At 42.9% G+C, this 144179-nt stretch overlaps 1 protein-coding gene and 1 non-coding gene across 4 annotated transcripts; one reads left to right on the top strand and one right to left on the bottom strand.

Moving 5' to 3' along the window:
- The first annotated feature begins 29157 nt into the window (after positions 1-29157).
- On the top strand, positions 29158-142973 carry MAOB (monoamine oxidase B). 3 transcript variants are annotated; one of them, XM_032426722.1, is made up of 15 exons: positions 29158-29269; positions 75412-75506; positions 76476-76613; positions 113301-113405; positions 114329-114420; positions 120476-120617; positions 121839-121988; positions 123109-123268; positions 127558-127654; positions 128666-128719; positions 130964-131021; positions 133885-133982; positions 140018-140129; positions 140708-140770; positions 141977-142973. In XM_032426722.1, the coding sequence occupies exons 1-15, from the start codon at positions 29224-29226 to the stop codon at positions 142127-142129; spliced, it is 1563 nt and encodes a 520-aa protein (XP_032282613.1). In that variant the 5' UTR covers positions 29158-29223; the 3' UTR covers positions 142130-142973. The 3 variants fall into 3 exon arrangements, with proteins under 3 accessions (XP_032282613.1, XP_032282615.1, XP_032282614.1); XM_032426724.1 differs by lacking the exon at positions 29158-29269 and adding an exon at positions 69723-69747 and having other exon boundaries at positions 141977-142129; XM_032426723.1 differs by lacking the exon at positions 29158-29269 and adding an exon at positions 74646-74985 and having other exon boundaries at positions 141977-142129.
- LOC116646192 lies at positions 67242-67347 on the bottom strand. The gene has a single exon (XR_004302089.1). It is a non-coding gene; the product is annotated as a U6 spliceosomal RNA (small nuclear RNA).
- Positions 142974-144179: the final 1206 nt, after the last annotated feature.

Raw genomic sequence — 144179 nt, 5'->3', positions numbered from 1 at the left:
GCTCCACACTCAGCTGGGAGTCTACTTGAGATTCTCTCTCCCTCTCCCTCTGCCCCTCCCGCTCGTGCTCTCTCTCTCAAATCATTAAATAAATCTTAAAAAAAATTTTTTTCATTGCTTTGGATGGCTTGGGTCTGAGCAATTACCTTGAAAAATCAAATAAGCAAGGTCTGTTCTCCCCCTAGAATTTAAATGACACCTGCTTTTTCTCAGAACAGTCAGATCAAGCCCTGTCATATGCTATTTACTGTAAAAAGGGCCTAGATAGGAAGCACCTTGGGCCCCGATGTAATTCAGAATGACTTAAAGTGCACTTGCTAAATGAAAGATGGTGTCTTGAATCAACAGACTGGCTCAGTAGCGTAGGAAAAATACAGGAAGTATTTAAGTTTGAAGCACACAGGACAAGGTCCTGGTGGCTGCTCCTTACCCCCAAAATCAAGTGAACAAACAAACAAAACCAGAAGGCTTCTTTAGGAGAAGTGAGATTCTCTGGGGGTGTTTAAAGAAATGGAGGGACTATTTGCCATTTTTTTATATGGAAATGAGAGGAGAATGTGACCAAGAAAGATAAAAATATAATACAGGCACAACTGTTTTTAATCTAATAACCCTGAAAACCTGTTGCTATTTTTTTAGATTTATTTATTTATTTGTGAAGGGGGAGGGACAGAGAGAGAGGGAGAGAATCTCAAGCAAACTCCTGCTGAGCAGGCAGCTGGATGCAGGGCTCGATCTGACGACCCATGAGATCATGACCTGAGCCAAAACCAAGAGTCGGAGGCTCAACCAACTGAGCCACCCAGGCGCCCCAACCTGTTGCTACTTGAAACTAACATAGAATTTTTGAATCTCAGCAACCAATTATTTTATAGAAAGTTAACCTCAAGCTTAATCATTTAAGTCTTGGGGTGCCTGGGTGGCTCAGTCAGTGAAGCCTCTGCCTTCGGTTCAGGTCATGATCCTGGGATCCTGGGATCAAATCCCACATCAGGCTCCATGCTCAGTGGGGAGTCTACTTCTCTCTCTCTCTTCCTCAGCCCCTCCCCACTGCTTGTTCTCTCTCTCTCTCAAATAAATAAATAAAATATTTTTAAAAAATCATTTCTGTCTCTTTATCCTGGATTCTGATCATACTGCAGAGGTGAACTTGCCTGCAGAATCTAAATACGTGGGACCTTATAGATTTTGTGAATATGTTTGTCTCTAAGGTAAAACTTCAATATTTCTGGACTGTATGCATAAATGAATTGTGGAACTAGATGTACTTGCTTCCCTGTGGGACACTTATATTTGTCTTTATGCCCACCCAGTGCACTTAGGGTCAGAAAGAAGATGCATGCAATTGACCCCAAATAGTACTTTTCACTGGAAACATAACAGTTAAAAGCTAACTCTTGAGTGATTTGCACCAACACTCAAAATACACCCAAAATCTGGGCATTCCAAGTAACTTTTATTCCTTTTGTTTGTAATTCTGTAGATTTTTTTCTGTTTTTTCTAGATCATCCTAAATAGTAGGTATTAGGTATATTTTAGTTGGGGGGTGCCTGGCTGGCTCAGTTGGTAGAGTGTGCAACTCTTGATCTCAGGGTCCTAAGTTCAAGCCCCATGTTGGGCGTGGAGCCTACTTAAAGTAAAAAAAATCTGTACATTTTAGCTGGATGAAAAATTGGTATTTAAGACTCCCCTTTGGGGCACCTGGGTGGCTCATTTGGTTAAGTGTCTGCCTTCAGCTCAGGTCATGATCCCGGGGTCCTGGGATCGAGCCCCACATCGGACTCCCTGCTCAGCGGGGAGCCTGCTTCTCCCTCTCCCTCTGCCTACCGCTCTGCCTGTTTGTGCTCTCTCTCTCTCTGTCAAATAAATGAATAAAATCTTTTTAAAAAAATAAAATAAAAATAAAACTCCCCTTTGAGGCAGCTAACAGTTTGACTGTGTTTTCTTTGGTTCAGACCCCTCCATTCCTCTCCTGGATGAAGGAAATCCAGTTTCTTTAAAGTTTTTATTAAAATTCCAGTTAGTTAACATACAGTGTAATATTAGTTTCAGGTGTACAATAGAGTGAATCAACACTTCCATACAACACCCGGTGCTCATCACAAGTGCCCTCCTTAATCCCCATCATTTCTTTCATCCATCCCCCCACTACCTCCCCTGTGGTAACCATCAGTTTGTTCTCTATAGTTAAGAATCTGTTTCATGGTTTGCCTCTCTTTTCCTTCCCTTTGCTCATTTGCTTTGTTTCTTAAATTCCACATAGGAGGGGCGCCTGGGTGGCTCAGTCGTTAAGTGTCTGCCTTCGGCTCAGGTCATGATCCCAGGGTCCTGGGATCGGGCCCCGCATCGGGCTCCTTGCTCTGTGGGAAGTCTGCTTCTCCCTCTCCCACTCCCCCTGCTTGTGTTCCCTCTCTCGCTGTATCTATCTCTGTCAAATGAATAAATAAAATCTTAAAAAAAAAATTCCACATAGGAGTGTAATCATATGGTATTTGTCTTTCTCTGACTACCTTATTTCACTTGGCATAATACTCTCTAGCTCCATCCATGTCATTGCAAATGGCAAAATTTCATTCCTTTTTATGGCTGAGTGATGTTCCATTGTATATATATGTACCACATCTTCTTTATCCATTCATCTATTGATGGACACTTGGGCTGCTTGCATAATTTGGCTACTATAAACAATGCTGCAGTAAACACTGGGGTGCATGTATCCCTTTGAATTACCGTTCTTGTATTTGGGGGGTAAATACCCAGTAGTGCAATTACTGGACCATAGGGTAGTTCTATTTTTAACTTTTTGAGGAACCCCCATACTCTTTTCCACAGTGGCTGCACCAGTTTACATTCCCACCAACAGTGCAAGAGGGCTCCCCTTTCTCCACATCCTTGCCAACACCTGTGGTTTTTTTGTGTTGTTGATTTTAGCCATTCTGACAAGTGTGAGCTGACATCCCATTATAGTTTTAAAGATTTGCATTTCCCTGATGATGAGTGATGTTGAGCATCTTCTCATGTATCTATCTATTGGCCATCTGGATGTCTTCTTTGGAAAAATATCTGCTCATGTTTTCTGCCCATTTTTTAAATGGATTATTCATTTTGGGGGTATTCAGTTTTATAAGTTCTTTATAGATTTTGGATACTAACCCTTAATCAGATATGTCTTTGCAAATATCTTCTCCCATTCTGTAGGTTGCCTTTTAGTTTTGTTGATTGTTTCCTTCGCTGTTCAGAAGCTTTTTATCGTGATGTAGTCCCAATAGTTTATTTTGCTTTTATTTCCCTTGCCTTAGGGGACATATCTAGAAAGAAGTTGTTACTGCTGATGTCAAAGAAATTACTGCCTGTGTTCTCTTCTAGGATTTTTATGGCTTCAGGTCTCACATTTAGTTCTTTAATCCATTTTGAATTTATTTTCGTGTAAGGTGTAAGAAAGTGGTCCAGTTTCCTTCTTGGGCATGCTGCTGTCCAGTTTTCCCAACACCATTTGTTGAAGAGACTGTCTTTTCTCCATTGGATGTTCTTTCCTGCTTTGCTGAAGATTAATTGACCATATAATTGTGGTTCATTTCTGTTCTATTGATCTGATGTGTCTATTTTTGTGCCAGTACCATACTGTCTTGATGATGACAGCTTTGTAATACAGCTTAAAGTCCGGAACTGTGATGCCTCCAGCTTTGTTTTTCTTTTTCAAGGTTGCTTTGGCTATTCGGGATCTTTTGTGATTCCATACAAATTTTAGGATTGTTTCTTCTAACTCTGAAAAATGCTGTTGGTATTTTGATAGGGATTGCATTAAATGTGTAGATTGTTTTGGGTAGTATAGACATTTTAACAATATTTGTTCTACAAATCCATGAGCATGGAATGTCCTTCCATTTCTTTGTGTCATCTTCAATTTCTTTCATCAGTGATTTATACTTCTCCAAGTACAGGTCTTTCAACTCTTTGGTTAAGTTTATTCCTAGGTATCTTATTGTATTTGGTGCAATTGTAAGTAGGATTGATTCCTTACTTTCTCTTTCTGCTCCTTCATTATTGGTGTATAGAAATGCAACAGATTTCTGTACATTGATTTTGTATCCTGCAACTTTACTGAATTCGTGTTATCAGCTCTAGCAGGTTTTGGGTGGAATCTTTTGGGTTTTCTATATAGAGTATCATGTCATTTGCAAATAGTGAAAGTTTTACTTCTTTCTTGCTGATTTGGATGCCTTTTATTTCATTCTGTTGTCTGATTGCTGTGACTAGGACTTCCAGTACTATGTTAAATAATAATGGTGAGAGTGGCCATCCCTGTCTTGTTCTGACTGCAGGGGAAAAGCTCTCAGTTTTTCCCCATTGAGGATGATATTAGCTGTGGGTTTTTCATAGATGGCCTCTATTATGTTGAGGTATGTTCCCTCTAAACCTGCTTTGTTGGGGGTTTTTATCATGAATGGATGTTGTACTTTGTCAAATGTTTTTTCTGCATCTATTGAAAGGATTATATGGTTCTTAGCCTTTCCTTTATTAATGTGATGTATCACGTTGCTTGATTTGCAAATATTGAATCACCCTCGCAACCTAGGGAATAAATCCCATTTGATCGTGGTGAATGATTTTTTTAAATATACTGTTGGATTTTGTTTGCTAGTATTTTATTGAGACTTTGTGCATCTGTGTTCATCAGGGATATTGGCCTGTAGTTCTCTTTTTTAGTGGTGTCTTTATCTGGTTTTGGTATCAGGGTAATGCTGGCCTCATAGAATGAATTTGGAACTTTTCCTTACTTTTCTGTTTTTTGGAATAGTTTGAGAAGAAGAGGTATTAACTCTTCTTTAAATGTTTGATAGAATTCACCTGTGAAGCCATCTGGATCTGGACTTTGTTGAGAGTCTTTGATTATTGATTTAATTTCTTTGCTGGTTATCAGTCTGTTCGGGTTTTCTATTTCTTCCTGTTTTGGTTTTGGTAATTTATATGTTTCTAGGAATTTATCCATTTCTTCTAGGTTGCCCAATTTGTTGCCATATTGTTTTTCTTAATATTATCTTCTAGTTGTTTGTATTTCTGTGGTGTTGCTTGTGATCTCTCCTCTCTCATTTGTAATTTTATTTATTTGGGTCCTTCCTCTTTTCTTTTTGATAAGTCTGGCTAGAGGTTTATCAATTTTATCAATTTTTTCAAAGAACCAGCTCCTGGTTTCATTGATCTATTCTATTGTTTTGTTAGTTTCTATATCATTTATATCTGCTCTAATCTTTATTATTTCCTTCCTTCTTCTGGCTTTAGGCTTCATTTGTTGTTCTTTCTCTAGCTCCTTGAGGTGTAAGGTAAGGTTGTTTATTGGAGATCTTTCTTGCTTCTTGAGGTAGGCCAGTATTGCTATAGACTTCCCTCTTAGAACACCTTTTGCTGCATCCCAAAGGTCTTAGACTGTCATGTTTTAATTTTCATTTGTTTCCATGCATTTTTTAATCTCTTCTTTGGTTTCCTGCTTGACCCATTCATGGTTTAGTAGCATGTTGTTTAATCTCCATGTGTTTGTGGTCTTTCCAGACCTTTTCTTGTGGTTGACTTCTAGTTTCATGGCATTGGGTCAGAGAAGGTACATGGGATGACTTCAATCTTTTTGTATCTGTTGAGGCCTGATTTGTGACCTAATATGTGGTGTATTCTGGAGAATGTCCATGTGCACTTGAAAAGAATGTATATTCTGCTGTTTTAAGATGGAATGTTCTGAATATATCTGTTAAGTCCATCTGGTCCAGTGTGTCTTTCAAAGCCATTGTTTTCTTGTTGATTTTCTGTTTAGATGATCTGTCCATTGCTGTAAGTGTGGTGTTAAAGTCCCCTACTACTGTTGTATTATTATTGATTAGTTCCTTTGTGTTTGTTATTGTTTTATATATTTGGGTGCTCCCATGTTGGGTGCATGAATATTTACAATCATTATACCTTCTTGTTGGATTGTCCCCTTTATTATGATACAGTGCCCTTCTTTGTCTCTTGTTAAGAGTCTTTGTTTTAAAGTTCAGTTTGTCTAAGTTTTGCTACTATAGCTTTCTTTTAACATCCATTTGCATGATAGATGTTTCTCCATCTCCTCACTTTCAATCTGCGGCTGTCTTTAGGTCTAAAATGAGTCTCTTTTAAGCAACATATAGATGGGTCTTGTTTTTTTTAATGCATTCTGACACCCTAAGACTTGTGATTGGAGCATTTAGTCCATTTATATTCAAAGCAATTATTGATAGATATATCATATCTAACATAACAGTCTAAGACCTTTGGGATGCAGCAAAAGGTGTTCTAAGAGGAAAGTATATAACAGTACATATTGTCATTTTATTACTTGTTTCATGGTTGTTTCTGGAGATTTTCTCTGATCCTTTCTTTTTCTCTCTTTCATGCTTTGCTGTTTTTCTTTAGTGATATATTTGGATTTCTTTCTCTTTATTCTTTGCATGTTCATTAGTGGTTTTTGGTATATGGCTATTATTAGGTCTGTATATAACCCCTTCTGCAAATAGTAGTCTATTTTAGGTTGATGGTCATTCAGCTTTGAACCCATTCTTTTCTCCTCTCCTTCCCCGCAGTTTAGGTATATGTTATTATATTTTGTATCTTTTTTGTGTGCGTGAGTTCCTTGACTGTACCAGAAATATTCATTTTTACTGCTTTTGTGTTTCCTGCCTTTATACTGTCACTTTTAGTCTCTCCTTTCCACTCAAAGTGTCCCCTTTTATATTTTCTTGCAGGGCTGGTTTAGTGGTCATGAACTCCTTTAGTTTTTATTTATCTAGGAAACTCTTTATCTCTCCCGTTCTGAATGATTGCCATGGTGGACAGAGTATTCTTGGTTGCAGATTTTCCCATTCAGCACATTGAATATATCATGCCACTCCCTTCTGGCTTGCCAAGTCTGTTGAGAAATCTCTGGCTAGCCTTATGGGTCTTTCCCTGTACATTAAGGACTACTTTTGTCTTGCTGCTTTTAAGATTTTTTCTTTATTACTATATTTTTCTAATTTAATTACAATATATCTCAGTGTTGGCCTGCTTTTATTGATTTTCATGGGAGTTCTCTGTGTCTCCTGGATCTGGATGTCTCTTTCCTTCCCCAGATTAGGGAAGTTTTCAGCTATTATTTCTTCAAATAAATTTTCTGCCCCCTTTCTCTCTCTTCTTCTTCTGAGACTCCTGTAATATGAATGTTATTATGTTTGATGGGGCACTGAGTTCCCTAAATCTATTCTCATGTTGCATAATCCTTCTTTCTCTCTTTGTTCAGCTTCGTTATTTTCCATTATTTTGTCTTCTAGGTCACTGATTTGTTCCTTTGCTCCTTCCATCCTGCTATTCATTGCATCAAGCCCATTTCCAGTCTCACTTATTGCACTATTAATCTCTGACTGATTCTTTTTAAACTCCTTTATCTCTGTGATAAGGGTCTCACTGATGTCTTCTGTTCTTTTCTAAAGCCCAGTGAATATTCTTATGATCGTTGCTTTAAATTCTCCATCAGGCATGTTACTTATATTTGTTTAACTTAGATCTCTACCCATGGCCTTATCTTGTTCTTTCATTTGGGATAAATTCCTCTGTCTTCAGATTTAACTAAGTCTCTGCTTTCTTCCCTATGTTAGAAAAACCAGTTATGTCTCCTGCTCCTGAAAATAATGGCCTTATGAAGAAGAGGTCATGTAGTGCCCAGAGTCTGGCACTTCAGGGAATGTCTCCAGTGTGTGCTGTGTGTGTTCTACTGTTGTGTTTTGGCTGCTCCATCCTTCAGGCCAGTCATCTGTAAAGGCTATCCTTGCCTGCTGTGGGCAGTGTTTGGTCCGTGGCCTGAATGTGGTGTGTTTTAACTAGATGTGCTCTGATCTGCTTGTGAAATGAGACCTTTCACCACCTCCACTGGAACCAAGGCCCTGCAAAAAACTCTCTGGTCGGAAGATGTGGCGTGCACAGGGGTTTGTGCTGGTCTTCTGGGAGAGGGGCCCGTCACACTGGGACTGAAACAAGCTTGACTGAGAAGGGCAGTTCCACCAGAGTGCAGGAGAGTGGAACTTGGTGTAAGCAACTTAGGCATCCAGTGTCAGCCTTGCACTGCTTCCGGAAGATGGCTCTGTGTTTTGTTGAGGTGTGGGAGAGGGACATGGTGCTGGTCAGCTCCTTTGTGCCCAGAGAGGTGTGTCCGTGAATGCTGCGTCTCAGAGATAAGCTCTGAGAAGAGTGAATAATCCTCCTACTGTGTGCCCCAGGCGCTCTTCTGATCACTGTTTCCACACCATCTGCCCCCGAGTTGTTTGCCTGCCTTCTCTCCAGGAGCTGGGCAGTGCCCTCTGGGCTCTATCCCAGCCAAGCCTACTAGCTTTTAAAACTCGAGGCTTTATGCTCTGCTGGTTGCAAAAACTCATGAAATTCAGCTGCTCTCATTTTCCAAGCCAATGGCTCTGGGTGAACATTCTCCTTGTGCATTCCCCTGTGTGCTCCTCTTTCTCTCTCTCCCTTCCCTATGACCATGGCTCCATCCCCTCCACAGCAGCTGGGATCTGTTTCCCCCCTAAACCACATCTCCACATTTCTTACCTTCTTCATTGTGCCCTCTTCTCTCCCTTTAGCTGTGGAGTTTGTTCTGTCAGTCTTCAGGTAAATTTCTGGGGTATTTAGGATGATTTGATAGTTATCTAGTTATTTTCTTGGGATAAGGCAAACCTAAGATCCTCCTATTTTCCTCAGTTCCTCTCAGAAGTCCAGTCTCTTGACAATCTAAAGTACCCCAGATCCCCTTAGGTTGTTGAAGTCACCATGATCAGTCTGAAATACAAATTCTTTTTCCAGCTTAAAATTATTCAGTGGCTTCCCTTAATTTTTAGGATACATTTCAAATTCCTTATCCTTAATATGCAAAGTACAACATGATTATGCTCCCATCTGCCTCTCCACCTTATCCTCTATCACACCCTCAGGTTCTTTTCCTTTTGAGAACACTGAGACACCCTGGATGTTGTGCTGCATTCATCAAGCTGCTATACCCTTCCAACACAATACTGAGTTTTCCAAAAACACTCCTTATTCATCTCGTAAACATCTACTTCTATAAAATGAATTTTTGTCTGTAACATCCTCCAAAAAACCTTCCTAGCTGGGACTTAGTTTTCAAGATACCACTTAGAACTTGGTTAAGGGGCTGGGGGGCAGGTTACAAGGGTCCAGAAAGGGATTGGAAACAGGAACTAAGAAGCCTTTAAAACCTCTAGGAGTCCTGGCATCTTCTCACTTTTCATTGTGTATCTATCCTACTTCTTCTTTGCCAATTACCCTTTCTGTTTTTTTAGTCACCAGGAAGCATGAAATATAATGTCTAAGACTCAGTTTCTCAGCTGTAAAATGGGTAATAATAGTAGTTACCTCAAAGCAATGCTGCAAAACATAAAAGAAATGATGCTTGTAAGGGGCTTAGTTCATTCATTGGCATTGGCATGCAATAAATATTAGTTATTATCTTATTAGACAAATGGATCATTAGAATACTAAGGTTCTGGATACATTCCAGTCAATTCCAAAGACATTATAAGAATTCAGTACTGAATTAAGTAATCCACAAAAGTAAAATGAGCAATGTTTTTTTATCACATACTTTGGGAACAAAATATAAAGGTAAATGAGGGACGCCTGGGTGGCTCAGTCGTTAAGCGTCTGCCTTCGGCTCAGGTCATGATCCCAGGGTCCTGGGATCGAGTCCCACATCGGGCTCCCTGCTCAGCGGGAAGTCTGCTACTCCCTCTCCCTCTGCTGCTCCCCCTGCTTGTGCCCGCTCTCTCTCTCTCTGACAAATAAATAAATAAAAATCTTTAAAAAAAAAATTAAAAAAAAATAAAGGTAAATGAATCTATTTTGGAGCCAGAGTGATATTTCCATTTTCCAAAAGGGAAGACAAGTGGGTTCTGAAACCAGGGGAAGAACGTGCTTGATGGAACTGCTCAGCAAAATTGTCAAACAGAGAGCAGAGAAATGGCTTGGGGCACACACATGGAAGTCGTGGCCATTAGGTTGGAACAAGTTCACCAACAAACAAGTCAAATTTTGTTTCTTTGTTAATAGCATTAATGAAACTGGTAGGTAAGGCATTTTTCAGGCCTTGTGAATCTTAAATTCAAAAGGGTATTTGACAAGGCATTTCATTATGTATTTATGGATGAAATTATTGGATTAGTAGCTATTTGAACAGTTTTACCCAAAGGATGATGAATTGCTATCAACCAGGTGTGTCCAGGAGAGAGCGCAAGAGCTCTGTACTTAGCCTAGCTTTATTCATTTAACCCCCACAACAACCCTGTAAAGTAGATAGTATGTTTTTTTTTTTTAAGATTTTATTTATTTGACAGAGAGAGACATAGTGAGAGCAGGAACACAAGCAGGGGGAGTAGAAGAGGGAGAAGCAGGCTTCCCGCGGAGCAGGGAGCCTGATGCAGGGCTGGATCCCAGGACCGTGGGATCATGACCTGAGCCGAAGGCAGACACTTAACAACTGAGCCACCCAGGCGCCCAAGTAGATAGTATTTTTACAATGAGGAATAGAAGCATAGCAAGGCAAGAAACTTGTGCAAAGCCTCGCAGCTAGTAAATCAGAAGACCTTCCTGGAGAAATCCAGCTCTATCAGACAACACTCTGCAACCTTAGGTAAATTACTCGACTGCTATGAAAATCAATTTCTTCATTGGTGAAATGGGGATAATAATGCTTGCTATAGGTTTGTTAGGATGATAAGGTTGCTTTTATCCATTCATTTAACAAATACCAAGCATTGTGCAAGATGTTGGGGATACACTATGGGGGGTAGGGGAGTGGAGACAGATATCCAAGGAAGAGGAAGGGAGACATATAATAGCATGTAAACAAACAAATAAATATCAATTGCAAACTGTATTAGTTACAGTGAGGCAGAAGTACAGGTACTGTGAGAAAGAAAAACAGGTGGAAGATGATTTAAATTATACAAGTTTGGGAACCATGCTTTAGTCAGCAAGTTGTCATAGCAGAGAGATTTTAAGCTAAGCCTTTAAGAACGGGGAGGATTTGTATACTTAGGGGAGGAGAGGCAAGCATTCTTAGGCAAGAGGGGAAGGTTCAGGCAAAAGTATCAGAAGAGAAAGTTCTTATGCCAGACTATAAACAAGATGAGTTTAATATTTATTCTGTTCCCCAATATGACAGCTCATGAGTAGGTATATTCGTGCTTACCCTTTTAAGTTAAAATATAGGTATCATGTACCTTTAAAGATTATTAAGTAAACTTATAAGGAAATATCTCTAAGAAGATAAGCTTGTGTTATTAAAGGGTAATTAGAGATTTTATAGATTAAAAATAAGGACAATACATAGTACAGAGCTGAGAAGGAGATTAAGTAAAATGGATATTGAAAATTTAGTGAGAATTGGCCAAGAAGGAACTCTAGACCTAACTTCCTTGAAATGTAATACATTTTGCCCTAGGTAAGATTTATGACCTGCTTGCTTGTGGTTTTGCATTCTTAATAAAATACATCCAAGGCAGAACATAAGGATAGCAAAGAGAATGAGTGAAAGCAAAGTTTTTGGACAAGGAAGGTCTTTAAGGTGTAGGACACATGAGGTATTAATGCCTAGTTACAGGGCAGAGGTCTTGGGCTCTCAGTGAGCTTTCTAGTTATAACAGTAAAACCATGTCATGATTTGAAGTGGATGAGTCTGTAATTAAAAGCCATTTTCTGCACCTTTTTTTTTTTCTTTGAAAGCAATATAACCATAACATGTATAGGCTTGCATGAAAATGCACAGAGAGAAGTTGTTTTTCGTTTATTCTCAAACCGGGCAGGTCCATACTAAAATGGCATATCCATTCTCCACTCTCCAGTGTAGGATCTAAAGACCCTAGGGTAACAGGTCAAACAAGGGTCACTTTGCCCAGGAGAACAAACTCCATTAAAAAACTGTTTTTATTTTTATCTGAGAATGAGGTGAGTGAAAGTTCACTTAATAGTACTTTAAATATACAAAGCAAAAAAGTTAAAAAAATAAATATACAAAGCACAGGTTGATGAGAGTAAGGCTTAGTTTTCCTTCTCATTGAAAGAAGAACCAAAGGGAAGACTTCGACACAATGAAGAACTTAGATAAGATGGAAAGAATTTTTGATAATAAAGATCTTCTAATAAGCACTTGAATGGATTCCTTGATGATCTTGGAAATCTTCTATTACAAGAGCACTGGGCTGGGGGTCAGAAGACCTTTAAGCTTAGTTACTGATTAGTTCCACGACCTTGGGCAAGTTGCTTAGCCTCTCTGGGTCTTAATTTATCTGTAAAATGACAGCTTTGGACTGATAGAAGACACTTTGGATTCTTAGCTAGATTTTCATCTTGCTGGGATGATTCTCATCTCAAGCCAAGGAAATGGGCTAGATTTGCCTGCAAGGCTATTTCGTGGTTTACAGTAATGCTTTCCTCTTTTTTTTTTTTTTTTTTTAAAGATTTTATTTATTTGACAGAGAGAGACACAGCGAGAGAGGGAACACAAGCAGGGGGAGTGCGAGAGGGAGAAGCAGGCTTCCCGCCAAGCAGGGAGCCTGATGCAGGGCTCAATCCCAGGACCCTGGGATCATGACCTGAGCCGAAGGCAGACGCTTAACGACTGAGCCACCTAGGCACCCCACAGTAATGCTTTCCTCTTAAAGCACCAATTCCTTCACATTTTCTCAGCATTCCAGCAGTACTCTGAGACAGAAAAATGCAAAGTATCTTCTTTCTAACCTTTCTTATCAAACATATATTTGCACTGAAAGGTCAAACTTCTACGTTGTTTGGACTTTGGTGCTTTGCAAAGAGTACTCTATGCTTTCTTGGAGCCCTTTACAACTGCCCTTTCCATTCACCCAGCAGCAAGGATGACATGTGGGCTCAGCAGTCAGAGTCTTGCATTTCTTTTATTACCTGAGAAACAGAGTAATGACAATCTTTTCTTTTCAGCCTCTTTGGGCAGGTATGTTTGGGGTATTTATTTCCAAGGCTAAGGATCTACTTCTACAGATCTTTTTTTTTTTTTTTTTAAGATTTTATTTATTTATTTGAGAGAGAGAGCATGAGCGGGGAGAGGGGTGGAGGGAGAGGGAGAAGCAGACTCCCCGCTGAGCAGGGAGCCCCACACAGGGCTCGATCCCAGGACCCCGGGATCATGACCTGAGCCAAAGGCAGACGCTTAACCGACTGAGCCACCCAGGCACCCCATACAGATCTTAATTAATGTCAACCAACATCTCTTGCACAGGCTTCATGCTGGGAATACAAAGTTCCATCGGGCCCTTGGAAAACTTAGAAACTAATGGAAGACAGCAGCGCCTCTAAAGATAACTTCACAAAACTGCCATATTTGATGATGGAGGCCCAACATGGGCCCCTGAGGGCCCAGAAGAAGGTTTTCAGGCCAACCCAGCATTTCAGGGAAGGCTTCCTGGAGGACAGGACACTTGAAATGTGTCCCAAAGAATAAGTAGGAAAGCATCCCACTTAGGGTAGCCAGATAGAATATGGGACACACAGTTAAATTTGAATTTCACATAATAAACTATTTGTAGCATAATTTTTAGTATAAATATGTCCCCAATAATGTGTGGGACACAATTATACTAAAAAAAGTATTCATTGGGGCACCTGGGTGGCTCAGTCGGTTAAGCAGCTGCCTTCGACTCAGGTCATGGTCCCAGGATCCTGAGATCGAGTCCCACATCGGGCTCCTTGCTCTGTGAGGAGCCTGCTTCTCCCTCTGCCTGCCGCTCCCCCTGCTTGTGCTCTCTTTCTCTCTGACAAGTAAATAAATAAAATCTAAAAAAAAGAAGAAGAAGGAGAACATAAGCATCTGGAAGATCATGCCTTATTCATCCTTGGTTTGTTCAGAGTACCTGGAAGCAGATAAATCTCTGTGAACATGTGTTGCCTAGGTGAATATATGGATACAGAGATGAGTGAATGGTCCAGGTATCTCTGATTTCCACACTAATCAGAGGACAAATAGGAATGACACTTTGAACAGGACTGTTTATATATTTTTCCTATTTTCCTTTGCAAGTGGAGTGTATTGGATGTTTATCACGTAGTGGACATTTTTCTCCCTTTTGACCACCCAGGATCTAAACTCCGTTCTTGCATTTGGGGAATCTGCCATCGAATTCACACAATTACATGGTGAGAGATAAGGTGGTGGCGGTTGCAGCACGGTCATGTGACCCAAACACAGTTAATGAACATGGACTTTGAATCAGAATGCATTCAGGGCTTTGAAACCAGAATGGATGATCAGGGCAGTTTCCACTTCATTCTGACAGTGCCCAAGGGTGACACTCTCACCAGAGAATTTTCCGTCCGCATGACTGTGATAGTCCTGAGTGCTGTTTGTCACAGTATTTCCAGTTCTTTCCTTCTTTGGGGTACACGGTACAATTTAATTTGCTGGCTGCCTTGTGGTTGAGTACAGCCCTATGACCTGTGATGGCTGATGAATTGGGCTGGAAGTGGTGAGTGTTAGCTCGGGACTGAGAATTTCATTGGTTGAGTGAGACCCCCGAGGGTTCCTTTTCCCTTCTGGCATGGCCGCTGGCAAGGTTTGGGATGGTGGCTGCCATCTTGGGGCCCCAAGTGACTATGTGGAGCAGAGACACTCTGTCAACCCAAGATGGATCTGTGGATTGAGCAAGAGATAAGCCTTTATTTGTTCAAGTGGCTTATACCACCCAGCCTGTCTTGTAACGTTGGTTTCTACTTATTCATTAGCCTCATTCTCTAGTAATCCCACTGATTCTGTGAGCCAACCTGTATCTCTCCAACAAGTTCTTTCTTAAGATAGATGGAACTGATTGCTGTTGTTTATTACCCAAAATATCAAGTGGCCCATTAGGGATACACTAACAACTACACCAGAAGCTGCTCCTTGCAAGGTCCCAGCTTTGTCAGAAGAGAGTCGTTTGGGCCTAAGAGCTGTTTTCAAGTTATTGTGGACAAGAAGTAGGCCATCTGGGAGGAAAGAACATTGCTAGAAATCCTAACGTTCTTTGCTACCTCTGCAATGTAGCTGCCACTCTGCCATTTGAAACCTCTTCTTCCAAGATTGGTGTGAAGGCCAAATAAGAAATGTCATGTGCAAATGTCCGGTAACTTTAAGCAGGCTGTGCAAGTATGACAGTTCGTCTCTGACCCAGGCTGGGACTGAGCCTGTCTAAGTCATGGAGAATTTAAGGAGTCCCATCACAACAACACTTGAGACAGAATTACTAATTATGTAAAGAGCAGATTACTGTAGCCACTGTGTAAATATGAGAGGGGATTAGGGACCTTGAGAAGAGAGGGACGCTAAGACATCAGCTGTGACTTCAGCTGGGCTTAGGCGCATGGCGTGTTAGAACACCTGCCTTCCCACCCAAGCCGTCACTGGAATGAGCCCAGAACGGCTACAGGCTGATGGGAAGGGCATCCCATCTGACTAGAGCTTCACCTGAAAACTTGTTTCTTATGATGACACAACTGCTCCTGGATTCTTCTTCTACTTGACAAAAAGCTATTGCATCAGACCCTTCAGGTGCATCACCTCACGGCCTCCCAGCACATCTTTTTGCCCCAGTCATTGAAGTGGCAACCCGTTTTGTACAAGTAAAGGCACACGGCACCTCATCTCAACTGTAACTTGAACTTCTCCCTTTCTGTCCCGGGGTTCCTGTGATGACACTGTAGGGGACACCTGCAGGAACCCTGCTGGTGCTCGTAGATGCATTAAATGCAAGTGTGGGAGAGTTAGCCCATGAGCAGCCCTTGACCAGTGGAGGATGTGAGTCCGGGATAAATGCCCCCCTTTTCTGTACACCAGCAGACAATGGTGAGACCCCTTCTATCCAGTTCCCCGGAAGGTCCCAGTGAGATTGACCCCCAGGTGCCCACACTGTGTCCCTCCTTATTTATTTCCCTTTTCCTAACCCACAGTACCATTCTTTGGAGTCACTCCCCTTAATAAGCTAGCTGCATGAACTCTCTTATTCCAGGCTCTGCTTTCCATGGCAACCCAGGCAAAGGAAAACACCATATTTATGCAGAGCCGAGACAGGCTCACGGGTCCTAGTCTCTCCCTTCCTCGTTCCCAGAATTCCTCTCTAAAACTTGCATATTCCACACTGGCCTTCCCTGTTTCTCTCTTTTTCTTTGCGTGTATCTTTCTCTCTTTTTTTTTTTTTCATGCACACTCACACATACACACTGCAGCTGCTGGTGCTCTTTGATTAAGATTTGCCATTTTTGTCTCGAAAATGCAGGATACTCAGACTTGGCCATTCCACGGACCGATATAAGTCCCCTAATTATAATAACAATAATAAATCGGTTGGCTGGTGTAAGGTTGTTACATTTTAATTATGCCAGGTAAAGGTATTTTAGAAACTATCTACTTCCGTCATCATTTTATAAAAGAAAAGACACGATAACACCAAAGAAAGCAGGCAGGATATACTCTCCCATTAGGTGATGGTCTCCAAATTAGCATCATCTTAGCTTTCCGAATATTTCACCGCAGTGTTCTTGGTTTTCCCATTTGGGGGAGGGTAGATGATACACGGTGAGCACGGACATCATCTGTTCCCTCTGGGCTCCCACATGCACTCTGCTGCTCTCCTCTCAAACTCTTTGGCCCCTGCACCCCCTTTTGCTTTGGTCTCTGTGTCCCCCTCTTCACACTGTCACCCAGCTCTGTTCCCCGCACTATGTGCAGAAGGATTTGTATCTGTCTTATTCAATTCTTTCTTCTACCTAGACAACATTTCTGAGATTCCAAAGCCAAGAAAAAGAAGTCAAGAACAAAAACAGAACAACAAAGCCATTTTGTGCTTACTTGTGTCACTGCTTTTTGTTTTCCCTCAGTTTTTGTTTTTGCTTTTGTTTTTTTTTAAGATGAGAATTCATCTTAAATCCATGTTCTTGGTTAGAAGACCCAACGTCAAGTAACAGCTCTGTTATTCATCAGTTCTGTGATGTGAGGAAACCCCCATCCCTGGTAGTCACAGTGTCCTTACATGGTCACGTGTCCTGACGTGTGTTTTTACTGAAGGGGTAACTGGGATTTCAAGTCATCTTGTAAACAGCCAAAGGGTAGGGCTAGAACCTTTGGAATTTGGACTCTGCCATTCTTGCCTTTCTGACTTTGACAGCCTCGGCCCAGGTCCCACCCTGGCGCATGGCCACTCCTGGTAGAAATTGTTACCAACTCTGCTACCAGTCGTGGGGCTGTTCTTTTTTCCCCGCATTTATGTTACTTGAAAATTATTTGTAGCTTGGCATTTCTGTGTTGGTTTTGTACACTCTTCCTCTGTTTAGCCTGTTTTCAGTGACTCTTCTGTGAATCAGTACTCTTTCTTCTTTTCTATTCTCTGGCTTTTTAAGATTTATGCTTTTATAAACTCTTCCCTTCGATTATCTCTAAATTGTATATGAACGGTTATTTTTTTAATCACCTTTATATGTTTTCCTTCTTTTCCATTTTATTTCCAATGCACTAACAAACTCTTTTGATTTCAACTCCTTACATTTTCACCATTTGATTTAATTTAACTTAAGAGCCTAATAGGATAAACATCCTTTCTTTTTAAAAATTTTAAGTCTTTAGCTGTTACCTTTCCCTGTCATTTCTGCTGTTTATTGTGACCTGCTGTTACAGTTTTTCAGGAAGAAACTGCTATTATATCTTATTTTTTCTTCACAGCCAGATCCCAAGCCGAGCTAAGTTCTTTTTTCTTCTTTCTTTCAGGAAGGTGGCTTGTGTCCAGTGAGCCTTTTTACAGACTCACTCCTTTTACTGTTTGGGCTTCATTCAGGGGTCTCAGTTCTGACATCTCGTGCAGCATGAGTTGAAAGCACTGCCTCCCATCCTGTGCTGCCCTTAAAGACCAATTCCTTGGGGTAGAAAAACCATCAAAGGCCCAAGGATAGCTGTAGTTTTGGATGACCACTTGTAGTTCCATCTGCCTCCTAAGTTTTGGTCCCTCATGATTTCTGTCACTTTCTTATTAACTTGGCTGTACAGTGAAAACAATGTTTGTTATGCCTCGCAACATTTTTTATTGAGGTGACATTCACATAACATGAAATTAACCATTTGAAGAGTATAGTTTAGGGGCGCCTGGGTGGCTCATTCGGTTAAGTGTCCGACTCTTGATTTCGGCTCAGGTCACGATCTCACGGTCGTGAGTCAGGCTCCACGCTGGGGAGTCCTCCCCCTGCACACGTGTGTGCACACGCTCTCTCAAAAAAAAAATGAAGTGTACAAATCAGTGCCATTTAGCACATACACAATATCGTGCAACCACCACCTCCATCTACTTCCAAAACATTGTCATCATCCCAAAGGGAAACCCTGTACCCATTGAGCAGTTAACTCCCTTATTTCCCCCTCCCTCCAGCCCCTGGCAACCACCATTCTGTTGTATGTCTTTATGGATTTACCTATCCTGGATATTTCATATAAATAGTATCATATAATATGCAAGGTTTTGTGCCTGGCTTCTTTTATTTAACATAATGTGATGTTTATTATATTTTATCTAGAGATTTAGCTGTTTCGTATTGGGAGAATTTTCAGGATGTCTAGTATATATGTCATTTTGCTGGAAATAGAAGTCCCATATCTGATTATTACTTAATGTTACCATGAGTAGGAAATTAAGAGCCCTTATTGAAAATCCCTTTTGACTGATATTTATCTTTCAATGCCTTACATTAAAAGAAAAAAAAAAAGCAAGAAGGGGCGCCTGTTTGGCTCAGTCAGGTAAGAGTCTGCCTTCGGCTCAGGTCATGGTCCCAGGGTCCTGGGATCGAGCCCCACATCGGGCTCCCTGCTCAGCAGGGAGCCTGCTTCTCCCTCTGCCTGGCATTGCCCCTGCTTGTACGCTCTCTCTCTGTGTCAAATAAATAAATAAAATCTTTATATATATATAAATATATTCATTTTATCTTTATTTTGAATCCCATACTAAATTTTACTTAATAAATTGCCAGAAAGATGATTTTTTTTCCTAACTTCACCATAGGAAAAAATAATTTTGGGGGGGGGAAATAATTTTTTTAGTCAGGAAAAATACATTGTACATGTATCTTTTTTTTTTAAATTTTTATTGTTATGTTAATCCCCATACATTACATCATTAGTTTTAGATATAGTGTTCCATGATTCATTGTTTGTGCATAACACCCAGTGCTCCGTGCAGAACGTGCCCTCCTCAATACCCATCACCAGGCTAACCCATCCTCCCACCTCCCTCCCCTCTAGAACCCTCAGTTTGTTTTTCAGAGTCCATTGTCTCTCATGGTTCTTCTCCCCCTCCGATTTCCCCCCCTTCATTCTTCCCCTCCTGCTACATTCTTCTTCTTCTTTTTTTCTTTCTTAACATATATTGCATTATTTGTTTCAGAGCATTGTACATGTATCTTGTTGCTTTTCTTTCCCATAGGGATCAACTCTTTTCCATAAGGACTAATTTTTTTTTTTTTAAGATTTTACTTATTTATTTGACAGAGAGAGAGACAGTGAGAGAGGAAACACAAGCAGGGGGAGGGGGAGAGGGAGAAGCAGGCTTCCCGCCAAGCAAGGAGCCTGATGCGGGGCTCAATCCCAGGACCCTGGGATCATGACTTGAGCCGAAGGCAGACGCTTAACGACTGAGCCACCCAGGCGCTCCCCCATAAGGACCAATTCTTAATGAGCTTCTGAGTGGTAGTTGGAAGGAGCAATTGCTTCTCAAAGTGAGAAAATAATGTCTCCAGGATAGGACAGCCAAAGGCAAACAACATGGGACCTACCCGTTTTGGTAGGATGATTTTGAATGCACAAATTTCCCAAGGGTTTTCAAACTGATAGAACACAGCCTTTATCAACTGAGGACAGTTACTTCTTAGGAGGGACTCCAGATTTTTCAAGGGTCTTTTTCCTTTTCTTTTATCACGGGCAATTTTTCTTCTGCCCCAAATTGTAGATGTAGAAACATTTATTAAAGGTAATCATCCCTGTGATTAGCCGGTAATGAGTTGCCTTTCATTGTCAGGTGCACTTATTTCAATGAGTGAGCCTGACTGAGGTTGACCCAGGACCACTGAAGTCAGGGTCTTTGAAGTGAACATGTGTGATCTCAATGGGTATAGTTCATCATTTGCCTTTTCATCATCTAATACTCCTGTCTGGCAACACTTTTATTCATCTTAGAGACAAGCTTCTCAAATGCATAGGCTTTATTTGCTCAAATTATCCCTTATTTGTCTCAGTTGGATAGGGAAAAAAATTACATTAGTGACTTCTTAGACATCCAGTTCAACTGGTACAGTGTGCTTTCATCTAGACTAATGGTTCTCAACAGGGGGGTAATCTCCCACGGGACATTCGGCAATGTCTGGAGACACTTTTTGTTTGTCACAAACAAATGGGCAGGCAGAGATGGTCTTACTTATATCCAGTGTGTAGAAGGCTGGTGTATTAGTTAGGGTTCTCCAAAGAAACAGAACCAGTAGGCTGGAGAGATAAAGATAGAGATAGAGACAGAGATAGAGAGATATATAATGAAGGATTGGCTCACACACCTGTGGAGGCTAAGAAATTCCATGATCTGCCATCTGCAAGCTGGAGACCCAGGAAAGCCAATGGTGCAATTCAGTCCAAATCCAAAAGCCCGAGAGCTAGGGGAGCCAATGGTTTAAATTCTAGTCTGAGGGCCAGAGAAGATGTGATGAGATGTCCCAAGTAAAGCAGGCAGGCAGGAAGCAAGAAGGGCAAATTCTTCCTTTCTCTATCTTTTGTTCTATTTAAGCCCTCAGTGGATTGGATGATGCTCACCCACGTTGGAGAGGGTAATCTGCTTCAGTAAATCCACCAACTCAAATGCTAATCTCATTGGGCAACCCTCTCACAGGTACACTCAGAAATGTTTAACCTGGGCATTCTGTGGCCAACCAAGTTGACACACAAAATTGACCATCACATCAGGAGTGCTGCTAGGCATCCTACAATGCACAGGACAGCCCCCATAGCAAAGAATTGTTCCGTCCAATAAGTCAACTGTGCAGAACTTGAGAAACTCTGATCTAGCCTGAAACATTTCCAGAGTTTAAATCTTGTTCCTTCTTGGTCTCGAATGATTTTAAATGACTTTTTTAAAAAAAGATTTTATTTATTGGGGCGCCTGGGTGGCTCAGTCGTTGAGCGTCTACCTTCGGCTCGGGTCATGATCCCAGGGTCCTGGGATCGAGCTACACATCGGGCTCCCTGCTCAGCTGGAAGCCTGCTTTTCCTTCTCCCTCTACCGCTCTCCCAGCTTGTGTTCCCTCTCTCGCTGTGTCTCTCTCTGTCAAATAAATAAATAAAATCTTTAAAAAAAATAAAAATAAAAAAAGATTTTATTTATTTATTTTTACAAGAGAGAGACAGAAAGAGAGAGAGAGAATGAGCACAAGGAGAGGGAAAGAGCAGAGGGAGAAGCAGACTCCCCGCTGAGCAGGGAGCCCGATGTGGGACTCGATCCCAGGACGCTGGGATCATGACCTGAGCCGAAGGCAGATGCTTAACCGACTGAGCCACCCAGGTGCCCTTAAATGACTTTTAAAAGTGCATTTGAAGTCTGCCAGGCCAGAGAATGAATATGCTCTTGATATTAACACTTTCATATCAAAGTGTTAAAAATCTAAGATTTAGTTTCTTACTTTTCATTTTCCCAGTTCTCAAGAAACTTCACACCTATATTCTAGTTGAACATTTCTCAAAATACAGTCCTTGGGTTACTAATGGCTGACAAGGTTTCCCCTGGAGAATTGTAAATAGACCTCCAAGTGTGTTTCTAGAAGCATCGCATGCAATTCTGTAGACTTTCATTTTGTTTCCCCAACTCTTTTTCTGCTGGAAAAGTGCAACCACCAGAGTCAGCAGCTGTGGAATCTTTTGCTTTGCCTTAGTCATTCCCAGTCACAAAAAGTTTGAGATCCCCTGCTCTTGGAACTCTTCTTTGTAACAGCTCTACCCCGTCCAGCCTCCTTTCAAGATGGAAATGTTGCATTCCTTCCCATAGCTACTCCTTACCTCCAGATCTCGGTCTTCCTTCAAGACCCACCTCAAATTTCCCTCCCACTCGTTGATGCATTCATTTATTTGTTCGTTTATTACACACACTGAGAATCTACTAAACATCACCACCACTGTGCTAAAGGCTGAGGACATAAGAGAACCCCTGCAAAGATGGGGTCCCTTAAGTAGCTCATTGTCAGAGGAATTCTGACCTCTTAACTTTTCCCTTTCCTTGTACCCCACAGTTGAATGCTTGCTCATGTCCTACTAGGTATTACTCTGAAATTGACTTCTTTGTGTTGATTTCTCCACCTGAACCAGAACATAGTATCCTTTCTGGAGAGGGTTGTCAGATAAATTTGAATTTCAGATAAACTAGTATTTTTTTTAATATGAGTATTTTGCAAATGTTGCATGCAACACGTTGATATGAAAAAAGATTACTCATTGAAATTCACACGTTAATTGGGCATCCTGTACTTTTATTTGCCAAATCTGGAGACCCTGTTTAGGGCAAAGGTTTGCTAAAATTTTCCTTACATCTCCAAGGACATTTGAGCGAGGCCTGCATGCAGTCGATCCTCAAATAAGCACTCATCTGAACAGCTGTCTCGTTACTTTGAGGTAGACAGAAAGGTAAAATATTCATCCTCCAAAGGTAGGAACGGTGAGTGATTTTTTCTAGCTCGTACTCACAGCATAGTTAAATCAGTTGTGATCTGAAGCAGGAGCAGGCTTCCAGGAAATGGTGGAGTTTAGGATTTAACTTTTAAAATACCAAATCAGGACAGGAAAGAATCCAGGCCCTAGGGAAATTTTTTTTTTCCTCCAGGAGGATCGGGTGGGTGAGTTTGTCTTTTAGTCCTGAACATTCCAAGCCTGAATTTCATATAGGGCATTGGTCTATTGATAATGCCAGGAAATGACTTGTTTCCATCTCAATTACTTGAATAATTAACCATGGAAATTTAGCCCTCGATAGTATTGCTTTTTCATCTAGCATTTTGTTATCCACATGCAAACGTACACTATTGTTGCAAGGTTGCAGGGTTCTTGTCTCACAGAGCGGAAGAATGAATCTCGCGGACTATAGGGTGAAGTGAAGTGCAAGTTTATTAAGGGAAGGTGAGGACAGAAAGGAAAGCTCTCTAGAGTGAGAGGGGTCCTGAATGGGTTGCCATTGAGGGCTTTTATGGTCCGTCTTTTATAGAAAACTGACCAGGGAATTTGGTAACTGTGTATCACAGTTAAGACAAACAAGGTGGATTTGTAAATATTATGAAAATGGCTCGCCCGAATTTAGAACAAACAAGGTGGACTTGTTATGTTCCTTTCTCTCTGGTTATTATTTTGTCTATAACATTTCTCCGCATCTGGGATTTCTGTGAGCCTGGTTGCGTAGCCCCCTCCCTGTCTCTCCTTACCTAGCCTCGCCTGTCCCTTACTCACTATTTCTACAGTAAACAGCGTGAGTGAATATACCTGGAGCTGCTCCCAACCAGCACTGATGAAGTGACCCGACTTAAATAGCCAGACAGCATTATACAGGCGTTGACAGATGGCATTCGTCCTGATCCCACTGGGTCAGAGTTTCTGTTTGCAGCATCAACTCCAGGTACTGCTTTTTGGAGCCTGAAAGTGCCCAGCTATGTGGAATTTGTCAGTAAACGTAACACGCATAGTAGAATTTTCTACGGACAGGAATTACAGTCACACAGAATGCCATGGCAACTTCAAAACGTTTGAGCTTTTTCATACTTGCGTTTCATCACCAGGAGTCCTGTGTTCTAACCTTGGTCGTAAAAAAGGGGGTGCTGTTGGTTGCAGAAGGAAGGGGTTTCCTATGCAGGTGTATATACATTTGAATTATTATATTCGATATTATTTTTTTTTCAGAGATCTGCTCAGGTTTTCTACCTTCTATAATACACATCAGGTTTGTGTAGTCCATTGCTCACTTTTTTACTTCACTTATTTTTTTTTTACATTTTTTATTTATTTAAGTAATCTCTACACCCAACATGGGGCTCGAACTCATGACCCTGAGATCAAGTGTCACACAATTCACTGACTGAGCCAGTCAGATGTCCCTACTTCACTTATTTTTAGAGTTGTCCATAGATGAAACCCTTAAAAAGTCGCAGCATAGTGAACCCTTAAAAAGTCGCAGCATTCTTCATAGTGAAGAATAAATTTTGTTCTTAAACACCTTCATTTCAATCATGTCTATAAACTGGATTTCTTACTCGGAAGACTTCAAGTCAACTCAAGCCCCAGTTATTAGCATCGTTTTGTAGTGCGTAACCATCCTCACTGGGAATGTGCCTCGTGTGGCGGTCATTAGTGACGGGATCCCTCATCTGATTCTCAGAGTCCCCAGACTCTTGATTGCAATCATCATCTCTAATGTATGCGACACATATATATTTATAAGAAAACATGGAGAGATGAATTCACTCAGGACTACATAAAGATAACCAAAGGACCGATTCTGCATCAGTGACCTCACCCTATGAAATTAGAATCATATACATAAGAGTAATTAATTGAAAATAATGCTGTTCAACAACCTGTAAATAGTATCCAGTGGGGCTCTAATAATAATTTCTAATTTCCTCTTCCCAAAAGAATTCGTGAAAACCTTCACCCCGGTGTTCTTGGGAAATGTCTCTTCTAATTGTCTCTTCTTCCTGAGCTGAATATTTTGCTGTTCGCTCTTCCTCTGTGTGTCCTATACGGTCCTTGCCACATCATCTGTCCTGACATGTCAACCCTTATATAACAAAGGGTTTAGGAGCCCTTATTATGATTTGTAGAGATATTCTTAGTCTCAGCATCAGTCATTATAAAAAATCACTTTGGGTACAGTTAGCTTAGCACTTATGTTGCAAATAGGGTTTGGTTTTTTTTTCAACATGCTTTGCAACGCGTCTAGAGGTATGACCTCTATCTTCCTGAAGTCTTGGAGTTTGGTGTCTCTGCCAAGATGTCTGTCCCCCTTTGTCCCTGCCTTGCCTGTGCTATGGAAATTAAGTCACAGGGGTTAAGAGCCCTACTCTGGTTCTTTGGGCAGGAAGATTCATTTCTCTTCCATCTCAGCCTTGACTCTAAAAGCCAGCTCAGCACATCTTCACAGCTGTCAGCCTGTTAAGGCAAGTCATGAGCACCCACCTGTCACCTGGTTTGTTCCCTGCCAACTCTACTCGAGCCAGTTCCTGACCGATCCCCTGGCCCTGGGACAGGTCTTTCCTTTGGCATCTTAAACCGGCCTCTGTACCTTGACTTGGATCTCTAGCTTCTAGCACAATGTCTAGTAAAGGGCTCTGACTTCAGTCGAGCTGAAGTCTTGGGCTGCTTGAGGATGTGGTTCCCCACCAAACGAGTCCTTGAGGCCAAAAGCAAGGTCTTGGCCTGCTGAAAGGCTGCCCCTTGCCTTCTCGTTGTCCCCAAGGAGGGCATTTGGACGCTCTCAGATTAGGATCCAAGCTGAGGATGGCTACCTCACTGGGCAGACCCAGAGGCCCTATAACATTTAACAATTGTTAAATTGTTAAAATTGCGATCAAAGAGCTGTCCTGGCTGCCATCATTTGATCCCTGGGTGTATGTTTTTCAAAAGAGTAACAAAGAAGTTGGGAAAAAGAAACCTAGATCTCATTTTGAAACAAATTTTCTAACCCCTGTCAAACTTCCAGTGTTCAAAACCAGTGAAATGTACAACTCAGATAATATCTGGTGAACTCTGTTCTGCACAGCCTGCTTCTTTATTGAAACGTCCTGTGGCATCATAAAAGGCTCACCGAAATATCCGCTAATGAAAAGCTGGACAGCAAGAAAGAAGTAATAAGGACATTTTATCTCTTTGGCAGTCTTCTAATAAAAAAAAATGAAAGGAAAGTAAGTTCCTTTTAATTGACGAAACATGGATATCATCAAGTTGGAAAGGCAAATAAACAGTGCGTGGGTCCAGGAGCATTCTTATGTACTTCTTGGGTTGAGGTGTTGAACTCGACTCCATTGCAACACGACTTGGGCTCATTAAAAATTGTCCGTTTTCATGTTTGTCTTTTCGAGGATAGCATCATTTCTTATTTCTAAGGGTGTACTTCTGGTGATGAGCCCAGCACCTGACACAGAGTTGGTGCTCAATAAATCATTCTTGGATGGATGAATAAAGAAGAACGTAAAATCTCCCTTTCTGCAGGAATTTATTATCTGCTTGGGAAGAGAAGACCTAAATACATGCAAAATTAGATGGCACTTCCCATCATTTTATTCGTTGTTAAATTTTTCACCCTTCCTTTTTTTATTATTCACCATTAGTTTTGTGGTATGTGTAATAAGTCCTAAAGGTGGTCAAAGATGGGCTTCGGACACTGGGCTGTGTCTAGTCCTCCCGATGCTCTGGCCTCGACTCTGCTTGGTGTGTCCGCCTCAATAGTTGATTTACCCCTGTTCATCCTTCAAGTCCCAGCAGAAAAGCCACTTCCTCCCGGAAGTCCTCCTTGATTACCTGGGCTAGTTATCTAGCCCTGCTCTGTGTTCCAGAGCAACATTCAGAATCACACTTGTGATTACCCTTCCTGGATGTCTTCTCGGATGGAATGTGAGCCCCAAGAGGGCAGAAGGCAGGGGCAGCTCTGCTCTTGTTCATCTCTGCCCCAGGTCTCAGCAGAGCAGGTAGGTATTCCATAAATGCTTGTCTAACAACCAAACCCCTTCTCCTTAGGACCACCTTGAGGGAGGTCAGGGGCTCTGGAGTGTGGAGCTGATTCTGGAACCGTTGGAGAGTAGAGGCCCGGAGTAGAGGAGAACCCACCCCAGACCGGGGTGATTTGTACCCACATTCAAGTTTGAGAAGCACTGCTTTTAAAGGCTTCATCGGGCCACACAATGAAGAGAGAGAAGATGAACCCTGGGAGTTACCACACTGAGGAGACTGAGGACCCTGAGCAGGCCTGCCGACTGCCTGGATGTAGGGTATGAGGTAACCTCAGAGGCCCTCTGAAGGCTCCTGAGTGCTCATCAACTCATTTTTGACCTCATAGGGCACAAGGTTAACTGATTACCTTTGCCTGGGGAAAATGCTGTTTGCTGGTCAGTTTTGTCCACAGACACCATGGAACTGCAGTTCTTGTCCTGGTCTCCTTACCAGTTGGACATCAAGAAACGATAGGGCACCTGGGTGGCTCAGTCAGTTAAGTGTCTGCTTTTGGCTCAGGTCATAATCCCAGGGTCCTGGGATCTAGCCCGGAGTCTGGCTCCCTCCTCAGTGGGGAGTCTGCTTGTCCCTCTCCCCCTGCTGCTCCCCCTGTTTGTGCTCCTGCTCTCTCTGTCAAATAAATAAATAAAATCTTTAAAAAAAGAAAGAAAGAAAAGTCAGCCGGCATCGAACTCAAAGCTGCAGATGACTTGGAGCCAGGCTGACTTTCTATTTTTGGAGCCATGCCAAAGAGATCCCAAGCTGACCCTACAAGTACCCTCTCCACCCATCTCACCCTACCCCACTGGACATGAGATTCTCTTGCAGTCTAGGTGAGGGAACAGAGTGTCCACAGCTAAGAAGCCTGAAGCTTCCGGGCCCTGTGGATGGAGGTGGACAGGCAGGGTTTGGCAATGAGAAGGCCAGCATGGGCTGTCCTCAGGGTGGGGCAGTGGGGACCCACATTCAGGCTGTGGGGCTGTTTTATACCAAAGCAGGAGAGAGGAAAGTTCTAGAAATCAGGTCAGAGCAGAACCACGACTTCTGCCGTAGGTGACTTCTCAGTCACAGACATGCCCAAACCCTCTTCTAGTCTGAGGGTGGCAGAAGCTCAGGATGCTTTGGTAGCAGGTGGATACCGGGACTGGGGTGTGATGAGGTGGAAGTTTGCTTCAAAGAGTTCACCAGACCTGGAGCCAGGCCTTGCCCTGCCCTGCCAGTCCCACAGTTCCCCTACCCTGAACTGAAGCACTTCACACAATTATTTCCTGAAAAGCCACCCTACATTGCTTCTTTCCACTTTTGGAAAGGTGGCTTTCCAAGTCCCCTGAAGCAATACACCTCTGTTTTACCTGGGCCGTCTCATCTTAACCTCCTGTAATACTGACCAATCACCCCTATGTGTGGCAAAGCCGAGGTCCCCAGACCCACACCCCAGGGCTACAGATAATTCTGCTCTCTGCTTCACTCTTCCTGAGTTCATTGCGGGCATGAGGGCAGGGGTGCAGAGTGGGGGAAAGGTGGGTTTCTGGAAGGACGATGAGAGGGGCTGGGAATCCCTCCCAAGTATATCCTGAGGTAGTGACAATACTGCTCTGTGGATCAGTGGGTCTCAGAACCACCTTGCTTTTTACTTTTTCTCTTTCTGGCTTTTTTTTTTTTTTTTTTTAAAGATTTTATTTGACAAAGAGAGACACAGCGAGAGAGGGAACACAAGCAGGGGGAGTGGGAGAGGGAGAAGCAGGCTTCCCCCCCGAGCAGGGGGCCTGATGTGGGGCTCGATCCCAGGACCCTGGGATCATGACCTGAGCCGAAGGCAGATGCTTAACTACTGAGCAACCCAGGCGCCCCTCTTGCTGGCTTTTTTATCTTGCCTTCGCCCCTCACTACTTTTATCTCGCTCTCCTCATCTGTAAAATGGGTTGTTGGAAGCCTTAACCGGAATCATGCATGCAAAGCGCTTAATGCGGTGCCTGGGATCTGGAAAGCACTCGGTGAATGCTTGCTATTATTTGTATTGCTCCATTTGGGGGAGTAAGTGGGGGGCTGAAAGAAGCCATCCCCACGCGCCACCCTCCCAGCCCCCTCCCCCCCCCGCCCACCAGCTGGATAGCGCACGAGGGAGGCGCGTGGGAAATAAAGACTGTGCAGGAGGCCGGGGGCTGAGGGCTCCCAGGAGGCCCCCTCCCCCCTCCCCCCTCCGCCCCCCCCTTGCAGGCCCCAGGTGATCTCTCCGCCCCCGGCGCCCGCCCTCCCCAGGTCCGGGCGGTGGAGCTGCGGGCGGGGGCGGGGCCCGGGGCGGGCGATATAGCGGCTGGGCGGCGGCGCTAGTGCGCGGGGGCAGCAGCGCGGCGGGCGGGGGCCGAGACCCAGACTGCCGAGCAGCGGGCACCGGGGAGGCCCGGAGCGGGGCGAGCGCCATGAGCCGCAAATGCGATGTGGTCGTGGTGGGGGGCGGCATCTCAGGTCAGTCGCGGCGGCGGCCCTCCTTCCTCCTCCTGCGCCCGGACAGGTGGCCGCCCGGGGGTGGGGGGGGTAGGCGCGCGGGCGGCGGAGGGCCGAGGGTCCTGGGGCGGGGGCGGAGGCTGGCCCCGGGCCCCCCCCCCCCCCGAGACTCTCTGCGCACTGGCGGGGATCTCGCGGGTCCCGAGCGCCGAGCACGGAGCCTCCCTCGCGGGCAGGATTTGGTGCGGTCCTGGACAGAAGTGGGGGGCTGAAAGTCTGGAAAGCTTGGGGCCCGGCTTTGCACTTCTCCCTCCGAAGGCTGCCAGGCCTACGCTTGGGGGAATTTTCGAGGCAAGGAGAAAGGGGGCCGGCAGGCGAGAGATTTCTACTAGGGGGTGACGCCAAGGTCCGTCACTTTTTCCAAGCAAAGATCAGTCCTTTGCTCCAACGTGACTTGGACGCTCTGCGCCCTCGTTGGAAGCAGGCGTGCACCACAACGTGTTGTAATTCTGGTAGCAGGCAAACGACCTGGAACAGCTCCTGGGTCCGAAAGCAGGGATTGGGCCCCCGGGGCGATCGATTGTCAAAGACCGGTCCTGAGCCTGCCTCTTTGTATTTCTGTGATTGTCATGGGTCTCTCTGGGGCAGCCGGTCCTTTGGGGCAAATAGCTCTTCTCCTCTCACCCCCCCCCCCCCCCCCCCCCCGACTTAGAGCAGGATGAACAAGTTGGGTGAACAAGTCCAACAGGGCTGGAATGGAGAAACTTGACTCTCTGGCCTAGCCTGTGTGGGCAGGGTTGGGGACAGAGACCACCCTCTGAGACACAGAGACACCACAGGGCACAAAGACAGAAGCCAGAGGGAGGGATGGAGGTCAGTGGGGAAACTTACCCTCTGAGGAGGGCGGACCATGTGGGGTGGGGTTAGTAGGATTAAGCAATGCTCCCAGAACAGCCTAACAGAACCGTGGGGATGCTTAGGCCCAAATCCCAGGGTCTCCTGGTGCCTGCGGAGTAATTAGGACACCTCCCCAAACCATGGATGTGTTGGCCAACACTTGCCCTGGCCAGGTCTCAGGAGCAAGGTCAGTCCTTGCTCCCCAGGAGTGGGCAGGATAGAGGGGCCCTGACTCTGCTGGACCTGGTGAGTAAACCAAGGCCTTGGATGTTGGGTGCTGATCCTGGTTCTGTGCTGCTCCCTCCGCTCTAGGCCTCACCTCTGGGTCAGATCTCAGGCTACCACTTCTGTTTGTGGGGCCCTCCTGAGCTCGCTCGTGCCAGACTCTGTGTCCGGTGCTGCAGGTACTTAGATTCCTAGGCACGATGGCATGCTAAGGTGGGTCAAGGCTATATCGATTCTGTTTCCTGTCAGTATTTTTGGCATTTTTCTCCTCTAGGAACTTGGACTTAAAAACATAGCTACCTAGGTGCTTTAGAAAATATTACTCAGTGCTTCTTGGTGCTGCCTTGCATAACATCCCATCTTACAGAAACTGAAGGTTCTCTTGCCAGGCCCCCAAAGTCCTGTTTTTGCCCCAAGTCTAATGGATTCAGGTTTTTCTATTCCGCCCCCCCCCTTATTTTGCCCTTTCTGATTCATACTCCAGACCTTCAAGATCACTCAAATTAGTCATGTTGGACTCATTCAGGAAGGGTAGACAAGGGTTTGGCTATTTTTGCAAGCAGTGGTGAACCTCTGCATTCACCCTCAAACTCTCAAAAGAGGGGACAGGTGAATAGATCTGCCTTTTCTCAAGAACAGTGCATGGGATAGGCATTGTTCTCAAAACCAAGAAAGCAGGGTTCCAAGGCCTTAACTCAATTGCTTTATCTGCTGCATGAGGCAACACCAATTAGTCATAGCTAGATTACAGGGTCATCACAAGAATGGATCATATTGCTTTTGCCCTGGAAGGTTTGTCCATCCAGGAAAGGAGATGAGATACCCAAACAAAGACAATACAGGGTCGAAAGTGGTACATGCCACAAGAGGAATTTGTTCATTAATTCATTATTCATTCATGCAATGACCATTTACTTCCTGTTCCACATCCTATCCCGAAGGGAATAGAAGATGAGTTATAAGGATGTTGCCCTGGGGGCATTCACAAGCTAATGTGGGAGACAGAGTCCTGAACAATAAATACTCATGACCTCTGATAAGATGCTTTAGTGGTGCATGCACAAAGTCCCAGGGAAGGTGATTGGAGAGAATGTCGAACTCTGCCTGAGAAAAATCTGGGCAGACTTCACAGAGGAGGTGACATTTGAAGCAGGTCTTAAAGGATGAATAGGAGTTCAGCAGGAAACTAGATGTAGAAAGCCTTTGGAGCTGAGGAACAGCTGATATAAAATCACAAACTTGAAAGAACACAGTAGCACGTTTAGGAAACCTCGAGAACTTCAGTGTGGAGAGTTGAGGGGGGGCGGGGTCTGGTGGGATGAATTGTAGGGAGGCTTGTACATCATCCCCAACAGGTTTAGTTCTTTGTGTGGTCAATGAATGAGTACTGAGGATTTTTCATTCACAGAGTGACAGGTGTCAAGTGACTGGAATATGGTGATGGTATTAGCAAGAAGAGGGACGTGACGGGGAAGAGCAGGTTTGGGAGAAGGATGAAGCACAGAGAGTCGGAGGTGCCGGGAGGACGCCAGGGAGAGATGTCTAGCAGGTGGAAATGCAGGGAGGAAGTTGGGCTCACAGATGCGGGCGGCGGCGAAGTTTTAGCTGAAGCCACTGAAGCAAATGAAATGAAGGAAACCAAGAGAGAGAAGCGAGGACGCCCAGGACAGGCTGGGGGCGGGGGGGCAGCGGTGGAAGGGAGGAAGGTGTTTCAGTCATTCTCTGTAGTTTGAGGAGGAAACAGATGCTGAAAGACACTTAGTTAACCTCACACCCTGGCTGAGATATTGTCTCCCAGGACTGCCCTCCTGAATCCCCCCTGGATTAGATGCCTCTGTTTTACTTTCCCCTGCCCCCTGGTTCTTCTCCAGGAGTTTGTAATGGTTCACTTTCCCCTCCAATAGGGCTGTGAGCCCCTGGAGCCCAGGGAGGTGACCTTTAACTTTACACCGACAAAGTAGCAATTGATTGGATCCAAAACTGACATCCGCCGACTTCCAAACCCTTTTGCATTTCCCGCCAAATCACACGGAGGGCGGGAGAGGGGCTCAAATTGGAATTTTAGGATTAGTAGGTGACCGCCACAGTGATGTACGTTTAGAAGTGCCTGAATTTGACTCTGGTTTTTAAAATGTGTTAATTATTAAACTTGGGACCTTCTGCTAGCTCTCTGATAGTTTTTCAAGCCGTCAGCAAATTTTAATTGCTCTGTTTAGATGAGCAATTAAGGGAGGTGCAGCTGGTTAATGTACAACTTTCTTTTTTGATGTTTGAAAAATTCCGGGGAAGTTGTGGAATAGCTCCTTGAGAAATGTGCGCGGCCTATAAATGCATACCTCCTGAAATCTCTTCTGCCCAAGGAGCAGGTGATCTCTGGGGTTTTGACAGAGTAACAGCATTTCCCACATGGAGCTGGAGGGCAGCATATTGTTTCTTGTCCTGTGTTTGGGTTGGTGAAACCATGGAAACTATCTTTTGCAATTCTGGAATGGCTCTTGCTCAATCCTCAAAATAAAAGCTAATAAAAAAAAAAGGGAAATTCGAAGCAGAAAGGAGGATGTTTTTGCCAGGCTTGAGAAAAGAGATTCAACCATCTGAGGTCGGTTGGCACTTGGCCGAGATCCTGCGACAGTCAGAACCAGCCTGGCAGGTGATCTGTGTGGGCCAGGGGAGGGAGCCTGCTAGGGGCTGGTGGGCCCGGCCTGGGCAAGAACTGTCGCAGATGGCCTATGAGGGATCATGAATTGAGGGATGCAGTAGGCGGATGTGGCCTGTTGTGTTAAAGGCAAAACTTCATCTTCGCCTTTGATGAGGAGAGGCAGAGGACATCACTGGGGTCCTAGAACCCACCTGAATGTTCTGAAAAATAATGGTGTTACAGAAGTGCCTGGAAATCTGTAGATCCCCGTCCAAGAGAGGCTACAGAGAGAGAGCCAGCATGGCAGCGTGAAAACAATAGATACTTTAGTGTCACACGGGCTCATGAGGGATCCCATTTCCTACCCTTCCCTACTGTGTCACCATAAAAGTTCCATCACCCGCCCCCCACCCCCCCGGGGCCTCATCTTCTACATGAGACTCGTAATGCCTTTATCAGCACGAGGGGGCTGTTGCTAGGATGAGAAAGAATGTACGTGCCGGTCATTACAGCTTCAGCTTATGCCTTTTGGAAAATACATCCTTGTTGAGTCGCTAGGATTTTTCAGTCTGCGGGAGAAGAAGCAGGCATTTCTGTGCGATCACTTCCTTCTCTTCACCCACTAAGGATTTTTCTTGCTGTGCGGCATTTATAAGATAGCAACAGGATGCAAGGTACGGGGGCTGGCATCAGTAGGGACCTGCCCGATTCCAGCCTCCTCCTGCCCCACCCCATCCCTTTACTCCCTCCAGTGAGGGGCCTCCCAAGCTCAGGCTCACCTGGGGCTCTGGGACTCACCATATTCGTCATCAGGAGAAACTTCGGCAGCCCCGGATCTGGCTATCAGCAGCACCCCAGCCTGGGTGTTCAGATTCTGACCCGGGCCTCATTCCAGCCACCTAACTCCTGTCTTCATTATAATCACAAATGTATGAATAGTACATGCAAATACTATTGATTCATAGAACAGGATTAATTGCTTATTAATAATAAATAATAACAAAGAGTTAGCATTTCGAGTGCTGTCCACACGCCGTGCAAGGCGTGAGGAGCTTGACTTTTCCCAGCAGCTCTGTGAGGGTTAAGAAAGCCAAAGCCTTGTACTTTCTGCCTGATTCTAATACCTGGGGCACATCGGTGGGAGGGGCCTGCCTGCTGGGCCACATGGGCGGAGCCAGGCGCCACTAGGGGCATGATTTCTGAATCCTTCTATATCCTCCAGGTTTCGGGCTTGGCTTGGCCGGTATCCGTGGCAGCAATTTCCTCTGCTTCAGGCGGGGCGTTGAGGTCGAGGCCCCCCTGTCCTACAGGGCAGGGCTAGAGCCGAGGGTTAAGAGCGCGGCGTCTACCCTGGTTCCACCACGAATTAGCTGTGCCACCTTGAGAGACATCGGTAACCTTCCCATGTCTTCATTTTCTCATTCAGAAGATAGGGATAAGCATGGTATCCACTTCGCAAAGCGGTGGAGAGGATTAAGTGAGAAAATGCCTGCAAAGGGCTTGGCATCCGGCAAGCACACGGTAGACACTGGTTATCATTGTTCATCAGGCTGACAAATGGCCACTGACCACAGATGGGTCTGCCCTGGCACCATGCCAGCCGACTCCACTGTCGAACTTCGGGTTGAGAAAATGGTTAGTGTCTGGGCATGCAGTAACACACACGTACACACACACGCACACACACTCATGGACTATTATCCCATACAGGGATGCTGCCTCCCAGCCCTACTTTCTTGGCTTGTATATGATTTACTCGCACAGATAGATACAAGAAAGCCAGCAGCAAAATTTGAAGAACAATCTTAAACTCTAATTACTTTGAAGATATATGTGAGAGAGAGAAAGACGTAAGAAATTCTGACTGCAGAACGCATTTTTATTACGAACACTTCTCATGCATTCGGTGCCCGGCAGATGTTGATGTTAAGATCACCCCACTGTTACTCAGTTTGGCATTTGTTTCCTTGTTTGATTTCTTCTGCTTCCAGTGAAAATGTCATCTCAGGAGCAGCTAGTTCCGGTCTGTTAACCTTTGCCCATTATCAGAGCGGGCCACTTCCTGTGTGACACGAACTTGGAATGTGTTTCGACATCGTTTGTTCACACTCCCGTGGCTGCAAAGATGTACACATTGAGAGGATTTTAGTAATGCGGCCGATAATGGATGTCATCAAAATTGGTTTTAAAACACTACAGCTCGTAACTGAAAATCAGCTTGCTTTCGCGATTCCTGCATTTTTTTTAAAGATTTTATTTATTTATTTGACAGAGAGAGACACAGCAAGAGAGGGAACACAAGCAAGGGGGAGTGGGAGAGGGAGAAGCAGGCTTCTCGCCGAGCAGGGAGCTGGATGTGGGGCTTGATCCGGGGACCCTGGGATCATGACCTGAGCTGAAGGCAGATGCTTATCTGAGCCACCCAGGTGCCCTTCCTGCATTTTTAAAAAATATTTTATTTATTTATTTATTAGAGAGAGCATAAGCAGGGAAGAGAGGAAGAAGCGGGTTCCCTGTGAGCAGGGAGCCCGATGCGGGGCTTGATCCCAGGACCCCGGGATCATGACCTGAGCCAAAGGCAGATGCTTAACCAACTGAGCCACCGAGACACCCCCTGTATTTTTGACAGTAAATACACAGGTGGCCCCTCCGGTCAAATTTATCCTATGAATGTGATGAGCTCATCTAATTTTAACTTACTTCTTTAACATTTTGGACCCGAGTTGCACTTCCATGTTCCTTTGACAGATAAAGTCCACAAAATGTTTCAGGCCAACTATTATTTCTCCAGATATCCATAATGACAACTAGTATGTTATCACCAAATTCGAATATGCTAGTACATTTCTTTATTCCTATCAAGATTCACACTATATATGCATACGTGCTTGACTGATGAATATGGAATTCGAACTTCTACAGTTTGAATAACATTTAAAATTAGTGACTATTGGGGCACCTGGGTAGTTCAGTCGGTTAAGTGTCTGACTCTTGATTTTGGCTCAGGTCATGATCTCAGGGTGGTGAGATCGTGTCCCATGTTGGACTCTGTGCTCTGTGTGGAGGCTACTTAAGATTCTCTCTCTCCCTCTGCCCAACTCCCCACCCCCCCGCTCGTGCTCTCTCTCTTTCTAAAAAATAAAAAAAAAGATTAGTGACTATTAAATTATTACAGGTGACAAGATCATAGTGTAGTGGCAGATGTCAGTCAGCACCTGGGACAAATGAAATGTGTACAGTTGCAGGTGACCCTGTATCGGAACTACCACTAACCAGTTTCATCTTTGGATTTTTATGACTATTTTACCTACAGTCTTACCAGTTTTAATTTCACTAACCTGTTTACTGACGTGTTTTAAGCATCTGTGAACCCTCGTCTGAGCATAGGCTGGTCAAAATCCAGGACTTCGTGTGGTCTATGTCCCCATCTCTGGTGTTTAGCAAGGAACCCTGCCCACTCTAGCTCCCAGAAATGGAATCACATTGGTAGAATCCCTCCATCAGGCTCATGGGTCCTCCCAGGGTTTGGACCCAGAGAAAGTACGCTCCACAGCTAGAAACCTATAGAAAAAATGGAGCGAACCTTTCACCTTCTCAAGGAAGCAGGATAACCCAGAAGTTAAAGGCAAGGACTCTAGGGGTCTAGGGCTTAGGTTCAAATCCTCCCTCTATCCCTAAATGTGTAGCTTGGGTTATTTACCTACTTCCCCAGACTCCAGATCCTTGTTTATAAAGTGGAGTGAGGGCCCTGGGACTAACTCCTGGAACGGTCGGTCAGTCAGTGTTAACTCTGCCTTTTTTACAAGTCAACGGGCAGTATTTTTTTTTAAGAGATTTTATTTATTTATTTTAGAGAGGGGAGGAGCAGAGGGAAAAGGAAACAATCTCCAGCAGACTCCGTGCTGAGCGCAGAGCTGGACACGGGGCTCGATCCCAGGACCCTGAGATCACAACCTGAGTTGAAACCAAGAGTCAGATGCTTAACCAAGTGAGCCACCCAAGCGCCCCGTCAATGAGCAGTTATTAACTGAGGGGATCCTGGAAATATACAAGATCAAATACTCTTCTAAGTCCCAAAATGAGCCAAATTGAGAGGCTGTGTTCAGAATGAGTGTTTTTATCCCCATAGCAGAATGCTTTGGAGATTTTTTTAAAAGATTTTATTTTATTTGAGAGAGAATGCACACACATGTGTGCGCATGAGAGAGAGAGAGAGAACACAAGCAGGGGGAGGAGCAGAGGGAGAAGCAGACTCCCCGCTGAGCAGGGAGCCCTATGCGGGGCTCGATCCCAGGACCCTGAGATCATGACCTGAGCCCAAGGCAGACACTTAACCGACTGAGCCACCCAGGCGCCCCAGAATGCTTTGGAGATTTGCTCAGGTTAAATGTGCAGGATTGCCAATTTGGAAGGGCCTCAAGTTTGTTAAGGTTATCTTTTTAAGTAGTGTCCCTGCATAAAAGTAATTATTTCCCTTAAGAGAGGGGGCATTAATGGTATAAAATTCCTTTCTGATTAGGAACATCCAGGTCCCATAAATTTCTTTTTTTTTTTTTTCTTTAATTTTTTTTTTTTTAAGATTTTATTTATTTATTTGAGAGAGAGAATGAGATAGAGAGAGAGAGCATGAGAGCGGGGAGGGGCAGAGAGAGAAGCAGACTCCCTGCTGAGCAGGGAGCCCGATTCTTTTTTTTTTTTTAAAGATTTTATTTATTTATTTGACAGAGAGCACAAGCAGAGGGAGAGGGAGAAGGAGAAGCAGGCTCCCCACAGAGTAGGGGAGCCTGATGCGGGGCTCGATCCCAGGACCCCAGGATCATGACCTGAGCCGCCCAGGCGGCCCCCATAAATTTTTTACAAGCTAAAAAAAAAAAAAGTTTGCTTTAATAGAATCATTGGTGACTGAAGATGGAAGCATTTTAATAAAGTTTCACCTCTTAGGGAGAACACCTGGTTTTCTGTCCCAGGAAAAGCACGCCAAGAGAGGCCAAAGGGCTGAGCCCAGGCCTCACAGCCACTTCTTTTGAATAAATTACTGTCCTGGGGGATGAACTCCCCACTTTATGAGCAAGTCCAATCGGAACAAGAACCTGACCGAATGGTGCTGGGTAGAAGGTAAAAAACACTAATATTTCCCGAGCACTGTTTCTACTTTCTATTTTCATGTTCACAGAATGGATCCATTTTCAGCTTCCTCAGTTAACTCAGTAAACAAAGGTACTATAGAAAACCAAGTCCCAGGGGGCAATGTTTTTAAACGCCAGCATATGTTTATTTCCTGAAGAGAGGTACAGAAAGAGGGTTAAGACCAAGTTCTTACCCTCAGAACACTTAAAATACAGCCGGAGACAAAGCAATAAGGAACGATTAAAAATAATATGTAAAGGGGCGCCTGGGTGGCTCAGTTGTTAAGCGTCTGCCTTCGGCTCAGGTCATGATCCCAAGGTCCTGGGATCGAGCCCCGCATCAGGCTCCCTGCTCAGCAGGAAGCCTCCTTCTCCCTCTCCCACGCCCCCTGCTTGTATTCCCTCTCTCGCTGTGTCTCTCTCTGTCAAATAAATAAAATCTTAAAAAAAAAAAATAATATGTAAGTTTCGTATAACACCTAGTGTTCCACAACTAATGAATTGTTGAACACTACATCAATTAATGATGTTGTATTATATGTTGGCTAATTGAACATAATAATAAAAAGAATAAGATTAATATGTAAGTGAACTCCTTACTGTGGAACCCAAGGCCTAAGTTGGATAGAAGAAATCATTGAAGACCCAAGGAGTTGGAGAAGGCGTCATTAAGGGAATGAAATGTGAACAGGTGCTTGATGAACAGCCAAGGTTTGGGTGGGTAGACAAGAAGAGAAAGGTTTTAAAGGTCGGAGGAATAAAACAAATCATAGAGCTATAGGCTCCAGTTAACAGCTAGTATTTCTATTCATAGGAAGCTAGAAAGCCCAGCAAAGCAAGAATAATAGGATGGGGAGATGTGGATAATAAAGTTAGTAGAAGGAGGGCAGGATCAAACAGTGAGATATTGAAAAGCCAAGTGATGGGGCGCCTGCCTGGTTCAGTGGGTAGAGCATGCGACTCTCGATCTCAGGGCTGTGAGCTCGAGCCTCGCTTTGGGTGTAAAGATGACTTAAAAATAAAATCTTAAAAAAAAAAAAAGCCAGGGGGAGCCTTGCTTCTCCCTCTCCCTCTGCCTCTGCTGCTGCCCCTGCTGTGCTCTCTCTCTGTCAAATAAATAAATAAAAAAATCTTAAAAAAAAGAAAAGCCAAGTGAATAGATAGGTTTTCTGTGGTTGGAAAGAGGGAGCTGTTGAAAATTTTTGCTGTAAAGATAAGGTGGCCAGGTATGAGCCTGACAGGTGGAGGAGGGTAACCGAGGAGCCATAGAAACCAGGAAATGGGTAGAAATTCTGGAACAGGTTGAGAGGTGACTGGCTGCTGATAATGAATTGGGTAATCCTGACTCTTAAGGGTAGTTGCAAGAGAAAGTGGGAGAGGGGAGGCAAGGATGGAAGAAGGCCTTCAAAGGCACTTTGCTTTCTTCTGTTTTGCTGAGAGCCTACCCAAGAAAGGAAGTATCACAAAAATAGTAATTCATGTTTTCCCTCTGAGGTTTTATAACTGGAATTGAAGGACGTGACTGTATTTAAAATTTTCCTCTTTTTTTGAGATTAAATCAAAGAGTTTTCTGCCCAAGGGCTGTGACCCAGCTTACTCAGTAACAAACACGCATCTTGGGCAGTCTCAAACACAAAGTGAATAGTTCATCCTATTTGTTATGTCAAAGTTGTCACTGAAACCTACTGTTTTGTGAAAGAGGGCAAAATCAGAAAGCACCTTCAGGTAGGAATAACCTTTCAAATGTTAGCCAAGTTAACATAGTCCCTGTTTAATGATACCTCAAGTGGTACCTCTAGTTAATTTCCACTTTATGTCAGAAGGTTAAGATCTTGACCTGATGTTCATCATCTCTTCCGTAGGACATTTTTTACTTTAGCCACATCTTCCTCCTCAACATTAATCAGAATTGCACAATGAGGAAAGTGTCCTGCTAGATCCTTAATTTTATTTGCTGTCCTTCCAGCCTGAATAACCACTCCCCTTTTGGATTACCTCTCAAACATTTCCAATGATTCTTTTATGTTGAATTTGTAATCCTGACCCCATGTTTTGGAGTTGGAGCTACTTTTTCATTCCTGTGATTCCAGCTGTGTTTCTGTCTTTAATTGTCTTTGTAATTATGTCTTTTTTTAAAAAAAGATTTTATTTATTTATTTGACAGAGAGAGACGCAGCGAGAGAGGGAACACAAGCAGGGGGAGTGGGAGAGGGAGAAGCAGGCTTCCTGTGGAGCAGGGAGCCCGATGCGGGGCTCGATCCCAGGACCCTGGGATCATGACCTGAGCCAAAGACAGATGCTTAACGACTGAGCCACCCAGGCGCCTCTATAATTATGTCTTTAATTCCATCTCGCTTCTTTGGGTTATTTTTCAGTTTTCTACATTAAAGCAATGAGCTCTTTAGAAAAGCTTTTGTTATTCAACAGGGCCCCTTTTTCGTATGATTTAGGATAAAGTAAAAAATTAATAAGCAAATAATTTAATAACCAAAATTCCCTCAAAAAATTTTTTTAATTTTTTTTAAAGATTTCATTTATTTATTTGAGAGAGAGAGCACGAGAGTGAGGTGAGGGGGCAGAGGGAGAAGCAGACTCCCCGCTGAGCAGGGAGCACGGTGCGGGGCTCGATCCCGGGACCCTGGGATCATGACCTGAGCCGTAGGCAGGCGCTTAATGGACTGAGCCACCCAGGCACCCCTCCGTCAACAATTTTTAAGAAGAAAGGCTACTGATGTAGGGGCGCCTGGGTGGCTCAGTTGGTTAAGCGACTGCCTTCGGCTCAGGTCATGATCCTGGAGTCCCGGGATCGAGTCCCGCATCGGGCTCCCTGCTCGGCAGGGAGTCTGCTTCTCCCTCTGACCCTCCCCCATCTCATGCTCTCTCTCTGTCTCATTCTCTCTCTCAAATAAATAAATAAAATCTTTAAAAAAAAAAAAAAAAAAAGAAGAAAGGCTACTGATGTAAGTGAAAGATGAAATCACAGGGGTGCCTGGGTGGCTCAGTTAGTTGAGCATCTGAATCTTGATTCCGGCTCAGGTCGTGATCCCAGGGTCCTGAGATCGAGCCCCACTCAGCTTGGGGAGTCTGCTTGTCTCCCTCTCCCTCTGCCCCTCCCCCTGCCTGCACACGCACACGTACTCGCTCTCTCTCAATGTCTCTTAAATAAATAAATAAATCTTTAAAAAAAAAGAAGATTCTATCTCTCCCCCTTCCACTGCTCTTCCCCCCCCAAGCATGCATGCACACTCCCTGTCTATCCCTAAAAAACAAAACAAAACAAACAAAAAAGGAAATCACAGAAAAAAAAGAAAGATGAAATCACATTTTTTTCTTGGTGATTTATAGTTTAAGGAAGTTTTTTGGAGACATGGGAACGTTTTTTAGTAACACAAATTGTAGAAATAATACGTATTTATTATGAACATCTGTAAATTGCAGAAAAGGACAAAAAGAAAGTGAAAATCACCCATAATTGATCCCCACCAAAAACACCTCTGTTACTAATGTCACCTATTTTTTTTTTGCACATCGCCTATTGAATCTGTTTATTTGTTTTAAATAAATAATAACATGACTGCTTAATCATCTCTTAAGTGCTCTCTTCCCATAAGATATTGGTACCTTTATATTTCCTCATAGGATTGTATTTATTTAAGCAACGTCCTATTGCTAAAGATTTGTATTTCCAAACTTCTGCTGTTTTAAACAATGCTATTATGAACATCCTTATACCTAAACCATTGTGCATAATTCTGATTATTTCTTTGGGAAATTTCTAGAAATAAATGTTGGGCATCCTTTGAAGGCCTTTAATTATTATTGCGAAATTGTCATTCCCAAAAGAATTTTTACCAGTTTACTTTACGGTGGAATTGTAATAATGGGCTTCTTAGTTACTTCAACAGGCAACCAACCATCCGCCCGCCCCCGGCACAATACAGAGAAAGCCATGGTTCTTTACCAGTTCGTAGTTGTCATTTAATGAAGTTATAGGGACTAGAAAGTACAAATGTCTTCAGCTTTGTAAAATTTCCGTAGTGGCAAGTAAATTTTGCCCTCTGCAACTGGTTTTTGCGATGAGTGCTTTATGCCTGCCATTATTATATTTTTTTATAGTACTTCTAATTTTTTGGATGCCATTTATCCCGTGCGTCCAGAAGTTTGACATCACTAATTAGATAATTCTGTTGTGCTTCAGTGCAGAAAAGAAAATAGCCCTGTAACAAATCGTTTTCTATGATTAATTATTTTTACCCATCTAAATAAGACATGGGTATAGCCTTTGTCCACAGAGGATCACACAGCTGTTTCATGTTTTACATTTTAATTTCCTCTCTGGTTTGCATTCCAATCTAGATTTTAGTTTATTTGGGAGTCCTATAAGGTACATTTGACTGTTTCAGAATAGCCCTTTCAGGCTACGCCAGTTAGTCGAAATCAAACAGCCCTTGTTAAGCACTGATGATAAGCACAGACAAAGGTGTACGTGCATATGAGCTCTTCAGTTCGTCAAATGTGTTTTCCCATCCTGTTGTTTCTGCAGGGCAGAAAAAGAAGTCAAGTTTGCTCATTCCTTGATGAATTCGTTCATTCAATAAAGGCTTATCGAATGCCCTATTTACCAAGCATTGAGCTGGCGTGGGAATAGACAGATGGGTAATACATGTTTCCATCTTTGAGGGGTACACCAAGCAGACAGAGACGCATACAGGTGAATGCTCGGAGGGGTGGTGGGTGCTGAGAAAGATACGTGCATCTGATTCATTTGCCAGAGAGGAGAGGAGGATGAGAGCGTCACTTCAGGGCCTCAAAGAACCTGAAGGAACATTTAGTGAGAGGATTTATTGGAGAGTTAATTGGCCAATTCAAATATTTGTCCTTAAAATAGAGCTCTAAGTGGTTGAAATTTAAATCTGCGCTCTAATATGCACAGGCCATTGAGACTGCAGTTTCGCTCTTCTTACTGTTGGCCCTAAAATGGCAGCGTGGTGGATGCCATTTGGCTGCCCGAACCCCCTTCGGGGCAGTTATTCCCCCACCTGCTGAGAGTGTTGACCGCCTGCTGGTTCCCTGCGGAGTCCCTCTCTGGAAATTGCCCTTGACTGAGGGGAGCCGAGTCACCCAAGAGCATGTCCCTTCCTTTGGGGGCACCCTGCAACAGATGTGGGGGTATAGAGGCCTGGCCCCCTTGCCTCACTTCAGGACAGCTCTGACGGGCCCTCTCAGCTCTGGAGCTTCCTGTGGAATTGACTGAGGCCTCTGTCGTTGACTACATCTCAGTTCAACTCCTCTCTCTGACCAGTCCTCCTTCCCTTACTTCTTGACACCCGTTGAACCCTGATGAAGCTCCTAGTGCGGATTTGCCTCAGAGGCTGCTGGCCCTGGACCCTAATCTAGATAGACAAGAGTTGAACAGTATTTTTGTTCTGCAGATCACAAGATGTTCTAACCATGAAGTTTGCGTCAGTTGGAGGCAGAGGCCCAGAGAGAGTGCTGAGCCTCATCAGTTCTGGATCTTTTAGGTGCTCTGAATCCCCAGAACAGGGTGGAGGGTGGGGGCTGACTTTTACAAGCCCAAACAAGCTCCAGGGAATCTAACACTCTTACCACTCTGTGAGCTGATTTAGAGCTGAGATTCACAGCCTCTTAGCTGGAATTGCTACAAATATAGATCTCTTCCTTTATCGGAAACATTTGTGGCAGGGTAACCAAGGGATAAATTATGGAATAAACAACCATAATCTGTGAAGACTAGACACAGAAGGTCGCGGACTGCCTATCTATCCCAGGCTACCATTTTGGGCCCAGCTCAGATTCTGGGTTCTTGGCAAAATAGTACTGTTGGTGCACACCTCTCTTCTTCCCATAATCCTGCTACTATTTTATGCAGCTTCCTGTAGGATTTCTCACAGGGAATTGAAGATACTAAAAGTGATTGTAAACATGGGCAACAGAATCCAAGATGGGCCAGGGAGAAAGTGAGGGAGCTGGTTGGTAGCGTTTGAGTGGAGAGGTTAACAGGTTGTCGGTCTTTGGTCAAAGGACATTCATCATAGAGGGGTCTGACAAATGAACTAGAAAGATCGTGATCGTGAAGGAGTGTGTTGTAGAGTTTTCACGGTAACTTTTTGACTGTACTTCTTGGAAATGACCACTGATAGCATTTAAATGAGTTACAACGTTTTGGATTGGCATGTCCAAAGATACGCTTCTCTGTGCAATTGAATAGATGATTTAAGAGGAGAAAGAGAGAAAGATCCTGTTCTTCCCATGCCCCAGCAAGCCAAACCTTACAGAGCTAGACTATTAGTATTACGATGACATTAACACTTTGAGGATTCTGTTCTCTGATTGAAAAAAAAAAAAAACAAAGCACATTACTTACGGAAATATCTATAAAAGGAAATGGTAGGCTAGTTTCTAATCCTGTGATGCAGCCCCTTATGTTTGCTATCTACCCCAAATCTTGGCTGGTAGCATGCTGATCTCTTTCTATCTGCTGTTAGTCTTTCATTTAGAAAACATGAAGTGAGTGCCTTCTACGTGCTAGATGCCAGGAATGAACATCAGGAAAAGGTTCCAGCTTAACACACGCACACACACGAGAGAAATGAGATGGAATTACATTTCCTGTGCCTATTCATTGTTGGTTGTGCATACCAAAAAAAAAAAATGTGCTTTTTAAATAAAGGAAGCATCTGTGTATCTTTACAGAGCTCACCTTTGGGCCAAGTCAGAATGGATGCTGAGATGACTCTGGTTTTGGTTTCCGGGTGCTGTGTCATCTGCTAGTTTTTTTCAGGCCTACTCGTAGGTGGTATGATCATTTTGGCCTTCTGAGGGGTGAAATATACATGCTTTTTTTTTTTTTTCATCGGAAATCGGGCTGCATGCAGGAGCGGCCAGAGTCTGAAAGGAAATCACATGGTCCCAGTTGATAAAAGGCAGAACATCCAAAATACACTGCCTGTGATCTGCTTTTCTCCTCTTGTTCCTTTCTCTCTGATATCGTGGAGAATGTGTCCAAGGGGAAAATGAGTTTTCTGTAGATAAATCAGTCTGCTGGTCCACAATATTGAGCTTCCAGCAGACAGGTCTGAGAAATGGAAAAAAGTACAGAGGTTAAGATGACTCTAAGGTGGGGTGGGGAAAGCAAAAACATTTTGTTGCAGAAGAAAAATCATTTGGGACTTGGGCTTGCTTTTTTCCTGGGTTTTAGTTGTCAAACAAAAACTATGAAAAGCTGGTAAAAATGACAAAACATTTTTTTCTCCTCCTCTGTTCTTATAAACGTACGTTTCAGGAAACCTGTCTTTTTAAGTCTGGGTCCCTTCCCTCTGGATGAACTCCTTTGAAAGGAATTTGTGGGTTTCAAGATTGCCGGAGAATAAGTTTAAAACCAATCTTTAAAATTAAAAGCATTAGTGAATTTTACGTTTCCAGTGAAGATATATATAGATATAGATACATATATGTCAGTAACATGTTTGAATCCCTTTTCTTTGAAAACAGGGATTGGAAAAAAATGTGAGCACTTAGAATTTAAACCCGTCTTCAGACCACGCACTCTATCTGCAAACTCTTGGCATCAGTTTTTAATATTTTTCAAATACAATGAAGACTTCAGTGTTGATGAAAAGGGACATCTGCAAATAATTTGCAAAGTGAGAGCTTATTCAATCTCGCTGCTAGAATAATTGCAGCTATGGGTGAAGAACAAATCAAAAATACATATGCAAAATGTAGAAATAATATCTGCCCGATATTTCTCAAGGACCTCGGTTGCATGTAATTCTAGTATGCATGAGAAAGGCAATATTAGGTTTTTCGTTCTCAACAAATCCATCCTTCCTATAAGGTGATATGTGCAATATATTGATCTGCGTACTTTTACATTAAGTGGAAGGTCAGAAAGAGATGAGGAACAGAAACACAGGTTGAGAGCTTATATTTCTCTCACACTGTTACTTGTCTGGTTGGATATTTTTTGCTACATCTTTGGCATCTGAGCTTTGTGGTACAGAGCAGTATGGGGTATTTGGCCCCTGTAAACTCTTACTCAACTATTAGTATTTCCTGAAGTAGTTCCTACAATCTAAGGAAAGATTTTCCAGCTTCTCGTGCTATGTATTAACTGGACATTTGAAGACATCACTTCTTTTCTTTTTTCTTTTTTTTTTTAATTTGAGAGAGAGTGAGAGAACAAGCACAAGCAGGGGAAGCAGCAGAGGGAGAGGGAGAAGCAGGCTCCCCACCGAGCAGGGAGCCCGATGTGGGGCTCGATCCCAGGACCCTGGGATCATGACCTGAGCTAAAGGCAGATGCTTCACCAACTGAGCCACCCAGGCGCCCCGACATCACCTCTTTTCATCCCCTCCATTCCAAGGTCCTGCTTCCCTCCCACCTGTCTGGCTTCTCCTTCAGTATCCTTGGCCCGCTCCTACTTGCTTCACCTCCAGTGTTCCCTGTTTTGGGAAACAGAACCACTTTCAGACTAGTTTTTAAGCCAAGCCCCTTGCCATTTGTACCAGACACTGTGGGATCCCCACATCGCCCCTCAGCACCCATTTCTGTATACAGGGACCTAGAGCTTCTGACCACCTTAAGTCTTTGCTTGGGGCCTTTCTCTGGCCACTGGAGCCCCCCCCACCCCCCGACCTTGGCTCCAACCCAGGATGGGCCAGCAATGCACTGGGGTTAATGTCCCCAGGAGCAACCATCTGCTCCTAGGACTGACATGCTAAATGACCTGGATTCTTCACCTGTCAGTTGGAATCACTGAGGCATGTTCTACATGGTCACCCAGAGCTCCCCCTCCAGTGGAATGGAGCCCCAGTTGCCCACAGTGGCAACCTGCTCCATACTACGCCCCTTATTGCCTACCTTCCCTTCCTTGTCTCACCTCCCCGGAGCCTGTGAGGGCTTCTTGAGATCGCTTCCCAAATAAACTAGTGGCATCCAACTCCCCTGTTTCAGGGTCTACCTTTGGATACTAGATACTAGCTATTTTCTTCTCTTCTCCGCTTATTACTCCTAAAGCCCTGTTAGTTCCAGTTTTAAAATGTAGGTCAGACCAGTGCACCTGACCCGTCTCCATGCCCCCTCCTGATCTGGGGCTCCTCACGTGGACCACTGTTGTTCCCAGAGTCTGCTCATTTGCATCCTGCCATTCGGTCCAGTCCTCTCTGCTCCGTGTTTTTTTTTTTTTTTCTTTTTTATCATGATAAAATCTAGACAACATAAAATGCACCAGTTGAACCATTCTTAAGGGTACAGTTCAGCCGCATGAAGGACATCCACACTGTCATGCAACCATCACCACCATCTATCCCCAGAATTTTGTCATCATCCTAAGCTGACGTCCTATCCCCATTAAACATGGATTCCCCATTCCTTGCTCTCCTCAGCCCCTGGCAACCCCCATTCTGCTTTCTGACCCCCACGAATTTGACTACTTGGGGAACTTCATATGAACGGAATCATACAGTATTTGTCCTTTTATGTCTGGCTTCTTTCACTTACCATAATATCTTCAAGGTGTATCTGCCCAATTCGTTCTTACACTAAAGGAAGAATAACTTGGTTTTAATGAGGAAAAAATTCAACTTTTGATATTTTTAAGCCACAAAAAATGTTTATGGCCAGAAGCGAAGCAAATGAAGTCGTTCCAATACAAAGCTAATTATCCGTTGGCCTTCCCCCCATCCTAACCCTCCTGAGGTGACCCCTATTAATAGCCTGGCATGTATTCTTCCAGACTGTTCTCCTGGCAGGGCAATCTTTCTAAAATACAAGTCTTAAGAGATTACTCCTCTGCTTCACACCCTTCAGTGGCTTCCATTAACCCCAGGATTAAGTCCAGAATGATGACTGTGGCCCAGACACACTGGAGGCCCGACCCCTGCTTACCTCAGTAACGTCATCGGCCACAGGTGTCTTGGCTCTGCAGCCACACCGGCCCACGGTCACGTCCTCGAATAATCTGCCTCAGGCTCTAGCCTTTGTACTTGCTCTTCTCCACATGGAATCTCTTTCCAGCTCTTCTCCCCCCACCTGCCACTTTGGTGACTCTTGACCATCTTTCAGAGCTGACTTTCAAACTCATTTTTGGGGGCGCCTGGGTGGCTCAGTCATTGAACTTCTGCCTTCGGCTCAGGTCATGATCCCAGGGTCCTGGGATCGAGCCTTGCATCGGGCTCCCTGCTCAGTGGGGAGTCTGCTTTTCTCTCTGCCCCTCCCCCACCCCGCTCTTACTCTCTCTCAAATAAATAAAATCTTTTAAAAAAGCTCATTTTTTTTTTAGATCTCCATATCTGACAGCCTTGTGCAAACTACACTGTGCTCCCCAATTCTACTCTCCCCTGGCATCTGTTTTTACACCTTTTCTGTCCTCCCAACTGTAAGCCGCAGGAGGGCAGGCACTCTGTCCCACACCACCTCGGATGGTGCCTCTACCTCACGGATTCACAGTCAATATTAATTTGTTTATTGACTCTTTCCTTACGAACTACACAAACAACTTTGGTTTTAAATTGCATTTGTACCTTTCTGTGTTGCCCCCCTCTTGGGAATTACTTTAATATAGTTTTTCTGATGGGTGCCTAGTCAACCCATCATAAAAGTATTAAACCACCTAGTTGTAGGAAATTATCTCTTTCATGAACGGAATGTCCTCACTTGCCCTGAGTTTTCTTGTCCAGTTTTCGACATCCGTGTTCTCAGCACTTATCTGATGGCCAATCTTCCATGTTTCAGACCACAGTTCCTTATCTGCGCTGCCCAAATGCCCAGAACTCTGAACATTGAAACTGTTTTCTAGAGCTTTCAGCAAAAACCTGACCAGAACCGATGTTTCGTGTTTGCTATTAGTCATATGTTTGACTGCAGGCGTAATCAGATGATTTCAAGGCGGTTGTCCCAGCTCTCACTAGGGCTGTCCCATAATACATGCCTCAGTACTGGGTTGTCCCTCTAAAATCTGAAAATAATTGAAGTTCTGAAACGCATTTGGTTCCAAGGGTTTCGGATCAGGGAAGCCTTTTATTTTTATTTTTATTTTTTTAAAGATTTTATTTATTTATTTCACAGAGAAAGAGAGAGCGAGAGCAGGAACACAAGCAGAGGGAGAGGGAGAAGCAGGCTCCCCGCTGAGCGGGGAGCCCGATGTGGGGCTCAATCCCAGGACCCTGGGATCATGACCTGAGCCGAAGGTAGACGCTTAACAACTGAGCCACCCAGGCGCCCCAAGGGAAGCCTTTTAAAATAGAAAGTAGAAGGGTGTCATACGTTGAAAAATAAAATACCGAAAATGAGACGGTCATATGCTGTTATGTTCATCGAGAAGTTTTTCTTTGCTGGTTGGCGGTTTGTTGGTAATGCATGTGGCTCATTGTTCTCAGAAAAGACCTGACTATTCTCACCGAATTTTCAGCAAAAAGTTAATACGTGGGAGTGCCAATAAAGGTTGTCAATTTTAAGCTTTTGATACTTTTATGGCACGTTTCCATGGCGTCTGCTTTTCTGTCCCTCTCAGTAGGGCCATCTTGTAAACAACCCCAGGGGTGCCTGGGTGGCTCAGTCGGTGAAGCGTCTGCCGTCAGCTCGGGTCAGGATCTCAGGGTCCTGGGGTCGAGCCCTGCATCGGGCTCCCTGCTCAGCAGGGAGTCTGCTTCTCCCTTTGCCTCTGCCTCCTCCCTTCCTCATGTGCGTGCTCTCTCTTTCTCTCAAATAAATAAATAAAATCTTAAAAAAAATAAACTGAACCAACTGAACCTCAGGGGAAAAACTCTCCCTATTTAAGATGGGCCACAGCTATTACGGCAGTTTAGGGAAAAATCAGCATTATTTGTGAACACAAGTCAACAAGATCTAAATTCTAAAGCCATCTCTCTGTGTTGGCTAAACATAACCACAGAAATTTTCTTTTAATGACTTGACCAATTACCATTTCAGACCTTTCTGCTGGGGCAAGATACGAATATTAGTTGAGAAGGGAAGAAAGAGTAATGTGTACGGTGGCTTGGGTTTCCCTAGAAGCTGACCCTGAGACGGAATGTGAGTGCAAGTCATTTATTTGGGAAGTGATCCTTGCAAACCCCAGTAGAAGTTGGGAAAGGGTGATTTTTAAGCCTGTTTCCGCTGTCGGTGACCAGAGCTCGATCCTGCCGGGAACCTTGGAGAGACCATTGGAGGGTTCTCTTCAGGTATCTCCACTGAGGTGTGAGGCAGCTGGGGCACTTAACGGGCTAGGAGTCAGTCACTGGCTCAAGTAGGAGCTGATGAGGAGGGTATGCGCGTGGGGCATGCATAACACCTTCTGCAACATCTTTCGTTAAAACCGACTCTGGGAATCAAACTGAGGGTTTCAGAGGGGAGGGGGGTGGGGGGATGGGTGAGCCCACTGATGGGTATTAAGGAGGGCACGTATTGCATGGAGCACTGGGTGTTATACGCAAACAATGAATCATGGAACACTACATCAAAAAATAAAATAAAATCTCTTTTATTTCATTTTAAAAAAATAAAACCTCGGGGCGCCTGGGTGGCTCAGTCGTTAAGCGTCTGCCTTCGGCTCAGGCCATGATCCCAGGGTCCTGGGATCGAGCCCCGCATCGGGCTCCCTGCTCTGCGGGAAGCCTGCTTCTCCCTCTCCCACTCCCCCTGCTTGTGTTCCTTCTCTCGCTGTCTCTCTGTCAAATAAATAAATAAAATCTTTCAAAAAAAAAAAATAAATAAAACCTCAACATATCTTTAAAAAGTAACAATAATAATCATGATAAACCTTATTGAGTTCCGAAGTTTCATCTTAAATTTTTTTGTTAACCTTTTAATTTGAATCCCAGAAGAGGTAACATATGGTGTTATGTCAGTTTCAGGTGGATGATAGAAGGATTCCCATACATCACCCAGTGCTCGTCAGGACAAGTGCCCTCCTTAATCCCCATCCCTTATGTCACCCATCCCCCCACTCCCCTCCCCTCTGGTAACCATCAGTGTGTTCTCTATAATTAGGAGTCTGTTTCTTGGTTTTTCTCTCTCTCTTTCTCTTTCCCTTTGTTTGTTTTTTTTCTTAAATTTCACATATGAGTGAAATCATATGGTCTTTGTCTTTCTCTGACTTATTTCAGTTCGTATTATACTCTCTAGCTCCATCCATGTCATTGCAAATGACAAGATTTCATTCTTTTTTATGGCTGAATACTATTCCATTGTATATATATACACACCACATCTTCTTTATCCATTCATCTATTGATAGACACTTGAGCTGCTTCCATAATTTGGCCTCTGTAAATGCTGCTGCAGTAAACATGGGGGTGCATGTATCCCTTTGAATTAGTGTTTTTGTATTTTGGGGGTAGATACCCAGTGGTGCAATTACCGGATCATAGGGTAGTTCTATTTTTAACTTTCTGAGGAACCTCTATACTGTTTTCCAGAGTGGTGGCACCAGTTTGCATTCTGACCAACAGTGCAAGAGGGTTCCCCTTTCTCCACATCCTTACCAACACTTGTTGTTTCTTGTGTTTTTTATTTTAGTCATTCTGACAGGTGTGAGGTGATATCTCATTGTGGTTTTGATTTGTATTTCCCTGATGGGAAGTTGTGATGAGCATCTTTTCATGTGTCTGTTGGCCATCCGGATGTCTTCTTTGGAAAAATGTCTGCTCATGTCTTCTGCCCATGTTTTAGTTGGATTATTTGGTTTTTTGGGTGTTGAATTGTATCAGTTCTTTATCAATTTGGGATACCAGCCCTTTATCGGGTATGTCCTTTGCAAATATCTTCTCCCACTCAGTAGGTTGTCTTTTAATGTTGTTGATTATTGCCTTCACTGTGCAGAAGCTTATGTTGATGTAGTCCCGATAGTTTATTTTTGCTTTTGTTTCCCTTGCCTCAGGAGACATAATTAGAAAAATGTTGCTACAGCCCATGTCAGAGAAGTTACTGCCTGTATTCTTTTCTAGGATTTTTATGGTTTTGGGTCTCACATTTAGATCTTTAATCAAGTTTATTTTGTGTAGTAAAGTGGCCCAGTTTCATTCTTTTACATGTTGTTGTCCAGTTTTCCCAACACCATTTGTTCATTTGTTGAAGAGACTGTCTTCTCCCCATTGTATATTCTTTCTTCTTTTATCGAAGATTAATTGACCATATAATTGTGGGTTTGCTTCTGGGCTGTCTATCCTGTTCCATTGATCAATCTATGTATCTAGTTTTGTGCCAGTACCATACTATTTTGATTACTACAACTTTGTAATATACCTTATTGTCTGGCATTGTGATTATCTCTCTCTTCTTTCTGCTCTTCTTTCTGAAAATTGCTTTGGCTATCTGGGGTCTTTTGTGGTTCCATACACATTTCAGGATTATTTGTTCTAGTTCTGTGAAAAATGCTTTTGGTATTTTGATAGGGATTGCATTAAATGTGTAGATTGCTTTGGGTAGTATGGACATTTTAACAATATTTGTTCTTCCAATCCATGAGCATGGGATATCTTTCCATTTGTTTGCATCATCTTCAGTTGCTTTCATCAGTGTTTTATAGCTTTCAAAGTACAGGTCCTTCACCTCTTTGGTTAAGTTTATTTTTACATATTTATTTTATTATTTTTGGTGCAGTTGTAAATGGGATTCCTTTCTTAATTTCTTAATTTCTGTTGCTTCATTATTAGTGTATCGTCTTAAATTTTTTAGTAACAGCTTTATTGAGATATACTATACATATATATACACACACAAATATAAAATTCACATACCATACAATTCATTCATTTAAATTATGCAATTTAATGGTTTTTAACATATACACAGGGTTATATAATCATGAATCCAATGCAACTTTTGAACATTTTTGTCTCCCTGAAAAAAAACTCTACACCCATTACAGTCATTCACTATTTCCCAACACCATACCACCACCACTGAAACCCTCCTGCCCCATCCCCTGACAGCTACTAATATACTTTCTGTCTCTAGGTATTTGCCTGTTCTGGACATTTCATATAAATGGAATCATACCATACATGACCTTTTGTGTCTGGCTTTTTTTCTTTCTTTTTTTTTAAGATTTTTTTTATCTATTTATTTGACAGAGAGAGACACAGCAAGAGAGGGAACACAAGCAGGGGGAGTGGGAGAGGGAGAAGCAGGCTTCTCACTGAGCAGGGAGCCCGATGTGGGGCTTGATCCGGGGACCCTGGGATCATGACCTGAGCTGAAGGCAGATGCTTATCTGAACCACCCAGGTGCCCCTCCTGCATTTTAAAAAAATATTTTATTTATTTATTTATTTGAGAGCATAAGCAGGGAAGAGAGGAAGAAGCAGGTTCCCTGCGAGCAGGGAGCCCAATGTGGGGCTCGATCCCAGGATCCTGGGATCATGACCTGAGCCGAAAGCAGATGCTTAACGACTGAGCCACTCAGGCACCCTGGCTTTTTTTTCAATCAGCATAATGTTTTCTTTCCTTTTTTTAATATCTTACTTTATCTAAATTCAATTAATTAACATACGGTGTATCATTAATTTCAGATGTAGAGTTCAGTTATTCATCAGTTGCATATCACACCCAGTGCTCATTCCATCAAGTGCCCTCCTTAATGCCCATCATCTAGTTACCCCATCCCCCCACCCCCCTCCCCTCCAGCAACCCTCAGTTTGTTTCCTAAGTTAAGAGTCTCTTATGGTTTGTCTCCCTCTCTGATGACTTCCCATTCAGTTTTCCCTCCCTTCTCCTATTGTCCTCTGCACTATCCCTTATCTTCCACATATGAGTGAAGCCAAATGATAATTAATATTGTCTTTCTCTGATTGACTTATTTCACTTAGCATAATACCCTCTAGTTCCATCCATGTCATTGCAAATGGTAAGATTTCATCCTTTGTTGATGGCTGAGTAATATTCCATTGTGTGTGTGTGTGTGTGTGTGTGTGTGTGTGTGTGTGTGTGTGTTTGTGTATATATATATCTCACATCTTCTTTATCCTTTCATCTCAATCAGCATAATGTTTTCAAATTTCATCCATGTTGTAGCAGTTGTCAGTATTTCATTGCTTTTTATGGCAAATAATATTCCGTTGTATGGATAGAAAACATTTTGTTTATCTGTTCATTAGTTGATGGGCATTTGGGTTATTTCCACTTTGGGGCTATTATGAATTATGCTACTATGAACATTCGTGTACAAATTTTCATGTGGATGTATGTTTTCATTTCTCTTGGGTATATGCCTAGGAGTGGAACTGATTGGGTCATATGGTAACTCTATGTTTAACCTTTTGAGAATCACCTGAAAATTTTAAAACGTGATCTTTCGTGATTTTTTTTTCCTGGATACCACATAGCATGGGTACTCCTAGAGAATAGTTATTTTGTATTGCCTTCTGGAAAGAGGAGTAGTTGACTGTATTAATCAAGGAGACCAGAAGGAGACAGGAGGGGCCTCTAGTTATAGTAAAAGGATGGGGTAGAGGTACCTGACCAGCTGCCTATTTTTCCCACATGCTTTTCCCAGACGGTTGGGCCTGGAACAGATTCTTTGGGCAAAATGCCCCAACATTCACATGAAAACTTCTACCAAAGAAAACACTTATGTATTTAGGTATATACTTATATATATAAAATATGTATATTTACTTGAGTATATATGTGTGTGCATTTAGATATTACAATTAATGTATAGTAAGTATTTTCCTTTCTGCAGCTTTCCTATGAATTTTGGGGCATTTTAGGTGGCCCATGAGCCTGGAGTTACAGATCAGGATGCCAAATTCAGTCCCTTAATTGGTGAACAATAATTACATTGTATTCATCAGCTTAGAAAGCACAATATAAATAATGTTATTAAGTTCCAAATTTCACAGGGCAATCTAATAAAGATATATTGGTGGTGTTGAAAGAAAAAGCAATTAAGGGAAACAGCTCCCAAGTTTTGAAAAAATAATATACATCCTTCTCTCCCTTTCCCAATCTGATCATTAGGTTGTAATTGAAGTAAATTTCATAAAGTATCATGTAATTGATTTTATTTTTACTCGGTTTGATATACAGTTGACCATTGCAAAAGCACTTCTATCTATGTGCCTGCATAGAATTTTTTTCTGAAATCCGGAGGGTTAGTGGCAATATGAAGGAAGATAGACTGTGATTTATAGAGAGTTTATGCAATTATGTGACTCTGCTTTATTTTAGGTCTCTAAAAAGTATAAATTTATAACAAAAGTCGATCATTTATACAGCAAATCCTGGAAATAGTCTAGTAAATAAAACTACTCACATGAGCTCATGACGAAGTAAGTTATTTTTTACACTAATTCTGGATGAATTATCTTTATAATTTCATTTTTAAGTCCTACCACCCAAAACAACCACTCTTGGGGCACCTGGGTGGCTCACTCAGTTGAGCATCGGCCTCTTGATTTCAGCTCAGGTCTTGATCTCAGGGTCATGAGTTCGAGCCCCACAATGGGCTCCACACTGGGTGTAGAGCCTACTTAAAACAAAACAAAACAAAACAACCACTCTTAGTATTTGGGTATATTTTCTTCCAGCCTTTTTTGTGCATTTGTTTTCTCTGAGTGTGTGTGTGTGTGTGTGCATTCATGCATACCTGTGCCACACATTTATATTGGTAGTCATATTACAGACACAATTTTATATCTTTCACCTGATATTAAAACACAAGCATTTTTGGGGGTGGGAGGATGGGTTAGCCTGGTGATGGGTATTGAGGAGGGCACGTTCTGCATGGAGCACTGGGTGTTATGCACAAACAATGAATCATGGAACACTACATCTAAAGCTAATGATGTAATGTATGGGGATTAACATAACAATAAAAAAAACCATAAGCATTTTTCACAATATTGCAGTCCTTCTGAACATAATTTAATTAATATCAAATAGGTGTGCCATAGCTTAATCAATACCAGATTATTGGACATTATGTATTACGTGTGTGCTATTATAGATGACATGGCACTAAAGATGTTGAGGAATAATAATTTTTTCCTATGTGGTATTATTTCTTAGAATTGAATTATAGAGTAATTGTTTCTGATTTAAAGAAATGGGCAGTTTCAAGTTTTTGCCAGATACTGCCAAATTGTTTTTCTCAACAGTTTTGCCAATGATTATTTCAGCCAGACTTGTTCTGTCACATTGTTGGCGGCATTTAATATCCTCTCCTTTTTTTTTCTTTTTAATCTTGCTCAAATTGAGAGCAAAAATGGTATTTCTCAGTTTCTCACACTGAGAGCTGAAAATGGTTGGTTTTCATTTTTAATTACTAGCCAAGTTGAACATTCTTCTTAGGTCTGTTATTCAATTATATTTTCCAGGAGGGGTATTTTTAGTTCAAATTTTTAAAAAGATTTTATTTATTTATTTGACAGAGCGAGAGCGCGAGAGAACACAAGCAGGGGGAGCGGCAGAGGGAGAGGGAGAAGCAGGCTCCCCACTGAGCAGGGAGCCCGATGTGGGGCTCGATCCCAGGACCCTGAGATCATGACCTGAGCCGAAGGCAGACGCTTAACGGACTGAGCCACCCAGGTGTCCCCAGTTCAATTTTTTTTCTTGACTTATGGTTAGAATATGGGGTGGAACACATTCTTTTTGAAATAGCTGGTGTTTCTGTTTCTGTTTTTGAACTGATAAGCAGCTACTACTAGAAAAATTTTAGGCAAGACGTTGAAATGCTCGGTCAGGAGGACCATGATGCCCTTCTAATGCATGTAGTCCTCTGTGAGCCTCTCAACCAGTTTTAGTACACAGATCTCACACCCAGGGGTATGGCCGTTAGCCACACGGTGATTCTGATACTGTAATTAAAATGGCCTAATCCAATAAGGAAACTTCCTTGAACATGTTTTCCTTGTGGCTATTATTCTATGTAAAGTTTGTATTATGATTCGACAACTTTTACAAAATCCTGGGGGAGCTCAGTGGTTTCTTTTTTTTTTAATTTTATTTTATTATGTTAGTCACCATACATTACATCATTAGTTTTTGATGTAGTGTTCCATGATTCATTGTTTGCGTATAACACCCAGTGCTCCATGCAATATGTGCCCTCCTTAATACCCATTAGCGGGCTAACCCATCCCCCCACCCCCCTCCCCTCTAAAACCCCCAGTTTGTTTCTCAGAGTCCATAGTCTCTCATGGTTCATCTCCCCCTCCGATTCCCCCCTTCATTTTTCCTTCCTACTATCTTCTTCTTTTTTTTTAACATATAATGTATTATTTGTTTCAGAGGTACAGGTCTGTGATTCATCAGTCCTACACAATTTGCAGTGCTCACCATAGCACATACCCTCCCCAATGTCCATCACCCAGCCACCCCATCCCTCCCACCCCCCACCACTCCAGCAACCCTCAGTTTGTTTCCTGAGATTAAGAGTCTTATGGTTTGTCTCCCTCTCTGGTTTCATCTTGCTTCATTTTTTCCCTCCCTTCCCCTATGATCCTCTGTCTTGTTTCTCAAATTCCTTGTATCAGTGGGATCATATGATACTTCTCTTTTTCTGATTGACTTATTTTGCTTGAGCTCAGTGGTTTCAAAACTCACCTGTACTAAGGTGACATCCAAATCTCTGTACATTTTTGGCCACGTCAACATATGGGAAAATAAATAAATAAATAATGGCTTTGTGTTTGGGTTGGTTAGGAGAGACAGAAGGAGTTGGGGAGGTATGGGATACAGACGGACCTCTTAAGACGCAGAGCTAAGGATGAACGTGGAGACTGTCACAAAGATATATACAGAGGAAAGGAGCCCCAGAAGTAAAGACTCGTGGAATCAAACAGAAATACAGAGGGACAAAAGGGCACAGAAGAGCATGACATGACAGTATAACTTTCCAGATTTAAAATGCTCCTAATAAAGGCTTTTATTTTATTTTTAAGATTTTATTTATTTATTTGAGAGAGAGGGACAGAGAGAGTGAGAGAGCATGAGCAGGGAGGAGAGGGAGAAGCAGGCTTCCCGCTGAGCTGGAAGCCCGATGCGGGGCTGGATCCCAGGACTCTGGAATCATGACCTGAGCCGAAGGCAGACGCTTAATGACTGAGCCACCCAGGCGCCCCTACTAAAGGTTTTAAAGGTATTTTTTGCTACCGTGGGTGTAGGTGGTGACATTGGCATTCTCAGTTCCATGTGCCCCTTTGTTTAAGAGGAATTTGTCCAGGATTGCAGGATTCCCAGGTCCAGATTACACCTGCTTTCCACAAGATAGAACTGGCCTCTTCCATTAGAGGTGGTTTCACCTTTCAACTTTTAGTGCTGACTGATAGCACGGTTTGGGGCTCTGCCCGGAGCTTGAATATAGAGTTTGTTTAACGTATAGAAACATGCATGCACACAAAGCACACAAAAATATTTCAGCTACAGCATAATATTAAAACTCATTTAATATATAAGAAATTTCTGTAAGTAACTAGTACAACGTAGACCAGGTATCTTTTTTTCTACCATCTAATGGTGCAGGCATGGGATTTAAATGCTCCAGAGGAATTAATAATTAACAAAGGCCTTAAATATACCTCTCTAAAATATCAGATGCTCATCTGACCTTCGGCAAAAGAAACAGTTTGATTTTCCGACAGTGACCAGATGGCGTTATTGATTAAAGGAAACTCTATAGACTTTAGATGTGGGGCAGACAGGTTGTGGAGTGGACACTGTATTCTCAATATTTGGGGACCCGTTTGAATCCTTGTCCAGGTAGAAGACTCCATTTCCATATTGGCATTTTTTCCCTTGCAAAAATTTTGTATTAAATTTATAATTTAAAAGATATTTGGAACAGAAGATTTGGGTGGGGTTGAAAATTTTAAAGAACTTTTGTGATCAAATGGTCATGTTGACATTAAAATAAGTTTTGCAATACATCAGGGTTTTTTAAGATTTTATTTATTCATTTGAAAGAGAGAGGGGCCTTGTAAGTGAGTGTAATGGTGGGATCACCTCTTTGCAATGTAAGTGGCTGGCGGATTTGAAACAGGGAGATGTCATGAATCTGATGTTGTTTTAAAAGATATTCTGGGCTTTGTAAATTGGGAAATCAGAGAAGCAGGAGTGGAAGCAGTTGTAGGCTATAGCAATAGTCCAGAGGAGACATGGTGTCATCTTATACCAAGGTGGTAGTAGGAGGGGTGCTAAGAAACAGTTGTATTCAGGTAGAATTGACCCACTGATGTAGTGATTGGAGGGTGGGGGGGTGGTCAGGGGAAAAAAGAATCGAGCACGATTCCTGAATTTTTGGCCTGAACAAGTGGGGGCATTGTGATACCATTACTGAAATGGAAAAGACTGGAAAAGAACCGGTTTGGGGGAGGGAACTCAAGAGCTCTGTTTGGAATATGTTAAGTTTGAGATGATTACAAAATAGCTGAAGGCACTACGAAGTAGGCAATTTATATATCAAGCTCAAAGCTTCAAGGCTACAGAATTAGGTGAGATTGCCTGGGAATGCTTTTTTTTTTTTTTTTTAAGATTTTATTTATTTGAGAAAGACAGAGATAGAGAGTGAGAGCAGAGCAGGGAGGAGAGGGAGAAGCAGACTCCCCACTGAGCAGGGAACCCGATGTGGGGCTCCATCCCAGGACCCTGGGATCATGACCTGAGCCGAAGGCGGACACTTAACCGACTGAGCCACCCAGGCGCCCCTACCCGGGAATGCTTCAAAAAAAAAAAAAAAAAAAAAAGAGGTCCAAGAACTGAGTTCTGGGGCTCTCCAACGTTTAGAGGCTCGGAAGAGAAGAATCCAGCAAAAGATCTGAGAAGCAGCAATGAGTTAGAGAGGAAGAAACCCAAGGCAGTGTGTGGCTCAGACACAGAGAAGACAGTGGGTCAAGAAGGACGAGATCAAAAGCTGCTAAGAGAACAGGTAATATGAGGACCGAGACTTGACCGATTGGATTTGGCAATGTGAAAATCACTGGTGGCCTTGACAAGAGCAGTCTAGGAGGAATGGTAGGGATGAAGACCTGACTGGAGTCAGATGGGGAAATAGAGGCAATGGGTGTAGATAACTCTTTGAAGAAGTGCTATGAAGGGGCACAGAGGGGAAGGGTTTAGGCAAAAGGAGATGTTGGGTCACAGGTGTCTTCAAGATCGGAGATGCCAGAGCAGGTTTGTACGCTGATGACTGTGATCCAGGCTAGAGGGAGTGGGAGAAGTACATGAGCAGTGGACCAAACCCTGGAGGAAATAGGATCCGAACAGAGTGGGGGAGGGTTGGCTTCCTTAAAGAAGCCGCTCATTTAAGTCATAAGCTGTCAAGCAGCGCATACAGGCACAGGCGAAGCTGTCTATGTGCATTTATTGTGAAAAGATGAATGAGTTCCATAAAAAATGAAGCAGAGTTATCAGCTGCAAAGGGCTGGGGTGGGTGGTGTCATGTAGGAAGTTTAAGAAAAGGTATGAAATAGCCATTTTGGACAGTGGGAAACTACACCCAGAAGTTCAAAGGCATCGTTCACTGAATCGCATGAAGGGATCTGTCAAATACAATGGTCTTAATATTAGCAAAGAGATGTTCAAATGTTACTTCTGGTGATGATTAATCAAAAATACTGCTTAGATTGCACTAGGTCCGTGATAAAAATGTTATCAACACAGAAAGAAAAATCGCTTTCCCTCCTCTGCTGTGGTCAGTGAGCATTCATCCAGCTCCTGATATAATTTATCCAATTGCTTTGTTACGGGTTGAAAAGAAGGTAGTTTAAGACAGGGTCATTTTTTGTGTGTCTGCTGCACAATTTGAAGAAATATTAAAACCTAGGAGGTTATGCTAATATTGTAAGACGTGGTCTATAGATTATCATCTATACTGAGTCAAAGTTGATGAGATGCTATAAAAAGCCTCAAGTTGTCAGTCAGTGTTTGTAGGGCGATGGAAGGGAAGGAGAAGTAGAGGCATAATTAATTTCCAAGCCCAGCCTGTCTATCACCAGATAGCAACAGCAGGCCCAGGATATGCGAGTAATTTTGCACACGTCATCTTTGCATCAACTCCGCCTGCAAGGTGTTGTCCCTGTTTTACAAACTGGAATTAGGAGGAGTTCAGAAGTTCCTTGCTCAAGACTACAGTGCCTCAGAGACCAAGGGGTTGGGACTTAATTCCTCCAATTTCAAAGCCAAATACTTCCCAAAGATGTTAGACTCATTCATTCCCTGAACAGATATTGTTGGGTATTTACCAGGCAACAGGCGATGCGCTGAGTACCTTATATATTTTGCCTTAATTTCTTTACACAACTACTCAGTGAGGTAGGGGATACATATTTTTATACGCTTTTACAAGTTAGGAAGTTGAGGTTTGAAGAAGGGGATAAATTTGATCATCTTATTAATAGCAGACCCAGAATATGAGAGATGTTTAATTTTGTAGAAAGATTAAAATTTCCTTTTGGGGAGTAATAAGAAGCAATTTAACGTAAGGAATTGAGACAATTGGATTGGCAGGGATTGGGGCCCGCCACTCAACATGGAATCTAGATATTCTGGCTAAAAGTGCGTGAATTTATTTTTGATTTGGGGTAACTGAGCAGGTGTCCTAAAATGAATGGGGAAACTGGATCCCAGCTACAGACACCCCTGAAATAATTTTCCCAAACAGCAATAGATATTTTGTTTTTCTGTAAATCTTTGCACCAGTGTTAATTTTTATGTGGCAGGTCCTCTTCTGATACTAACTCCTGACAACTGAATCCAGGATTTCTCACTGAGGTTTAGACTATAGTTTTCCCTAAAAAGAACTGAATCTAATAAACATGTAAGTAATTTCATCTGAGTTCCATTTGAGACCTTGTCTTCACAAACACTGTCAGCTTATTTTGGCTTTCTGTTAAGTCTTTTATCAAGGCACAAGCTGGGTTTTGGCCGGACCTGAAGAGGTTTCAGCCTATCTCTGATCTGTTGGTTTGATATAACAGGAAAAGCCTCTTGAATGGCATTGATGGGATGAGGGACCAGAAAAAGTCAAGGATGAAGCCCCGGTTTTAGAGTTGACTCCTAGGTAGATGACTGGGCCCAAGTCATAAGCCAGAAAAAACCCTGGGAAAATGGATAAGATTTGATCATTCATTAGTTTCAGGTTTGTCAATTTTCCTTACATCGTAAATATGAAGAAAACTAGGGATCTTCTTAGTGGTTTGATGAGGAGCCCAGCTTTTGGAACAGGGAGGGCCGCCATCTTTGAAGCCATGCAAAGAGTTGAGGTATCAGTGAGGACTCAGGAAAATGGTGCTGTCTGCTGAAACCACATCCTTGTTAATGAGACGAGGCCCAGAAATTGGCTTATAGCAGAGGTTCTAAACTGGTAGCCCTTGGGCCAAGTCTTTCACAATTTGGGGATGGCTTTCCAGTGCTTTAAAATTTTGAGTTTTTTACAGATTTTCACATAGATTTTTATTTATTTATTTGAGATTTTTAAAAATTTTTATAAATTTTTTCATAGATTTTTTATTTACAGATTTTTATTTATTTGAGAGAGAGCCAAAGAGAGCATGTGTGTGTGTGTGTGAGAGAGAGAGAGAGAATGAGTGGGGGGGAGGGGCAGAGGGAGAGGAAGAAACAGAAGTGGACTCTCCACTGAGCAGGAAGCCCTATGCAGGACTCGATCCCAGGACTCTGGGATCACAACCTGAGCCAAAGGCAGATGCTTAACCGACTGAGCCACCCACGTTCCCTTAAAATTTGATTTATGAACTTTTGTTCAAGGCACACAGTCTTTATCTCTCCTTGGCCCTGCCTCTTTTATTACATCTGCCCACTTCATACTTTGCCTACTCTGCCCTGCTTCCCACTGCTTTTAGATTTTCAATCCTCAACTTGGAATGCAAAGTAAAGGCAAGATCTTGCCAGAACCTCAATATCCATAACTGAGAAGCCCAGGCAACGTATAACTTCCAGGGACTAGCACTCAGGAGGTGTGAGGTAGAAGTACTTTACCAGAGCATCTAGGAATGTAAAAGAAAATTCTTTGTAGCCACATCAGCAAGTACTTTTTCTTAGGAAGGCAGAGGCCGGAGTGAGACAGGCCACATTTTGGGGAAGTGCTTTTGGGCTGTCAGCTTTGCCTGGAGTTCAGTTTTATGTTGAGATGGTCACAGAATGGGCAGCCCGTTTCAAGATGCTGGAAGGAGCTTTCTAGTGAATATCGATGGTGGGATGCTGGTGGTAGGGGGAAGACTCTGGATCCACTGCTTTCTATTTTAAAAGGAAAAAAAACCCCACATAATTAAAATTTTAGTAAAATGGAACAAATAAGAGAAAATACAGTGAAAGGAACATAAAAGCTTGATTAAAAGCTGTTATCATTGAATTTTTAAAACACTAGGATTTCAACAGGGTCTTTTATCAAAATTAAAATAGTTGAACAATTCTTAAAAATATCCTGTAGGGGTTTTTCTTTCCTTTCCTTTCCTTTTTTTTTTTTGGAGGGCAAATTCCTGAACCCTAGGTGGGATTATTGACTCTCCCCGGTGATGGAAGATGTATTTTGTCTTACATGTAGGCTGCTGCCAGAGAAGCCGACCTTGGGCTGGGGATGATAAAGCAGGGAGGAGGGTTAGCTCCAAGGCTAAAATGTGAAAACAGCTTCTAAGAAAACACACCTTTGCCCTTTGCCCTTATTCCCTCCCACCAGCACCGATCAGTTCACACTCCCCACAGGAGAGCCATCTCTTTTCCTTTTTCTTTATTACTCCTCGATTACCTGTTTGGAATTCTGGATACAAGGATTGTTCCAGTTGAGTCAATAAAAAAATGAAACAAATAGCATGAGGATAGTAGCTGTATGTTGTGTCCCTATTTTGGCAAGAAGAGTGACACGCGATCCCCAGTGACTGGCAGCTTGTGCACCTGCTATCTCCATGTCAGCCCAGAACCCCAGCTGGTACTCCTGGTCATGTGTGCTGTGCAGTTTCAGCACACGTGTGCGCACACACGCGAATATGCTGGATGCTGAGCACACATCTGCGCACTCCGGTGTGGGTCTAGGTCTACACACTCTCGGGATGCGACTTACAGTCTTAACATGAGGCTTTCAGGTTGGATTAAAAAAAAACAACAACAACAGAATGGGCGCCTGGGTGGCTCAGTGGGTTAAGCGACTGCCTTCGGCTCAGGTCATGATCTCAGGGTCCTGGGATCGAGTCCCGCATCGGGTTCCCTGCTCAGTGGGGAGTCTGCTTGTCCCTCTCCCTCTGCCGCTCCCCCTGCTTGTGCTCTCTTTCTCTGTCAAATAAATAAATAAAATCTAAAAACAAACAACCCAGAAGGTACTTGGCCTGTAACATTGAGGTCAATGTTGTAATGCCAGAACTGCTCCCTCCACCCCTTTGACTTCTATTTGAAAGTGGTTGTGAAGACCTAAAAGGACACATTTTCCCACACACTCGTTTCCGAATGGCCCATTTCTGGTTAAGTTCACACTTGACTGGCCGCCGTGTTGCCATCCCTCCTGGTCTGAGGGCCCAGAGACCAGGAGCATGTGAGCTGGCAGGTGAAACTTCTCGTATCTGGGTGGGCCGTGGCTCTTCCTTGGCACGGAGAAAAGCAATGAGATTCTGAAGGCAGCATTTTTCTCAGGAAGTTGAATCATTTCATAAATCATTTAATTTTTGAGTCGAGTTTAATGACAGATTTGATATTCAACATTCTAAAAATACTACGGAATTTGTATGAAGCATAGAAATTGTATAACCTTGGCAAGGCGAATTTCTTAACTCTTATCTCCAGAAAGTTCCATTCCTCACCTCGGTTCTAGGTTGATTGATGCACCCTGATTATTATTTACTGCTCTGTGTTGAATGCTGCAAGACCTGCTTTTTTTTTTGCTGCTTACAGCTCAAAGGCTGAAACTCAGATCCTTAAGCTCATCATGAGACTCACGCAACTGCTCATGTGACACCTGTTTGGGCTAGTGCCCCATTTCCCAGGTCCTGAAATAACACTGCTGGCAAATATCCCTCCCTCTCCGCGTAACCCCAGGGCTCCTCAGCATGTAAGAAATGTCAGCCTGACACGGCCATCTAGGGCTTTTGTCACCATGCTATCCCAAAGTAAGTTCAATGAACAGTGATGTTACCTTAATATGGAAAAGAAAATTTCCTAAGTGTATTAGTTTTGCTGGTACTGCTCTAACAAAGAACCAACACTGGGTGGCTTAAGACAACAGAAAGGTGTTGCCTACAAGTGAGAACTCCAAAACCAAAGTGTCAGCAGGGTTGTTCCTTCTGAGCACTAGGAGGGAAAATCCGCTCCATGCCTTTCTCCTAGCTTCTGGTAGTTTGTTGCAATCTTTGACAATTCCCTGACCCTCAGAGGCTTCACCCTGACCTCTAGCTTCATCCTCTGATGGTCTTTGCTGTGTGTGCATGCCTGTCACCCCATTTTCCCTTTTTATAAGGACGCCAGTCATACTGGATTAGGTCTCACCTGAATGACCTCATTTTAACTCGATGACCTCTGTAACAACCCTATCTCCAAATGAGTTCCCATTCTGAGGTTCTGGGTGTTAGGACTTCAGCATATGGATCTTGAGAGGACACAGTTCAACCCATAACACCGTGCTACCCCAAATTCCCTCATCTGGTTGTCCTTTGGCTAACTTATAACATCTCAGAGGTGGCAGCCCACTTTCCCCCCTTCTCCAAGACTCTAGTTATGGCCCTGCCCCCAGTCCTTCCAGATTCCTGGACTTCCCTTCTCTCTTTGGCCTGCCTTCAACCTGGGTGATCCTGCCGCACTTCATGTCCCTAGGAGGGAAACTTCTATTTCCTATCTTGGTAAGATACTGTCTTTATCCTTCTCCATTCCACCATTTCCTGCTTTTCAGTAACTCGGCTGAACCAAGTACACGCCCAGCCTCCCCAGGAAGCTCCCTTTCCAAATACATTATAGTCACCATCTTCCTCCCCGCCCCCCGTGGTGCCTCTCCTGCTAAGCTTTGCTCTCTTCTAGAAGCAAGTCCTGCTTAGACATCAGTTCCTTGAAAACGTGCTGCCTAAGGACAATGGTGTGGTTGAGAATGTTTGATTTGTTGAGGGAAGAGGGGAGAAGTTTGTTTTGTTTTGTCTGAGAGGAGGATTTTGTGACAGACCTACCACCAATTGTAGCCATACTGACCAAGTGAACTAGTGGCTTTAGGTGGTGTTTCCCAAAATACGTAAGGGGACATTTCTGCCCTTCTAGAAAATCACTTCCATCCCCTGTCCCCCAATAAGTTATAGAGATGAAGAAATGACAGAAATAGTATAGTATCTCCTGATGGAGACATGCAGTACATTAATTAAAGTCTCTGACAAGTCCAGCTGAACAGAAACTGGTTTAACTTTGTGTGTGTTTATTTTTATTTTATTTTACAGTAGCTTCGTAGCACATTACTAATACCATTACAGCTTATTACTAACAGTCACTGTTGATACAGCAAACATTTCAACATTTGTACTTGAACAGTGTTTCATCCATCTTTAAGCTGGGCAAACCTTAAGTATTTTGCAATTAAGAAATATATATAATCTAGGAAGATCCACACATTTCCAATTTCAAATAACCAACTTCATAATTTTGATTTTGTGGACAATGTTTTTTAAAACATTGAGATGTAATTAACACATATCAGTTTCAGGTGTACCACCCAACGATTCAATATTTGTATATATTCCGAAATGCACCGCAAGGCTAGTTAACATGCACCACATGTAGTTAGAGAAGCATCTTTCTTGTGATGAGAACTTTTAAGATCTACTCTCTTAGCGAATTTCAATATCAATCCAGTATTGTTAACCACAGTCACCATGTTGTATATTACATCCCCGAGACTTACTTATTTTATAACTGGAAGTTTGTACCTTCTGACCACTTGGTTTTACTTTTTTCCCAGAATTTTCTTATTACGAAAATCGTCAGAGAATTACACAGTCAACACTCACATACCAACCAACTAGATTCTATAGTTAACATTTTTGCTATTTTTGCTTTTTTCCATTGTAACCATCTATCCATCTCTCTCTCTCTCGCTTTATCAATCCCTCTTATTTTTTGATGCATTTCAGAGTAAGTCACCTTTTGCCCAAAATTACCTTAGCACACCTATCCTTAACCAGCTTTGTTTACGAATTGGTGTGTCATCCTTGTGCAGGGGCCATGCTAATCTTCTCTGTATCGTTCCAATTTTAGTGTAAGTGCTGCTGAAGCGAGCACTAACCAGCTTTGTTTAAATCAGCATTTCCTTGTCCCCCATGAGCACAAAAGTCACATGTATTTTTTTTTAAGATTTTATTTATTTATTAGAGAGAGAGCAAGGGGGAAGGGCAAAAGGTAGAGGGAGAATGCGGAGCTCGATCCCAGGACCCTGGGACCATGACCTGAGCCCACGGCAGACACTTAACTGACTGAGACACACAGGCGCCCCTAAAAGTCACATGTTTTTTTCTAATACCTACTGATGTCACCCAAATTTCATGCTCCACAGGAGAGACTTTGGGCTAGATGCTTTGGGGTTATGAAATCTCGGCTTATTTAAAATCATTGTCCTGTCTCATTTAGATTAATCACAGGATGAGAAGGGCCACATTTAATCACAGGTGAGGAAAACGTGAGGACTCTTGCCCAGGGTCATACAGCCAGGCCGTGGCCTATTAGCTCTAGAGCTTTTTCTGCAGAAGGGTGGTGTTCTGCGTTGTCCTTGAACCCGGTGACATTTTCCTTCCACTCTGGTCGTTGCACACCTCTGTAGCTGACTGCATTTGTCTTTGGTTTCACTGGAGTGTTTTGGGGGGGGGACAAAGTAAAGCCTCTGGGCCGGGCTCCACACTAGGCTTCCAGAAGATGGAGGGGAGGGCCAGACTTTGGCATAGATGAACCACTCCTTTGTAACTTCATTTCTTCCAGTTACTTGTTATATCTCACCCAGATTTCTTTTCCTTGGCCATGCCCACATTTTATCCTCTCCTTCCCGAATTCCTAAAATTCATCATCTAGTTTTTTGTGATAAAAGATGTGTTTTTTTTGTTTTGTTTTTATTTTATTTTATTTTTTTTATTATGTTCAGTTATCTAGCATATAGTACGTGGAGAAATATTCAAGGTAATCTACAGCAGGCCTTTCACCCTCTTCAGGGCATTTGTAATACCTAGCTCTTTCAGAGACTAGGATCTAGGGAGCGGGTGAGCCCAAGGGGGAATGATAGCTCTCCAATTTTATATTCTACCTGAAAAAATGTTTGTGAGTCTAAAACTCCATAGGAGGGCTACTATCACAGCAATGAGATATGTCCTCCTCAAGTTACATTCAAGGAAACTCATGGCATCCTATGATTACCTTCTATACTTAAAAAAAAGGGTTTTTTTTAGTATTTAATTTCTATCCTAATGATTAGATATATCTCAGGAAAATTGCTTTTATCAGTCTAAGATTTCTAGTAGTAATTATTGGTTCCATAGTACTAATCTTTTAAATGTTTGAGGATAAATAAATTTAACTCCTTGTTTTCTGCTACTATTTTCTGATATAAATAGTATTAAAACATTTCTGGGGCGCCTGGCTGTCTCAGTCAGCAGAGCACGTGACTCTTGATCTCAGGGTTGTGAGTTCAAGCCCCATGTTGGGCATAGAATTTTCTTTAAAAAATTTTATTTATTGGGGCGCCTGGGTGGCTCAGTCGTTAAGCGTCTGCCTTCGGCTCAGGTCGTGATCCCGGGGTCCTGGGATCGAGTCCCGCATCGGGCTCCCTGCTCCGCGGGAAGCCTGCTTCTCCCTCTCACACTCCCCTTGCTTGTGTTCCCTCTCTCGCTGTCTCTCTCTCTGTCAAATAAATAAATAAAATCTTAAAAAAAAAAATTATTTTTTTAAATTTTTTTATTGTTATAAAATTTTTTTAAATTTCATCTGAGAATTATGTTCTTGATAGTAATGATTGTTAGGATCTCAATTACCATAACTTTAATTAAAGATCCTATGATTATTGAGTGGTTACTATTGATTGATTAATTGATTTGAATTCCAGTATAATTAATGTATGGTGTTCTGTTAATTTCAGTTGTACAATATAGTGAGTCAGCACTTCTATACATTAACACAGTGCTCACCACAATAAATGTACTCTTGATCCCCTTATTTATACGTATTCCATGGAATTTCCAAAAGGATTCAAGGCAAGTGAATTAAAAGTTTTGTTTTCTATAACAAGTTTGTATATTATAGTCTTCATTTAAAAAACTGAGAAAGACAGAGCTGTAATTTCTGGGTTTGCATTTTTTTCCATGGGCCTCCATGTTGAGGTAAAGTGAAAACAAAGTTTGTCTACCCTGATTACAATATACAAAAGCTATCCCACTCCTTTCCAACAACAAAGGGTAAAGACAAAAGCTTGGTTATGAAATAAGATTTATTCTGATTGCTGACATTTTAAGAAAATGTAATCATTTACATATAAAGCCATGATGAAGAAACAATTTTTATGGCTTTAGACATACTCTGAAAGGCCTTGGAAGCAATCTCATTCTAGTATCATCTGGAGAAAGGTTTCTATGGCAACTCACTAACGCTTGATGTTTTTTATTCTTTTCAAGAGCATAAATCATCCCACAGCCTGAGGCTCCGGTAAAGGTCCCCTTCATTTTGGAAGCTATTGTCATTTGTTTTTCTGTTATATTTGTCTGTCTTAGAGAAAGCAGAGCTAAGGGCTTCCAAGAAGGCTTGGAATCTTTTTCATATTTGCAAACAAGACGTCAATAGCCTAAGCCTAGACGTTGCTTCTCAGTGATTGAAATGACGGTACACATTGGTATGCTTGGTTTATGTCACGTTGTCTCTCCTTTCCAAAGAGTTGGGTTGGTGCGTTCTCAGGAAAGAGAAGTCAGTCTGTACTTAAGGAGCAAGAACCATTTGGCCAAAGCACTTAAGCTGTAGTTCAGGGGAGCTGACCTTGAGGGTACTGCATTTGCTCTAGAAGCTTTCAGATCGTCCTGTAATATGGTTTCGAGGCTTTAGGCACGGACAGGCTGCAGGTGATTTTTATCCATGTATTCTTTCCAAGAGAACGAATAAGGATATATTTTAATTTTAAAATTTGGCATGCTTGGGGAATTTTTTTAAACACAGGCCATTGTATATTATAGGAAGTCATGTGACTAATGAAAAACACATAGAGGACATAGAAACAGAACTGGATTTTAGCTCTAACTCTGCCATAGCTGGTTGGGTAACGCTGAGCAAGCCCTTGAATCTCTCTGAGCCTCCAGTTTTTAAACAACAGGAATAATAATGCCAGCCTCACAGGTCATGTTAAGGACTGAATGTGTGTGAATATAGGAAACTACAGTGCTGTAAAATGTAAGGTGGTTAATATCAGCAGACTCTTTCTTTCCAGCTTTTTCCCTTTGAAAAAGTCAAAGGTATCCCTTACCATTTCTTTTTTTTTTAAGATTTATTTACTGATTTGAGAGAGAGGGAGAGTGCAAGCAGGGGGAGAGAGAAAGAGAGAGAAGCAGACTCTTTGCTGAGCACAGAGCCCCACACGGGGCTCGATCTCATGACCCTGAGTTCACCACCTGAGCCAAAACCAAGACTCAGACGCCCAACCGACTGCGCCACCCAGATGCCCCCCTTTCCCATTTCTGATGTGACCAGAGGAAATCAGTTTCAGTGTGTGCAAATATTTTAGTTTCTTATACCAAATCAAATATATTATGTTTACATAGACACCATCACGGCCATTTATTTACTTATTGACTAAGTGATTTAATGTCATCTTTGTTGAAGGGTATTAAATGAATCCATTCCATAATCACCTAAGCTCCAACTGTGTCCTAGCATTGAGGAGACAAAGAACGGATGATTAAATTCTTATCGTCCAGGAAATAAGTTTTCTGAGTTTCAGGGCCACAGCATAATCCGTTCAGGCAGGTGCCCTGCACAAAGTTGCCAGGCTGATGCAGTGACAGAGGGGATGCTGTCCAGCCCACATTCTGCCAGCCAAGCCATTTGGCCCATGTGTGCTGCATTCCACTGAAGGAAGGACGCCATTTTGAAATTTACCCGCGGGGTTTGTGTGCATCTTCTTATAATTTACACAAAGGCACAGAATGTGCCCACAGTGGCCCTGCTGCTTGTATGGTCCGTGATGTTTAACGGAAGGCTCCCTGTGTTTCACCTGTTAGTATGAGGAAGGCTGCTGGACATGTTTGTGATCTGGAGTCCAAATGTCTGGAGTTGAATACAAGCTCTGCCACTTTTTAGCTATGTGACCTTCGGCACATGACTTGGCCTCTCTGCACTGCACTTTCTACATCTCCCCACTTCACAGAGTTGTTGAAAGGATAAATTTTTTTTTTAAAGATTTTATTTATTTGACAGAGACATAGCAAGAGAGGGAACACAAGCAGGGGGAGAGGGAGAGGGAGAAGCAGGCTTCCAGCAGAGCAGGGAGCCCGATGTGGGGCTCGATCCCAGGACCCTGGGACCATGACCTGAGCCGAAGGCAGATGCTTAACGACTGAGCCACCCAGGCGCCCCAAGGATAAATTCTTACATGTAAAACACTTAGAAGAGAAGCTGACATACGGTCAGTGCTCAAAATGTTAGCTATTTTGTGATGTTTTTACCTGCCTCTCTATTCTGTGTTGGAGTTCAGCAATTAACCACCGAATTCCATCTACAAATACCACTTTCCTTTAATGAATTTATTTCACACAGGGGATATTTTCATCTTACCCCAGGCCCTTTGTGTGTGTGTGTATTTGTGTTAAATAACTAAAAGCATTCTCTTTAGAGACATCAAAGAACCCCAGTTCTTTGATCAGAAGGTCACTTGGTTGTTTCTAGAAATTTCTCATAAAACTATTGCTTTGTCAGAAGTGACAGAGGTGTCGAGGGCTATTTGCAGATTTTTGGCTTTCATCCTTCCTGGGGGAATGCTTATATCTTTTACCAGGTTTATAAGGTTAGAGATGTTTTGAGGTACAGTGAATTTCTTTGTCAATTTTGGTTCACATGATACTTTTTTGGGGGTGGGTGAGTAGCTTTAGACTGAGGAAAAAAAAATCCTTACGTGGTATTGAAGTACTGATGTTTCATAATGTTTTCAAAACAATTAACTTTCCATTTTAAAACTCTGAAAAATCAGTTGCGTGAAATATTCAGGTTTCGATACGAGGGACGTGAGCCAGGTTGACAAAGCAAAGCATGAGGCAAGTGGTGATGATGATTTTTCTCTTCCCTCCCCGTCCTAACCCCTCCACCGATCCTAAGACACCTTGGGAAAAAAAAAAAAAAACAACCTTTTGTTACCAGTACTTTCCAGTCTCCTGCCTCATCTAACTCTTGGGTCGTTTTCCATGACACGAAAACTTGGAAGTATTGAATCCTAATAATGCTAATAATTTTTAGATATTTAAAATAATTTGTATGTCTCCTCCCAGTGGAGGGCTCCAAATCATCAAGATAATCATCACTTTGATGAAACCTTTTTCCAGATAAACTGCCTGAGAAGAAGGATGCAATGTTTTTATGATTTCATGGCATTAGGCATTAGACTCAGATGTGTCTGTGGAGTTCAGTATTTGCTTATTCTTCCATCGGTTAAACCATCATCCTTCCCGCAGTCATCAGTGAGGAACCTCTGGCGAGCTACTTCTTAATCTTTTTTTTTTTTTAAGATTTTATTTATATGAGAGAGAGAGAAAGAGAGCATGAGTGTGTGGCGGGGGCAGAGGGAGAAGGAGAAGCAGACTCCCCACTGAGCAGGGAACCTGATGCGGGGCTCGATCCCAGGACCCCGGGATCATGACCTGAGCCGAAGGCTCCCCTTAATCACCTCCTGACTGGACTCCAAGTCTACCAAATGATCCTCAGTTTCTTACGTTTCCTGAAGTTTCCTTCTCCTAAACTGCAGTGACTTCCTTAAATCCCCCATACGTGGACCAATTATTTTTCAAATCAGTTTTTGCCCGTTGATGTCCAACAAGGAATTGAACACTGCTCACCACCCCACACCCCGTGAATATTAGACCAATTGTAAGGTATTTCCAAACACGTAGTCTCATTTTGCCCTATTTAAAGATATTTTTGTAATTTTCTGGGTATGACTTTTTAAGGCACCTGGGCACGGAGAAGTCTCTATTGAATGGTTTGATAAGACCCTGGCTTGTTTTAATAACTGTTCATGTTTAACATCAGATACTGTTGGGTAACTGCGCAGACCAAAAGACAGTGCCTTTTGTGGACTAGAAAATGCCAGTGTGCATGAATGATGTTGTATTTCATTCTGAACCCCTTTGTTTAAGCCTCAGCGTGCTTAGCGGGTCCATCTGAATTCCGCGATAACAGCGGTTACTATGGCTGCATGTTATTTCATATTTCATTTGTCGAACTGATGCTTGATAAGAGAAATGGCATTGAATTGTCTGCAGTTTTGAATCTAAATAGAAATGTTTAAAAAATAGATAAATAGAAATATTTTCTCCTTTTTTTTTTTTCCTCATGGAGGTAAAATTAGCACTGGAGTTAAAAATCCAAACCTTATCTTTCCAAATGATGGGTTGTGCAATGCTGTGCACGCCATGTGTGGGTGGCCGGGGACTTCGGGACCCTTACCCTGCCACCAGCTCAAAGCCCCTGCCCGGCCTCCAAGGACAGGGCTTGGAGAGACAGATGAACTCAAATAATGAAATGTCAGATCTGCCTCTTTTAAAAAGTGGGTTTCCTCTTTCAGGATCGCTGATAGACAGTGAACAAAGCCTCGGCTTTTCGCTATGGCTCTTGCGGTGGGCTCCTATTTTCTGTTAGACGGATGCTTACCAAACAGCAAGATACAGGTGTGTTTTAAAAACACGCTGAGCCAAATAAAGTGAAAAAGATCTTTTGAAAATGTAATTTTCCCCTGTAGCAGAAAATGAGAGATGTGATCTATGAAGATGATGGCTCTGAGTCCCCGTGGAAAGCACTACGCATGGTTTATGAACTCTGACCCTGGAGTGAAGCTCCTTGTGAGACCTTGTGTGTTTCAGTCTCCTTGGCCATAAAACGGGAAGATCAGTAGTGCCTTTTCTCAATGGGTTGTGGTGAGAGTTCATTGAATTAGTATATTAAAACACTCAGAATAGCGTCTCAAATGTAGTGAGCACTCGATGAGTATTAGCTCCTTTTTTTTATGGAATCTCTCTTTTCTTTTTCTTTTTTTTTGCACTTGGGGTGGGGGTCTAAAAATCCCAGAACTATTATTTTTGAAAGACAAGATAGAAGCTGTTTCATTTGTCTATAAGGCCCAGCGTCTTGGCATTTCCTTGATTTTGTTTGATCTCATGAGGCAAATGATGAAAGTAATTAGAACTGAGGAAATCCAGTCATCATGGTGAGAGTTCCAGAGTTTTCCTCTCTGAGAACCATCTTACTGAACTCTGTAAGAGTCATTTCGAAAATGCAGGGTTTTAAGATCTCTGAGGTAAAAAACTTCACCTAGGATGTGCTTATACCAAAAAAGACATATACGGACTCTACAGTAAGCTTTGTACTTTGTCGAAACTCATTGAACTCATTGAGTAAAGTTTATCGTATGTAAATTTTCCTCAATAAAGCTGTGTTTCTTTTAAAGCTACATTCAGGGCGGTTCAGGCATTCATTAAGTATTTTTGACTACATTCATAGTTAATGAATGCACTGAGTCATTTCATTCTTCGGTGATGGTCACATGGAGAACTAGGACACAGTGGGTTGAATTTTATGTCCTTGGTTTTGAAACTTTACACCAACTTCCAAAAGTTCATGTTGACACAGAATTTAACAGTCAATTCTAGGTCCTCGCAAATGCTTTGAAGGCCTACTCTCCCCCTGACTTAATGGGTTTGTTTTTTTTTCAGATTTACCTGGAGAATGAAGTCAACGGCTACATTTGGTCTGGTGCCTATTGGGGCTTATACATTTCTCTGAAGTGTGGCCTTGTATTTTCATTTGTGTTGTCGGACACATAGTCATGCAACTTAGTCCTTAGAGATAGATGTGTTGATATAGTAACCAAAGATGTTTTTAAGGTTTGAGACATTTACCAGAGATGAAATCCCTTTTGTTCTTGCTAGAAATTGCAGTTGCTTTCCCAGACTTGGAATCTGGGCCTTTACTGAGAAACCCTAGCCACCTGTACGGTGAAGGTAACAGTAGGCCAAGTAAGTGAGCCAACATGGACTTTTCTCATGGAGGTTAACGTGAGGCCCTTACCTGGAGTCCCTGTGCTGTGTTTGATTGTGATTTCTTATTGTATTTTCCCCCCAGGCATGGCAGCGGCCAAGCTTCTGCATGACTCTGGCCTGAATGTGGTTGTTCTGGAAGCCCGGGACCGGGTGGGAGGCAGGACTTACACCATCAGGGTAAGACATTAAGGATGGGGATCAAGAAATGTGAGACTGAAGCTGAGTATTTTCTTTTCTAAAAGTCTTGAATTTCATTTGACTCTTTATTAAGAGAGTGGAAATTACTTTGAAACATTCTCCACAGCCTCTCTCTCAATTTGCTACTCTTTCCAACATTTTCTTCTTTCTCTTTGCTTACCTCATGATGCTTGGCACTTCCCAGATGAATTATTGCACTAATAAAGAGGTGTTTGGAATACATCAGTGAATAAAATAAAGATTCCCACCCTTGCGAAACTTCTGTTACCTTTGTGGGGGGGGGGGTGGTGGGCAGGGCAGCTACATGACAAACAAACAACAGAAAAGGAGGGCCTTCTATGGTGTCCCTGACTAATAGGTATCTGGTTATGCTTGGACACCTTCAGACATAGGGAGCTTTTCTAGTCCCTTCTTCAAAGATCGGTCCTTAGTCATTGGAAGTGAAGCCAATTTGTAACCATATAGAAAACTTGCTTATGAACATATAAGAGCAATTTCAAAGGTTCAAATTATGGCCAAATGTTCCCTAATGCTATCTTTCAAATGTCTGGATTAATCACAGAAGAAGTGATCATTTCCTTTCTTGGTTTTCTCCAGCATTAAGCATCTCAAAATTAACCAGAAGTACCAAATAAACAGAAATTCATCAATAATTTATAGCTTACAGAAACCAAACCATGATTTGATATATGTTGTAAGTGATGGGGTTCAGAAGTCTGTTGCGTATTTAAAGTTTTCAGTCCAATTTGCTTTAAAGAATGGTTTAATAACTAAGTCACATGAAGGAAGTACCATTGAAAACAGAATCCCATTTTCCATGGATACACTTCAAGGTGTGTCTGTAACCCATGACATGACAATTTGCTTGTTTCAGAACTCTTTTTTTTTTTTATCTTAGGAAGAATATTTTCACAAATATTTTTATTTTTTTTTTCTGTGGGAAAACAGAACCAAAAGGTTAAATATGTGGACCTTGGAGGATCTTATGTTGGGCCAACTCAGAATCGTATCTTAAGATTAGCCAAGGAGCTAGGACTGGAGACCTACAAAGTGAATGAGGTAGAGCGTCTCATCTACCACGTAAAGGTAAGCCTGGGCCAGCCTTTGAAGGATTTGAAGACTTCTCTATAGGTCTTTCCATATATGAATTCCAGATCCTTCCCTCAGAGAATCTACTTCGTTCCTGAATGATGCATATGTATTTCATAAGTGTATTTCAACCATTCTGAGAATGTTTTCATTGTCATCAAAGGGGAGCTAGGTGGGAATTCTAACCTATTTAGGAAGGTTATTGACAAAGTGGCATTGCCCATTTGGCAAAAAGTTTAGCAAAACCAATAGAGAAAAAGATGTCTGTGATTGATTTATTAAATACCTCTATTTAAATACCTGGGCTCTTTTTGTGATACAAAAACCTGTGTACAGTTTTATAAATATGGCCCTAGACTTCATATTATGAAAAGTATTTGTAATATGCCTAACATAATATTTTGAAATTTTGTCATTGTATCCTATATATCATCTAATATTACTGTTCTTTGGAGATTAACATAAAAGTGGCTCAAGCCCCAAATTCCGTCTTTTGTGGGGAAGCTCCATTGATCTCCCCCAAATTTCTGTGAGTTTACTGGGTCTGCCATTCCCATGATCATTTGTGGCTCATGGTTCCTGCTTCCATGACATCTATGCTCATTCACATCTTATAGCCTGTGACTCTTATCTTCCCTTTGCTCCATGCCAACCTGTGTTCAAATTCACCTCTTTATCTTGATTGTCTTCAGACCATCCCAAGCCTTTGCATGCAACAGACTTGACCGAAGTTTTGAGCAATAGGGGTGTGGGGCGGGGGTTAATTGCAGAAACACAAATAGCTTAGAATTGAATATTGGACATTCTTACTCTAATAAGGTCTTAGACCAATGAGCCCCCTGGGAATTTCTCACTGGCCGCACTTCTCTGTGCATCCAAGTCACCCACTGTGTTGCTGTCTTCAGACTCCTCTCAAATCTCCCAGATCCTTCTTTTCCCAGAATCATCGTCTTGGTCCAAAAAGTTACTGTTCTCTGACAAGCAAAGAGGCACCTACTCTGGGTCCAACCCTGGAGTCCCACAGAGAACTGGCAGGGAAGTGAACTTCAGCTTTTCCTCTCTTTTGAACTTCAGCTTTTCCTCTCTTCCATATTTGCCTTTACAGGTGGAAATGAGCAGTACAGAGACCTACTCCTCACTGGTAGAAATCATCCCTTTAGAAGACAGAAGTAACTAGCAGCAGTCAATTTTGATTTACATTAACAAAGTTGACACCCTTATATTATTTGTGAGTGACAATATCAAGAAGGACAAAAAGCAGACTGTACATTATGAGTCATTTAATAAAACAGGAAATAAACATCTATCTAATTTGGTACAATGGGGTAAAAGATTTCCTTAATTTATACATAAATGTTTTGGTTGACCTTCAGATTTTGTTTTATAAGCCTTTGCACCTTGCTTCCATCTGTGTCTAGCAGAAAAAGAGACACATGAATTAGAAATGAAAGTGTAGCATGGCAATAGTGCAATTTCTTGAACATCAATCAACAGGCTTAATAAGCATCCTTCATTGGATTCCTTGCTTTTAAGTGAAGGTCACGTTGACCGTGATTTCTTTGTCTTCCTTGTCCTAATATGGAAGACTTTCAGAGACTGATCCAGAACACTAGGATCTCTTTTAGGTTTTTCCAGACAAAGGAAATGACTAGAGATTATATTCATGTCTCTGTCTTTGTGTGTGCTGGGTTTCTTGGCAGTCAGAAGCTGTGCCCAGGATGCTTTGTTCTTCTGGTAATCTTACGGCTGACATTAAGTTCCTTGTTTGAAAGAGATTGCTCGTAGTCATCAATTGCAGAAATGATGTTACACTGAAATAATTTTTCAGAGTGATGGCCACATGTACCGCTTTCTTAGATGATTTCAAATAGTCTGTGTGCAGCTAAGAAAAAAAAATACAAATAATTAAGCAGTATCTCTGACTCGATACCGGGTAAATACATTATGCCGTCAGTGCTCCTTATAAAATTTCAGATAAATGCCATTGCTTTTTAATGACTACAAAAGGAAAAATATAATTAGAAAAGGTGGGTAAAGAAAAGCAATTTAAAGACCCTTCCATAATCCTAGCTAGAGAAAAATCACTCGAAAATATTCTCTTGCTTCGTAGATTTTCATATTCCTCTATTGCTATTTTCTGACCTCTACTGGAGGAAATGAGAAATATTAGTACACTTAAAAAATATCGGATACATATGTATATATAGAGATATATTTGATATACTGACTTACTCTGTAAATAATTCTCACTACCAAGACAACTGAAACACTAATGAGGCTATGAAATACAGGTCTTTTTCAGTCTTGATAGAGGTGCTAATTTGACCTCCCGTGGTCAAATCCAGATAATAAATAGTGATAAAGACCTGATGCCTAAGAAGTTCAGAAATTTGTCTCCTCTGTCATGGTAGGCATCTGGACATTACTCTCTATTGCCTATTTCAATGACTACTGCCAAGCACAAACTGTGGTTCATGCAAACATATAGTATATTCGTGCCTTGTTTCATCAACAACCCCATGTGTATTTTTTTAAGATTTTATTTATTTATTTGAGAGAGAGAAAGAGCACAGAGGGAGAAGCAGACTCCCCGCTGAGCAGAGAGCCCGATGTGGGACTTGATCCTAGGCCCCTGAGGTCATGATCTGAGCCGAAGGCAGACGCTTCACCGACTGAGCCACCCAGGCGCCCCCGCACGTGTATTTCTTAACCCAAAACCTGAGAGTATCATGTATGCCACTTACCATATTGTCAGATCCTGCTCTTCAAATCAGCCTACTCAAGGAATCTGCTTTTTAAATGTTTTACATGGTCGTTAATGGAAGACAGAGTTTTATGGGCAGATTTAATAACATTAGGCTGAGGAACTTGAATATGCTGGTTGGAACTGAAACTGTGTTGGGGCAGGGGAAAGCTACTCATAAAAGGAGGAGGGACCGGCAGCTCCCAATGGGCTAGCTCTCCAAAAGAAGAGTGTCTTTCTTTCTTTTCTTTTTTTTTTTTAAGATTTTATTTATTTATTTGACAGAGAGAGAGGGAACACAAGCAGGGGGAGTGGGAGAGGGAGAAGCAGGCCACCCGCCGTGCAGGGAGCCCGATGCGGGGCTCGATCTCAGAACCCTGGGACCATGACCTGAGCCGAAGGCAGACGCTTTATGACTGAGCGCCCCAAAGGGTGTCTTTCTTAAGAAATGATGAATCCCAGTATCACCAGGGCCCTGGTAGTTGTAGAAGGAACAGTCAGCTGATAGATGGGGTGTGCTCATGCCGGCCGTAACAAGCATCCAGAAACCCCTGGTGTGTGCTGTGATATGCGGGGCCTCTTTCCTGTCTGCCTCCGGTCTGTCAGAAATGTTTATAACTACTGAGTGGCATTCATTTTTAGTGCTACCATAGATCTGTCTTATGTTGCTACGGTGTGGTTTTCCAAAGCCTCGTTCGTGGGTAAAAGATGTGATACCGAGCTACATTGGGATTTCAGTATTGGTGGGAAAAGTGATCACTTCAGCTCAAATCTTTATTAATTTGGAAGGTGTTTTCCTCCCTTCTGAAATCTGTGATACCTCCGCCTCTCTTAGAGCTTCACAGTCCTGAAATTGTTCATCTGTTTTGCAAATAGTCGTGCTAATTTCTGCTAGTACAGTTTAGAAGGCAGCTGTTTAGGTGCCTTGGAAGTGACTTGGAAACATTGTTCTCTTTTAGGGACTATCTCATAATTAAAAAGAAAAAAAACGACCAGTGAAAACTTAAGGAATTTCCCTATATTTTGATTTACACCTCTTTCTCTTTCATCTAGTGTGTGTGTGTGTGTGGTGGTTCTCTCATTTGTGTTTTATTCTCTTGGGTTCTTCTCTTGAAAGTGGTGAAAATTTTTGAAGTTTGGTACAATTTAGGCTAGCGGCGAATAGAGTTTCTCTGTTTCGGAAGCTTTTATGAGTCTGAACTACGGAACCAGAGTCTAGTCAAACATGAAACTGCTTTAGCTCAACTTCACACTGATAATCATTTACCAACTTCAGCTATCTGGAGAAACTGAGGGGGAAAAAAAAGATACTCTGGTCTTAGTCTGCTTCCTGGCGGTCAGAAGCCAAGCTCATTGTTGAAGTCCCTTGTGTGTCTGGATGTGGTCAGCCTCCGTGCTCGAAGAGGCATATGAATGAGGAGACCTCTCTCAAATATATTGCCAGCTTGTTCCTGCTGCGACTGCCTTTGCTCACACAACCTCATGGAGGAGGTACCATTTGGCTCACCACCTCCACTTGTTGAGAACTCCGAAATCCAGCTGAAAATCCAGTACACCAAAGGCCCGTAAAAGGCAGAGAGTGGAAACTAGGTCTCTAGCGACAAGATCTGTTCTGTGAGTTTCGTGAAAGAGATCACAGGTGGTGAACTCGCTCTCTGTATTAGGGAATGGCCACAGAATGAGAGCCCAGATATCGAGACATAAAATATTCAAATTATGATTGCGTTTTTCATGCAGGACCTCAGCATCTACCAGCAATGAGCAAATCAGAGGTGTCCGGTGTTCTTCAGGCTCTTAAAATTCCTTTCCCCACACCCCTGCCTCCAGTCCTGTTAGTCCAGGGAAGCCTCCAGGGTTCACTCGCTTCTCTCGTGATGACAGAAGTCCCCGGGAACAGGTTAGACAAGCTCTTGCATTTTGCCCAGGAACAGCTGCCCATTTCACAGGAACGTCACACATGCCACGCAGAGCTCACTGGCTCCGGGAGTCTGCCCTAGCCGAGATGGGCTTCGTGAACCTTATCTTCCCCTCCCACCCACATTCCACGACATTTCTTTTTTTTTTTTTTTTTAAAGATTTTTTATTTATTTATTTGAGAGAGACAGAATGAGAGAGAGCAAGCACATGAGAGGGGGGAGGGTCAGAGGGAGAAGCAGACTCCCTGCCGAGCAGGGAGCCCGATGCGGGACTTGATCCAGGGACTCCAGGATCATGACCTGAGCCGAAGGCAGTCGCTTAACCAACTGAGCCACCCAGGCGCCCTCCACGACATTTCTTATTTGTTGGAAATAAATATCTCTTATCATTGTAGGAGATTTTTTTTTTTTTTTTTTTTTTTTTTTTTTTAGTGTGGAGGATAGTAATTTCCTCTTCAGCGAGTGAAACCCATTTGTCTAGGGATCATTCTGAATCTTAGGTTATTCTAGAAACCGAAGTGCTCATTTGTGTTCTTTAGAAAACACAGGCAGCTTTTTGGCATGTAATAATTTGCCAAAAATTATGCCTTCAACGGCTGGATTTGGAGCAATATTTTGGGATAGGAGATGAATTTATTCTAGGCCTTCGAGGTTTCCATTTGGAACTTATTTTATGATAAAATCAGTAAGCCTATTCTCTATGTGTGAACACACACACACACACACCTGGATAAACTTAACAGTGGCTCGAGTTGTGGGCAGCACAGAGTTCGTTTAAATCACGTGGAAGGCGGAGGGCAGAGAATGTATAGAATTCAGTTACAATGGTGAAATTCACTAAAGGAAATAGGCCTTCAGCTTCAGTCTTGTGCCAGATTTGACAGCCCCTATACCATGTCATCATGGGGTGCGGCCAAGTGGTCTAAAGAAGATGCAGTGAAAGGGGGTGCTTGGGTGGCTCAGTCTGTTAAGTGTCTGCCTTCGGCTCAAGTCCTGATCTCAGGGTCCTGGGATCGAACCCTGCATCTCATGATCTCAGGGTCCTGGGATTAAGTCCCCAGTTGGGCTCCCTGCCCAGCGGGGAGTCTGCTTCTCCTTCTCCCTCTGCTACTCCTCACCCCCAAAACCCTCCCACTGCTTGTGCTCTTTCTCTCACGCACAAATAAATAAGTAAAATCTTTAAAATAAGAAGATGCAGTGAAAGGGTCCCAGCTCACCAAAGCATGGTGGCCAACAAGGACAACCAGGTAACAGGTCAGAGAGCTTTGGCGGCCTACAGGTCCCAAGGGATTGACAGGAAGTACAAGACGACCTGAAATGTGTTGGCCCACTTTGCCACCCCCTTGGCAGCAGCCCGCAGAAAGGCTTACACATGGATTCTGAGTCTGTTGCTCACAGAGCCCTCGCCTTTTTCCTGGCCTTTGCAACAACCAGGAAATGATAACAATAGTAACACTACTGCAGTATGGACATCTGGATCCTACCAAGCAAGTGCTTTTACACATAATATCTTATTTGTGAGTTACTTGGTTGTGAACTAGAAGTTTTAGCCCCATTTCACAGGCGAGAACATAAAGGCTAAAGAGATTGATTGCAGAGGGCAGGAAGCAATGGGGTCAGAGCATGAACTAAGGTCTTTGGGTGCCAAGAATACACTGACACCTTGCTGTCCCCTGGATGAGAGGCTTTCCGTCATTTCCTTCTGAGCCCCAGTACTTGGCTTGCCTGCCCGCCCTCCTTCCTTCCAAACTTACACGCTCGCATTTTGGAAAAATCCAGCTCAAGATTTTCCTTTCTTTAAAATGTTCTGCAGTTGACTACAGTTATTGCCGTGGCTCCTTCCCAAGCCCTGTATCCTCCTCTCTTTCCTGATGAAACTTTGTCAAACCCTGTTTGAAAATAGGATGAATAGTGTCCCGTTGTGTGTACTTCAGGATTACCCACATACACACACACACACACACACACACACACTCACACACACAGCATATTTTGTTTATATTTAACATTCTTGGATTCCTATTTTTATACTTTTCATATTAAAAAAGGTTTTTTAGGTCTGCTTTTTCACGCATGAGTATTTCACAGATACTCTCCAATGTCATTAAAAGTCCTTTGTTTAAAAAAAAGTTCTTTATAGATCCCATTTTGAACAGATATATAATATTCTGTTGTAAGAACACTCTGTAATATAGTGGCTATTTTTCTAGTCAGTTACTTTCAATGAGGCATTCATATTCTATTCACATCATCCAACATTTATTGAGCATCTAACATAGGTCACTAGTACGCAAGGCAGTGGGCTAAGTAATTGAATTTGAGACAATTTGGGCTACAGCCAGTGTCAGATTTGTGAGATCAAAGATTCCCCTCTCAGGGCCGCCTGGGTGGCTCAGTTGTTAAGCGTCTGCCTTCGGCTCAGGTCATGGTCCCAGGGTCCTGGGATCTAGCCCCACATTGGGCTCCCTGCTCTGCGGGAAGCCTGCTTCTCCCTCTCCCCCGCCCCCCCCGCTTGTGTTCCCTCTCTCGCTGGTCTCTCTCTGTCAAATAAATAAATAAAATCTTTTAAAAAAATAAAAATAAATAAAAAAAACAAAACAAAGATTCCCCTCTCAATATAAAAGGAAATTAGCCCCCCAAAAGAAAAAAAATGACTAAATAAAATACAGAAAAAAAAAAGATTTCCATGCCACAATCAAACCAGAAAAGACCACAGCCTTAGATCATAAAATTTGAGAATTGATGGCAAGGAAAACTTTAGCTTTCTAATCCTGGCTGCTCAGTCCCAGAGCTCAACTGTTGCTGAAAGCTAACGTATTACACATAAAAGCCAGCGATCACAAACTCTTCAACAATTTCCCTTAGAGTGCCAAGGCTGGTAAGTACTTAGTGTGCCTTTCAAATTATCCAGACAACAGTTTTGCCAATGCATTCCCACTTTCTCTGCCTCTTAATCCTGTGACATCTCTTTCCTGGCCACCTGCACCCTGTCCACTAAGCCAATGGCACCTTATTTATTTATTTATTTATTTATTTATTTATTTTTAAGTTTTCATTTTCTTTTCTTTTTTTTTTTTTAAAGATTTTTATTTATTTATTTGACAGAGAGAGACACAGCGAGAGAGGGAACACAAGCAGGGGGAGAAGGAGAGGGAGAAGCAGACTCCCCGCTGAGCAGGGAGCCCGATGCGGGGCTCGATCCCAGGACCCTGGGACCATGACCTGAGCCGAAGGCAGACGCTTAACGACTGAGCCACCCAGGCGCCCCTAAGTTTTCATTTTCATTCCAGTTAGTTAGCATACAGTGTTATATTAGTTTCAGGTGTATGATACAGTGATTCAACACTTCCATACATCACCCAGTGCTCATCACAAGTGCCCTCATTAATCCCCATCCCCTATTTCACCCAATGGCACCCAATTTAAAATTTGGTCATAACAGCACTCCACTTCAAAGTGCCATCAGATGAGGACTCAAAGAACTCAAGAGTGGATAAGCCTTGGTGAAACTGTTTTTGAACAGTAAATACATTTAAATAAAAATTTAAATATAAAGAATTGGAAGAATTATGTTTGTAGTACAGAATATACTACAGAGTGTATTTTTATTTTTATTTATTTATTTTTACTTATTTATTTGGGGGAGAGAGAGCACAGGAGTGGGGGGGAGGGGCAGAGGCAGAGAATCTCAAGCAGCCTCCGCGCTGAGCACAGAGCCCCATGTGGGGCTCAATCTCATGACCCCAAGATCATGACCTGAGCAAAAACCAAGAGTCAGATGTTTAACCGACTTTGCCACTCAGGCGCCCCTGGCCTATATTTTTAAAACAACCTTCATATGGTTAAAAAAAAAAAAATGATGTAATCTATAAAATCAGAATGTGAGGAAGGTGAGAAGAAATATAACCAAATTGAGTGCTAGTGACGTCTTTCAGAGCATGGAATCAGTCTATACCAAAATCAAACTTGGAGCCAGTAAAAAAAACACATATTCAGATCACTTAATGGTTTTTATGATCTTTTCACTTTCTGCTACAGGGGTCTTTCAGGAACCAGTGTTTCTTAGGGTTATGCAACATTTATATGAAATTGAGTACTTCCTTCAGTTCACTTCGGTCTGTGTTTCTTCCATTAAATTCGAATACATATAGGTCATTAAAAATAGTGAATATAGTATGATTTGATTCTCAGATACTTGCATTTCTTTCTTTGCCCCTTCCTTCCTCCCTACCTCCCCCTTTCCTTCCTTTCTCCTTGCCTTTCTTTGTTGTTTCCTTTCTACCTCTGTCAGTCATCCATTTGTGCATTTATCCATCCATCTATCCATCCATCCACCCACCCACTCACTCATCCATCCACCCACCCACTCACTCATCCACCCACCCACTCACTCATCCACCCATCCACCCAGCCAGCCAGCCATCCATCCACCCATCCATCCATCCATCCACCCGTCCATCCATCTTTCTATCTTGTAGATTTTATAAAAGGGTCTGGAATGTCAGGCACCAAATGTTATAGCTGTTTTTTAACCTGGAGGGTGTAATTTGAGATAATTTGCTTCCTGCTTCTTTGAATTTTTTTTAATACTGCTGGAACTTTTTTTTATAAAGAGCTCCTCTCATTTTTATTTTTAAAAATATAATTAGACGCAGACTCTACTTTTGAGAGCTCATGGACTATGAGAAGAGGTTCGACTCTGTGACTCACATCTGCCCAGCAGCAATCTCCCGGGTTATATATCTATTAACAATGACCAAACTGCATCCAGCTGGGCTTAGTGACTGAGCTTCAGCCCTTTGAGTTTAGACAGTCTAGATCCCAAAACAGCTGTTTGAATGCAGAATGTCAAAGGCTCTTATCCTGTTATTAGTGGGCTGCAGAATTTTCCCAGTGCCTAATACACACACACACACACACACACACACACGCAAACACACACACACACACTTCATTGTTGACCTTTTGTGCCACCTTGGCCATGGTCTTTATGCTTTTGTGCCTTGATTTCTCCATTTGCAAAAGAAAGGTATTTGTCCTTGCTTAGTGCTTTGAGCTTTGAAAGAAAAGATGCTAACAGAAGATAGTGATTAACCTTATCCTCACCAGTAAGGCTGCTTTGATGCACTGAAGTTACTAAGAATGTTTTGATAGGAAGGCTAGAGTCTATTTACTTTCCTTTTGAAAAACTTCTCTAATGATTGTGTGGATTCTTAGTACCAAGGAAGAATTTGAATGGCAAGGGCACCACGGAGGATGAAGCTATACAAATTCCTATCTGAAGAGAACCAGGCCAATACATTCATCCTGAAAATATTTTTACAGGCTCCTTATACACTGAACTGTAACTCTTCCTGCTTTTAAATCCAGGCTTCTTGCCTTCTTTATTTGTGTCCCGTATTATTAATAGGCTAGGCCATCGGCATTTGGCTGCAACTAAACTCACATGCCCAGACAAACAAGAGCAAATAGATAATAGAAGAGAGAGAATAAAATCTCCTTTCCTGGTTGTGTTTACCTTCTGTGTTTCCTTCAGCTCTCCTCTGATTTCTTTAGGTCCTGGCATATGTGCCGATGTTATTATTAGACCCAGTCGAGGCCCTTTCCTTCAGGTTACTAAGTGGCAATGCTTGTGTTCCTCTAGAACCCTCAGGAGACAGTGAGCATGTCAGAGTTTACTAATCTCTAAGTAACCTAAGTTCAGAGAACCAAAATACATTAATTTTTTTTCTTTTTTTTCTTTGACATATATGTGAAATCTGGGAATACTCACCAAAATAGCTTAAAACAGCACTGCACCATAGAAATAGATGTGCCACGTATGTCATTTAAAGTTTCTAGTAACCATATTGAAAAGTAACGAGAGAGGTGAAATTCATTTTAATAATCTTTTATTTAACCCAGCATATTCAAAATAGTGTCATCTCAGCATGTAGTCAATATAAAACGTGATTAATGTGGTATTTTACATTCTTTTTTTGTACTAAGCTTCTGACACCTGGTGTGTATGGTATACTTCTAGCGCATCTCAACTTGGACTTGCTGCATATACAAAATGCTCAATGGCCACAGACGGCTCGGGGCTACCATACTGAGTAGCACAGACCTCAAAGGTCAGCAGAATCCATGTATTTGTGCCGCCGTTTCTCACACATCTTCAGTTTTTTAAAAACCTGTACCAAACATATGCCTGGATCCTACAACATAAATCCTATATCGTGGCACAGGTTAACTTCCCTTAGGCTGGCAACCTCAAATATCTGGCATCACAAAGAACTTGGAAGTACAACAGAATGATATTCCTTCTATGGATTTTGCTTCCTCATGGCAAACCAGCTTTGAATCACATTTTAAAAATTCTCCTGGGGGCGCCTGGGTGGCTCAGTCCGTTAAGCGTCTGCTTTCGGCTCAGGTTGTGACCCCGGGGTCCTGGGATCGAGCCCCGCATTGGGATCCCTGCTCAGCAGGGAGCCTGCTTCTCCCTCTCCTCTATCTCCCTTTGCCCCCCCACCTCTTGTGCTCGCTCGCTCGCTCTCTCTCTCAAGCTGTCAAATAAATAAATAAAATCTTTAAAAAATAAAAATAAAAATTCTCCTAGCTGCACAGGGAGGTGCCATGTGTCAGGAAGCACATTGGAACTCCATGAGGTCAAGGTGGTCAGAGATGCTGCCACGGAGAATGCTTTGAATGCTTCTCAAAACCTTGCTGGACATCGCTGAATAAATTCAAGGCAATAACTTCATGGAGAGCATAAAGCCTTTTTGTAGAGCATCATTATTGTACTAAAATTGTCAGATGGTCCCTAACTATGACGAACTCAGGAGCAACCATAGAACTGGCCCAAAGTCCCCTAAGTGATTATTGTCTTCAAACACAGCGAGGGAAGATTCCCACCAGTACTGAGTTGTAGAGAAGGTAAGCCTGTAGTTCGGTTAGAGAACTTAGTTATTTACGCATTTCATCTTTCAACACACAGGCGCCACACAAAACTCCGAGCAGAAGCGCTGCTGAGTGGCCTGGCGCCTTTTACTGCTGACATTTACCGTTTCCCCTTTTTTTTAAGTCGGCAAATATTAAGGGCCGCTGCCACAGACAGTGTCTGGTCACGTGCAAACCAAGAAAAAGAAATCATGGGGCGCCTGGGTGGCTCAGTCGTTAAGCGGCTGCCTTCGGCTCAGGTCATGATCCCAGGTCCTGGGATCGAGCCCCGCACGGGCTCCCTGCTCCGTGGGGAGCCTGCTTCTCCCTCTCCCACTCCCGCTGCTTGTGTTCCCTCTCTCGCTGTGTCTCTCTCTGTCAAATAAATAAATAAAATCTTTAAAAAAAAAAAAAGAAAAAATCGTAATTCATAGTCACCAATAGTTTAGGCTCTCACGTTGAACCAAACACACGTGGGCCTTAAGGCCCCTGGCGATTCAGTTCAAAAGTGAATTTAATGACAATAGCCAAAGTCTTTTGAGATTTCTCTATATACCAAGCACTATTCTAAGCATTTGATATGCATTATCTCACTAATGCTCAGAAAAGCCTGATGGTTATTATTCTCCCTTATTTACAAATGAAGGCATGGAAGCACAAAGCCTCTGGGTGATTTGCTCAAGATCCCCCAGTTGGCAAGTCATGGAGTGTGAGATCTACAACCCTGATCCATCTCACTCCAGAGTCTGGGTTGGGTACTTGGCTCCACAGCCAAGGTGCTGACGAGCGCGGAAATCCTACAGAAGGGTGGGGACGTCTCAGGAAAGAAGAGAAAAGGGTTAAGGGTGCCGAGAACTGAACCCTCCTCTTCTTTGTAATCAGGTTCTTGCTCCCTCCTGCTGCCCTCTTCTGTCTTATGCCCCATTGCTGATGTTTGTTTAATCCTCATTTGACCTGGGACCAACCTGATCTCCTAGTAGTATTAGGAGCTCATGGAGGCCACTGACACGAACTGTCCATTTGGTTAAATCAAGGCCTACTGGGAGACATCGAGTCATCCTATTTCATTCTTAATCCAAACATCTTAAAGAGTATTAAAGGTGCTCATTCTGGGGAGACTTCTAGAACTCTGCGTCATACAAAATAAACACGAGAGTCGACAGCCATGCACGTGTCTCGGGTTCATTTCACTTATCCATTGCAAAGTGTAATCATAATAAAGTTATAAGAAACATTGCTTTCTATAAAGCTTCAACCTTAAGCAGGAAAGGGAAGAGAAAACTATATATTTAAGGGTGACCTATGTAGAGTAGTCGTTTGGCAGTCGAGGGGTGTCGTTACGATACCTACTGACGTTGATCCTTTGGATTAAAAAGGATGAGAGTCCGTCTAAAAACAACAGGTTGTTTTAAGCTGCTGCCGCTCTTTCTGAGGCCGGGATGGTTGTGCCACTGCTATTTTAGGGGCCTCATATTTCTCCCTTACTGGTTCCAGGCATTTCTCCCAGATCACTGTTGACATCTTGCCTACCATATCCAGGCTGGAGCCAAGCTTTCTTGACTGTAGAACCCTAGGACAAAAAAAAAAAAAAAAAAAGGGCAATAAAAAGTAATTGAAAGAAGGAATAACATTAAATTTTTATCACGGCCTACAAGCACCTACATGATCTACCCCTACCACCCTCCTGACCCAGCACACTTTAGCCCTGGCCACTCTGGATTCTAGTATGTCAAGTACATTCCTACCCCAGGGCTTTTGCACATGGAGACAGATCAAAGATGGCCACAGATTCTCTGACATTCCTCCCATGGAGAGGCAGAAGTGGGTTCTACGCACCTTCCCTTTGAATCTAGGAGGGCCCTATCATTGCTTTGACCAGTAGAGTGTGATCGAATTGATGCTCTTCCAGCCTGGGGGGCTCAGGCCTTAAGAAGCTATCAGGTTCTACTTCTTTCTTGGAACACTCATCCTTGGAACCTTGAGTGACACCGTGGAAAAAGCCCAGAGACCCTGAGAGCGCCCTGCTGGAGAGGACATAGAGAAGCACACTGGTCACCTGGCCCCGCTGAGTCCAGCCTTCTGGCCATCCCTCCCAAGGCACTAAACTAGGGAGTAGAGCTGTCTCGGATGTTCAGCATAGTAGAGCCTTCAAATGACTTCAGCCCCAGCTACTGTCTGACGCAGCCCCACGAGTGACCTTAAGCAAGCGCTGCCCAGCTGAGCCCAGTCAACCCACGGAACTGTGAGAGATAATATTAGATTAATGTTTTAAGCCATGAAGTTGTGGGGTTATGTCTTTATGCAGCTATAGATAACCAAAACACACTTGCTATTTCCTCCACTTGGGATGCTCTTTCTCTGGTCTCAACCCAAACCCCTCCTCCTCCAGAAGGCCTTCCCTGATTGCTCTATCCTAAGGAGTAGCCTCTCCATACCCCCCGCTCCGATCTGGTATTCTCTATCCTGAATTTGTCCCTTCCCTGCTTCATTGTTTTCCCACAGCACTTACAAATGCCTGACATTATATCATACACAGTATATGTTTTTTATCTGCTTTCTTCCTGTAGGTTGTAAGCTCCATATGGGCAGAAATGGGTTTTTTCTATTTTGTCCACTGCTGTATCTCCAGCACTTGGATTGGGACCCCACATACAGTAAGCTTTAGATAAATGTTTCTTGCATGCATGAATGAAAGAATGGGTCTGTCCCTTTTAGAGCACATTGGAGCAGACCTTGATTTGGTGGTGTTCTTAGGGCAAAACTGAAATATATACTAGTCCTATAGAAAAATAAGTGCCTGGGATGCCTGGGTGGCTCAGCTGGTTGGGCGTCTGCCTTCAGCTCAGGTCATGATCCTGGGGTCCTGGGATCGAGTCCCGTGTCGGGCTCCCTACTCAGCGGGGAGCCTGCTTCTCCCTCTCCCACTCCCCCTGCTTGTGTTCCCTCTCTCTTTCTCTCTGATAAATAAGTAAATAAAAGAAAAATAAGTGCCTACCTGGTATGATGTCAAGAAACCAGGAGTGCCTCCCATCTCAACACACCCACCACCAGCTCCCACCAGAATTCCACAGCTGACGATTACTTTCTTTGTCCACAAAGTTAAGTCACAAATAAACTTACAAATACAGAGGCAAACAACACAGAAAAATCCTCATCCTCACGGAACTTATGTGTTAGCTGGGAAGGACAGGCAATAAACAAACAAATAAAATACATAGAAAAAAACAATTTATATACCTAAAATAGAATTAGAATTAGCCATGTTTGATATTATATTGCTTTTCACTCGCAGTAACAGGCACAATGAAGAAAGATGGTAAAGGGCAAAATTAAAAAATGGATTTGCTTCAAATGAAGTTAATTCAGTTGCACCAAAATTTCATAAACTGCTTTGTCTGAAACTTTTTTAAATGTTAATTTTCTTTTACAGTCTCAACTTTAATAGGTATATGAGTTGATTTTCGAATGTATTTTAGAGTTAAAATTCAGTTAACCAGAATTATGCAAAAAGCTTTGGATTTTAAAATCTGTTACTTTTCCCATGTCAAGATTTAATAATTGCTACAAAGGGTTGGAACTTTTTAGCCAGATCTATTAAATCTCTCATATGCATTAAATAAAACATCTATTCAGCCACAATTGAAAAAATATATACTGTTGACCCTTGAATAACACAAGCTTGAACCACATGGGTTGACGTATATGAGGATATTTTACAATACAGTACTGCAAATGTATTTCTTTTCCTTATGATTTTCTTTTTTTCTTTTAGAGAGAGAGAGCTTGCGAGGGTGGGAGGGGAGAGAATCTTAAGCAGGCTCCATGCCCAGCGTAGAGCTCAACACGGGGCTCCATCTCGCAACCCCGAGATCATGACCTGAGCCAAAATCAAGAGTCAGAGGCTTGACTCCCTGAGCCACCCAGGCGCCCCCCTTTACGATATTCTTAATAACATTTTCTTTTCCCTAGCTTATTTTATTGTAAGAAAATAGTATATAATACATAGAACATACAAAATATGTGTTAATCGACTGTTTACGTTATCCATAAGGCTTCCAGTAGAGTAGGCCATTAGTAGTTAAGTTTTTGGGGTCAAAAGTTATATGCAGATTTTCAGCTGTGTGGTGGTTGGCATACTAACCCCCACATTGTTCATATATGTGTATATATACATATATGTCAGAAGATCATGCACGCTACGGAGAATGGGGGCTTTGGGAGTGGTGTGAGAGAGTGGGATCCTATTTCAAATAAAGTAGTCAGGGAGGAGGTGACATCTCAACAAAACCTCTCATCTGTAGGGTTTGCATGGTGTACATACCAACTTAGTGTCACTAAATGAAGAGCTGAGGGACGAGTACAATCGGTTCTCCTGAGCCAGTATGCACAGGCCCCAACACAACACGGGAAGGTCAGAGAGCTGGCATCCAATACTAAATGGCAGAGGGTGTATAGACAATTACGAGAACATTGGCTTGTACTCTAGGCGATATGAGAAGCCTACTTAAGCAACTTACGTTTGCTCAGGAGCAAATAAATGTGTGTGTGTGTGTGTGTGCGTGCACGCGTGCACGTACATGAACACATGGATATGTGTGTGTTTCTTCTTCATAGATGTCAATTCGCTCCAGCCACCATTCTGCTCTTTTTCAGGGGTAGATACCAAAGAAGAATATGCATCCTTCCCCTTGAAGAGCTGATTCCCTTTCTTCATTCATGCCTTTAACCAAGAACCCACTAAAATAAAAATGCTATATATGATCGTGATTTTTAAGACTATGCGGCTTATTCAACCTAGAGCTTTTCATAAAAGTGAAGTTCAGAACCTGTTGGGAAGGCTTACGTTGTCATCACAATTAGTATATAATACTTCATCTCGTTAGTTGGTGATGAAAGTATTCTTAGGATCCTGCTTGTAACATTAATTGAAACTGATGTATGTACATTTGGGAGACTTAAAGGTTTTCAGCAGACGGTAATTTTGAAGAGGAACATTTTGAAACTACGCTTACACCACCCTGCATTTTTCATTGCCATGGTCAGCATTTAAACCAACTGTAGGTCAGCATAAGGTAGCTAGCACCCTGTGACCTGCCCTGGAATTTGAAGCGATCATATGATACAGTATCCCTGAACGGCATTTTAAAATTGAAGTTATGCATAAGCATAGTGTTGGAGTTATTTTAGGAACCTTCTAAGTTAATAGCTTAATTTTGAGGGAGTCTAAATGATACAGATCAAAGACAAAATACTTGTACAGTGACAGACTTCTTGAGCATAAATACATAAGTTTGCATATGGAAAAAGTGAGATAGTTGAAAAGAATGTCAGGAAGAAGAAAGAGGTAAGTGCTTACAAATTTATCAGAAGCCATGAATCATAATATATCTTAAAGAGCATCCTTCCCAGCTATGAAAGAGGTAGCCATTGTTCCAGTAGTTTTTGCTGGTATCTTCTAGCAGGTCCAAGATATGTTGGAATGATCAGATCAAAGCTCCTCATAGCCTTAAATATATATATATGTATGTAATCAAGTGTATTTGGGGGGGGAGCCAAAAGGTAAAACTACTAGTCCATCTATAATAACATAAAGATTGAGATCATAGGCTTAGAACGCAGAGGCCTGGATTCAAATTTCCGACTCACTACTTTATTAGCTGTGTGATTGGAGGCAAGTTTCTTAACCTCTCTGTACCTTTTTGTTTCTTAATCTAAAAAAATGAAGATAATAATAACAACACCTTCTTCATAGGGTTGTTGAGAGAGAGAAATGAATTAAATTTGTAAAATCTTGAAAGAGTCCCTGGTACCTCGGAAGTGCTCAGGAAGTGTTAGCCATGATGATGATGAGGGGGGTGGTGATAATTATGGTGCTTGCCTATTACAATCCTGATTTTTCTTACCCACTTTCTTCTAGCTCATGAATTAACCTTTGCAATTTTTTTTAAAGAATATAAAATATAATGGGGCCCTTGGGTGGCTCAATTGGTTAAGCATCTGCCTTCGGCTCAGGTCATGATCCCAGGGTCCTGGGATCGAGCCCCGCATCAGGCTCCCTGCTCAGCGGGAAGCCTGCTTCTCCCTCTCCCTCTGCCATTCCCTCCCACCCCCCACTTGTGCTCTCTGGCTCTCTCTCTCTCTGTCAAATAAGTAAATAAAATCTTTAAAAAAAAGAATATAAAATATAAAATAAATAAATCTTAAAAAAAAAAAGAATATGGACGTCAATCAAAAGTACCACTTAAGTGAATTTCTTTGAAAATGCTTTCTTCCTGAAAATAATTGTCTCAAATAAGCAAATGCCTCCGGGATAATCCTTTCATCTCAGTGCAATTCATCACATTTGAATTCCTTGAAGTGTCTCTAGGGTATCTTCCACGTACAATTCACAAGTTGCCTCTTTGCCAGACTTGTCTCTTCCTTTATCTGAATCTCATTCCAGATTTCTCCTGCTGCATCATCTCCTTACTAGACCCCAAATGTTTCTCTAACTGGGATCTGCCCAGCATCCTTCTTGCTGTTTCAACAAGGGACTCTCCCTTAAATCAAGGGATTTATTTTATTTATTATAAATAAAATAAATATTATTTATTTATTTTTCACTGCAAGGGATTAATGTTCATAGCAGCAAAGCTCCTGTGGGGGCCAAGGAAACCCTTCTATCTATGCATGGAGTCTCTTTTGATTTATTTCAAAGCGGAGTTCTTCCTTCAAAGCATTGAATTTCTTTTGGGGGGAATTTTCTGACTCATCTAAGCGAATCATCGTTTTGGTTTGTACCATTAGAGAAAGCATTTTCCTCAAACAATTTATGGAGTGAAAGGTTGGTATCTGTGTCAGTATTGATCAGAGGCTGACTTTGGAACTGCGTGAGTTACTCAATCGAGAGTACAGAGCAAGTTGTGGAGATAATCAGGATCGGAATTTCCATCTCGTGAGAACCTCTCTGTAGAGAAATACAGACTAAGTCTGGAGTCACAGACCTCTGTCAGAGTCCTGGGCTTTAGGAAAATTCACCATGGACCCTGGCCATGTGTAGTTTACTGCTTCCTAGAAACCTCAAGTCCTAGTGTGTAATGTGGAACTATTAGTTTCTACCTCCCAATGTGATCATGGAAAGTGAATATGATAATATATAAAATGACTTTATATATAAAATGACCATGTGTGTGTGTGTGTGTATATGTGTGTGTCTTATGTGGTAGAGAAACTCTTTAGGAGGGAATTTTTTTTTATATATTTTGCTTTTTAGACACAACTTTTCCAGACTTAGATCATCACATATCCTCAGATTTCAAAATGAGAGTCTGGTAACCCAAAGATGATAGTTGACTTCTGAGGAATAACCCATTTTGAGAAAAATCATTTGTTTTAAAGCCCTAATTTCTCTTCTTTCTTCTTCCTTCCTTTCCCTACCCTCCCTCCCTCCCTCCCTCCCTTCTCTCTCTCTGTTTCTTTCCCCCTCTCTCACTCATCTCTCTCCCTTTCTCTCTCCCCGGCCCTCCTCTTCCTCCCTCCCCCCCTCTCTTTCTCTTTCCTTTTATATTGTACTGTGTCTGTACCCAGGTTACAAAGAGCTTTTTCATCTTCTCATTACTCTATACAGTTTAGGGACATCAAAAGCATTTGGATAATATCTTTGAAAGACCAGGGATGCATCTGTCGTCTGGCACCTGTGACCCCAGGGAGGCTGCAGTTGGGCTGGGAAAGTGGTGCAGTTGTTGGGGATTAGCTGAGCTGCTCTCTGAGGCTGGTGTTCAGGATCCAGTCCTGGAGGTTCAGAGAGGGCTTGATAGAGAAGGTGACTGGATGAGCACCTTCCCTGACAGGAGGGTGCTGAGATGAGCAGTCGGAGACTGATTTTTCTGCTGGTAAATCCCAGCATGCTGAGTGATGCTGTAAGGGCAGGAAGCTTTTCGTCTCCCGCTACAAAGTCATCTGCCACTCACACAGTGGGGTTCCCATGGAGGGTCTGGAGAGCCTCCTTCATGGGAGGCTCAAGATATGACAGTTGGCAATACCTTTCGTGGAAGGGAAATTGTAGGGACAGTAGTGATGATATTCATCAGTATTTACACATTTACTGTGTGCAAGGCACTCTGTTAAGAGATGCATATGCATCATCTCACTCACTGCTGGCCATGACACCATGCCATTGGTTCTGTTTACATCCACATTATAGAAAGGTGTGTTGGGAAGGCAAAATTTCCTCTGCCCTTCAAGATCCTTCTAGCTGGACTAAGAATCAAATTGACGTGAGACAGATTAACAGGAGAAAATCACATTTAATAGCATATGTACTTAAGGGGAATCCACACAAACATGGAAATTCCAAAGCCAGCAAGGCAACATGAAGCTTCTATGAGCTGAGGAGAGGGGTAGGGGTCTGAGGATACAAACAGGAGAAAGACCATTAAGAAGAAGGGGAAAGGAGATGTTAGGAAAAACAAGGTTGCCCTATGATGCAGCTAAGTTTCTTAGGTAAAAGGGAGTCTTTGTTAATAGCTCTCTTCCTGGTGAGGCAGGCAGCTGAGGTGGAGGTAAAGAGCTTTTCCTGAGTCAGCTGGGTTTGGATTGCTTTTAACTCAAAATAGTGTTCATGCCAAAGTGGCCCATCTCGGCGTGGCCTGCACTTGGGTTCCCCAGGTGCATACGATTGAAGTCACTTGCCTGAGTTCATGTGGTTAACTCGTAGCATGGTGAACATCACAGGCTGTGCTCTTAACTCTGATCGCACATATGTGGGGACAAAAATGGATCTTTTCCAAGTGATTTCTGGTGTTTGAATATTCTAAAATAAGGCTTTGCAATAATTGTGGCTAAGCCAAATATCCCTCTTTTGCTAAGGCTATTGTGTTTGGTTTTCTTTCTTTACTGTTCTGTAATTCAATTAACTGAAAAATCACGTTACCTCTTACTGTGAACTATTTGTTACTCATGACACTTCTGACACCAAATATGTGGGGATTTTTTTTTTTCCACACACCAACCAATTCTTTAACTCTCCAGATACCAACTGGGTATACTACAATTCAATATAATTCTAACACTAATTACCCAGAGTTGGCATAGACCCCACAAATTAAGGGCTCAACCCCACAAAATTGCCCCCACTTCAGAGGCCAGTCGCAGGTCCCGGGCCTTGTGTACTTCTGACTGACCAGCTATAAGTCGGAGGTTCCCACAACCCCCTCCTCAGGTATGGTAATTTGCTAGAATGGCTCATAGAACTCAGAGAAAACAGTGTACTTACCAGTACTGGTTGGTTGTGATAAAGGATACAGATGAACAGCCAGATGAATAGGTACATTGGGCAAAGTCCCGAAGGGTCGTGAGTACTGGAGCTTCCGTACCCGTGGAGTTTGAGGTGGGCCACCCTCCCAGTACACGGATGTGTCTTTGTTCACCAACCCGGAAACTCTCTGAACTCCCTTGTTTAGGGATTTTTATGGAGGCTTCATTACGTAGGCACGATTGATTAAATCATTGACCATTGGTGATTAGATCAATCTCCAGACTCTCTCCACTCCCCACAGGTCCAGGGACACAAAGTTCCAAGCTTCTAATCATGTGGTTTGTTCCTCTGGCAATCAGCTCCCACCAAGAGTCACTTCCTTAGCATAACTTCAGATTTGGTTTAAAAGGGGCTTTTATGAATAACAAAAGACCCTCTTTTCACCCTTATCACTCAGGAAATTCCAAAGGTCTTATAGGCCAGGCATCGAGGACAAAGACCAAATATATATTATCACAACACCACACTTTTGTAGTACAATTTTCCAAGCCATAACATATCTATACGGGCATGGAATTTTACAACTCTTGAATAATGGCTATTTTTACAAGCACTTTATGTTTTTGTCTGTGAAAAACCACATTAGATTTCTTAGTTATACTAGAATATTAGAGCTGGGAAAACTACCTTCTATGTAAATGATTTATGGAGGATCTATGAAGTCTTTTAATGAGACTAAAAGTGACCTTTTCTCTAATTTAAGATTACACGTAAGCTAATGCAGCTAGCAGAGCATGTTAAAAATGCATAGAAAAGAAGATTTCAATATTAAGACTTGTTTAAGATTCATGGGAATTTGGAGATCATGTGGATTTTAACTCCAAGGTTCTTTCCTAAATAACTCAAAACATGTCGTAGGAGTTTTCTTAGGTTTTTTTTTTTTTTTAATTCCTTGCAAACATTTTTAAGATGGCAAATTTAACTCTTGCTCCTGGCACAAACCTTCACGTGAACATTAATGGGATTTTTAAACTATGACCTGTGATGTAGAAGTGAGCTTTGCCTCATCACAAACTTTCTGCTCTGTTCCCCCTTTCGGTCTGTAAACCTATCTGAGTACGTTTGTGGCCGTTGTCACTATATTGCCCATTTCCTGCAGCAAGTCTCTGGTGAGGATAATGGAGAAGAAGATTGGGACCTCCCCACTAATCCTACTTCCAGAAAACCCCTCTTCTCAAATGAGGTCCCACTGTTTTTCATGAGATTAGCATGATGAGGGAGTGCACTGGGGATCAACAGCTTGGATAGGAAGAAAAGAGCCATCAGAGGAAGTCAAACTGTGATGTAGTTTCAATGGAAGCCTCAGCCAACCCTGCAAGGAATTCCGAAGATGGGACGACCCTCCAGAGCTGTTGTGAGTGGGGCAGAAGGACAAGGACTTGATACCCTCATATCATTCAGTTATTGGAAGTGAGCTCCCCAGAGAAGGTGGCCTAACCTTGGACAAGTGGATTTTTGGCAGCTGGGGTAATCTCTGAAGGGGGCTAAGAACCAAGGGCTGCCTGCCAGGAATAATGTTAGCAGCTGAAGAAAGAACTCCCTTGCTTCTGAATGGGGATATGGGCAAGCTTATCACAGCATCCACCACATGGACCACTGGGTAGACCTCTCTTATCTTCAGTAATTCTAGGCCAAGCTTTACTGATTGGGACTTCTGTAGACCTTGCCATTTGGCGAAGAGAATGGCCCTGGGGAGAGAAGCGTAAGGGTGTCTGGGATAAGATAGATGCAGTCATGAATCCTGCTAACTGCGCTCTCCATGAAATAGCTCACTTTCCTCAAAGACTCAGGGTTCCATCAAGGGCCTTTACAATATGCAGCCCTGTAGCCAGGTGATGCCATGAGGCCAACCATGTGCCACGTTATAATCATGGTGCGGTAATTCTCTGCTTCCACGAACCTGCGCCTCCAACTAGACTTTGGAACTCCTTGAGCCTGGGACTGTGTCTTCTTTCATTTCTGTCTCTTCAGAGCACTATGTGGTGGCTGTTTCATACCTTGTAGTGAATACATTTTTACCGAGTGAAAGAAGAAATTGCCCAAATGTCAGGGGTACTTAAAATTGCGATGCCTAGAGATTTTTCTTGGGCCCATCCAAGCCTATCAGTGAGACAATTTTGATTCTCTTCATCATTTGGCTAAATATAGTGTTAGTTCTAATTTGGTAGTTTATCCTTTGCTTTGTCTCTCTGCCTAGGGCTTTTAAAGTTAAATTACATATAAGCCAACAGAGTGGAATGGTGATGAGGGGGGCCATGTTGTTGCCTGCCATTTTTGTGCATCGGTGACCATCCAGATCTTGGATCTCCTGCTGCATGAGAGATGTCATGAGTAGGGGAACTAGCTTGACTTTAAGCACACCTGAATATGAACACCCCTCATTAACTCTGCGATCCTGGGAAGGTCATTTATCCTAAGACTCACTCTCCTCATCTGTAAAATGGATCCATGCACAAATGTTCATAGAGCATTACTCTAATAGCCAAAAAGTGAAAACGACCCAAATGTCCATCAACAGATGAATGTATAAATAAAATGCGGTCTATCCATAAAATGGACTGTTAGAGAACCTTTCCCACCTGACTCACAGAATGGCTCTTAAAAAAGAGCCTTAAAAAGGAAAGAAATTCTGATACATGCTACAACATGGATGCACCTGGAAAACACTATGCTAATTGAAATAAATTAAGACACAAAATCCACTTATAGAGTTATCTAGAATAGGCAAATTCATAAAGACAGAAAGTGGGATAGAGATTACCAGAACTTAATGGGAGGGGAAAATGTAGAGTTAGTATTCAATGGGTATGAAGTTTCTCTTTGGGATGATGAAAATGTTCTGAAAATGGATAGTGGGGATGGTTGCACAACATCGTGAGTGTACTTAATGGCACTGAACTGTATACTTAAAGAAGGTTAGAATTGTAATTTTATGTTACGTATATTTTACTACAATAAAAAAGATGAATTTTATGGTATGTGAATGATATCTCCATAAAGCTGTTATTTAAAAATAGGGTTAGGGGCGCCTGGGTGGCTCAGTTGGTTGAGCATCAGACTCTTGATTTTCGGAACAGGTCATGATCTCAGGGTCATGAGATCAAGCCAGGACTCTGGCTCTCCACTGAGCATAGAGCCTCCTTAAGATTCTCTCTCTCCCCCTCTCTGCCCCTCTCCCAGGACTCTGGCTCTCTGGTGAGCATAGAGCCTCCTTAAGATTCTCTCTCTCCCCCTCTCTGCCCCTCTCCCCTCCACTCACACACAGTCTCTCTCTCTCTAAAATAAATAAATAAATAAACAAACAAATAAATAAATAAATAAATAAAGGTGGTAGATGAAGAAAGAGAAGTATGTAAGTCTTGTTGACCATGGTAAGGACCTTGGATTTCTGGTAAGCGTGGTGGAAAGCCATTAGAAGAATTTGGTCAGGAGAGTGACATGCTGTGGTTATATGTTACAAAGCTCATTCTGGCTGCTGGGAGACTCTGGGGGCCAAAAGTTGAAAGCAGAGAGAGAGTTCAGGAAGTTAATGCAGTAATCAAGGCCAGGGCTGGTGGTGGCTTGGACCAGGGAGGTAACAGTGAAGGAGGTGAGTCGTGGTTGTATTCTAGATACATCTTGATGTCTAACTGTCTACACTCGATAACAACTGGACTCCAAAAAGGAACTCACCTTTGAAACCACTTCCTCTTGTTTCTCTCCCCAAAGAATTCAGTCGCCTATGGTCAGTATGGATACTGAACCCTTCTTTCCAAGGAAGGGACCCTTAAATAGTGATCTGGAGGCCACCATGATGCATCAGCTTGGGCAGGAAGCTTTTCTCCATGACAGTAGATCAGTGCTGGCTGGGCCGAGATTAAAGCCTGAAGTTCCTTTCTACTCAAGTAGTCAATGAATTTATGTTTCTTAAGATGTTCCAGGGCTGCATGGCTCAGTCGATGAAGCGTCTGCCTTCAGCTTGGGTCATGATCCCAGAGTCCCGGGATCGAGCCCTGCGTCGGGCTCCCTGCTCAGCGGGGAGTCTGCTTCTCCCTCTCCCTCTGCTGCTCCCCCCACTCATCCACGTGCTCTCTCTCTCTCTCTGTCAAATAAATAAAACCTTTAAAAAAAAAAAAAGACATTCCAGGGCTCCTTTTCTGGCTGCTAACCTTCCTCACCCTGAATTCAGAAGTTACATCAACCATTAATTTTTTAAAAACAACTTCATTGAAATAGCAGTCATATACAATACAATTCTCCCACTTAAAGTGTACAATTCGATGTTTTCTCGTTTATTCAGAGTACGTAAATTTTTACTGATGTATGACATACCTACAGAAAAGGAGACACAACCTAAATGTCCAGCTTGATGAATTTCCACAAAGTGAACACAACCATGAGGCGAGCACTCAGACCAAGAAACAGAGCATGGTCAGCCCTCGGAGGCCTCCTCATGCTCCCTTACTGACACTATGCCCAAGGATAACTGCTCTCCTGACTTCTAGGACTTTCGTAGATTAGTTTTGCCTGTTTTCGAACTTTATATAAGTGGAATCGTAAAGCATGTCATCTTCGGGTCTGGCTGCTTTTGTCATTTTGTGTTGTGAAATGCAAGTGTGTCATTCCGGGTAATTGTAGATCATTCTCCTTGCTGTATGGTGCTCCACTGTGGGAATATAATTCAGTTTTTCGTCCATACTACCGTTAAGGGACATTTAACATTCTTGCGTAGTGTTTGGAGAACATTTCCTTGGGCATCCAGAAGTGGGTCGTAAGCTATGCACCATACGCAGCTTTTAGTAAATAGTGCCCAACAGCTTTGCAAAGTGGTGAGACCATGTTAGACTCCCACTAGCCGGGTGTGAGAGTTCTGGTTGCTTCTGAATCTCACCAACCCTTGGTATTGTCCTGACCCTTTTTTAACCCCAAATTCCTGCACTCTTGGGGAAGGAGCCGCAGATAAGTTTCAAGCCCACTCAGTGTTTTCTGCAGAATTGTCTGTATGTGTGCACTTGACTGGAGAGATTCCATGGTGTTCAGCAGATTTTCAGAGGGGCTCTTGTCCCAGAGAAGGGCAAGAACCCCTGCTTCAAGTTTTTGGCTGTCGTATAATCCCTAGCATTGTGATAGCGCAGCCTTTTATGTGCGCCAAGATTTCTCCTGGAAAAGCTAAGGCCGCTGGGTAGCTGTCTCTATTTTTGAAAAGCACATTATTCAAGGCCAGAGCACTCTGGAACTTCGCTAGTGCTGGTGCATGTTGGGTAATATGTTGTTCAGAAATTATATGCCCTAAATAAAGGGATGGTGCTTATTGGGTTATTTTAGATGCCTGTGCTATTTGAACAAATAAACACTTAATGTGTCTACTAATTCAAAGACTGAAAAAAATTGGCACGGGAAAACAGATTTTAGCTGTGGGCGTTATTCTGCTTTGGAAACAACCTCTTGGCATCAATGGTGTGTCCTGATGGTTTGTAATGTGATATGGCTGGAAATGGCCAATATAAGTGGCTCAGGATTAAGGGGCACAAAACTTCATGTCTTTCTGGGGGCACCTGGCTGGCTCAGTCCGGTGGAATGTGTGACTCTTGATCTCGAGGTTGTGAGTTCAAGTCCCACGTTAGGTGTAGAGATTACTTAAAAATAAAATCTTAAACAACAGCAACAACAACAAAACCTCTGCGTATTTCTCACACACTGAGTCTTTGAGGTAAATATATGAGCTAATTTTGGACACTCTCCCCTGTGGAACTCCGGGTCTGTCTCCATTGGCAGGTGTAAATACAACAAATGATGAAGATCAAGAGGACAAAGATATTGATTAGGTCTTTGGTGGGGGGGAGAGTTACAATCTTAAGCTTCCTACTCTGAGCACTTTAATTTTTTCAGAAAAAAATGAATTTTGATTGTGTTTAGAAAACAGTCAGACTTCTGTCTCAGACCCTAAAGAATTCCTCTTCTTATTTTTACACAATTTGCCGTAGTTCAGGCTGCTATTATAGAATACCAGAGACTGGGTGGCTTATAAATAACAGCAGCTTATTTCTTACAGTTCTAGAGGCTGGGAAGTTCAAGATCAAGGCGCCAGCAAATTTGATATTGCTGTGTTCTCTGTGTGTCTCACGTGGCAGAAGTTCTCCAGAGTCTCTTTTATAAGGGCCCTGAGCTCATCCATGAGGGCAGAACCCATCTGACCCCATGACTTCCCAAAGGCCCCGGCTCCTCATACCATCCCACATGGGAGGGTAGGTTTCAACCTATGAATTTGGAGGGGGGGGGCACACACACACATTCAGTCTGCAGCTCTGTTCATCCAATCACCCACCTATCTGTCCGTTCATCCATCCAATCATCCAAAGCTTGTCCAACATTGATTAAATAGATAACATTCTTACACATTATGGGAGGATGCAAATGATTGATCCTTTCCCGAAGGGGCTGGAAAGAGAAGAGATACCCATGTGGAACACATAGAGAATACTATCAAGATAACATGGGCAGGTCCCAGCTAATATGGCAGGGGCTCAAAATGGAGTGAACTTTAAATGTAGTGCACTGATTGGGGGTGAGGTGAATCTTGGAAGGCTTCTCAAAAAAAGTGTCTGGAGCTGGACATAGAGAGTAGTTCAAGCTTTGCACTGATGGAGATCTGAAGGCAAAGGACCTTCAAAGGAGGAAGCAGCAATAACGCAGTGATGATGATGGGCTGCTGAGATCAGAGAAACTTGTCTCCCTGACCAGAGCACAGAGGCCATGTCCTTGGCAGCCACCTTGAGAAATGGGCGCGGGAGCCTGGATTTGGTGCAGTGAGCAAGGGCACATCCCAGGACGCCACTGGGGCCTCTGCCGGAAGCGCTGCGCCCCCCTCCCCGAGACAGTCGCGTGGTTCCCTCTCTGTCCTCTCTTACCCTTTCCCTCAAATGTCACCTTCTCAGGGAGGCCTTCCTTGACCGCCTTATTTAAAATTGTAATCAACCCCAGGGGCGGCTGGGTGGCTCAGTCGGTTAAGCGTCTGCCTTCTGCTCAGGTCATGATCTCAGGGTCCTGGGATGGAGCCCCACGTCTGGCTCTCTGCTCAGCGGGGAGCCTGCTTCTCCCTCTCCCTCTGCTCCCCTCCCCGCTCGTGCTCGCTCTCAAATAAATAAATATATAAAATCTTCTTAAAAAATTGCAATCAACCCCAAACCACCAACACTTCCTCTTTGTCTTTCCAGCTCTCTTTTTCTTCATAGCTCTTACACCTTCTAATATACGTCGTGATTGTCTTACTTCTTTTGTTCAGTGCCTGGGTTGTTAGTTTATTTTGTTTTCACCTACTAGACTCTAAGCTCCCAGGAGAGCAGAGACTGTTGTCTGTGGTGGCTCACTACTCTGCCCCCGGAGCTGGAAGGGGGACAGGCACATGGGAGGGGCTCAAGAAATACTTGTGGAATGAATGAGGGAATGAGCTGACATGGCAGCCATTTGAGATGGGCTGGGCTGTTCCTTGCCTGAGAACGGGAGGGACCACCACAGGAAAGATCTGGCTGGTCACTGAACGCATCACTAGGTTCCCCTGGTTTGAGAATCTCAAATGGTTACCAGATCTAAATGGCCTTCCAGAGACCTTTTTTTTTTTTTTTAAGATTTTATTTATATATTTATTTGTCAGAGAGCGAGCACAAGCTGGGGAAGCAGCAGGCAGAGGGAGAAGCAGGCTTCCCGCTGAGCAGGGAGCCCAACGTGGGGCTCGATCTCAGGACCCCGGGATCATGACCTGTGCCGAAGGCAGACGCTTAATGACTGAGCCACCCAGGCGCCCCCAGAGACCTTCTTTAAATCAATTGGGCAGTGGCTCGTAGAGCAAAGACCTAAGTAAGAGCTTGAGGCCCGAATACATGAACCTGAGGTTAAATTCTTTTCCCACTGCATGCAAGCTGTGTGACCTTGAACAAGTTACTCAACCTCTCTGTGCTTCAGAACTCATCTGTAAAATGAAACTTACAATTAGCAGTTTACTTGCTGGGTTGTTGTGAGAATTAAATTAAATAACTTAATGAAAACTGTTAGCCCCGGGATGTTCCATAGTTACAGTTAAGAGGCTGGGATTCTTCGTGATCAAGAGTACTGGCCTTTGAGTGTCTGAGTTTAGATCCTGCTGCTGCTTATTGGTTATGAGACCTTGAGCAGATGATCGTTATTTCATCTGCCTCAGTTTCGCCATCTGAAAGGGTCGTTGTGCAGATCAGTGAATCCGCACATGTAAAGTGCACCAAACGCATCCTGAACAGAGTACACACTCTGTGTTAGCTGGTGTCATCATTGTTTGTTATTATTTTTCCTGTGGGGCTTTGCCTAATATCTTGGCCATCATGGCCCCCATCTTCGCCATTTCTCCCTACATGGATAATTCCAGTCCTTTCCTGGGCTCCCAGGCTGCCACTCTCTGCCCCTCCCCCCAGCTTCACCATGTGGTGATGCAGTGAGAAGACCGTGTTCATGCCAGCTCATGGTGCTTAGAAATGTGAACTGGGGGCCCCCCTGGGGGGCTCAGTCGGTTAAGCGTCCGACTCTTGATTTTGGCTCAGGGCATGATCTCAGGGTCATGAGATCGAGCCCCGCGTCAGGCTCTGTGCTGGGCGTGGAGCCTGCTTACGATTCTCTCTGCCCGCCACCCCACCCCCCCCCGCTCCCCCCCTCCCCCCTAAAAAAAAAAAAATGTGAACGCATGAACAGAGGAAGAAAGCCATTTGCTACGTAGACCTTACAGGACTTCCTTCCTTTGTCCCCCATGGGCAAGATTCCATGTCTTTTCTTCCAAACTGGAAATACAGATTGAAAGTAAAGCTCGGTCCTCCAAATTTGTTTATGCCCTAAGCATCGTCCTTGCCGATAGCCGTAAAAATGACTGAGTTCTGGAGGGCTGGGCAGCCTGCTCCCCACAGGGAGGAAGGGCAAGATTCCCATGAACAGCAGAGAAGACATCCTGAGAGGGAAAGGTCGCTCTCGAGGAGCTGGATCTAAGAAGGGCCAGGCCACCTGTTTCTCCTGGCAGAGACCGGGAATAAAATGGCAAAGGGACTTCCTAGATGGGACAGAAATCAGGATGTGGGGTCTTTGCCTCCAGAGAACCAGAGTCAGGAGAAGAGCAGGCTATCTGGAGCATTGGAGGTGATGGGAGTGAGGGGGGCGTCACCGAGCCAGCCGGGGTCTGAGAGCCGCTCACCTGCTCGCTAGCCGGGGAGTCCAGCAGGCAGATATCGGATGTTTTCACTGAGTCTGCTGAGGCTCACGGGCTACAAAATAAGGTCATGTGATCATCAAGTCGGTCGCTGGTGTTCAAGAAGTCTGCTTTACATAGTCAAACATAGGCTGCCTATAAGAGACTCATTTTGGATCCAAAGACTCCTGCAGATTGAAAGTGAGGGTGTGGAGAAACATTTATTGCGCACAAGGAGGTCAAGAGTATTGGAGTAGCAATACTTATATGGGACAAACTAGACTTTCTTGTCCCTATGTTGTTTTTATCTGGCTTTGGTAGCAGGGTAACACGGGCCACCTAGAATGATTTTGAATGCCTTCCCTCTATTCCGTTATTTGTAAGATGCTGATAAAGATTGTCATTAATTATTATTTTTTTAAATGTTTGGTGGAATTCACCAATGACACCATGGGGTCTTGGGCTTTTCTGGGCTGGGACATTTTTGAGTCCTTGTTCAACTTTCATTCTCATTACAGGTCTAGAATTACCTATTTCTTGGATTCAAGATTGATGATTCAATCTTGGGAACTTGTGCGGTTTTAGGAATGATCTGGTTTTCTTTCTGAGTGATCTAATCTGTTAGTATATAATTGTTGCTAGTAATCTGTTACCACACTCTATTTCTGCGGTTATCTGGTGTCTTGTTTTCCATTTCTCAGTTTGGTTTTTGAGGCTTTTCTCTTTTTTTTTGCTTAGTAGTTAAAGCATTGCCAATTTTGTTTATTTATTTATTTATTTATTGGGAAAAACTGGTTATGACTTTCAACGTTATGCTACTGTTTATTCTGGTCTTTATTTTATTTATTTCTGATCTTTCTTTGTTGTTTCCTTCCTCTACAGAATTTCAGCTAAGTTTTTTTTTTTTTTCTAGTTCCTTGTGGCGTCATGTTAAGGTGTTTATTTGAACTGTTTTCCTTTTTTTTTTTAAAGATTTTATTTATTTATTTGTCAGAGAGAGAGAGAGAGAGCACAAGCAGGGGGGGTGGCAGGCAGAGGAAGAAAGAGGCTCCTTGCTGAGCAGGGAACCCGATGTGGGGCTCGATCCCAGGACCCCGGGATCATGACCTAAGCCCAAGGCAGACGCTTAACCGACTGAGCCACCCAGGCGTCCCTAAATTGTTTTCCCTAATACAAGCATTTATAGCATAGATTTCACTCAAACATCTGCTTTTCCTGCATCCCATAGGTTTTTTCTTTTTCTTTTGCTTTGAGACATATTTTGATTTGCTGTTTGATTTCTTATTTGGCTCATTGCTTGGGCAGTAGTGTGCTGTTTAATATTTACATATTAAATATTTAATATTTACATTGTAGGCTTTCCAGTTCTGTTTTAGTGTTGGTCTTTAGTTTTGTACCATTGTGGTTGGAAAATATACTTGGTAGGATTACAGTCTTCTTAAATTTGTAGTATCTGTCTTGTGGCTTTTTATGTGATTTGACCAGGGGATTCTTCTGTGTGTACTTGAGGGAAATGTGCATTCTATTTTTCTTGGATGGAATGTCTTACATATTTTTTTTAGAACCATGAAAAAAATTTTTAATGTTTAAAAATATAAAGTAAAATAAAAAGTCAAACATAAATCTTCAGGCCAAGAATTTTGATTCTAAGAATTTATCCAAAGGCGATTAATCAAAAATGTGGATGTGGATTTATAGGTAAGAAGTGGTTGTATAAATGACAGGACGTTTATCATGAACCATCAACAACATCTATTTAGTGAGCACGTCCTGTTTGCTATGTATAAACACTTTTACATTCTTAAAAATTATTGAGAACCTCAAGTAGCTTTTGTTCACGTGACTCTATCTATATTTACCATGTTAGAAATTAAAACTGAGTATTTTTTAAAAATATCAATTCACCTAAAATAACAATAATAACTCGATGACAATTTAACATAACATATTTGTACAAAAAAAGTAATTTCTAAAACAAAAAAAAATGAAAGAGTAGCATTGATTTACATTTTTGCATCTCTTTTGCACATCTGGCTTGATAACAGAGAGCTGGAGTCCTGTATCCACATTAGCATTCAATCTGTTGCAGTATGTTGTTTTGGTTGAAAGAAACAAAGAAGATCTTCCTGCATGTGTGCTGGGGAAAGGGAGACCCTCACAGACTCCCTGAATGTACTTGAGGGACCGTAAGGGGTTCCTTGGATCACAGTTTGAGAAACTGCATATATGGAATATTGTGTAATAATCAAGGGAAATGCTTATTGAGTAAATACTAAACGACATGGGAAATGTTTGGAATACAATACTGACTGGAAACTAGCAGGACAATAATTGTGTGTACAATAGAGCCTCAAATATAGAATGTATAAAATATAGGAAAAAATGAAAAAAAAGAAAACATAGCTGAAATGTTAATACCCACAGTAGATTTCTGCTTGGTGGGATTATGAATACTTACTGTTTCTTTATAGTTTTCTTTGTCATCTAAAATTTCTTTAGTGGCTCAAACACACACACACACACACACACACACACACACACACATATGATGTGTCACATCAAGCATGGCTCCTGGGCTTTATCTTCTCCCCACCAGCAGGGACATATGCCTTTCAGCCCTGTCTTACCTCTCCACAAGCACCCGCCCTCCCTAAAGTGACCCCCAAAGAGCTTGGACTCTTCCATATCATCTGTTTGCCCCTAACTTCCCTCCACTGTTTCTTCCAGAGAGCCCACAGGATGGTGTGCCTTGGTCTCAAATCCCAGAATCCCTGTGGCGGTGTCCCTTCCTCATGGCGCTTGCTATGATTCTTACTTAATTTGTATCACAGGGATTTTGATATTAGTCACCAGTATATAAATAATGGCCAGTGGATGGTTCATGATGATTTGCCAGATGTTACCCGCCCACCTCCCTATACACACACTTGTGACCTTGACAGAAAGAGATAAAAGCACAAGCAGGTTGAGGAACGCCTGGGTGACTCAGTCGGTTAGTCATCTGCCTTCAGCTCAGATCATGATCCCAGAGTCCTGGGATCGAGCCCCACATTGGGCTCCCTGCTCAGCGGAGAGCCTGCTTTTCCCTCTCCCCCTCCTCCCCACTTATGCTCTCTCTCTCAAATAAATAAGTAAAATCTTTAAAAAAAAGAAAAAAGCACAAGCAGGTTGAATAGTCACCACTTGCACGGGGGAAAAAAAAACAAAAACCCTTAGGACCAAGATGGAGGGGAAGAAAATAGTATTCAGCCAAACAATTCAGTTACTCGGGGATTTTGTGTGTGTTTGTGTGCACAAACACTTTGGTTCAGCCAGAAATCCCCAGCCATGACTTGGAGAGGAGTGAGAGCCCAGCAGATTTGATTAGTTGGTGTCCGCTCTATCACTACCAGGCTCTGCGCCAATAGCCCATGGCCGCTCCTGGGAGCGTGGAGACGGTTGTTTCAAAACTTGAGAACCCCAGTCTGACTCCTGGGGCTTGCCCTGGGAAAAGGTGAAGAACACCTTTCGGGTGAGGGCAGAGTTTCTGATCCCTTTTGCCACACTGAGGAACGCAGGGAGATGTCTTTGGATGCGGGTCTTGGAGGCACTCTGCCCCGGGTAGGTAGCCTGACTTGCTTCTACACTCTCGAAGTTGCATCGCTCACCTCCTTTGTGTGAGTACCTTGGTGTGTAGGGTGGGGAGGGGGGCGGAGGTTGGCAGTACTCTGCTGGTGGGGATCTGCAAAAGTCAGAGTAGGTCTGGGCTCAGTGGCAGACGTCAAAAGAAGGAGGTTAAGAATAGCATAAGAAACTTGCTCTAGATGGAATGTGGCCCCCCGAAATTCATATGTTGAAATCCTAAGCCACAGTGTGATGGTGTGAGGGGCCGGGGCCTTTGGGAAGTGACTGGATCATGAGGTTGGAGCCCTCATGAGTGAGCTCAGTGCCCTTATAAAATAGACCCCAGGGAGCTCCCTTGTCTCTCCTGCCATGAGAGAACACAGCGAGAAGACAGCCATCTATGAACCATGAAGTGGCCCCCACCAGAAGCCAAATCTGCCAGTGCCTTGATCTTGAACTTCCCAGCCTCCGGCACTCTGAGAAAGAAATCTCTGTTGTTTAAGCCCCCCGTCTATGGTCTTTTGTTATAGCAGCCCGAAAGGACTAAGGCAAAAGCTAAGTACAAAAGATCGTTTTGGAATTTAGGACATTATGTGTCAAGCAGATAACAAGGTCAAGGTCACACTGCTGAAATGAAATCAGATATGTCTTGTGAACTTACTGCGTGCCAGCAATCGATGCCAGCAGGTCCTGTTCACTGCCGTACATGGGTCACCTCGCTTTCTTTTCCCAGCACATCTATGAGGTAGTTACTGTCGTTCCATTTTACACGCGAGCAAACTGAGGCACAGAGAGGTGAAGCAACTCAACATGGCTAGTGAGTGGCAGAGCCATGCCTTGACCCAGGTCGGCGAGCCCCAGAGCCGCGCTCTTGCAGCTTAGATCCCAGTGGGTGACGCAGAACGATAAATGCATGAAGCCGGGACGGTAGAGGTAGCGGCAGGTGAAAGGGAAACAGAGAGCTGGGCAGCGCTGAGAATGCCGCCCAACCCAGCTGTTTACGAAATCTGGGCATACTTCCTGGAGGAAGGTGATGGGGCCGAGATGCTGAGTTGGAAACACTGCTGTCTGGGGCCCAAGGAGATTAAGCAACTCACTTTGTGTCAATCAACTTAGAAATTTTAAAGTTTTTTAAATTTTAAAAAGTATGTTTTAAATATATTTTAAAAACCCAGTATACACATTGTCATTGTGCTGTACATTTTAAACTTACACAGAGCTATATGTCAATTATATCTCAATAAAACTGAAAGAAGAGATGCAAACTTAACAAACCAGAAGTAACACTTGTGTGACCACCAATTAAAGTTACTATTGTTTTGTGTGACTATAAAAAAAAAAAAGAAGGGGGCAGGAATTGACTGGAAAGTGGCAAGGGAGAGGGTTACATGGGTGCACACATGTGTCGAGACTTCCCAAATTGTGCATTTAAAATGGTTACATTGTATGTAAATTATACCTGAATAAAGTTGATTAGAAAGTGCAATGGTTATGTGTCAATTTGGCTAGGCCACAATACCCAGATATTTGGTCAAACACTATCTACGTGTTTCTGTGAAGGTATTTTTTGGATGAGATTAACACTGAAATCAGTAGACTTTGATTAAATAGATGACCCTCTGTAATGTGGGTGGGCCTCATCCAATCAGGTGAAGGCCCAAATGAAAAAAGACTGCGCTCCCCTAAGGAAGAGGTCATTCTGCCAGCAGACAGCCTTTGGACTAGAACTTCAGGTCTTCTCTGCGTCTCCACCCTGCTGGCCTACCCTGTAGATTTTGGGCTTGCCAAGCCTCCACAGTTGTGTGAGCCAGTTTTGTAAAATAAATCTTCACACTCTGCCATACACACACACACACACACTTGCACATACACACATCCTGTTGGTTCTGTTTCTCTGGAGAACCCTACCAAATATAAGAAGAAAAGTAAGCCTGCCTCATAAATCTTCCCTGAGAACCTTACGGCCTTGTTGGGAAGAGAAGACCAGTATGGCCACAGAATGAATACAAGAATGAATGTGAAATCTCATCTCATTTCACACCTCGCCTGTCTGCCTACAGAATCCACATGAGCTGAATCTTTGCTGAATGACTCAGAGTTATGGTGAGATTTTGGTTGACTGTGGACCTTGCGTTATTCCAAGTTGGGTGAAAGATGACATCAGAATGCACAGCCTGACTTCTGACTTGGGTTTTCAGGTTGACCCAGAGTGGTTTTTGTGCGTGTCCTTAACTGCCATTGAGTTAAACCTCCCAGAGATGATTTACAGGAGGTCTTATTATTAGTTTTTGGAGAAATGTGTGCCCTTTATCTCTGTGTTGAGGGGACCCTACCCTGCCGGGAGAACCAAGTAGTGCAGATATGTCCCCAGAAGAGGCTTGAAATTGTCTCTTCTTTCTGTTCCCATGGGAACTCCTGTGTTGATGTAGCACCTACGATTCCTTGGAAAAGCTTGCTGGCCTCTGTTTCGTGGCTCTTCCTACAGGTGCTTGCATTCCTGCAATTGGTCATTTATCCCCTTCTAGCTTGTAAAACATTTATAGTTTTCTGACCCTTCAGACGCATTGGGTCCCCTCACTCTGAGGTATTTGCAGGTATCACTGGCAAATGAGATTACTTTAGGTAACCCCACTTCTGTACTTTAAATTTTACGTGGGAAGGGTTCTAATCGCAGAGAGAAACCTTTGTATTGTCTGTGGGGGTTTGGGGGCCCAAATTTATTTAGGTAACAGAGAATTGAGCTGGAAATCTCTATGCTGACAATTAAGTAGCATTCTCTGAGGACACAAGCACTTAAAACACGTAAATGGCAGTTCCTGGGTGGCTCAGTTGGTTAGGCATCTGCCTTTGGTTCAGGTCATGATCCCGGGGTCTGGGATGGAGCCCCACGTCAGGCCTCCCTGCTCAGCGGGGAGTCTGTTTCTCCTCTCCCTCTGTCCCTCCCCCCTGCTTGTGCTCTCTCTCTCAAATAAATAAATAAAATCTTAATAAGTGAATAAGTAAACAAATAAAAATACCTTGTATCCCACAGGGCAAATCGTACCCCTTCAGGGGCCCCTTCCCACCTGTGTGGAACCCAGTTGTGTACCTAGATCATAACAACCTTTGGAGGACGATGGATGCCATGGGGCGAGAGGTAAAGCTTACTCATGCTTCTTTGACTATGTATTTTTCCTAATAAGTTTAGTCCTTCAAAGAAAGAAGGGACACTGTATCAGCAATGCCTAGCATGTTGTCTGGTACATAATATCTCTCAATAAAGATTTAGGAAATGAGGGGCACCTGGGTGGCTCAGTCGTTAAGCGTCTGCCTTCGGCTCGGGTCGTGATCCCAGGGTCCTGGGATCGAGCCCCACGTCGGGCTCCCTGCTCGGCGGGAAGCCTGCTTCTCCCTCTTCCACTCCCCCTGCTTGTGTTCCCTCTCTTGCTGTATGTCTCTCTCTGTCAAATAAATAAAATATTAAAAAAAAAAAGATTTAGGAAATGAGTGAATGAACTGGTTTTTAACCACTAAAAGAATGAGATGTCCTGCAGACCACTGGTCACATACCACCGGTGAGGGCAGGGAGAAAAGATCACACATCTCTCAGCCTTCCTGGGAAGTCCTCAGGACAGAGCAGAATAAGACTTCTAAGGTCTTTGTGTCGCCATCTTGTTCAAACCTGCAGCCCATAAGTAAGCACACACAGAGCTTGACCTGAAACTCCAGTTTAGGCATGATTTGGTGCAGCTGTCTGATCCGTGTTAAAGGCTGAATTTATGAATGTTCTGTCTAAATGAGCAACTTAGTAATCGATATTTGAAAATGGCCCCATTTCATCATAGCCTCCATTTATTGTGCAGGAAGTGTTACCGTAAATTCAATATGGATCCAGCGGTATAGATCTATAGAGGGAAGGATACACAGAAAACATTGGTTGTGCCGTGAGAATCATAAATGGGGGAATTGGAAAGCTTACATTTTCCTTCTTCAAGTGAGAGTTCTCAGTTCTCTTGAAAGAGTTACTTGAAATGGAAAATTATATTCATTTTTTCCCTCTGAATCCTTATCTGAGTGTAGATTCCCAGTGATGCCCCATGGAAGGCACCCCTTGCAGAGGAGTGGGACCACATGACAATGAAGGAGCTGCTGGACAAGATCTGCTGGACAGAGTAAGACTCACCATTAGGCACAGGCATTTCCTGTGACCATCTCTCAGGTTTATTTACCAATGCCATTCAGCAGGTACGGAACTGCTTTGTGTCTAAAACCACACCATTTGGCCAGATGGAATGCTAAAAAATATTGAAACTGGATTCTGTCCCGAGGATGTCCATACATCTTTGGAATAGCAATGCATCCCAAAGGTGGTATTACCACATCAAGTCCTCAGAACAGACCAGAACGTGCCACCCACCATCTTATGTAGAACAACTTAAAGATCGCCAGCTTGAAGACCTCGTTTATCAAGTTGTTGTTATAAGAAAACTTTTGTCCCCCTCACAGGTGGTCAAGGGTAGAGATGGTGCATTAGTGTATGCATTTGAGACACATTATGGGATGTGGGTGCAACTCTTCAAGGGTTTGAAGAGGAACTTCTAGAGAAGTTCTCTGGATAATTCACAGTTGTAGAGGAAACATGCATGGCTGGAGTAACCCCTCCCCGTTATTGAAAAACATGTAGCTTTGAGAGCAAATGTTCACCAGTCAAGCCTTAAATTCTGGTTGGCAGAGCTGGGAACTGGCTACAAATTGTGGAGGTCAAATAGATGACCTAGAGGGGCCTCACTGCTCTTGGACGGCAGGAAAAAAGGAAAGGATTGTAAGGGTCCAAGCACATAGTGAATTTGTAGTAAACAAAGTAAGAGAAATGGAAGCCAAGTTCAAGGAGACTGTCCTATCATGCTAAACAGCATTAGTTGAGAAATGTCTGGCTCTGGGGTTGATGTTAAGCATCTGACTCTTGGTTTTGGCTAAGGTCATGATATCAGGGTGGTGAGATTGAGCCCTACGTTGGGCTCCATGCTCAGCGCAGAGTTGGCTTGAGATTCTCTCTCTATCCATCTCTCACTGTCCCCTCCCCCTGCTTGTTCTCTCTCTTTCTCTAAAATCTTTACAATCTAAACAAATCTTTAAAAAGACATGAAATTTACATACTCCTTGACACATAAATTCAACTTTTTAGAACTTAGCTTAAAGAAAGAGAGAGAAAAGAACAGAGAGAGGCATCCAGGGAGAGGGGAGGGAGAGAGAGGGAAAGAAGGAGATTCAAAGAATTACTTTTAGAAGGGAAAGTCTAGGGGCGCCTGGGTGGCTCAGTCAATTAAGCGTCTGCCTTCGGCTCAGGTCATGATCCCAGGGTCCTGAGATCAATCCCCACATCGGGCTCCCGCTCATGCTCTCTCTCTCTCTCTCTGTCTGAAATAAATAAAATCTTAAAAAAATAATAAAATTAAAGGGAAAGTCTAAATGTCCAAAAATAAAACATTGGTTAAAGTAATAATGAGGCATCCAAAAATGGAATACTCTACAGTCTTTTAAAATCATGTTGTAGAGAGCTCCTGGGTGCCTCAGTTGGTTAAGCATCTGCCTTCAGCTCAGGTAATGATCCTGGGGTCCTGGGATTGGGCCCCATGTCAGGCTTCCTGTGCAGCAGGGAGTCTGCCTCTCCCTCTCGCTCTGCCTCTCCCCCCGCTCATGCTCTCTCTTTTTCTCTCAAATAAATAAACAAAATCTTAAAAAAAAATCATGTTGTAGAAAAATATTTAATAGCTGGAAAAATTCATAATATTAAACACATAAAAAGGCAGGCTGTCATTGAGTATATACAGGATGATACACGATCTCCTTATTTATTTATTTATTTATTTATTTATTTAAGATTTTATTTATTTATTTGACAGAGAAAGACACAGTGAGAGAGCGAACACAAGCAGGAGGACTGGGAGAGGGAGAAACAGGCTCCCCACTGAGCAGGGAGCCCGATGCGGGGCTCGATCCCAGGACCCTGTGATCATGACCTGAGCCGAAGGCAGACGCTTAACGACTGAGCCACCCAGGTGCCCCATAATCTCCTTTTTAAAAAGGAAACTGTATATGCGATGCAAAAGCAATGGACATCCATCACAGTGTTTTTAACACTTAATATTACGGTGCAAACATTTATCCATGCCATTGAAAATGCATCATTAAATATCATATTTTATGTTTGCAGAATATTCCATGGAAAGTGACTACTATGATGTATTTATCCATCATCATCCTGTTGGACATTTTGGTTACTTCCAGGTTTTCATAATTATTATTATTATATAATACTCTGTGATAAAACATCTTTGTGTTTCTCTTATGACTTTAACCTTTGAGAGCAACCAATTCTGAAATAGAAAAATCCTATTATTGTCATGAAATCAATGCCTGTTATTAGTTATATCTTTTTAAACACATTATTTACCACTTTTTTTTAAAAGTGCAGTTTGCAATTATAACTTACTTTTATTGTAATACAGTTTCAATATTTTAAATTCTATACATTAGATTTTATAAACATAGTAAGTATTTAATTATCTGCATTTGTTTTAGAACTTCCATTATGAAAAGCTTTTCATAAATTCAGGAAAGTCTTTTCTCTTCAGAGAGCTTTGAAACCCCTTGAAAATAGGACTAATTATATTTCTTTGGGATTATAGAGATCTGACTTTTTCTACCATAGTCCTTGGCCTAGACCCACCACCCTTAGTGAATATTGTAGGTTGTTGGCTGACAAAATAAAACATTCTGAGATATTAAGATTATATGAACACAAGGTTATTTTTAACTTTCTGTAAGCAAGATCTACATGCTATCATTTTCCGGTTTTAAAGGAAGTAATTCCCTAAATATCCAACTTATTGTTACTCAACCTGAAGCACAATCCTATATTTGAAGAATAATGTGGATCAGTCTTTCAGTTATTATCATTTAAAAAGTGTTTTTCAAAATACAATAAAATAAAACAAAAAATAAAACGTGTTTTTCAGAAACAGGTTACAATTACAGTGTGGTCAAGGCTATGTAAATACACTTTTCAAAACCTGTAACTAAAAAAAAAGTCCCAAAATGAAACCAGTGATTATCTTTTGGGGGGGCAGAAATATGGAAGACACTCATCCTCTCACCTTTTTACTTTATGAATTTTCCAACTTTTATATAATGTGTATGTATTTTTCATGTAGAAAAAGATAATAACATTTATCTTTTAAAAAGTCAACAGGGCAAAGAACATGAAAATATTATGCACTAGCTTCCTTGACCTTCCATCCGTCAGATGTTCTTCTCATTTCTTTTCTCACTAAAGCTCCCAGAGAAAGTCAAATAAAGGATTAGGAAGGGCCTGGCCCTCCGGAGAGAATTGCTTTGAGATCTCCCTCTATTTCAAGCCAAGATGATTTCTTTCCCACCCAGTTGGCAACAATAACAACTAGAATCACAGCATTATTTTTGTGTTTAATCTTGGCTGTCTTAGCTGGGCCAATGTTCAATTTTAGTTGTTTATTACTCCCTTGACCTTATGCCCCCCAAATTCCCTTACAAATTAAGGAACAAAAGGAGTAGGACACTGGGAAACACCGAAGGATGTTTTCACTTTGAAGTAATATTTTAAACTCACGTCTGGGTGTTTGCTTTAGATTGATGCTACAAATGGCCTTCGCAAAGAAAACACTTGTCAGCAATTTCCCTCCCTTTGGTTATCATGAGGAATCTTACAAAACTCACTTTAAGTCACTTCAACATATATATTATACTAGTTTCAGGCTAAATGATGGGGACTGTTACAAAGACGCTATCAGGTTGTTAGGGCTGTGAACATTGTCAGGAATGTGTGTTGGGCCTGATTGCAGAAACTTCCAGAGTCAAGGTACACTAGCGTAGAGATGTGGTCCTCGGTGAGTATTTGTGCTTTCGAGCTTGTAAGCTGCCTAATTATAAAGCATTTCGAGGTAGTAAAAGCGTGAGGTTTGAATCAGGTGTGATCTGGTTTGAAGTTGTACCATTTAGTGGACTGTGTACGACATATTACTAACCTCCCTGAGATGCAGTTTTCAGACTTGTGAACTGGGGAGAAATTGCTGTTTTATAGAATTGTTATGACATTCAATACAATGGGTTTAAAAACCATGGAGTATGAAAGAGTTCAGTAATGGAAGGCAGTATCATGTATCCCACCCGTTGTCAGCATGACCAGGTGGCAAACTCTGCCTTGGATATAAGCAGATTAACATCACATGAACTTTATGTCAAAGTCAGAAGGGGGGGATTGGCTCTTATTAAACATGTCCCAGAGTACACATTACTACTGGTGAATTTTAGAAATGTTAAATAGGGGTGCCTGGCTGGCTCAGTCGGTAGAGCATGCAACTCTTGATCTCGGGATTGTGGGTTTGAGCCCCACATTGGGTGTGGAGATTACTTAAAAATAAAATCTTTAAAAAAAATGGTGTTAAGATATAGCTGAGTTGCTGGAATTGCAAGAGATCACTCACTTTCTGGTATGCCTCGAGATAGGATATAACCTTTCCCTGTTGACCTGCCAACCCCAAGCAGAAGTTCACATATCTGTGCTCTATTAATTGCTTTCCCCCCTTACCCATCCTTTTAGCTTGTCTTCCACTAGACAGTAAAATAATTGAATAAATAACTGACCTAGGGTCGCCTGGGTGGCTCAGTCATTTGAGTGACTCGATTTCAGCTCAGATCATGATCTCTCTCCCTGCATCAGGCTTTGCACTCAGCGCAGAGTCTGTTTGTCCCTCTCCCTCTTCTACTCCCACTGCTCTCTCTCTCTCTCTCAAATAAATAAATAAAATCTTTAAAAAAATAACTGGGACTAATTCTGTATTAGGGACAGCACCTAGCTTATCCTTTGCACATTATGTATAATTTATTTATTTTTTTAAAGATTTTATTTATTTGAGAGAGAGAGCAAGCACGAGTGGGAAGGAGGGGTAGACAGAGAGGGAGAAGCAGGCTCCCCACTGAGCAGGGAGCCCGATGCGGGGCTCGATCCCAGGACCCTGGGACCATGACCTGAGCCAAAGGCAGATGCTTAACTGACAGAGGCACCCAGGTGCCCCCATTATGGATAATTTAAAAATAATATTTAACTGATAACCATTTATGCATTCAGTCATCCAACAAGTAATTATTGAGTGCTTACTATGTGCCAGACACTATTTTATTAAAGGGGACACTGGTAAGCAAGAAAGTTAAGATTCCTGTTCTCATTGGTTGATAATATAGTAGGGGAGACAGCAGTAGAAAATAGTGAACCGGGAATAAAGATAATTTAAGACAATGAAAAGAGTTATAAAGACACCATACTATGGTAAGATGGTAGGGAATGCCAGGGTACTGGGTAAATGGAAGCTGGTGTTTATTTTCACAGAGGTAGAAGAGTTCATCTTTCTGAGGAGACATTAGAAGACATAGAGCGGGTACAGAATGAGGGAGAAAAAGTAGGCCTGGGCTAGATCACTTGGGGCTTTGCTGGCAAAGGTGAAAGATCCAAATCCCGTTCTGGTTTCGATAGGATGCCACTGGTGGGCTTAAAGCAAGAGTATGATATGACTCGATTTATACAATAGAAAGAGCCCCACAATGGGGAGGGGCTAAAAAGCTTCTGGCTTTGAGTTTGGTGAAGGGATACCAGGTAACAATGAGTGGAGGCAGAGAGACCAGTCTGGAAGAAATAATGGCAATAGTCCTGACAAAAGATGACGCTGCGTTGGTGGTGGTGATGGCAGGGTGATGTGGTGAGAGACAGTGGGACTCCCTGATGAGTTGGGCTTGGGGGGAGAGTGAGGGAAAGAGAGAAATTAAGGTTGATTTCTAGAGTGTTGGCCTTAGCAGTCGGGTGAATGGTGATGCCTTTTACGGAGATGGGGATCACAGGACGAGGAGCAGGCATATGGAGAGAAATCATGATACCACAGAATACGGAATACAGGCTGATCCTGAGTAAGCTGTTTGGGTGAAGGGGAACATAAATCTCATTCCCACAGGCTCGGATGTCATGTTTTCTAATACTGGATTCTAGAATCATGGATTCTAGTACTAGTGACAATTTTCTGCCACTTGCCAAACTGTGCTGAAGTTAGCCAAGTAAATGTAATGCTTGAATAATGTCCACAGTATGAAGAACATGCCCTCCCACATTTGTTAATTGTGCTCGCGTTTCTTCCCGAGCAGATCTGCCAAGCAGCTTGCCACTCTCTTCGTGAACCTGTGTGTCACTGCAGAGACCCATGAGGTCTCTGCACTCTGGTTCCTGTGGTATGTGAAGCAGTGTGGGGGCACGACCAGGATCATCTCAACAACCAATGGAGGGCAGGTACTCATCCATCCCCACACTGTTCCAACAGAAGACCACCATGCCTAAATAAAAAATTGGCATCCTCCTTCTTCAGTCATTAATGGATGAGGCAGGAGGCAGGCTTGTGGACTTCAGAACTTTATGATGGCAGCCCCAAGTGGTTTTGTGAAGGACAGTCTGTTGTTAGGGACCCAACGTGAGAACCCGGCCGCCAATGGGGCTTTAAGATGTACCTCGCTACCTCACTACATACTTCTGCCATTTTCCATTTGGATATGCATCTGATTATTATCCAGGAAGTTTGTAGGAGACCATCCAATGAACATAGCTTGAGCACTTCTTGGAAAGCTCAGAAAGGAAAGTCAGAAACGCATTTTCAATTTCAAACACACACATTCCACACAAAATCCATTCACTCATGCTTTCATTCATTCATTCATTGTTTCCTGAGCCCCAGCATTGTATAAAGCTCTGTGCTAGGCCTAGTAGGAAGTGAAGTTGAGATCTTAAGTAATCTGCTTGCTGGTCATTTTCCTTCCTTTCCCCTTTCTCATTCTCCCCCCTGCTCCTCCTCCCTCTCCCCCTCCTTCTTCTCTTCGTCTTTCTCCTCTTCTCTCTCTCTCCCTCTCATTCTTCTCAGACCTATTTGAAATAATCTTTTACAAAATTACCTGAACTGAAAATTTAGAGGAAGGCAGTCAGCTCAACCGTGTGCCCAGCCATGCAGAATATTCAGAAGCAACAGGCTTGTGACCCAGGATGAGATGGGCAGCCTGCAACAGAGAGGAGGGTGGCCTGGGGGTGGGTAGGCCAGGGAGGTTCTCAGCCTGAGTAACAAGGAATGGAAAAACAGGCTTAGGTGTGCTCAGGCAAGTGGTAGTCCAGCTGCAGGTGGGACTTCACTGGACCCAGCAACCCAACAGAAGGATCTAGATGGGACATGAAGCAGGGGTAGCGGCCGGGCAGGTAGGACATGGGGGTCAGGCTGAGGATGTCCAGCAGAGGGTGGAGCCTGGGAATCCACAAGAGCATGGCCTAACAGTCACCTGGCTAGAAAGCCTGTAATTTTGTCAAAAGCCAGCAATCACTAGTTAGAAAACAGTGGTCGAAGACATGATTCACAACAGCAAAATGCAATTTATACATCTCACAGAGAGATGTGAGAAGAACTCACAACTGAATCATTGAAACCCGTTCCTATATTTCCTACCCATCTCTTGAGTCCTCCTTTCTTTCCAGGAGAGGAAATTTGTGGGCGGATCTGGGCAAGTGAGTGAGCGGATAATGGACCTCCTTGGCGACCAAGTGAAGCTGGAGAGGCCCGTGACCCACATTGACCAGACAGGAGAAAATGTCCTTGTGGAGACCCTCAACCATGAGGTGTATGAGGTAACCAAAAGCCTTAAACTAGGGGAGGTGGCCAGAATCCCATAGATAATCAAAGCTTAAATAAAGCCAAGAATGTTCCAGACTTCATAGACAATGCTTTGCCAAAGGTGAAAAAGCTACCTCTGTCTGAAAGAAGGGAAAAGAGAACCAGAATATTTGGGGAGAGGGCAGATTTGTAAAATTATACATTATCAAGCCTCTGTATTGGGCTCCTATGTAATTAGATACCAAAGAAAATATTTACTGAATAAATATCAAGTGCTTCCTATGTGTCTGGCATTATTCTAGGAGTTGGGAACACAGCAGAGAACAAAGCAGATAAAATTCTCTGCCCTCATGTGGCTTACATTCTAGTGAAGGAGAAAGGCCATAATTAAGTATATGGTTAAGATATAAAGTATCCCAGATGGTGGTAAGTACTATGGAAGAAAATCAATCAGGGAAGGAGGAGAGAGTGTACCAGAAGGGTGGGGGGTAAGGGGATTGGTCATGCAATTTTAAATAAGGTCGTGGGGGAAGGCCTCAATCAGAAGGTGATATTTTAGCACAGAACCAAAAAAGATGAGGGGTTGAACCATGTGATGTGGTCCTTCGAGGGAAGAGCATTCCAAGTAGAACAGCCAATGCAAAGGCCCTGAGGTAGAAGCAGGCCCAACATGATGAAGGAACAGCAAGGTGGTCAAATGGCAGAATTAAAGGAATGAGGGGAAGAATAACAGAAGATGAGATCAGTGCTGTAACAAGGGTCCATTTCTATATAGGGCCTTGGAGGTGAGTGTAAGGAACTTGGCTTTGACTCCAAGTGTGATGGAAAGTCATGGGAGGATTTGAACTAGGGAACAATAAGGGCTAATTTTGGTTTTAGCACGATTCTTCCCATTTTTCTGTTAAGAAGACACTCGAGGGATGCCCGGCTGGCTCAGGCAGTGGAGCGTGTGACTCTTGACCTCGGGGTTGTGAGTTCGAGCCCCATGTTGGGTGTAGAGATTACTTACAAATAAAATCTTTGGAAAAAAAAAAAAAAACATTCCAAGGGGGCCAAGGTTAAAATGAAGGAGAAACATTAGGAAAAAAAACAACAACCCACGAATAATGTTTAAGCAGGTCATTTTTCTTCCAGGCTAAGTATGTGATTAGCGCTGTTCCTCCTATTCTGGGCATGAAGATTCATTTCAATCCCCCTCTGCCAATGATGAGAAACCAGCTGATCACTCGTGTGCCTTTGGGTTCTGTCATCAAGTGTATGGTTTATTATAAAGAGCCCTTCTGGAGGAAGAAGGGTGAGTATTATCAGAAGGTCCAAGAAACTTGGTGCAAAGACATGTATTTGCATGTAACTGGTTTTATTAGAATGCTGGGCATAAAACACTACTAGTCCAGGTGCTGAGTACCGTTCTAGCCAATAAAATATATTGTGCCAATAAAATATATATTTGTGCCAATATGTATAAAATATATTGGCACAAACTCCCTTGAACTATGACTGATTCTTTTCATAGTTTACTATAAAGACTTGTTTTATCCTGCCATAAAATCTTGTGAAAATAGTTATTCTCACTTGCTTTTTTTTAAAGATTTTATTTATTTATTTGACAGAGAGAGACACAGCGAGAGAGGGAACACAAGCAGGGGGAGTGGGAGAGGGAGAAGCAGGCTTCCAGCAGAGCAGGGAGCCCGACTCGGGGCTCTATCCCAGGACCCTGAGATCACGACCTGAGCCAAAGGCAGACGCTTAACGACTGAGCCACCCAGGCGCCCCTTATTCTCACTTTCTAATACAGTTTTTTGAAGGATGAGCCATTCACAAAAGTAGGGATTCTGAAAATTTCCAGGCGATCTCTCATTCGTGTTGAGATTCTACTGTATTAAGTTAAGCTGATTCATTCATTCATGTATATTCAACAGGTGTGCTACTGTGCAGGCTGGCACGTTCTAGGGATGCCCACGAAGTGCTCGATTCCACAACAGTGGAAATGTTCTAGAGATGCTCTGTCCAGTACAACAGCCACTAGGCACATGTGGGTATCGAACACTTAAACGTGGCTAGCATGGGGCGCCTGGGTGGCCTAGTCGGTTAAGCGTCTGCCTTCGGCTCAGGTCATGATCCCAGGGTCCTGGGATCGAGCCCTGCGTCGGGCTCCCTGCTCAGAGGAGAGCCTGCTTCTCCCTCTCCCTCTGCCCTTCCCCCTGCTCGTTCTCTGTCTCTCTCTCTCAAATAAATAAATAAAATCTTTAAAAAAATTTAAAAATAAAAAATAAAATGACAGAAGCAATACCTGCTTTTAAAAAAATTGCAGAAGTAAATGTGTTCCCTATAAAATGTACAAAAAAATAAAAGTGAAAAATGTCCCTCTCCTATGGCGTGTGTCCTGGCATATCCTCCCCTTAGGGAACAACTACGAAAAATTTAAGTTGTTTATCTTTAGAAATTTATCATATGCAGGGCGCCTGGGTGGCTGAGTCCGTTAAGCGTCTGACTGTTGGTTTCAGCTCAGGTCATGATTTCAGGGTCGTGGGATCGAGGCCCATGTTGGGCTCCACACTCAATGGGGAGTCTGCTTGAGATTCTGTCCCCTCTCCCTCTGCCCCTCCTCTCTCTCTCAAATAAATAAATCTTCAAAAAAAAAGAAATTTATCATATGCACAGGTAATACTTTAAATATATGTATACATATATATTGAAATATATATACACTTTGAGTATATATTAAAGAATGTGTGTAACATTTATAAGCAAATATAATTTTAAGTAAATGTTACACATTTTTCCAAAAGCATATTTTTTTAAAACAAGATACATAGTGTACTGAAATTCACTCTTTTTGGTTAACAATGAACCATAGAAGTGTCTCCACATCAGTGCATTTAAATCTACCTCATTTCAACAACTGAATAAAGAGTATTTCATTGTGTGGCTCCATCAGAATTTACCACATAGGTCTGCTGTTGATAGGCATTTCGACTGTTTCCAAGTTTTTGCTATTATTACGCACGATGCTGCAGTAAACTGTATTCTTTTTTTTTTTTTTTTTTTTAAGATTTTATTTATTTATTTGACAGAGAGAGAGACAGCGAGAGCAGGAACACAAGCAGGGGGAGTGGGAGAGGGAGAAGCAGGCTTCCCGCTGAGCAGGGAGCCCGATGCGGGGCTCGATCCCAGGACCCTGGGATCATGACCTGAGCCGAAGGCAGACGCTTAACGACTGAGCCACCCAGGCGCCCCAGTAAACTGTATTCTTCATATAGCTCTGCAAATCTGTATAGGAGCATTTCCTTTTGATACATTTGTAAAAGTGGAATTTTGAAGGCAATTGACATGGGTAGACCTTTGAAATTTTTGTTAAGAGTTCTGGAGGAGATTATGCTAAGTGAACTAAGTCAAGCAGAGAAAGTCAGTTATCATATGGTTTCACTTATTCGTGGAACATAAGGAATAGCATGGAGGACATTAGGAGAAGGAAGGGAAAAATAAAGGGAAGGAAATCAAAGGGGGAGATGAACCATGAGAGACTATGGACCTGAGAAACAAACAGGGTTTTAGAGGGGAGGGGGTGGGGGGATTGGTTAGCCCGGTGATGGGTATCAAGGAGGGCACGTACTGCGTGGAGCACTGGGTGTTATACGAAAACAATGGATCGTGGATCACCACATCAAAAACCAATGATGTATTGTATGGTGGCTAACATAACATAATAAAATTAAAAAAAAAAAAAGAGTTCCTGTCCTCCCAACGTCCTTGCCAACTAATAATATTTTACTACTAATATTTTAAACTTTACCAATCAGCAGAGGAAAATATCCCATTTATCTAGAATTTGTTAATTTTAACCATTAAGAAGGCTTGAGGCTATATCAAATTATTTTGTAAATTACCTATTTATCCTTTGCTTGTTAATTTTTTTCTGTATGTGTTGCAAATATTTTGCAAGTAGTGTGTTGCAGTCCTTGACTGTTAGTTTATTTCTGCTTTTCCTGCTGCGTCTCTGGTTAAAGGACTTCCTTAAATGTCTAGATGTCCTTGACCGTCCCTTCCTTTTTAAGAGTGAGGCCTGACCAAGCTGACCGGAAGTCCGGTGTTCATGGATGGGACTCCTGAGTGGTCCCCCTACAAGTGATAGAAATGTCACTGATGCCGCACAGTTTGTCCCAGCACGAACGTGACTTCTCTCTCTGCCCCTTTTTCCTTCACTCATGCCCAGTGTGCTTGCATGGCTCGGAGGCCAGTGTTGCTCTCGGAAGAAAGTGTCTAAGGACCCACGCCATCCAGAAAGCAAGGCCTCCATTCAGGACAGCCTCCATTCAGTGTCCCCCACTAGTTCTCTGTCCAGTCTAGCTGACCCCACACCATCAGTGTGCACGCTCTCTTTTCATCTCTTCTTTCTTGTCTTCTTATAACAGACGATTCCTTGGCTATTTCTCTTGTATCCTTAAGTCTTTTTGAGTTCTTGGGTAGACTTAAGACATTTCTTCTTCCCATACTTCAGTTTCTCTCAACATTTTTCCGGTCCCTGCACACTTGAGGGGCATGCAAGCAGCCCTCAATGCAGCGGCTGGCTGGGACATTGATTCTTACGGGTGCACAGTGAAGGGAATGTGGAAGAGAGAGAGAGAAGCAAGTGCAGGTTAAAAAAAAACAAAAAACCTTCAGGTGTGTCTGCTCACACACAGGTTGAGGGTGGTGCAATACCCTCAAAGTTCTCTGTTCTTTCTTCCTCCTTTTGAAACCCTCTCATCGGATTTTCTAGACAACATTTGTTCCAGAGTCCTCCACCATAACTTTGTTCAAACAACCTCAAATTTGCGAGAGAATGATGGAGGGGAATGAGAGAAGCACTTTGGACCAGAATGAGCTGACATTATTTCTGGAGTTGTTCTGGAGATCATGTAACGAATGAGGGTTTGGAACTCTGTGGAGGCTGGTTACCCATGTCTTCTCTGCCCTGTCTCCAGAAAAAACGAGAACTAGTTGGCTTAGTCTAAGTGGTTCCTCATAAAAAGTGAACATTCAGTCCCTTCTATTTTACAATAATGGACTAGTATTTTTTTTTTTTTACACATCTTTGGTTTTATCTGATTTCTTATGAAAGAGGAAGCAAGATGGGGCACAAGTCTTTTTTTTTAAGATTTTATTTATTTATTTGTCAGAGAGACAGAGAGCACAAGCTGGGGGCGGGGGGCGGCATGCAGAGGGAGAAGCAGGCTCCCTGCTGAGCAAGGGCTCACGACCTGAGCCGAAGGCAGACGCCTAACCAGCGAGCCACCCAGCTGTCCCGGGACACAAGTCTTAATGACAGGGAAGACAAGATTTTATTGAATTGTGGCCTGGATTAATTCATAACATCACATTGCTTTATTCTGTGCAAAGAGGCATCTACGGTTTGATTTTTCACAAAATGTTGGCTACTCACCCTTCTTTTTGACATCAGTTTGGTTTGCCTTCATTATTTAGAGTATAACATCTTGTACTTGGCCTTCGGGCTCCTAAATTGAAAATGTGTGCTTCACAGTAGCTATTTTGGGTAGTTTGATAAGGTGATGAATATCTTTTTCCATTTTGCTCTTTTCCAAGATTACTGTGGAACCATGATCATTGAAGGAGAGGAAGCTCCAATTGCCTACACGTTGGACGATACCAAACCTGATGGCAACTGTGCCGCCATAATGGGGTAAGGCGTGCTTACGGTGGTGCGGGTGCTCTTTGGTGTTGACAGAATATTCCAGTACTGTTAATAAATGTGCCTTAAATTTTGTTAATTATTTTTTTTTTACCCAATGGGTAAAAATCTCCAAATCTGGCAGTAGAAAAATTCTTAATGCCTTTAAAAAAATTACGTGTTCCAATGGATAAATATTTAGAAAGGAAGTAGAATACCGATAACATTTTAAAATTTGTTATATCCATTTTCTGCTTCATATTTCGTGCTGAGGGTAGATATATTTTGGTGAGCTATCTTTTGTGAAAGTATAATATAAAGATGACTTAGGGTGTTTTACTAAAGGGGCTTCTTGTGGCTCCTGTATGGGCATCAGTGGTAATTATGTGGGATACTGAGATTTTTCTGAGCCGCTAGAGAGGAGCCGAGGCCGGCCCAGTGCTCAGCACAGACTGGGGAAGTCTTGGGGGTCAGAACCTGGCCCAGATTGGTGGTTACCTGAAGCAGCCAAAATTGAGATGAGCCCTAAGATAGATACATACAAACGTATTTTCGAGAGAGCCCCAGGTGACAACAGGGAGATCAAAGCCAGTTGTGAAGTTGAAGGCAATCATAGGGCTAGATGGAGGCAGATTTGAGAAGGCTGGACGCTAGAGAGACACCCTCGTGAGACAGAACCAAAGAGCAAGGGCTGGATGACCTTAGGTGAGCGTTTGAGCTCAAGGGCTCATTCTTGTCGGCCATCAGCCATGTGGGGGGAGGCAGGTCAATCATCATATTGTCTTGGGCAGAAATTATGGCCGGTCATCTGTGTTTCGTCCCTCAATCGCTGAAGCTGAAGGTGCTTGTCAGTGTCAAGAATGTAGCACGTGAACAGTGAAACATGGAACAATAAACTAGTATGTCATTTGTTTCTTCTGGTTGACTTCCATTTGCTCTCTGGGCACATGTGTAGCTATAGAATTGGGGCCAGGATGAAAGCAGCCATTAATTTCCCTCCTTTTTCTTATTTGTATGTTTTAGATTTATCCTTGCCCACAAAGCCCGAAAACTGGCACGTCTTACCAAAGATGAAAGGTACGGAACCAAGTGCCTCTTCTCTCTTCCTTCCTTCTTTTCTGCCTACTTGCCTGCCTTTACATTTTATTTAACTTTTTCATTTGAAGACTGCCTAACTATAGGCATATTCCCAGTGCTACGCGTCAGTGATAAGTCTAGTAGGGAGGCACAGCCAATGACTTAACCGAGTGTTCAAATTAATATTTTTTTAAAGATTTTATTTATTTATTTGAGAGAGAGAATGAGATAGAGAGAGAGAGCATGAGAGGGGGGAGGTCAGAGGGAGAAGCAGGCTCCCCGCTGAGCAGGGAGCCCGATGCAGGACTCGATCCGGGGACTCCAGGATCATGACCTGAGCCTAAGGCAGTGGCTTAACCAATTGAGCCACCCAGGCGCCCCGTCAAATTAATATTTTTTGAGTTTATTGTACATAAGATACCATGCGAGGAGCTCTATGGAATACAAAAATGGACATAGCCCAGGGGCTGAAGACGTACTGGGGAAGGAGATAACCAGGTAGACAAATGACTGCGAGGCAGGGCAATCTGTGTATATCCTGCATGAGTGATGCATAACAATTACAGATTATAGGGACAGAGGGACGAGTTTCTCTGGAGGTGGCACTTTCTTCCAGCAGTTAATATTCACCACTGGCAATTATTATTCCCACACCACCTCTCATGCATATTTACCAACTCCGAGCCTCTGAATTACATTATGGCGCGTTCCTTCCCCTCCATTATCCTGCTTCTCTGTGACTAATGTCACCGCTGCGCTTGGCCCGGGGAATGGAGGTCTGACCGGGCCACTCACCTAAACAAAATAAATAAATAAAAAATAAAAAGTCGCCACTGAAATATCAAGATCCATGAAGGTAGGAGGTTTTGTCTGGCTGGTCCACTGCCCGATCTCCAGTGCCTGCAACAAAGCTTTTCCCCGTTTAGCTTTTGATCATGTTTATGGCTTATGTGTTTTATACTATAAGAAAAGATTAACTTTTTATGAAGTTAAATTTATCAGTTTTTAAAATCATGCCTTCGGGATGGTCTCACATATGCTGAAAATACTTTTCTATTCCAAGATTATTTTAAAAATCTCTCATTTTCCGATTACTTTTCCGGTTTCATCTATTACATTGAAGACCTTTGATCCTCCGAAATACATGTTGGTGTAAGAAGTCACATAGGAGGTCGACTTTGTTTCATTCATGGGTTTCATTCTTTGTCCCAGTGCCATTTTATTGAATAATCAGTCTTTCCCTCGTAGGTTTTAATAACTTTTAAAAATCATTGCCTGACTCTAAATTCTGTAAAAATCAGACTTGAAGTAGCTTGAAGTTAACTATAATCTCACACCCCAACTAATAATTGTCTGACTATTGGCTAATGTCCAACTCCCCCGTGAAACTAAATTTCTTAAGAGCCACCATTTATTGAACGTCTATTGTGTCCCAGTTCTTTATTGAGCATCTAATATGTCCCAGTTCTTTATTGGGCATCTATTATGTCCCAGCTCTTTATTGAGCATCTATTATGTCCCAGTTATTATAAAACATAACTTTCTATGCTGTGCATCAGTGGTTCTCAAACCTGAGAATCATCTGGAAACTTTGGGAAAGCGCAGCTCTGCCTGCCACTGCTGTTTCTGAATCAGCAGGTCTGGGCTGGGGCCTGAGAACTTGCACTTCTAACAAGTTCCCCGGGTGACATTGCTGCAGCTGCAGCTGGTGGTGGTCTGAGGACCACACTGTTTTACAGCATGGAAAAAAAAATCATGCCAGTTTGTTAATAAAACTAAAGTGCAGAGAGCTTCAGTAACCTGCTCAGGGTCTCCTAGTATTTGAGAGGCAGAAGCAGAATTCAAGGCTTTTCCTGCCCCTTCCTCTTTCCACTCTGCCCATTGCCTGGCCGTGGGGCGGTGAGAGGAAGAGGGGAAGCAAGGATTCCCCAGAATCTCTAGCACTTCGCAGACCGACACTTACGAGGTACACAGTGTTTTCTTGAATGAATGACCAAATTGCCAGGTAGCCCCCCGTGATGCGGGCCATGTATCACTTTCTCTTCCTTCATATTGTTGGTGACCACATAGACTTAAGACATTTGAAATAGAACAAAGGGTCTTGTTTTGAAAAATTAAAATGAAATGGCAAGCGGAAGCAGTAGCTCACAGGGTCTTTGGATGAAGGGTTGGGTGTCTTTTACTTCCTTCCTTTCTTCATTTGCCCTTTTGTCTTTTTCTCCACCCCCCCCCCCCCCGCCATAGGATGAAGAAACTGTGTAAGCTCTATGCAAAAGTTCTGGGCTCCCAAGAAGCTTTGCAAGTAAGATGGAGAGAGCCCCCTGGTTTTGTCCTCAAGGGGCTACGAGGGATAGGCTCACGCAAGTAGCGTTCTAGAGAGCTCCCGTTCTCTCTGATAGCTCAAGAATCCCACAACACTGTTGTGTTGCGGGCAATGTCTCACTTGTCCCCGAGTTCAGCACTCTTCCTGGAGCAGGACGTTGGGCCACGCCACTCCCACCTCCATCAGAGGGGTAGAACAGAGCTTATGCTACTCCTCAGGAGATCCTGGATCCTAGCAGCCGGGATGGGAATGCAGAGAGTTTTCTCTCTCTCCGATCCTATAAAAAGCTGAGGTTCTCATTTGTTTGCATAAACTAGCGTATAAGCATTCCCCAGCACCCACCCTGCACTGTCTCAGAGGTACAGATCGGGTGGCCTGTCCTTCTCCTGCACATCCCCTTTTCTCTTGTTTTACCCTTGAACATTAGGGGTGCAGGGAAGACACGCCGATTATATTGGCTCAGGGGGAGCCCTGCCGGCCGAGTTTCACAGACACCTTCGGAAGTAGCCTGAGGATGAGGACCCTGTGATCTTCAAGTTATACAAGTAGTAGCCCCCACCCCACCCAGGTGGTGAAAGGCAGGATGGGGGGGGGATCACGGGGCGGTGTGGTAAGGGCATTTGGTGACCGCCAGAGGGCGCAATGCGCCCCTGACCAGTAGACATAATCACATCCCTCATCCATATTTAAAGCAACGAATTGGTGTTCTCGCGACATGCACCAGACCGCGGGGGTTTGTAACGTTTGAACGTGGATTAAATCACCTTTTGAAAGCGAGTATTAAATCCGGTTATCCATAAAACATTTGAAGACAATGGAGACCCATGTACAAATGAGCGGTTAAAGAGTGAGAAAAATCTAATGAGGGGGCTAAGACTGTTTAACTTGTTAAGCCTCTTAAATCCAAATCTCTGCAGTGCACACCATGACCTAGTTGAGCAGCTACATGGCTTAATCCTCTTCCACACTGATCTTGCTCAACTTCACAGCACCTTGCGCCCTCCCACTCAGGTTGTTGTAGCTTTTCAGTTTGTCATTTTCGTTCATTCTTTTAAAGCAAGATTCCCCTTCCCCCCCTCCCCTCGCCCCCCACATGATGTAGGTGAAACTCATGCTCTTGAGGATTTTTGGAGTTCCTTGAACGAGACTGATTGATTGGTTTGGAGAGAAGTATAATAATAATAATGAAGATTGTGTTTTGCTTCATTTTTTTTGTGCTTCCATAGACCATTTAGCAAGTTTATTTATTTGAGAGAGAGAGAGAGAAGGGGTGAGGGGAGGAGCAGAGGGAGAGGGAGAAGCAGACTCTTGCTGAGTGGGGAGCCCGACACGGGGCTCGATTCCAGGACCCTGAGATCATGACCTGAGCCGAAGGCAGCGCTTAATCAACTGAACCACCCAGGCGCCCCTCGAAAGTTTAAATATAAGCATAGCCTCTAGGCTCAAGGGTAGCGCGAGTGAAGTAGCAAAACCATCAATACACACATGCAAAAAAAAAAAAAAAATCCTTTCACGTCCATTAAAAACGACTGGTTTTTCTGTTTTAAAATGCTGTCCAGATACTTCACCCTGGTAGATACTCAGGCTTTCTCGAAGTAAACGTCCTGAGACGCACTCAGGCTGAGGTGATATGTCACTGAGATCCCTCCAACGACCTGTGGGATGGTTGTTTGGGGAACCCCAGTTGGAAGGGAATGTAGTTGCTCTCAAATTCCAACAACAGTTGAGCATGTTTAATGTGGGAAAGTTTCTTTCTTTGAAGAAGAATGTGGGTGAGTCATTGCTGCTGATAAAGATGAGCTGGTCATGTCCTTGTTTGCTCTTGGCAGGAAGAGGAGCACTTGATTTCCTTTTGTTTTGGTGTTCATTATGTGGAAGGAAGCAAGCCCCGGGAGCAGGGAAAGAGGAAAGATAAAGCCCACCCTCTCTTCTGAGTGGCTGAAAACAGCCAGAGAAGAGTGCTCCCAAGGTGGTGGTTGCCCTCAGATGCAGAGAGCGCATGAGATGTGGCAAGACCACGAGCGACCGGACCCACTGACATCCCCTCAACTAGGGCCTTGTGCTCTATAAATAGGATGCATTACAAACGACTATCCAACATGCCACATGGGACTGCCTATTTTTTAGACAAAACATTTTTTCAAAATCTCTTTTTAAGCTGACATTTTTCTCTTAAAACTTGCTATGTTGATTTTCGTGTCAAAATAACACTTAATGATAAAGCTTATTTTGGTTATTTTAATAAAGGGCTCGAGCTTTGCAAAATCTCAGCCAATGTTTTGCCTGTTCCTGGGAAAAACACGTCTTTCAGACCAATAGTTGTTTGCAAGTGCCCTCATCCATGGAAGTGCCTACAGCCCATGAAAACATTCATCCATCTAGCTTCCCTTACTTAGCGAAGCTCACTTCCACCAAAGACATGAATCTGGTCATCCTTTTTCTTTGATAGACATGTTTTTCTGCTGTTTTCTCTGCTCCAGCCATTCCAGTAAGCATAAATCCTTATTTAAACTTGTCTTGAAACCATTAGGCACTAATAACTTTTTAAAAGGCAAGACCAATTAAAATGTGGAATGAGACAATTGCAGTTCATGAACATTTCCTGAGACATGAATGAACCAAGTGAGAGAACTTTCTGCAGTCAGAATGTCTTCGGAGTTTATTACCAAGGACATTTACCTGCCCGAAGGCATATCTCTAAAAATATCAGGCTAATAATAAGGCTCTCTTTCAGATGTATATTGGTTCTTCAATATGATGCCCACCAGGCTGTGTTTGATTTATTCTAGACTAAACAGCTTTGTCTGAGTCTCCTCTGAACTTTTGTCTTTCTGTCTTGCAGCCGGTGCATTACGAAGAGAAGAACTGGTGTGAGGAACAGTACTCCGGGGGCTGCTACACCACCTACTTCCCTCCTGGGGTCATGACTCAATATGGAAGGTAGAGTAAAAGTGTGCTAAGCTCTCACTGAAATTCCCTGAACCTGAATCCGACCTCTAAATGGGTTCATGGAGCTCTTCTCCCTTTTTATCTTGTAAACACGAAAGAAAGAGAGAGAGAAAGAGAGAGAGAGAAAGAAAGAAAAGAAAGAAAGAAAGAAAAAGAAAGAAAAGATATCTCTAATTTCCTTTGTATCTTGTGAATCTCCTGGGTGAAGTCATTATAATTCCACACCATGGTGTGCCTTGCACTCTGGATTCCTCTGAAGGAGCAATCCCAATCACTATAACCAACGAAAGTGGCCACATAAGAATAGGAATTTAGATAGAAGGTTCGCTTATATTGTCAGAAGAATTATCTTTATACTGAGGTTAGAGCTCACTAAAATTTCCTTAAAATGGAACTCTCAGGGTGCCTGGGTGGCTCAGTCGGTTAAGCCTCAGACTCTTGGTTTTGGCTCAGGTCACGATCTCATGGGTAGTGGGATTGAGCCGCAGTGCGGAGTCAGCTTGAGATTCTCCCTCTCCCTCTGCCCCTCCCCCGACTCGTGCACATGCGCGCTCTCTCTCTTAAATAAATAAATAAATCTTTTAAAAAATGGAACTGTAGAAGTGCCAACATGGGTACAGCATTAATAAAAGCAATCCTAAAGTCAGAATTTCTTAGAAGTTTATTACGAAGGACACTGACCTGCCCAAAGACATATCTCTGAAAACATCAGGATAATAAGGCTCTATTTCAGACATATATTGGTTCTTCAATATGAATTCTAGACTGGGAGTGCAGGGACTTGGGTACAGTCCTGATTCTACCAATAACCAACTTTGTCATCCTGGACAGGTCACTTCTCTCTGGACCTTACTTTCCTTGGCAGGTGTATAAGAAAGCACAAGATGGCATACAAGGGACAATAATCAGTATGTTCATGACAACATGAGGGTTTTTTTTAAAAGACTGATTTTATGTATTTACTTAGAGAGTGTGAGTGGGGGGAGGGGCAAAGGGAGAGAGGGAGAATCTCAAGCCGACTCCACGCTGAGCTCAGAGCCTCACACGGGGCTCGATCTCACGACCCTGAGATCATGACCTGAGCCAAAACCAAGAGTTAGATGCTTAACCAATGAGCCACCCTGGTGCCCCAGGAGTTTTTTTTAACACTTTTTCTGAGATACAATTCACATACCATACAATTCACCAAAAGCGCAAGATTCAATGGCTTTTAGCATTAACAGCGTTGTCCGTCCAAGTAGGACTCACTGGTGTTTAGATAATTGTGTTTGATGACAACGACAAGGTATGGATTGATGATCTAGCAGTAATTATTATGACCATTGTAGTAATTACTAAGCCAAACAATAATTTAATGCCAAGAGCTCAATCTAAATAAGATAGGACATGTAGGGTAGTGAGGAAAAGCCTGTTGGGAGTATGCAATAAAAAGAAGGTACGAGTGAATTTAAACAAATGATCAATCTGTCCATGAAAATCAAAGAAGGATTAAAACCTGCTTGTGAGAAGATACACAGTGACTTTGGTGAACACTTTCCTTATCTTCCTGAGGATGGCAAAATGTCACATTCTGGGGCCAAAGAGCACCACTTGATTAGCTACTGGGTCAGTAAGTTCATTTTGGGATGTGCTGAGTATAGAGTATGTCCATAGTAATTGCTTCATTCAGGACTTATTGGCTAAGCGCCAACCATTTGCCAGGCACTGTGCTGGAAACATCCATAACGAGAAAATTCCTCCGTGCTGTGAAGGAGCTGACAGTGTTGGGGCCTGGGGTGGGGATGGGGAGAAGAGAGAACAGCGAAAATTGACTCTAATGTGCTGTGGTAAGTACTCTAATAGACGGGCGTACAGATACCATGGGGACCCAGGGAGGGACAGGCTAGCCTTGCCAAGAGAAATCGAAGAAAGCTTCATAATACACATACCACCTGAGGAGTGTAGAAGGCAGAGAAAGGTATTGGAGAATGCACCCTGGGCAGATGGAACGTTCTGAGCAAACACTTGGAATCCTTCAAGTTTGTGGGAGGTCTGGGGGAAAGTTCTGCGTGGCTGGGCTCTGGGTCATATTGGGGATTGAGAATGGAGATTCTCTGATGGAGAATCACAAAGGTAAATAGGATCCTTTGCCTCATATAACAGATTCAGGAAGACAAAATTTACCCTTTCAACAAAGAAAGGCCAGTCAGAGCATGACTTTTGGTTTTGGGTTTTGCAGTGTGAATAGATTCCTGACCACGGAATGTCAAGTTTCATGCTCAATCCCCTAAGGTGTTGCAGGAAAATGTCTATAGGGCCACGGGATGGTGGGGAGCAAAAAGGAGATTCACCCACACGGGCCTGACCCTGGCCACACGACAGAAACAACATAAACCCCATCGTATCGGGCATGGGTGGTGACATGGCAGCGCCCTATTTTCATCCTTATTTCTTCCCAAGGACATGTATCAGGCTTCATGTCACCAGCTTCAATTTGGAGGGTAGAAACTAAGGCTCAGCATATCTTGGTGACACAGCTCCCGGACTCAGCAAGGATTACCTGCCACAGGGCTTCTCTTGACCCGTCAGGTTCATGACATTTGAGGTACTGCAAAGAGTGTTACCTTCAGGGCTCTGGAAGTACACAGAAAATGCTCTGTTTCCAGATGAAGACAAAGGACAGTGTTGACAGCACATTAGTAAAGAAATAAACACATTTCTTAAGGAATTTTACTTCTGGGTAGACAGAAAAATGAATTGTAGTGATGAAGCAATAAAACACGTAAAGAAATATTTTACTCCACCAACCCACGAGAAATATACCTGGAAATATCCCTTTTTGTGAATATGTACTGTCTGCTCACTCAGCTGCAAAAGAAGAGGCAAGGATTTTTCTTCTCCAGCTGTGGGGTGTTTTTTCCTGCAAGGGAAGATTTGCACATGACAAGTAGAGGGAAAATATCTTTGTCTGTTTGAAATTAATTCTTAGTTTTTACATTTTTAAATTCCAGTTGTTTGCATGACTAGTTCTCTAAGCGTTTATTCTCTCATCTAATATTTAATTCTAGGATTTGGCCAGGGCTTCCAGAGGTTTCCAGTTTGGTGTTAGTTCCCTTGATTTGAAAAAAACGAACATGCACAGGCACCTGGGTGGTTCAGTGGGTTAAGCGCCAAATCTTCATTTTGCCTCAGGTCGTGATCTCAGGGTCATGAGATCAAGCCCCACATAAGGCTCCATGCTTGGTGTGGAGTCTGCTTGAGATTCTCTCTCTCCCTCTCTCTGTGCTCCTTCCCCCACTCGTGCACTCTAAATAAATAAGTAAATAAATAAATAAATAAAATCTTTAAAAAAAAGTGAACATTTATAATGTTGATGATGATATACGAGGCAAAGCATAGAGGATAAAAACAGAGACCTTGACATTAAAGCAAGCCTGTTTCCTCCCGTGCAAAAAGCAACATTGTTTAATGAACTTGGAGATAGCGAATTTACCTTCTCTTGCAGGGAATCCTTCCTGAATACCTTTAGGCTCTCCAGGCCCTTCTGGCTACAGATCATTCCAGATTATTCCATGTATTATTGGCAGCATTTAATATTCTATAATCTCTTCTCTTCTACTTTCTACCCCTTTATTTATTTATTTTTTTAAAGATTTTATTTATTTATTTGACAGAGACACAGAGAGGGGGGGAACACAAGCAGGGGGAGAGGGAGAGGGAGAAGCAGGCTTCCCGTTGAGCAGGGAGCCCGATGTGGGGCTCGATCCCAGGACCCCAGGACCATGACCCAAGCTGAAGGCAGACGCTTAACGACTGAGCCACCCAGGTGCCCCTCTACCCCCTTTTTATTCTTAATGGCTTCAGTGAGGGCCAGTGAAGGAAAACCCACCAATTCAAGCAAGCCCATTTGGTTTTCTGATAAAAGGCTTGGTGGTGTACAGTGTTGACCAAGATAGAGCTTGGGTGTTCACTCTGGACCTCCACATCCCTTACTTGATATAATGGAAACCTGAGATAGGATGAATAATGACAGGGTAACAGTGCATCCTTTATGGTATTTTTGTCAGGGTAACAACAAACCACCCCTCTTAGAAGCCAAGTGCAGTACACTTCTGTCCCTTTGTATAGCATATGGCCACTCTTGGCTAACTAGTGATGATGATACACCAGGCAAAGCACAGAGGACAAAAACCAGAGACTGTGACATCTGGTAGACCTAATTCAAATCCTCGCTCTGCTATTTTCTAGCAGTGTGGCTCTTGGCAAGTCAGCGCACATTTCTTCAAGCCTATTTCCTCATGTGTAAGGTGGGATAATGATAATAGTAGGTATGTCGTGGAGCTCTTTAAAAAGATTGAATAATTCAAGAGGGAAGAAGTATAGGTGGCTAAGACTGGGTGCACGGGTTGCCTGGGTGACTCAGTCAGTTAAGCGTCCAACTCTTGGTTTCGGCTCAGGCTTAGGTCATGATCTCATGGGTCGTGGGATCAAGCCTCATGTAGGGCTCCACACTCAGTGGGGAGTCTGCTTGAGGATTCTCTCCCTCTGTTCCTCCCCTGACTTGTGTTCTCTCTCTCTCTCTTTCTCAAGTAAACAAACAAATCTAAAAAAAAAAAAAAAGACCATGGGTGCTGGAGCCAAATGGCCTGGGTTCAGGTCTCAGCTCTGCCACTTACTAGCCATGAGTTGGAGTGAATGACTGTCTTTGTTGCTGATTAGATTCCCCAGGAAGCAGAGTCTGAAACACAGATTCGCATACAGGATATGTACTCGAGACAGCCCTTGGTGTCAGTGCTTGTGGAAGTGAGAGGAAGGGAGCAAGAGAGGGACAACAGAGAAGTTGGACTGTGATGGACTTCCAGTGAAGGCCTCAGCTGAGCCCATAGGGAGCTCTGGAGCTAGAATGGCCCTTAACAGTTGTTCCAAGTTGGAGCGAGGCAGGGAGAAGTCCTTACCACCCCATGATGATCAGTCGTTGAATGCTCCTGCTTCTGGAAGAAGGCAGGACCTCGAGGTGACGCAGTTTTCTTCAGCAGAGGCAATCCCCAGAGGGGGCTGGCACCCGAAGGCATCTTCTGGTAGCACTTCTAGAAATCCTTCATTCTTGGAGGGGGGTCTCGGCAGTGCATCACAATGTCACAGTCCCTGAAGCTCCATATTCTCATCTTCAAAATGGGGATAATCATAGCACCGACCTCATAGGGTTGTGGTGAGGATTAAGGCTTTGAAGAGTACTTGGCACCCAATAAATATTAACTGTTATTTAATGCGGCACAACTCTTAACACAGGTAGAGGTAAGCGCTCTGAGTGGTAGGGGGTTTTTTTTGTTTGTTTTTTCTTCAAGATTTATTTGAGAGAGAGAGTGAACAGGGGGAGGGGCAGAGGGAGAGGGAGACAAGCAGACTTGTCTCCTTGTCTGAGAGAGAGAGTGAACAGGGGGAGGGGCAGAGGGAGAGGGAGACAAGCAGACCCAATGTGGGGCTCGATCTCACAATCCTGAGATCATGACCTGAGCCAAAACCAAGAGTCAGACGCTCAATCAACAGTCACCCAGGCGCCTTAGTGAGTGGATAGTTTTATGGCCGTAGTCAGGCTCACAGATTTGTTACCTGTCACTGATGGAGAAGTGTCCTCTAAGAGATGGGGAATCCAGAGCTCAGTGAGAGGAATTGATTTGCCAAGTTCATTGGTGGAATAACCAGGTAGGGAACTGGGGTAGGTGTCACCTTGCTTGGAGCTGGTGAGCCATAAAAGGACTGGGCCCAAATCGTCCATCATTTCATGTAGGCGAAGCAAACACATGCCCCACTGACATCAGCCCCTATACCTGCAAGCTTTTGGTGCGGGAGCACAACTCAGCTTTGATTCTTTGTCTGTGACAAGGATCATGCAGTAGCTGGAGGCACCTGTGAACATTATTCCAGAATTGTCCATGTACTCGTGATGCTTAGTATCGGAGGAAACCGACCGGACTTGGTCTCTGTGGGAGGGCTCTTCTCTGCCTCTGTCAGACTGACCACTTTGACCTCTTTGCTTTTGTTTCCAGGGTTCTACGACAGCCCGTGGGCAGGATTTATTTTGCAGGCACCGAGACTGCCACGCACTGGAGTGGTTACATGGAGGGGGCCGTGGAGGCTGGGGAGAGAGCAGCCCGAGAGGTAGGGCCTCGGGTCATGGGCTGTGGGAGAGGAGGCAACGCATGGGTCCTACAAGCAGGTCAAAGGTGTCTGAGATCCTGGAGACCGATTCTCCAGTAACCTCCATCTGAAGACCCATGAGACACCATTTTAACAGTATCTTGAAGTGCAACAGACACCTTAACCCTAAAGTAATAATGAAAATATCGTGTCATCCAAAGTAAAAAGACCCCATGGGGCAAAAGATCCCTATGGGTGTACTTGAGAGATCACCCGGGTCTAATATTATAGAACCAAAAATGTTTTTATTATGACTCAGAATTCATTATATATTTCCTGACAATCCCTATGATCTCATTCCTATTGAGGCATGTTCACAGCTACTCAAATCTGTGGTGAGCCTAATGGTTGGAGCTTCTTATGTCATGGCTGAAAGACCTTTTTAGAGCCTTTTAAAGATTGAATGGACTACGTTGGCTTTTACCCTGGTGTTTTTGATGGATATCCCAAGAGACAATCAGTTAGTCCTTTATTTAAAGAGCAGATTAGCAGCAGAAAGATGGTGTCACCTTTGTAATTCACCAAAACACTCTTTTCAGATCCTGCATGCCATGGGGAAGATCCCAGAGGATGAAATCTGGCAGTCAGAACCAGAGTCTGTGGTAGGTTATATTTTATTTCATGAATTTAAATCCCTTTTCTCTAAAAACAATTATTTGCAGAAAGAACCACTTATAATGTTCATATACGTTTCCCTAAGTGATTCAACTCATGCATGTTTGAAAAGATACAATGAGGGGGTGCCTGGGTGGCTCAGTTGGTTGAGCCTCTGACCCTTGATTTCCGCTCAGCTCAAGATCTCAGGGTTGTGAGATCGAGCCCTGAGCTGAGCTCATGCTGGGCATGGAGCCTTCTTAAGAATCTCCCTCTCCCTCTCCCTCTCCCTTTAAAAAGATACCATGTGTTAGGGCAGAGGTGAAGGATTTAAAAGAAATTGATAAATTTGTAGCCTGCCACATCCATTGCAGATTATTAGGAAAAATACAATTTTTGTCAGAGAGTTCTAGAACATATTAAGAACTCAATAAATGCTTTCTGAATAAATCTCTAACCTGGTGATTCCCAACAGTGGGTAAGAAATGAAAAGAAGTATGGCAGCCTCCCCTGTCTAGGGACCAAGGGGTGGAATGAAATGGAACAGATTCAGATTAGAAAAGTATTTTCAATATATGCACTGTTACTTTTGTAATAAAACCCCAGGAAGTTTTCCTGACTGGAAGGAAGGACACACAGAGGATAGAGTGAAATGCATTGCAGAGGACAAGGGTCAAAAAGGTCAAAGTTATTCTTTGATCAATGTGAAGTCCAAAAGAATAGCCCTGCCAGTCCAAGTCATTGCCTTAGTGCTTCTGTCAGAGATGGGACTGGGGTCTGAGTGGACCACAGATTCATTCAACTCAACAAATATTTACTGTGCACCGACTCCACATCAGCCACCATGCTAAGGGTACTTAAGCAGTGCTTTCACGGAGCAACGACATGTGGGGAGAACAGATGATAATCAGAAAGCGCAAGTGTCATGAAGAAGACTTGCCAAGAGTGTAAAAAGAAGAGGCCATCTTAGCCTGGGGGCACAGGAAAGGCTCTCCCAGGAGCCTGTAAACTAAGACTTGAAGGATGAGTCAGAATTAGCAAAGGAAAGGGCCTAGTGGGGAACAGAGATGAGTGTCATGAGCAGCAGGTACATTATATTTAATGGCCTAGAGGTGGGCAGGAGTGGGTCATGTTCAAAGAACTGGAGGAAACAAAGAATTTCTGGAGCAAAGTGTGTAAGCCCTGTACTGACACCGAATGTTCTCTGAACCCAGGATGTCCCTGCGCAGCCCATTACCACGACCTTCTTGGAGAGACATTTGCCCTCCGTGCCAGGCCTGATGAGGCTGATTGGATTGACCGCCATCTTTTCAGCAACTGCTCTTGGCTTCCTGGCCCACAAAAGGGGTCTACTTGTGCGGGTCTAAACAGGGGGCGCCTGTCGCTACACCTTCTTCTCACTCTGTCTGGTGTGTGGGTTTGAGGAAGGGGTTGCAATGAGGTTCCAAGAAGACATAAAGGCCATAGAATGAGGTGGGGAGCATGAAGATAAGTCAGACTTCTGACCATAGGACACATGGAATGTCCTTTTCCAGTTGACCCCTGCATATTGTCCCTTACCTGGCTTCACGCTCTGTCTCGCCTATTTCCACGTTTACTGCGCCCAGAATCTTTATAGTAGTTAAACAGGCTTCTTAAGATCCTCGCTGTCCCATGCCACACCTTGCCCATGCACAAAAAACTAGTTTTTCCCCCACCTCTGTGGCTTTGTGTGGGTCCTTTCTCTTATGTGTAACATTCTCTTTGTCCAAGTTCTCCGCACTTGCCCTTAGAATCCTGTATTGTTATAGCTGGGCCTTAGAGAACATCTAGTCTTCACCTTCTCTTGTAGTATAGATCAAGTCAAGGCCAGGAGAGGTGGAACTTAATCGCCCAAGGTCCACAGTAAGCCACTGATATTTGGGGGACTAGAACACAGGTCCATTGCTTCTCCCATACCCCAGGGTGTATGCCCCAATCACCCTCTTCCACTCCCTGCCATGCTCACCAGTGGTGTCCCTTTGTGTGGGTTTATGCTGCACTAAGTTGTTAGGTGCTCCTCAGTGCTACTCAGTATATATCCTCAAGTCTTACTGTCTTGTGCAGTGTGTTTTCAGCAGATTTTAATTTCTTGGAGGATAGGAATCTTGTCTTTTCTTCCTTTTGTATCCTCCATTATGTCTGGATACAAAGGTCAGTACGCATTTGGGCAATTAAAAATAAAGTTGAATGACCAGATGTCTGTTGTCTTTTCTTTTTGGGTAATGACTTTCAAGGTTTTGACAGATCAGATCAAGACCCAGTATTAGGCATATAATTGTGGCTTTAAAGCCTTTGGTCAAAATTTCCTTGAAGACCCGGATGATGCATGCATTTTGATTGCATGATCCATCATGGGCGATGCATGTCCAAGCACTTGGTAAATGATTTATAATGATATGATAAGGATGCTAAAAGACAGAGCTCCTTCCTTGCACCCCCCCTCAAAAGACCTGTCATAATAATTGACATATTAATAAGATCCTTTAATTATTAAGATAATTATAATATTTCAGTTGCCTTTTCATATTTTTATCAGTGCAAAGCTTTTTACTAGGTACACTCATTAATTTAAAACTACAGTTTCATAGTCCATTAAATCCCAATTAAACTATTTTTTAAGCAATATCATCATTTCAAAGTATTCGTACCTCTCACCTCCCAAGGTCAGTTTTTGTCAGAATGTATTTTAAATCCATAAATGACCATTCTCCTACTCTCCTTTAGAAAATGAAGCTTATTATTCTTAGCATAAATGCAGTTTGAGAAATCTCCATGATTATTAATAGTGTAGAGTTTCTGATTTTACAGTGACATTTACATTCATGAATTTATAGGAATTTAGAGACTAAATGAGGTTAAACAAAAATCCACTAAGACTTTGCATGTAACCATTTTGGTTTTTGAATCTGCCTAAAAATGTAATGTACTTGGCATAGAGATGTCTTCTTGAGCACGTTTCCTTTCAAAAAAGATCCCCCCCACCAAATTTGTCACATTAATAACTCCCAACACATCCATTAAGAAAGAGTCAAATAGGGAAATGCACATCAAAACCACAGCGAGATATCACCTCACGTCTGTTAGAATGACTTACCATCAAAAAGACAAGAGGATGCCTGGGCAGTCAGTTGGTTAAGCATCCAGCTCTTGCATCTGACGCGGGTTGTGATCTCAGGGTCATGGAATCCAGCCCCACAACTGCGCTGAGGGTGGAGCCTGCTTGAGATTCTCTCTCTCCCTCTCCTCTGCCTCCCCGCCCCCGTCGCTACGCACTCACGCACATGTGCGCTCTCAAAACAAACAAAAAAGAGATAGCAAGTACTGGTGAGGCTATGGGGGAAAGGGAAATTTTGTGCACCTTTGGTGGATACAAATTGGTACAGCCACTGTGGAGAA

Source organism: Phoca vitulina, unplaced genomic scaffold (assembly GCF_004348235.1).
Source record: "Phoca vitulina isolate PV1807 unplaced genomic scaffold, GSC_HSeal_1.0 scaffold35, whole genome shotgun sequence".
In the NCBI taxonomy this organism is placed as follows: Eukaryota; Metazoa; Chordata; class Mammalia; order Carnivora; family Phocidae; genus Phoca; species Phoca vitulina.
The sequence above is the reverse complement of the archived record's forward strand: the minus strand, read 5'-3'. Positions and strand labels throughout refer to the sequence as shown.

Coding starts and splice junctions, on each gene's coding strand:
- MAOB (XM_032426722.1), top strand. CDS start 29,224: ATGAGCCGCAAATGCGATGTGGTCGTGGTGGGGGGCGGCATCTCAG. Junction 29,270..75,411: donor GGTGGGGGGCGGCATCTCAG/GTCAGTCGCGGC, acceptor TTTTCCCCCCAG/GCATGGCAGCGGCCAAGCTT. Junction 140,130..140,707: donor GGGAGAGAGCAGCCCGAGAG/GTAGGGCCTCGG, acceptor CACTCTTTTCAG/ATCCTGCATGCCATGGGGAA.